At 50.6% G+C, this 110,668-nt stretch overlaps 8 protein-coding genes, 1 long non-coding RNA gene and 1 other non-coding gene across 14 annotated transcripts in view; 5 read left to right on the forward strand and 5 right to left on the reverse strand.

Moving 5' to 3' along the window:
* Window positions 1–4,416: 4,416 nt before the first annotated feature.
* Window positions 4,417–4,800, reverse strand: SMIM33 (small integral membrane protein 33). Its single transcript, XM_066559890.1, has one exon. The coding sequence runs from the start codon at window positions 4,798–4,800 to the stop codon at window positions 4,417–4,419; it is 384 nt and encodes a 127-aa protein (XP_066415987.1).
* A 2,754-nt stretch (window positions 4,801–7,554) lies between these two features.
* Window positions 7,555–24,656, forward strand: ECSCR (endothelial cell surface expressed chemotaxis and apoptosis regulator). Its single transcript, XM_066560359.1, has 10 exons — window positions 7,555–7,656; window positions 16,850–16,891; window positions 17,415–17,465; window positions 18,783–18,899; window positions 19,369–19,422; window positions 21,244–21,312; window positions 21,844–21,945; window positions 22,726–22,824; window positions 23,382–23,418; window positions 24,530–24,656. Exons 1-10 carry the CDS (start codon window positions 7,605–7,607, stop codon window positions 24,654–24,656), a joined length of 750 nt encoding a protein of 249 aa, XP_066416456.1. The 5' UTR covers window positions 7,555–7,604.
* A 13,336-nt stretch (window positions 24,657–37,992) lies between these two features.
* Window positions 37,993–52,601, forward strand: DNAJC18 (DnaJ heat shock protein family (Hsp40) member C18). The gene is made up of 7 exons (XM_066560161.1): window positions 37,993–38,102; window positions 38,223–38,368; window positions 39,861–40,046; window positions 42,740–42,852; window positions 44,633–44,742; window positions 46,402–46,574; window positions 50,073–52,601. Exons 1-7 carry the CDS (start codon window positions 38,065–38,067, stop codon window positions 50,195–50,197), a joined length of 891 nt encoding a protein of 296 aa, XP_066416258.1. The 5' UTR covers window positions 37,993–38,064; the 3' UTR covers window positions 50,198–52,601.
* A 4,012-nt stretch (window positions 52,602–56,613) lies between these two features.
* PROB1 (proline rich basic protein 1) lies at window positions 56,614–60,981 on the forward strand. Its single transcript, XM_066560468.1, has one exon. It carries the CDS (start codon window positions 56,614–56,616, stop codon window positions 60,979–60,981), a length of 4,368 nt encoding a protein of 1,455 aa, XP_066416565.1.
* Window positions 60,982–61,959: 978 nt separating this feature from the next.
* Window positions 61,960–63,340, forward strand: MZB1 (marginal zone B and B1 cell specific protein). The gene is made up of 4 exons (XM_066560152.1): window positions 61,960–62,156; window positions 62,440–62,546; window positions 62,716–62,820; window positions 62,898–63,340. The coding sequence occupies exons 1-4, from the start codon at window positions 61,965–61,967 to the stop codon at window positions 63,070–63,072; spliced, it is 579 nt and encodes a 192-aa protein (XP_066416249.1). The 5' UTR covers window positions 61,960–61,964; the 3' UTR covers window positions 63,073–63,340.
* On the forward strand, window positions 63,302–68,107 carry SLC23A1 (solute carrier family 23 member 1). Its single transcript, XM_066560151.1, is given in 17 exon segments — window positions 63,302–63,387; window positions 63,390–63,456; window positions 63,458–63,527; window positions 64,000–64,071; window positions 64,262–64,366; window positions 64,456–64,613; window positions 64,684–64,772; window positions 64,849–64,916; window positions 65,334–65,515; window positions 66,081–66,201; window positions 66,305–66,461; window positions 66,638–66,785; window positions 66,905–67,010; window positions 67,087–67,216; window positions 67,379–67,522; window positions 67,659–67,754; window positions 67,869–68,107. Coding segments are annotated over 17 exon segments (2,007 nt in total). The 5' UTR covers window positions 63,302–63,332.
* Window positions 68,108–71,267: 3,160 nt separating this feature from the next.
* On the reverse strand, window positions 71,268–78,739 carry PAIP2 (poly(A) binding protein interacting protein 2). Of its 2 annotated transcripts, none has more exons than XM_066560333.1 (4): window positions 78,631–78,739; window positions 75,087–75,252; window positions 72,694–72,873; window positions 71,268–71,507 (listed from the first exon to the last, which is right to left on the reverse strand). In XM_066560333.1, the coding sequence occupies exons 2-4, from the start codon at window positions 75,222–75,224 to the stop codon at window positions 71,442–71,444; spliced, it is 384 nt and encodes a 127-aa protein (XP_066416430.1). In that variant the 5' UTR covers window positions 75,225–75,252; window positions 78,631–78,739; the 3' UTR covers window positions 71,268–71,441. The 2 variants fall into 2 exon arrangements, with proteins under 2 accessions (XP_066416430.1, XP_066416431.1); XM_066560334.1 differs by having other exon boundaries at window positions 75,087–75,246; window positions 78,631–78,735.
* A 2,525-nt stretch (window positions 78,740–81,264) lies between these two features.
* MATR3 (matrin 3) lies at window positions 81,265–107,138 on the reverse strand. Of its 4 annotated transcripts, none has more exons than XM_066560477.1 (15): window positions 107,049–107,107; window positions 98,169–99,246; window positions 93,807–93,868; window positions 93,244–93,285; window positions 92,905–93,008; window positions 91,666–91,718; window positions 91,061–91,186; window positions 90,325–90,450; window positions 89,970–90,140; window positions 88,633–88,764; window positions 87,388–87,431; window positions 86,529–86,919; window positions 84,524–84,917; window positions 83,824–83,945; window positions 81,265–82,325 (listed from the first exon to the last, which is right to left on the reverse strand). In XM_066560477.1, the coding sequence occupies exons 2-15, from the start codon at window positions 99,057–99,059 to the stop codon at window positions 82,275–82,277; spliced, it is 2,709 nt and encodes a 902-aa protein (XP_066416574.1). In that variant the 5' UTR covers window positions 99,060–99,246; window positions 107,049–107,107; the 3' UTR covers window positions 81,265–82,274. The 4 variants fall into 4 exon arrangements, with proteins under 4 accessions (XP_066416574.1, XP_066416573.1, XP_066416577.1 ...); XM_066560476.1 differs by lacking the exon at window positions 107,049–107,107 and adding an exon at window positions 106,678–106,870; XM_066560480.1 differs by lacking the exon at window positions 98,169–99,246 and having other exon boundaries at window positions 107,049–107,138.
* Window positions 107,139–110,038: 2,900 nt separating this feature from the next.
* Window positions 110,039–110,668, reverse strand: part of LOC136562989 (uncharacterized) — a 1,757-nt gene continuing 1,127 nt past the window's right edge. Inside the window, exon 3 of the long non-coding RNA XR_010784588.1 lies at window positions 110,039–110,331. This is a non-coding gene — a long non-coding RNA (uncharacterized lncRNA). The remainder of the gene's footprint in view (window positions 110,332–110,668) is intronic.
* LOC136563244 (small nucleolar RNA SNORA74) overlaps window positions 110,474–110,668 on the reverse strand; it is a 203-nt gene continuing 8 nt past the window's right edge. The window contains exon 1 of the small nucleolar RNA XR_010784612.1: window positions 110,474–110,668. This exon is cut by the window's right edge and continues 8 nt beyond it. This is a non-coding gene — a small nucleolar RNA (small nucleolar RNA SNORA74).

A 110,668-nucleotide genomic window follows, 5' to 3' on the forward strand; every position in this document is an offset into this window, starting at 1 on the left:
TAATAGTTTTCTCTGATGAAGACAGGCTGAGAGCTGGGGATGTTCGCCTGGACAAGTGGAGGCTCCAGGCAGACTTTGAAGCCCCTTCCAGTGCCCAAGGCCTCCAGAGCTCCAGGAGGGTTTGGGCACCTCTCCCAGGGATGCCCAGGGTAGGATTGTTGGGGTGTCTGTGCAGGGCCAGGAGCTGGACAGGATGATCCTTGTGGGCCCCTTCCAACTATGGATATTCCGTGACTCTGTGAATTTTCAGCCCTTCAAAGACAGCCTTTGCTCCTCTAGAAGTGTCACTCCCTTTTCAGTGGGCCAGCAATCCCTCCCTGAGCATGAGGTGTGTGAGGAGCAGCTGCACAAGGGAGTCCAGAACCTTCCCCGTCCCCAGCTGCCTGCAGGGACCTGCGAGGCTCCTGGGGGCCCTTTCTCAGGAGGAAGGACGTGATTCCCCCTCTCACTCCAGGTACGGAGCTCTGCAAGAGTTGCAGGGACCTTCCCTCGGGGTGGCCCGGCTCTCCTTGAGCTCATCTCCGTACAACCAGCAGGTGACACCGGCTGCAGGTGACTGACACCGGCTGAAGATGACACCAGCTGCAGGTGACACCGGCTATAGGTGACCTCCCCGTGCCACCCGCTCCAGCCTGGGCAGGGCTGCTCATCCTCCCCGTCCATCACCAACCACCCGGGGGTCCTTGCGGGCTCCTGCAGCGCTGCCTGCCCGGGGCTCCCGGTGCCTGCCGAGGCCGGGGCGGGCCGGGAAGGCGCAGCCCCGGCGGTGCCTGCGCTCTGCAGTTGGATCGCTCCACCACGAGAGCCCACTGCTGCTCCGCGCTGGGCTCCGCCGCCGTCCCCGCCTGTCCCCGGCGCCGCCCGAGGGGCTGGGGGTGCTGAGCCCCCCAAACTCTCCCCACAGCGGGGCTGCGATCAGCCTTCCCCCGATGGTCCTGGGGGGCTCCGCCGCCCCCAGCCCTGCAGGGAGCCTTGGGCGATGCTGCAGCTGCCTCCCCTCCATCCTCAGCGGGAGCTCTGGGTGCCTCCCTGTTTGGCACGGGTTTCGGGTGTTTCCCTCCGTTTCACAGAATTTTAGGGTGTTTCCCCCGGTTTTGCACAATTTAGGGTGTTTCCCTCGCTTTCACACGATTTTAGGGCGTTTCCCTGGGTTTTACACGGTTTTAGGCAACACTGCAGCATCAGAGCAGAGTCTCCCCCAAACCCTGCTGTACCCCCACTAAATTCTCCTTTGGGGGGATTATAGAGGTGCCTCCCCTCCTGCAGGGCAACACCTTAATTAGGGGGGAAATAAAAGGGGGTGCGGGCGATCCCTGGTGAGGACAGAGTTAATTATGGATGTAGCAGCTCCTGAAAGCTTCCCCAGGCAAAAACCTGGTTTTGAGCAAAGCAGCTCCTGCCTGCTGGGCTCCAGGAGCTGCCCTGCACAGAGGGGACAATAAGGAGAGTTATTGTTGCTCCATGCTCATAAAAGAATTATTATTAAGGAGGGGAAGAAAGTTGTAAGTGAAGTAAATTGGGCCAGGCTGGGTGTTTGAATAGACAGGAATAATGTTATGGTAATGTCATGCACGGCTCTGCTGCTCCAGGACCCTGACGTGTTTTATAAAGCCCAGTGCTACAAAAAGAAATTCTGTGAGCAGAGAGAGGGAGAGCTGGCCAAAGAGAAACGAGGAGAAGCTGTAAAAATGATGTTTTATTGTGTGGGAGAAAGCAATGAGTTGAGATCTAACCCTTGATGTCCTTCTGGAGGAGAAGGCTGGCAGCATATTGTCACTCGCTTGTATGATTTAATTTGCTATTCTAAGTCTTACAGTAATTTCTTTCCTGTGCTCCAAAAGCTTGTATCTAAATTTCTGTTTGCAAATGAAACACATGGAAGAGCTCCCCAAGGCTGGGACTTCAGGGCTGGATCTTCCCAGAGTGCAGGGGGCTGCTGACAGGACAGGGGCAGGGGGCACCCAGCAGCACCACCTTCCACTGCCACTTTGATTTGATTTTCGTTTGACAACCCAAAACACCTGAACACCAGCCCGGGGTGGGCTCCCTGTGCTGCACAGGGTAAGTGATGGATCTGGGCTGTGACATCAATCAGACCTTTACGAGTCCCCAGCGGCTGCAAATCAATAAGTGCCAGCAATAATTACCCATTTTGTCTTTCTCTTTATTAATATTTAGACGTTTTTAATCTTTTCTCTCTAAACATGACGTTTCCCTGCTGTGGGTGTCCTTCAGAGGGAGCTGTCAGGAAAGCTCCTGTTCCTCTAATTACAGGCTTTGTGCTGGATGGAGCTGCTCCCTGAGCAGGAATGACACAGCCACCAAAGCTGGGGACGACTCTGCTGCCTCAGCCTGGGCAGGTGACAGTGCCTGATGTCCCCAGGAGGAGGGTGCAGCCTCTCTGGGTGTCACAGTGCAGATCTTGTCATGGTCACAAGGGGTCATCTTGTGATGGTCTCCAGCTCTTGGTGGGGGTGACCACAACCCGCAGATGTCATTTAAAGAGATCATGGAATGGTTTTGGTTGGAAAGGACCTTTAATCCCATCCAGTGCCACCCCCTGCCATGGGCAGGGACACCTGCCACTGTCCCAGGCTGCTCCAAGCCCCAATGTCCAACCTGGCCTTGGGCACTGCCAGGGATCCAGGGGCAGCCACAGCTTCCCTGGGCACCCTGTGCCAGGGCTCCCCACCCTTACAGAGGATTTCTTAATTAGGAGAAGTCCCTAGAGGTGATTATCTCCTCAGGGGTGATGTTAGGAATGTAGACATTGCAAACAAAGCCCTCTTTTGACATGGAAAGGGGTGCAGGACTCCACGATTTTCAATGGAAATGACAGCCCTTATCTCCTCTTACACGGGTGTGAGAGAGCTGATAATGCCCTATCAGTCCTGGAAAACAAATGGGAACAAATTCGAAACAGAAAACAACCCTCCCGAAAAGTAATATAAATTATGTTTTTTGTGGAGACAAAAAGTTTCCAGCAAGTCAGCTTTAAAGCAAAAGAAGGGCTGGAAATAAGTGAAGGAGGGATCCTGGAGCATCTGGCAGTTGGGAATACCTCCAGCTCCTGGAGGAACAGGTAAAGCCCATCTCTTGTCCAGCTGTGCCCACAGGGATCTGTGCCAGGGATCTGAGGGCAGACACAGACCTGGCTTTTCCAGCGTGGGAGGTGAAGCTGTATCCTGACTTCTGGGGCTGTCCAGCAGAATAAATCCTCAGAGAGATCTCAGAGGCTGCTCCCTCCCCAGGCACTGCAGACACCACAGGAGGAGAAACTGGGACTGCAGAGATCCCAGTGCCTCCAGCAGCAGAGACCCCAGGGCTGAACAGGGACCGTGCTCTGACAGCCCCAGGAGCCTGCAGGACTCTGGTTTCACCTCTCCTGATCCCTCTGTGCCACCTCAACGAGGTTCTCCCCAGGGTGACAGAGCCACCTCAGCATCATCCCACTGAGGGTGACAGTGCCAACCCCACCACTGCTCCCTCCTTGGGACAGCACTCAGGGATGGGGACAGAGAGATGACCACAGTGAGGGTGCCCACAGTGAGGGTGACCACAGTGGGGGTGACCTCAGGTCTCCCCATCCCTTTGCACAGAGATGCTGCAGGCTCTGCCCAGAATCACTGTGAGCTTCCTCTCTGGTGCCAGCACCTCCAGATGTTCAGCCAGCTGTGATGTGCCATTATCACCTCTTGCCTCTGCTGTGTCACTGCTCTTCTCTCACCCACGTCCACTGGGGGCAGGACACGTGTCCCCTGTCACTGGCTCCACCCAACACGGAATCAGGAGCTGCATCCTCTGCCCTCCTCTCCCCTGGCTGTTTGCCCGAGGGGCTGGGGGGGCTGGCAGGGGCAGGACCGTGTTCCAGCCCCCCCAGTGTGGGAAAAGGGGCTGTGGCATGAGGCAAAGAGCAGCTGGAAGCTCCTCTGTGCCATATAAACAGTGTAATGAGGACACCGTGAGTGTGGAAATATCTTTAACTGGAAAACAAGTCCAGATGATGCAACTTCCAGCTACTGCCAGGGGATTGAGCACAGCCCCAGAGTTCCCCAGCTGGGGCAAGGACCCAGGCAGCTCTGCTGGCCACTCCCAGGCAGTGTGGGACAGGTAAAACCAGGGCAGGTAAAACCAGAAGAGATGCTAAAGCTGTCCCACACAGGCTGAGCCAGCCCCAGAGCCCAGGCTGGGACCCAGCTCCTGCCTGGGGACAGTGACACCCCTGAGCTGGACTTCTGGGGGCTGGAGATGGGTCTTGAACCTCCTGGCTGAGCATTCCTGGGGCCAGACACGGGTCTGGGGAGGTGCAGCCTCTGTGAGTGGGCAGCGGCGAGTCCTGGGGTACCCGAACATCCCACCCCAGCTTTTCCAGTGGGACATGTCCCTCGAGCCCTGCCAGGGTGGCCCTGGGCCGTGTCACAGGTAGGTGATCTCGATGACATTGGGCTCAGCACTCCCGAGGGGAAGGTGGTGGCTGCAGGAGCAGTGGCAGGTCTCTCCAGCCGAGCCCATCTTGCCGTGGGGATCCAGGCACCTCCAGTGGGTGAGGAGCACGCTGTCCATGTGCTGGGCCATGGGCTCGTGGTGCAGCGTGACCTGCACCGTGCGCAGCTGGGGGCCGTAGTGCACCAGCAGCACGATGAACACGGCCAGCAGCACGAAGAGCACCACGATCACCGAGATCACCGGCAGCGCGTCCGCTTTCTTGGTCACGCTCCTGACGATGGACATGGGGGTGAAGGCGGCCCCGTCCTGGGGCTCGGGCTGTCTCAGCTGGCTGCCGGCCACCGAGGCGTTCATGGCTCAGCGGGGTGACCTGCCACGGGGACAGGGCGGTGACCACCGAGCCGAGCCCGTCCCTGTCCTCATCTCCTGCCCTCGAGCCCGCAGCTCCTGCTGCACGTGCAGCTGCCAGGGAATGGGACGATCCCGTGAGTGTCCCCTCCCTCGGGCTCGCAGCACAGGGGAAGTTTTGGTGAAGTCTGGGGCTCGCAGGATGAGGCAATCCCTGCATCCCCCTGTCCTGGGCGCCCTTGGACACCACACCTGGCTCTTGTGGGGAGCCCTCTGCCCGCCCCTCTCCGCCCCCAGCCCCACGGTGCTGATCCGGGACCAAACCCCACGGGGACCTCCCAAGGGGACCCAACCCAACCCAACTCAGTCGCCCCCTGCCAGAGACAAGATCCCCTGGAGCCAGCACGGCTGGGAGCAGGGGGCAATGGGGAAGGAAGGAAGGAAAGAAGGAAGGAGAGCCCTGCCAGCCCCCCGGGGTACCTGGGCGTCCCTGCTGCCTGGGGATCATCATCTCCGGCGGCGGGGCTGGGAAGCTGCCGGCGGGGCGGACAGGACGAGCTGCGGGCTGGTTCTCGGGGAAGGTGCAGCCGGACTCACCTCGGAAGTTGCCACGTCACGGCCCGGCCCCGCCGCCGCCGGGACTCCCCGGGGCACTCGGGGAGCGCCCGCTCATCCCGCGGGCAGCGCTGCCCCGGCCCCGCCGCTGCCACATCAGCGCTGCGACCCTCCTGTCCCCGCGGCGGGACAAGGGCCCTTTGTCTGGGGAGAAGCACCCTCCCTTCCCCCTTCGGCTGCAGGAAACCTCCCTGCTGCCACCGGCGGGGCGTGAAAATTGAATGAGGTGAAGGAATGGGTGTAAAAAATCCCCTTGGGCATGTGAGCTGTTTGCACAGCCCGGCACACCCACGCTGTGCTCCGGGCTGGAAGGGCCCTGTCCCCAGGGATGGCACAGCCCCGGGGATGATGGTCCCTGCCAGGGGTCCCACTGCTGCAGAATTTGCCCATTTGCCAGCACGGCTCTGGGGTGAGTCCATGGGGAGCTCTGGATGCTTTGGGCCTCCAGTTCAATTGTTGAACTCGATGATTTTTCAGGCTTTTCCAACCTAAAGGATTGTGTGAGCTGCTGGGGGTCACAGGCAGGAGCCAGGGCCAGGTCAGGGCTGGCACATCCCTCCCCTCACACGTGTCCCCACCCTGCACACAGGTACATCCCCTGGCTCAGGGGTGCTGTGTCACAGCCTCTGCCCCAGCAGTGACCTTGAGCACATCACAGAGCAGAAAATATGGATCCCTCGGAGTTTCAGCCATTACAAAACGTATCTTCCCATCCTTCCACCCCAAAACACCACTGCTCTTACCTGCAGGCTCTCAGCAGACAGGCTGGGGTGAATATTTGGGTTCTGTCCTTCCTGCACGTGGAGAGGACACGGTGGGAAATGCCTTTTCCCATCCAGCCGAGCATCCAGAAGAGATTCAACTGCGTGTGAGCTTCTGGGTATTTGCACTCATTTCAGGATTCAGTAAAACCTTAATCTACAGCATAATCTCTGAGCATCACATCTGTGCAAGGGACAAAAGGATGGGGGGGCTGCTGGCAGGGGGTTTGTCCCAGCCAGGCTGCTGTGGAGGCCTCCAGCCTTGGGCCTGCTGGTTTTCCTGAGGGGTTGGAGGGGTTGGAAGAGACCCATGGAATGTGAGGAGCTGTGCCATGCACGGGGTATGATTCCCTCCAGTGCTGCTGCTGTCTGCCAGCTGTGGGAACCAGGATCCTGCTGGCAGCATAAGACACCCTTGATGCTCTCCATGCAGTGAAGGAGAATCTCCTTGGCCTTTGGCTGAGGCTCTGTGGCTTTTGGGAGCTGTGGGAGGGGGCTGGAGCAGGGCCTCAGACCAGCAGACAGAATCCTCTGGCTTTGCGTCCTGAACACCCGCACAGACCCCTGAGAAGGACACAGGAGCCTTTCCTAGGTGGGAACACTAAAATGCTTCTCCTCCTGCAAACACCACTGACATCCAGCACAGGATAAACCAGAACCTCTGGGGTTCCCACTGTGACAGGCAGGACCTGCACGGAGCAGCACAACACAAGGTCAGGGACAAGAAACAAATGCCTGAGCCCCTTGGGCTGGATGGGACCCAGTTTTCCAGTTCCTGCCCTTCTCCAGGAACTGGGAATGGGGTAGATCCAAGCCCAGCATGTGCTGTGTGTCCTGCAAGGTGCTGCTTGAAGCATCCCAAAGCCACCATGCCAAAGTCACTGTGCCAAGGCCACCACGCCAAAGCTGGCATGTCCCAGTACCCAGACTCGCTGGGGCTGCCCAGGGAGGCACAGGGCACAGGGCAGGCCCAGCTGCTGAGCCACCCTGGCCCCAGGAGGAGCAGTTGTCCCTAAATTCCCCACGGATGTGTAAGAACCCCCCCTCTCAGGTGCCGGGGAGGCTCCTCCAGCAGCTCTGACCCCAGGGAGGCAGATTGGGGGGATGAGACCTGGGGCACCTCGCCCCACACACAAAACACCTCCCAAAAAGCCCCGGCACCGCACGGGAGCCCCGAGGCCCGGAGCGGAGCATCCCTCCGAGCGGGACCGAACCCCGGCAAAGCCCGGCGAGGTTTCCTCCGCCGCCGGTGAGCGATGGCTCACATCCTCCCCGGCCATAATGGGCTGAAAAACACAGTTCCCCTGTGGATTGAGCCCGTTTCCTCCTATTCTTCAACAGGAAGCTGAGCGAGAGTCAGCCCAGGCAGGCGAATCGCTGCTGCGGTCCCTCCCGGGATGGCCAGAGCTCCGCCAGGCTCAGAGCAGCGCGGAGATGCCGCTCCCGTCCCTCCGCGCTCTGCTCGGGCTCCTCCTGCTGCTCCCAGGTGAGCTGCTCCGCACCCGCGAGAACCGGGCTCGGACGGGGGGTTTGGGGGTCCGGCTTCACGGGGGGCTCCAAAGGCAGCCGGGCAGAGGCTGGGAGCTGCCACTGCAGCCCTGCAGCTCAGGGGTGGCAGCCGGGCTGCTGGGGAAATCGTGGCTTTGTCAGGTTTACAGGGTTTGTTTGGCACTGATGGAATACAAGGATTTGCTTGCAGCTTAATGAAAGGAGTGTTTCTGCTGAGGCGTTTGGAGTAAGTGACTTTTGTCAAGTAAGAGTCAAGGTGGAATGTTTCAATGTACAGGACATTGTTTTCCTCAAAAATACTTTTTATTTGCACTTTTTGCTCTCATTAGTATCAATACAAAGCCCACGTGCAAGGCTCATGCAGAGCACATCTCGTCCTTGCTGTAATAATTCTGCTGCTTTGGGGTAATTATTCTTTAACTTCTCTTTCCCATCTGAGTTGAGGTGTGGGATGAAGGAGCTGGTTTCCTGCTCCAAAGGATGACAGGTTGCTTTTCCCTGCATTGTCAGGCCCCTCTTCCCTTGCTGACAGCTGTAGTAGCTGGGAGCTGGAATACATTCAAAGGAATATAAAATAATGTGTCTCCAACTCGAGGTTTTATCATTAAACCATAGAAGCTGCCTTAGGTTACAGCCACTGTGCTGGTAATAATGGGATTTTTAAAAGGCAGAGAATCATAGAATGGTTTGTGTTGGAAAGGAAAGATCATCTCATTCTGCAGAATATAGAAAGCAATTCGGTTTGTAGCTGTATAATTCCAAGAAATAAAAGCACATGGATTGGAAATTTTCTCTCTTCATTAGAGGCCAACACTGCTGCCTTCAGCAGAGGGGGGATTTGAGCCTGGGATCAGAGCAAGGATCACACCAGGGGGCTCTGAGCGCCTTGGCCTCCCTGTGACACTCCTTAATGCCCACCCAGAACGCTGCTTTTCCTTTTAAAACTGCTTGGAAGGGCTTTTATAGGACAGCAATGGCACAGAGGGGGTCAGGCCCCTTCCCTGGCTGGGCTGCACCACGCCAAGGTCCATGGAGTGGGAATCCCAGAGGCACTGCCCAGAATCCCAGAATCCCAGAATTCCAGCTCCCAGGAGCACCCAGTGCTGCAGCACAGGTGGAAGGGATGCCACCCTCCATCCTTCAGTCTCGACAGCATCACTGTCCTCTCAAAGCCACCAGTCTAAAACCAGGGGCAGGGACTGTCCCCCTGCATGGTCACAGCACTGTCACACCTCTCCCACCAAACCAGCCTTCCCTGCAATGTCCTGCCTCCCTCTTCTGCGCTGATCCAACAGCCCCAACATGGCTTTTTAATTTCATTTTTAATTTTACAGCAAGTCCCAAAGGTGGTGCAACCCCTGGGGAAGCTTCTGCACAAGGCAAAGCAGCAGCTTGGGAGAGGGGCAGTCGGGCTCCGTGGTGCTGCTGGTTTCCCGGCACACCAGCAGCTGGAAAAGGGAATTAGGGGCTCTGGAACACGGCTCCCTGCCCTGGGGGAGATGGATGTAACCTTGAGGAGACACAGAATCAGCTTAGGCTGGACACTAACACCTGCCTGGTCCCACACAGGCCTTTCTTGCTTTTGCTTGGTGCAAATTCAGTATTTTATTAATTTAGCATTTCCTAAATTAAATTTCTCCATTCTCATGGTTATTTCTGAAGGGAGGTTCAAATAAGGGAATTTCAAACTGTTATTTTGAAATTGCTGAGTTGGGAAGGTCTGGCACATTTCCAATTTGGTTTTCCTCCCCCTAGAAACACTTAGCAGAAAATTTGTCCAAACAAACCTCTTCCTATAGACCCTTTCCATTACAATGGGCAGGCATTTCCCAGACAAAAGATTTCCACTGCAAAAATTCCTCCTCAAAGCTGATGAAAACCCAGCAGGATTTCCCACTGTTGTTGTTCCATCCACTGCTCTCCTTATCTGTGCCACAGCCTGTGGATGGATAATGCCATGAGAAATGTGGTATTTCAAAAGCAGACACGTGTTTTGAGATATATTTTTGATATAATCAAAAAGATGAGGTGCAGCCATAGGACAGGCACCCAGATTCCAGACTTTCATCCTCAACCCAGAGCATCCTAAAGCAGATTTCTCAGCCAAGGGCGAGGCCAGCCCAGCCCTGAGCTGCTGAAACAAGGAAGAGAAAGCAGGAGGTGGTTTGGAGAAATGTTTGCTCACACAACAAACTGCTCCCTTCAGTAACATGAAACCCCTCTGCAGCTCTGACTGCAGCAGCTTCCAGGAATTCTGTCCCATTTACAATAGGTGAGTCAACAACAGGTGTCCTTGCAGGAGGTGCTGCTGGTGTCTCAAAGGCTGGAACGTTCCTGCTGGGAAGCCAGGCTGCAGAAGGGAGCTGGGGCTTCTGCAGCAGCAGCAAAGTCCCAGCTGGGAGCTCTCCTGGCCCCGGTTGCCAGAGGAGCCCACCCAGCACCACCCAACCACCTCAACAGGGGGGAAGCTCCCATCTGAGTCCAGAGCAGGCACCAGGATGGGCAGAGGGATGGAGCAGCTCTGCCATGGAGCCAGGCTGGGAGAGCTGGGGTGGTGCTCACCTGGAGAAGGAAAAGATCCAGGGAGAGTTCAGAGCCTCTTCCAGGGCCTAAAGGGGCTCCAGGAGATCTGGAGAGGGACTGGGGACAAGGGATGGAGGGACAGGACACAGGGAATGGCTTTAAGCTGAAGGAGGGCAGCTCTGCAGGTGGGCTCTCAGCTGAGCAGGGCAGAGGGGCAGAAGCCCTCCTGCCCTGCTGCCCACACTGTGGGGATATGAGATGTGGAGGATGCATGAAGAGTTAGGAAATGTGGGAGCAAAACCTGGGTCATTCACCCAAAATCTGGACTCAGATGAATTGTCAGGCCAAGATGCTTTACCTGGCCTGTAGCTGTTGCTTCTGTGAGACTGGAATCTCTTCCAGGCAGGGTTATCCTTCAAGTGCTCCCCTGGCACTCAAGCCAGGACACTCAAGTAAAGCAGGTGGAAAGAACAGGAATGATGAATTTTTATTCTCTCTCAACAATGTCTGTCCTATTCCATAGCATTTCTTATCTCAAAGTTTACGTGCAGATCCATACTATGTAAACCTTTTATCAAGCTTTGAAAATTCTCTACAAATCCATTTCCTACAAAATCCCTTAGCCACCAGCCCCTTTCACACCTTGTCTCCTGAACCAGTCCCAGCAGATCACATTCCTGCTTGGTGGTTCATAAACACCAGAGAGCAGCATTCAAACAAATCTAGGGAATCTCAGGATCATTGGAAAGAATAATCAGTTTGGGAAGAAACTTGGAAAGTCTCCTCTGTAAAGTGCTTTGAGCTCTGCTAATAAATAATATTATTAAAAAATTGTAGGTAGGCAGAAAGCACAGGCTGGGCTCTGGGTCCCATCAAGCCTGGATTGGTGGTGCCCCCATTTTTCATTTGCACTGCGCATGGAGTGATTTCCCCTCCAAAATCCCAGACCCAGCTCCAAACCTGAGGAGCAGCAGGGCCAGGAGAAGGACAGGACCCACATCACCAGGAACAAACCCAGAGCCCTAAAATAAAGAGCTGGGAGGGTGATGGAGCAGCAGCCTGGTGGAGCAGGGGTGGTGCAGCCAGGAGAAAAGAAAGCCAGGCTGCTTTTCCTTCCCTTCACATGGAAAAAGCAGCCCTGGGCAGCACAGGGGTGCAGCAGAGCCGCTCCGTGCTCGCAGCTTCCCCACATTGTTTGTCTCCCTGGTTGTTTCTACATCCAAGTGGGTTTTAATTGCCTCCCACTAAGATCTGCTTCCAGACTGGCTCACCAGAGAGGAGCAGAGAATGTGGTGCTTGGAGAGGATGCCCAGGCCCAGTCCTTGAGGACGGGCAGAGGAAGGCAACGATTAATTTTAATTGCTGATGAGATCCGGGATTAATTCCCGGCCCTCTAAACTTTCCATAACACTTTGACTGAGTCATTGCAATTCAGAACAACTTGGCAGCCAGTTGCCAACCCCCCCATGCCATTTGGGAATTAGGCACTTGAACACTTCTGTGGATCTGGCCCTGATTTGGGCTGTCAGTTATCCACCAGATAACTGACAGAACAACACTTTTCTGTTGAACAGAAACAGAACAACACTTTTCCTCTCTCTCCTCCACAATTCCCACCCCACCTGTTCTGCTGTGAGACCCTCAAGGCAGAGACACCTTATTTAGGCACTTAATAAAACAGGACTTAGGCTTTGGCAGGACTCTCTGCTTTCCAGGTTTCCTAAAAGAGGAATTTTTTTTCCATGTGGAAGTCCTAAGAACTGGGTCTTGCTCACTGCTGCTGTGTTTCACCCAGAAACCAGCTGCACCTGTGTTAAGTGGTTGGTATTTTTTTCTGTTTTGGGTCATCTGACAGAAGTGCCAATACCTGAGTTGCAAAGCCTATTTTTAGCTTGCTGGATCTCTTTTCTGAAAGCGTTTTCAAGCACAGGGTGACACAGAGGTGCAGCCCTGCCCTGTGGGCTCTGCAGGTGGGACATCCCCCAAAACTGCCAGGGAAGGGACGAGTCCAGGGTTCCTTGTCACTGGGAATAGATGCTCCCTCCCCATCAGCAGTTCTGAGTGGACAGGAGCAGTCCCTGTGACTCCACACCACTGCCAGAGATCCTCCCCAGTGACTCCGGCCCTCCATGAACACAGACTGGACACCACAAGCCTGCCTTGAGCCTGATCTAAACCCTGCTGAAACCTTTCCAAGAGCTGGCTCAGGTCTCTATAGGAAACCCTGGCAAAGTTTGGGGGTTTAAAGTAGTCCCTCTCTTTGGTCAGCAGCTGGAAAAACCATGCTTTAAATGTCTACAATTGCCAAAAACAATACCAAAGCATAAATACCTAAAATTCACCTGTCTTTTGGTTGGCATCACCTTCTTTGTGCTGAGGAGTGAGTGGGGTGAGCTGCTGGCTTTGGGAATATCTCAGCTGCCATGAGAGAAGACTCCAGGTCAGTCTAGACACACCTAGCCCCACAGAAAAACAACTGCCAAGAACAGAAATCCAAAATTCTCCTGTTTAGCCTTTGGAAAAATTACCGGGAAAGCAGCGAGCACCGCGAGCAAAGTGCAGCTGCAGCCCTGACCTGCAGCTCCCGTGGCTAACTGGGACTTTCCCATGACAGCACGAGCACAAAGCCCTATTTCCCATGGTAAATCCCTCAGCCAGCTCCCAGTCTCCACCCAGGACTGCACAATCCAGCTGTAAATCCTTTGCACCCAAACACACAAGGAACTCCTTGGCAGTGCTTGCCCTTGTGGAGGGGCTTTGATGTTTATTGCACTTCCAGCTGCGCCAGCCGTGTCCTGATTATTGCTGGGAGCTGTTTCTGCAGCCAGGGCTCTCTGTGCTGGCAGCAGCCCTGGGAGGGAATTGTTTCCAGCTCCAGGATCCCCTGGGATATCTGCAGGGAGCTGTGACACGTGGCGCGTTGTGTTCACCCCATCCTGCTGCCCAGCCCCACAGTGGGAGCTTGGTCTCATCCTGCCTTGCACAGATCCATCCTGCTCCTGTGGGACTGGGGATGCTGAGCACCCTCCCCAAAAGAAAACACCCAACAGAACAGGGCTTTTGCTTATTTGAGTTGGCAGGGAAGGCACAACAAGCAGCAGCAGCCAGAGGCCGGAGCCAGGCCGGCTGCGCTTTGCAGTGAGTGTGGATGTGTTCAGAGAGAGCCCGGCTGTTTATTCCGGAGCACGGTGCCAGAAGGGATCTCCAGCCCTCAGCCTCTCCAGAGCAGGGCAAGCATCAGCTCAGGAACTCTGGGAACTGAGCAGTGGGAAAAATCTGCTTTTTCATCTTTTTTACAATAAACACGAGGTTTAGGTTTGCAGAGAACTTCAGAAGGTCTCCAGTGTGACCCTCAGTGACAGGATGAGCTGCAGTGAAGAAACTGTTGAGTACAATAATTTCCTGCTGTCCAAGGGATCCTGGAGCTGGCCCATGGATTGTCCCATCAGGGATGGCAGAGCAGGGCAATGTCACCTCCCTTGCCCTCAGCTTCCTCCCATCCCCAGGGCTTCTGTTCAAGCTCTCAGATTTCTCCTCATCTGCACCAAAAATTGTGGAATAAATGTCCAGCTGAGCATCTTCATTTTCCTTTTCCCTTTAGCAAAGGCTGAGTGCAGACAGCAGCTCTTTCTCCAGCGATTCTGGGTGCTTCCACCATGTCCATGAAAAAGTACCTGGGAGCATTTCCATAAGTGTGCCACAGCTACTTCTCCCCTCAGGAAAACATGGCAATAGGTCTTGCAAGGGAATTTTGGAGAAAGGGGAGCTGTGTGAGTCTGGCAGCTGCTGAAGGATATTGACCCCTAGGACAATCTCAGCACTTTACTTTTTGTGCTGAATGTATAGAGTATCTTAAGGCATTTGCAAACCAATGTCCAGAATCATCCTCCTTCCTCAAAAGAAGCATCTCTACCTCTTGAGGAAGGGCAAACATGTGCCTAAAACATTCTTTTTTTCCCATTATATTAATTGATTTAGTAGGTGATGGTTCAGCTGCCCATAACCCTGTCTCTTACTGCCCTGATGCCTTGTGAAGGCTGGCCTAGAACAGAGGCTGGACAGAATTAAAGAATAAAGTAGAGATTTATTAGGAGGCCTCAATGGATCCACCTTGGGCAGCACAAGAGCCCAGCCAGGGCTGCGCCCAAGATGAACCAAAATGGTCACAAAATGCACGACAGGTCATGGGATTTCACACTTTTATCAGTTCTGCTCCATTGGCATCCTGCAGTTCACTGTCCAATTCCAGCTTTAGCCCATGCAGTCCCATCCTTCTTCTTTTTCTCTCTTCAGCCCACGGTGTTTGTGCTCTTGGGCTTGAGGTTTGGATCATTTGTCCTTGGTCCCCAGCTGGAGCAGGAATTGTTTTGTCTCCCTGCTCTGTGCACAGAGCTCACCATCCCCTCATATGAAGCCCAGGCCCACACACTAAAGCAGCATCTTTAGAATCTAAAAATATAAAGGCTGAAACCTGAGGCATCACCCTGATGCTCCTTTAAGTTGCTCTTCCAAACCCCCAGGGAAGGATATCCCATAAATTCTCCAACACAATCACTCCTAGCACCTCACTAGCCCTGTGCTAAGGCAGGTTCCTATTTCCCAGCCTCCCTTTTCCTTGCTGCACATAAAGGTCCTTAGTTCCTGATCCTGCTCCAAATGGAGTTAGAAAATCAACCAGTCCCTTCCTCTCTGTGTGATTAAAGACCTGATCCTGTCTCCTCTTTCATGCATTGAACAGGACAGTTTTCTCAGCCTGCTGCCCAGTAAATTAGAGGAGAAAAACATGGAAAAGGTCTGAAAAGTCCAGTCTGATTTTCACAGCCAAGCCATGTCTGGGAATAAACCACATTTTATTATGTGTTCACCATGGTTTACACACTTCCTGTCTGGCTGGGATCATTGTCATAAAGCCTCAGACACAAAAACAATTATGGCTCCAGAGCAATTCCATGAGGAAAATGAGATCAATCAGGAACTCGCTACACCCAGAGGGTGCTGAGGGTGAGCTCTGAGCCAGAACCACACTCAGTGCTCAGGGTCTCCCTCCAGACACCCCTCCCTGCCCAGGCCCTCAGCCTCCCCAGGCACCAGCAGCTCATGGACCTGCCCCTGAGCTCATCTACACCACCCCTACAGCTCCTGGCATCAAATCCTGGAATCACAGAGTGGCTTGGGCTGGGAGCAACCCTAAAGCTCATCTCATTCCACCCCTGCCATGCCAGGGACACCTTCCACTAGCACAGAGTGCTCCAATCCCTGTCCAGCCTGGCCTTGGGCACTGCCAGGGATCCAGGGGCAGCCACAGCTGCTCTGGGCACCCTGTGCCAGGGCCTGCCCACCCTCCCAGGGAGAATTTCCCTCCAGGAGAGCAGGTTCCTGCTGAAACGGGCACTGCTGTGCCCTGGCTGGTGCTGCCTTGGGTGGACCCCCCCTGCACCCCCTGTAAAGGCACTGCTCCTACCACAGAGCCCTGAGGCATCATGAGGGGACAGTGTGCTGGAAGGATTCAACCTTCCCTGCTGTCCCTTTCTCCCCAAATCCCTTTTCTCCCGTGGGACTCTGGTGAGATGGATCACCAGGGCAGTCAGATTCAGCTGCTTTCTGTACCTGTAGTGTCATTTCTGTCATTAAACATAACCACAGAGAGCACCAGGGTCACCAGCAATAACCATTTGAAAATCCCAATTAGGATGAGCATTCCAGCAATGACAGACTCAAAGTCACCTTCCCAAAGTTAAACCAGCTGGGTTGGATTTGAGCATTTAAAGTGTATTTACATTTTTCAGGTCTTGTCCTCAAGTGTGGGACATTTCTTTCTCCCATTTTCAAGGGCAGCATTTTTAATTACCGTCTCATCTAACCCTTGGGGTTGGACTAGATGACCTTGAAAGCTCCATACCAAACTAAACTACTCTGCTCTGTGACTCCATGACCACAGGACCCTGAGAGCTGGGGATTTACAGGAAAACATCATGGATGCTGAGAGTAGGAAATGTGAGGGATTGAGGCAGGGATGCTTTGTCATGAAGGCAAAAGAAAAACAAACAAATAAACCAAACAAAGGCCCCTTTCAGCTGAGGAACTGGGGACACAGTGAACACCTACAGCCTTGTATGGACCTGCAGGACTACCCAGCCCTACAGGGAAGGCAGCTCCTGAGGGCTGCAGTTCCCTCCAGCCTCATTTTCCCAGGACACACAGGATAGGAAGGAGAACAGTCCCACCAGCTCCTGGAAGCCTTTACAAACCTCATCCATCCATTCTTAAGGTCTCAAGGGAACAAAGTGTTCAGAAGTGTGTCTTACCTCTGAACAGCTCCAGAACACAGGTCACACACCCTGCTCTGCCAGGGCTGGGCTCAAAGGGAGGGAATGACCCCATGGATTTCTGTGGCTCCCCAAAGTAGAGGAGGACATTTATCCTGGCTGGATAAACTCCACTACTAATTTACTCAGAGCCTGATAGTTTTACACTCAGCAAAACTTCTTTGCTATTACTTCTCTGCTAAAGCTTTTGGGGCAATCCCATATTTCCAAGTCATTCCGACAGAAGAGGAGGAAAACCCAAACCCCACAAGGAACAAGAACAGCAGTGTGTTAGTGACCACCACAGATCAGCACCACTCACCCTCTGCTCTTTCCTTTCAGGTTCCACAGCTCCCACAAACTCCTCCACCCCTGCTGGAACAGGTACCTCTGCTTGTGATGTGCTTTATGTGTCTGGTTGGATGTGGATGCATGTGGAAATGGGGGGATGCAGATTTGGGGAGAAGCCCCAAATGGGACCCTGATTCCAAACTCCCATCTGTTGAGGGATCTTCTCCCAGGATCCTGCCTCTGCCTGCCCCATCCATCAGCAGCCACCCCCAGACCTCCAGGGGACATGGAGGGCACTGTGCCTAGGGGTGACCTGCCTTGGCTCCCTTTGGTCCAGCAGGGAGTGAGGCTGTGTCCCAGGAAGCCTGGGGAAAGCAGAGGGATCCTGCCTGCTCTTTGCTCCCTGCTCCCCAGCTGTTCCCCAGCAGCAGTGGATCCATGGAGCTGGTCCCTACAGCCACACCAGGGACAAACCTTCTCCTCAGCATCTCTTGTTCCCCTCACCCTTTCTGCTCTCCTTGGCAACCATGGCCCCTTTCTGGCCCATCCTCCAACCCTCCCTGTGGGATCCCACCAGCCTGCAAATGTCACCTCTGTGCCTCTGCTTGTGTTCCAGGTCCATCCCCACCAACAACACCCAGCCCTGAAGCCAAGAACCACAGCTCAGGTAATGCTCAGCTGGAGACTGGCCTGGGGACATCCCAGAGGGGAACTGGCCTGACCTCAGTCCAGCTGGGCCACCCCACAGTAACTGGGGCTGTGCAGGGGACAGTGGTGAGGAGGAAGGAGATTTTGTGGTGTCAGGGCTTCTGATCCTGCCAACTCACCCCACAGGGATCAAGGCACAGGTGTGAGCAAAACCAGGGGCAAAGAAATCACTAAATTGCATAGGGAGAGTGAGATGATCATAGAGTGAAATCCCAGAATGGTTTGGGTTGGAAGAGACCTTAAAGCTCCTCCCATTCCCCATGGGCAGGGACACCTTCCACTATCCCAGGCTGCTCCAAGGCCTGTCCAAGCTGGCTGATCTTTAAGATCCCTTCCAACACAAGCCTTCCTATATTTTTCTATATGTACAGAAAACCAATTACACAAGAAATTATCTCTGCAGCTCCATGTCTGTTAGTGTCCACTTGGATCTTTGGAGACAGATCTCTTCCTGCTATGTGTCAGGAAAAAAAAAATCTAAGCATAGCTACCCTTCCAGGAGGATCCCAAAAATATCAAGGAATAAGATCTCAAAAAGATCTCTGCTTCTGCCTCCAAGCCTTGCAAAAAAAAAAAAAAAAGAAGAGAAACTTAAACTTTATCATAAATTCTAATATTTCACTGAAACTTTTGGATAAAGTGGAAAAAATCCCACCACACTAACCTTGAAACCATTTCACCATTTTCTCAATTTATTGGAAAGCCAAGAGCAGTCTTTGCAAGGAAGTTTCCTATCAATTCCCAGCTGGTGATCCACTGTTCCTTGCAGAGGCATTATTGAAAGCTTTCCCCCCCACATCTTGCTCTGGATCAGGGGCAGTTTGGAGCAGGCTGAGGCAGAGGATGGAGCCTGCAGACCACTTCAAGAGCTGAATTATTTGTGCTTGGAGACTCTCAGTGAAATGAAAGGGGGAAGTTGGCATTTCAGAGCACAAGGAAATGATCACGTGGTGCCAGGCAGCTCCAGGCAGGTCAAGTGTCTGGTGACAAGAACCTTCACTTTTCACAGCAGGGAAAGAAGCTGTGGCAGACCCTGACTTTCTCCTCATGTTTGCTGAGCTCTGCCAGCTCAGCATCTCCTCACAGTGAAAAGAGCAAAAGGAAATTCCAAAGTACAAGAGCTCCTTGACTCTGAGCAGAATGAAGGCTATTTCCATGCTTCCCCTAGCAGATGATTCCTAACTCTCAAGAAATTTGAGGGCTCTGCAATAGCTGTGCCCTCTCCAAGCTGTTTCTGAGCTGAACCTTTTGAAGTAATGCCACAATTTTTCTACAGAGCCATCAGTAAAAGCAACACCACTGACGAACCTGAGCCTCACCTCTGTGAGTCAAACTACTACAGCCAAACCCTCCCCCAGCACTACAACACCCCTGACAGCAATCACTGAGAGAGGTAAGGATGGAAAACTCAAATATTTGCTCAGGCAGGACCTGTTTGTGCCTCCCTCCTTATCCAAGCCAAACTGCAGGCATCAGAATATTAGGCCTAGTCCACACTGTGCTGGTTATTCAGCAATTCTGCAAATCTTGAATTTCTCAGAGGTTTTTTTGCTGAGAGAGCAGCTCATTCCAGTTCCCCAGATGGACAAAGTCAGGCCAAGCCCATATGAGAAAATCCAGATCATGGTTTATCAAATATTGGAGCAGCTCCAGTGTCCCCAGGCTCCCTCTCCCAAGCTCACCCATCAGGTACACTCTGAGCTGACTCCACACCTGGCTACCTGGGCATCCTGATGTCTGTCTGGAGGGAAAGCAGCATGCAAATAAAGATTTTTACTCCATGGACACCCAGCAGCTCTCCACAGTGGAATCTGGAGTGGCTTCCCAAGTTAATTGTCCTTTCCCATGTTTTCTTTATCTAGATGATAAGTCCAGTGGAAACAGAAGCACAGCAGCTCCTTCTCCAGCACCTCGAGGTACTTTGTCCTTTTAGAGGCTAACAATAAGATCAGATAATTTGATGGTAATCAATGGCACAGGTTCTCTAAGCATGAGTCTTTTTTGGGGGTGAGCCATCCAAAATCACACCCGGTGTCTTTGTAAGCAGTGATAACACATGAGATAAATGCTCTTAACATCTTCTGCTGGGGTGGACTTGAGTAGCCAAAAAATGGATCTATGTTTAGGAGAGGGGAGCCCTTTGAAAATCTTTTAAAATAAATATAATTTTGCTTTTGACAGTTTTCTTAACCCAACCTGTAAGTAAAATTTAGAGAATTCAGTAAGAGTTTTCTCAGAATAAGGGCAGAATCCAAGTGACTGGAAGACTGAAATCTGACAGCTGAGCTGACTCTCCATTAAAAATTCAACCCCAAAAATCTGCAATGGTCAAGAAAGTGCTCTGCCTCTCCAAGTACCTCTCAGATCTCCAAACACAAGCAAGGTGAGGAAGCTGTGGTCAGCTGTGCCCACACAGATGCCCACCCAGCATGGCTGTGCCCACCTAAGCCAGGAGCCCTTTGCTCAGAGCAGATTGCTGTCCATCCCAGCCCTGATTTACCACTGAGAAGCTCCACACATCTTTGAATAAAGATGCTGATGCTTCCAAAAGCCAGGTCTCCCATTGTGTGAGACCCAACATTTCCCAGGGATGGGGTATCCGTGCCAGGCTCAGCAAACCACAGCTTCTGCCTGTGGCTAGAAGAACAATTTCAGAATTAAACAAAGAATTTGATGAGTGGGCAAAAAATTGTACAGCAGCAGACTCTGCTTCTCCAGACTTTCTGCTCCTTGTGAAATGGCTAGATTCATTATTTCATGCCTTTCCCCCTTTTCCTGGCTTTTGGCAAAATGCCATTCCAAATCAGGGATGTTTGCTGTGGGACAGGACCTGGGTTCAGCAGCTCCCCAGGCAGTGCCAGGAGCTGTGCACACCCCTCCAGGCACCACAAACCCTTGGCCAGCGCTGCTGCTGGGAGCCTGGGCATGGGAAAGAAGGGAAGAAGATCCTGCTTGACCTACAGATGATCTTGTGAAGCTCTGAAGTATCACTTTGAGTCTCCTGACAGGACCTGTAGCTGCTCATTAAGGTTGATGCAGACACTCTGGCTGTTCAACAACAGCCTGGAGGCAGCAAAGGATGTTTTTTCTCTGTACAAGTAAAACACATGGGCTGGCTTCACATTTCCTTGCTCAGGCACTGGAAGCAGCTGTCACAAACCAAGCAGCTTCACACAAGCCAGTTTATCCCACTGAGAACTGGAGTCCTTGCTTGGACAATCCTCTGTGCTGCCACAGCTAGACTACATATGGTGTACAAGTTAGCCCAACTCAAACAGATTTAATTACTTCTAGATAACCCAGCATAGCAAATCCACTCATTTCAAGTCCAGGGACAAGCCAAACACTCAATCTGCACCCAAATACTGCAATATTTTTTCCCCTAATCAGACTTATTTTAAAGTCTCAATGTTTATGACCTACAGCATATCTATAACCTTCCCAGCTCAGTCTTCCAGCCCTGCCTTGCCTTTCTGCCCCAAACCTGTAACTGGGACTGCAGACCCTAGAGAGTTCACAAAAGGGGATTTGAATTTTGGTGCCCTAGGTTTTCATTTAGACATGGAAAACAGGACAAAATATGTTTGGTGGGAAGCTTTTAGTATGGAGGTGGGAGTATTAATTCCAGGTTTCCCCAGATGTCATTGGCACTTCTGTGAATCCATTCTCCTCCCCATCAGTTTGGTTCTTGAATGTCACTGGAGGTCAATGCTCACATTCTGTGTCTCTCTGTGCAGGTCAGGATCACATGAGGAATGAGAGCACCACAACATCAGCGACTCAAGGTGCTTCCTCCTCACAGACAGGTGATTCCTGCTCCATATTTTATATTCCTCTGCACAGCCAGCAGCAAGGCCATCACACAGCTGTCTTCAAGGCAGCATGGACACCAAGGATTTCCTGAGGGGTGATGAACATCCCATCCAGCCCTTGAAAAGCCTGTAAAGCTCTGCAGAACAGCACTTCAGGGCAACCTCTTAAGCCTGGAAACAGAAGGAAAGGTGCCATTATGGCAAAAGGTTGTAAAAGCAGGAAGGCTGGACAAATTCCCTCCTCAAACACAGTGCCAGTGCTGACTTTGACCTTTCCCCACTGGGGTCCCAGAAGGAAACCCTGCAGGTGCTCTCAGCTTGTCCATAAAAGGGGCCCCACCAAGGCAATGATTCCGCACAGGTCTCACTCACTTTGCTCTTAATATTGATGGGCCTGGCCAGGATCCAAACTTGGTCTCTTCATGAAGTGCAAGTGAGAGTAAGGGCCTCTAGGATTGCTAGGACTCCTCTTCCCAGCCGTGGAAGAATGACTTTTATGTAAATCTACCTTTCTCCCCTCTGTAGGCACCTCAAAACCCATCACCCCAGCACCCAACTCCTCCAGCCAATGGCCCGAGCCCACCACCCCGACAGACGAGAAATCACCACTGACAGTGGCAGCTTTTGGTAAGGTCTTGTGCCACGTGGAGGGAGGAGGGGTTCTTTTTCACCAGGTGTCCTGGTTTAGGGCAGTTTTAGGAGAAAAAAATGCTGGTTTGGACACCCAACTCCATGAGGCCTTGGCACAGGGTGCCCAGAGCAGCTGTGGCTGCCCCTGGATCCCTGGCAGTGCCCAAGGCCAGGTTGGACACTGGGGCTTGGAGCACCTGGGACAGTGGGAGATGTCCCTGCCCATGGCAGGGGTGGGAGAGGATGAGCTTTAAGGTCCCTCCCAACCCAAACCATTCCATGATTCCAGGATTCTAAGTCCGAGGGATTCTTAGCAGGACAAATTTCCTGTGCAAAGAATTGAATTATTGAGGCCTGATGTCAGTATCAAATCCACACTTGATTTAAAGTGTCTAAAGATGGTTTATGGGACAGATAACATCACCCACAGCTCTATGTTTTCTCTCCCTCTTATATTACTTATTTATCTGGCTTTACACACTTTTGGGATAAGATTTACCGACTGTAGCAGGAACATACGGACTCTTATCAATCCCCAGTGTAATCAGCTGACTCCTGCCTTCCTGGCACTGCCTTACCAATTAATTATTTATTGATTAAGTATTCATAGCAGCCCTTTGAGGTTAAAACACAGGAGGATAAAGCTATTTGTTCTAACAACTGTTTGCTTCTCTGCCTATTACGAGCCATGCTCACATTAATGAAAATATTGATTTCCTAGCCAAGTTTTGCTGTCAGTCTCTCTGCTGCTCAGACAGTTCTTTCCTCCATCCCCAGGTGTCATCAGCTTTGTCGTTATCCTGATAGTGGTGGTCATCATCCTGGTCAGTGTGGTCAGCCTGAGGTTCAAGTGCAACCACTCCAAGGACTCTGAAGGTATCTGTCTGGGGAATCTGTGCTTCCCTAATCAACAAACCACCAGTTTCTGTGTGGATCTGGCAATTCCTAAAAGATGCATTTGAAAAGCTTACAGCGTGGTGGGGAGGTTTGGAAGCCAGACTGGAACATAGATTGAGCAGTTAGGAATGCAGTGTGACCTCCTCGCTAGAGCCCCAGCCCAGCCTCATGTAGATGTGGTCTCAAATTTCCTGCAGCTCAAATTCCAAGAGGTGGGCAGCTCTTCCAGCAAAAATCGTGGAGTTTGACACTCCTTTTCCTTAGGAATCCCATTTTCCACAAAGCAGTGCCCAGCAGAGGGCAAGGCTGCTCTGTAGCAAGGCAGAATCCTTCCTAAACCCCAGCAGGGCCAGCAGTTCCTGCCTGTACATCCCCTTAGCTGAAGGGGTTTCTCTAATCAACTCCCAAGTTTCCCCCACAGTGTCTCCAAGCTCATTCAGATTTCATTTATACCCCTGCACAAAGTAATTCAGAATAGAGCTGACTTATTTTATGACTTCTCACCTCTACATCACCACCTGCTTTTCTCCCCCCAGACAAACAGAAACCAGGAAGCTCCATGGTATCAGAGAGGTAAGGCTGCTCCTGCCACCCACATCTCATTGAGAGTGCCTATTTTATCCCAGAGCTAATTTTAGCAAGGAAAAGAATCTGCTTTGGTTATTTCAGGTGGAAGGAAGCTTGTCAAGATATCTTTGAGAGAGTTAGAAAAGCAAAATCAGCTTTGATAACACCTCATCCTCTGATAGAGACATAAATAGATCAATATTTAGGGGGCTCATCTCAAAGCTGCACTAAGAGAAGACTCCCCACCTTCCCAAAGCAGATTGTCTTCCTTGCCTAGCTAGAGCTTTGAGGTCTAAATCGAGTTTCTGGATCTCAGAGCAGTCTCAGATATCTCCCAAGATGCCCATTACTGTTTCCCAGTGAGAGCAGGACAAAGGAGCCCCAGTTCTGAGACTTTTGGAAGAGAAGCATCAAGCAGAGAATGGTCCATAAGAACCCCATGGTCCATCACTGCTATTCCAGAGGAGAGGCAGAATATGGGAAAACAGCAAGAAACAAGAGCTGGAAGGGACTAAAACATATTGCTGCTATTTTTCCATCTGATAGTTTCCTAAACCCTGGAAAAGGACACAGGGAGCAAAGTCTGTGAGTATTTAGGTGCCAAATTTGTATCAGCATCAGTGGTCACTAAATACCCTTAACGATCATGATCCAAGGGATCTGAAGCCACTGAGGCAGAACATGCCAGAAAATAGGGCAGTGCCTAAGGTTTCCTGATCCCAAAGCCATCCAGCCTCCACTGGCAAGGAATGCACATCCCAGCCCTCAAGGTAGGAAAAAAGGGGGAATTCCACCTTCCCAAGCCTTGTAACTCCCTATAGATGCGCCTGAATCAGGACAGCAGCTCAGTGGGTGGTGGAAACCAAACCTGGTCCCCCACACCAGCCTCGGCCTTGCCTGTTTGTCTCCAGCTCTCTGCAAAGAAATTTTGTCCCTGGAGGTGTCCGAGGAACACCTGGACGTGGCACTCAGTGCTCTGGTCTGCTTGACCAGGTGGTGATTACTCAAAGGCTGGACTGGATGATCTTGGAGGTCTTTTCCAACCTCAGTGACTCTGTGATTCTGTGATTCCCTCTCTTGTTTCCCAGAGTAATTAATTATCTCCTTTCCTTGGCAGCTGCTCGGCAGACATGAGCCAGAAGGGGAACAGCATCACTCTGATCTCCATGAAGAACATCAACACCAACAACAGCATGAGCTATCCCCCGTCAGAAAAGGTTTCCCTCTTCAGCCTTGCTTTTTAGGGAATCAGCTGGGGATCATTTCTCTGGCTGGATAAGAGCAAAAGGCATAAGAGCATGCCTTGAGGTATTTCTTTGCTCTTTTATTCCTTCAGAAATATGACAAAAACCAGCTGCCACCAAATTTCTAATGGTCCAAACTGCTTCCAGGGAGCCTGAAAAGTTTGAGTGCCCATCTCAAGTTTATCTGGGCTGGCTGAACTCGAGGTGCCAAGTTTACCTCATGTACACAGGTGACATCACCTGTGGCCAGCTGCAAAGCTGGAGGGGTTTGCCATTAAATGGAGATGTCTGTGAGAAATTGAGGTCTCACCCTCCAGCCCAGCTTATCCACTCCTGCCCCTCAGGTGGCAGAAGCACATCCCCATCAGGGCTCTCAGGTCATCCCACATGAGGAATTCTTATCATTTTCAGGTGTTTTAAAGCTGGGACTGAGTTTGGGAGAACGCACTGCTCTACTGCCTTTGTCAGCCCAGCCAGGCCACTGATGACCACGTTCTGTTCTTTTGGCAGGTGCTATGAAGCCAAGAGCCCAGAGCTTGAAGCTGACATGTGACAACCAGCAGTGGCTTTCTAGGTTCTTTTTATTTTTCCTTCGGGGAAAGAGCAAGGGTGGACTTTATATATAAATTATTATGTCCTTTCTGATCAGTACATTTACAGTAGTGTCCTACATAGCTTCCCCACCTGGGGCCTAAGGGCTTTCTCCAGTTACAGCCTGCCACACTCGGTGGTTGATATCTAACTCTATTTTTGATATGCCTTCAAACACTCAGATAATTCCAGCAGCAAGAAGCACCAAGGCACCATCCACTGCACTAATAAACCTCTGCCTTAGATGAATGGCCTTTATAGTCTGTGCCAGGCAGTCACGGGCTCGTTAATCAGCATAGCCCCACGTGGAGCCAGACCCGTGCTTGGGAAAGCCTGATCCGAAGCTGAAGGCCTGATGGGACTGAAATGTCCAAGTTCTGGGTCAAATCCCAGCACGACTGCTCCAAGCCCCTTATCCCTGGTGCCCTCATTGTCCCCACAGCAGTGGGATGGTCACATCACATCCCCCTACCTCACAGGGTTGTTGTGAGGCCTCGTTAATCCCTGTCTGTAAAGCATTTTGAAAGCCATGAATTAAAGGTGCTGCTGAAATGCAAATTGCCATCTTAAACACTTTATTATTTATGATTATTATTCATAACAACAGAGCTTCAGGAAGGCAGATCATTATCTCCCCACGTGCTCAGCTGAGTGTAAGGAACAAAGTCTCTGCGTAGATCAGGCTTTATCTCAGTGTAAAATGAATGGCCACAAGCAAAATGCTGAGCTCCTCCAGCTCCTGGAGTGTGGCAGCCCAAGTTTGCCAGGAGACCTTCTAAGGGAAATATAGGTTGGATATTAGGAAAAAGCTTTTCTTATCAAGAGTGATAAAGTTCTGGAATGGCTGCCCGGGGAGGTGGTGGAGTCACCATCCCTGGATGTGTTTAAAAAAAGCCTGGATGTGGCACAGTGCCATGGTCTAGCTGAGGTGTTGGGGCTGGGTTGGACTCAGTGATCTCAAAGGTCTCTTCCAACCCAGTGATTCTGTGAATTCTGTGTGATCTCCACCACTGCTTCCCCAAAGCTTCCTGGGACCAGGAAGAGCAGCATCCCCTTGTGCAATGCAAGAGGCAGCTGTGCTTTGCAACTGGCAAGAAAATGTTCAGCAAAAAAAAAATAGCAACATTTTCAAAGCTCCTGGTAAGAGCCAACACACTTTTAACCTCTGACATCTGCACCGGGTAGTTTGATAAGTTGTTTCTTAATAAATTAAGCTTTTCTGGTAACATTCATGAAAAGTAAAATGGTGTTACTCAGTCAGGCTCCACCAGACTGGTGAATTTCCTTAACACAGAGTACCAGATAATTCCCAATTAGGTGGACCCAGACAGCTCCAGTTGCCAGACACCTGGGACTCCACACATCAAGTAGAACAAATAGATTTTTAGTGAAAGTAAAGCTTTAACAAATCTCCCCAGACCATTGTGATTCCATAGGATCTCACCACTGCTTTAGTTTTTCTTCCTTTGACCTCCTTCTTCCCACAGGCCCTTGAAGGTCTTAAAATGAGGGTGGGCAGGCCCTGGCACAGGGTGCCCAGAGCAGCTGTGGCTGCCCCTGGATCCCTGGCAGTGCCCAAGGCCAGGCTGGACACTGGGGCTTGGAGCAGCCTGGGACAGTGGGAGGTGACCCTGGCAGGTGGAATGAGGGAAATCACCAACAGCATTAGCAGTAATGGAGGCAATCAGGAAATGTCTTGTAGTGAGGGGCCAGACCAGGACACAGCCCTGAGGTGCCCAGCAGTGCCAGCACAGGAGACAGGCACTGCCCTGGCCCTGCTGCCACCCCAGGGCTGGCACAGCCTAGCAGCCTTTGGCCTCTTGCCCACCTTGGGCTCATGTTCAGCTGCTGTCACCGGTGTCCCCAAGGCCTTTCTGAAGCTGTTCCAGAGGGCCCAAAGGAGGGGCCGGGGCTGGGGAAGGCTCTGCACCCGAGGAGGGCTGAGGGCACTGGGCTGGTTCAGCTGCAGAGAGGAGCCCAGGGCAGAGCTCAGGGAAGGAGGGAACGGCTGCAGGGGAGCTTTGGGATGGACACAGGGAAAGGTTCCTCCCCCAGAGGGTGCTGGGCACTGCCCAGGCTGCCCAGGGAATGGGCACGGCCCCGAGGCTGCCAGAGCTCCAGGAGCCTTTGGACAGCAGGGATGCACAGGGGGGATTGCTGGGGGGTCTGGGCAGGGACAGGGGCTGGACTGTGATGCCGATTTTTGCCCCAAAAGGCGAGAAATTACTGCTTAAGAGACTCAGTCAAATAAGCAGGAGGTATTTTATTACGACGTCGGAGAAATCCTAAAATGGGATTTCTGAATCTTTACAGCAAAAGCGTACCTTTTTATACAGTTTTAGGTTTGGGATTACATCATATTCATGCATATACATATGGGGAGTGGTGTAGGCGGAGCGTGGGCGGGGACTTCTCTTTTGAGGATCTTCTCAGGGGTCGTTCCGGTCGGCCTTCATTAGCTTCGAGGAGTCTTCCTCTTTAAACTTTTGAACCTCTCCCCAAATTTGGTCAATTCCCGGTGTAGTTGGCTTAGTCTCCAGGCCTTGGCAAGGGTCTCAGGGTCAATTTGACATGTTGGCCCTAAACGTGCTTTACCCAGCAGTTGTTCTTGACTCTGAAATGCACTGAACTTATCACTGTCTGTCCTTATCTCTTCCCTGTCATTATGTTCCATACCTTACCCAATTTATTGCTCTATGTGATTTCCTAACATTGAATATTTCCCATAACTGCTTTATATTCTATGCTTTAACCCATCATCTCTTGAAAGTAACTGTTTTAGGGGCTTCATTTCCCTCCTTTTCTTATAACTTACGAATTCTTTCGTCAAGTTCTAATCCTTCGGGGCGTTGATACGCCCGCACCATCGCCCAAATCATTTGGATCTTACTCATCAAGGATTTCAGCCTCCACCACAAGCATAGGTTCATAAAAGTCAATATAAGCATTGCTATAGTTAAAATTAGTATCGGGTGTACCAGGTAATGAAAGACCTGTGTTGCTGTTGGGGAAAATCCTGTGAAAACGTCCCACCAGTGATGTTGGCCTACTTGTTCTACTTCAGTCAGGATGTTTTTTATTCTTTCTGAGTTGTGCTCTACCTGTAGGACCATGCGCTTAACTGTTTGGTTCACTTTTTGCACCAGTCTTCTTACTTTTGGATGCACGAGCATCGCCTTAAGAACCTCGACATCCATACCTATCTGTAATTTTGGCAACTCATGATACAGGTCGTAGTCTGCATTAATTAGCTGCTGGGTGGTTACAGGAGCGGTATAGTTAAAATCACAACCTATAATCTTGGTAAAATTACATACACAAAAGTTAGTATTGTTAGTTTCCTCTTGGCAACTATCTACAGTTACGTTACTGCAAGCTGTTCTGACACAGGCGCATCCATTCCCTACATAATAAACCTGCGACCGTACTCTATTGTGTAGAAGCATTTCAAAAGTGCATACACTATTTTCAGCATCTAAGTATAAATCTTCTGTTTCTACTATAGCATTTTACATATGTATCCTAGTTGCCCCCTAGGAATACATGCTTCTGTACTAACAGACTGCCACTTATTTTTGGCGTCATCATAACTCGCCCAAACATTATGATCTACTGGCCTAACAAGGACATTCTGATGTATGGTCCCTAAGGTAAGGATAGGGAAAATCGCCCTTTCCTCTGCAGCACTGATGGTAAGAACATAGGCTTCAATGTGCTCATGCTGTGGTACATAAGTAAAGTTTACTAATTGCCACCAGGCTTGATGGTCCCTTTCAAATTGTGTAGTATGACTATCCTTCAGTATCGTTTCTCTTATTTCCTGGGACAGCGTTCTTGACGTTCTTTCTCTTATTATCCCTGCTGCCACTGACTGTACCCACTGTTGTGTTTGTGTGCATTGGATAGCAAGCGCAATTTCCTTGCTAATGTCTCCTGTATAGCCGGCAATTCTAGCAAAATCTTCAGCAGTGTGATTTGCTACCAGGGTTAGTAACCTAACTACCAGTGATTGTGTTTCTGCCAATGTAAGCATGGATAAACTCAGGGGCACTTTAAGTTTTCTTAAGTTGGTGGTGACAGTACTCAATTTGTTAACCAATACCTCTTAATCTATGGTATTCAGTATTTCAAATTCAGTGCCGACCCATCTACTTATATCCCTTTGCGCCCGCCTGTGATAAGACCTAGTAGCTAGCCATGCCTCTCATCCTTTAAGGCTTTGTTGTATGAACGGTTGACAGTCCTTTTGCAGATGGGTAATGTTAGTCTGAATATTCATCTGCACCTTTTTCAGAGAGTACGTGGGGTCTAGCAGCAGTTTCAGTTTATCTGACCTCCTTACTACCTGGGGCCCGATAAAGGTTAAGTTATGCACCTTTCTACATTCAATTGGTAGAGTAATTTCTTGGGGCAAGTCTAAATTTGGATATAAGGAGATCACGTCTTCCGGTGATGCCACTTCGTATCTGGTAACACATCTGGGGAAACTAGTACCCTGTTCCAGCGTTTTCGACTCCCTTTCACATGCGAACGTCATCGACTGATCTAATCTAAATGCCATCTCACACTGTGCTTTCCCTTCCTCGGGACCGCTAGATGCTACGATCTTTCCCACAGGAAAGAGGAGAGGGTGAGGGTCAAAGGTTATATTTTGAGGATGTAGTTCCCCAAGTGAATCTTCTCTATAAATTACCGAGTTTCGGGGTTGTGATCCAGGTGGGTCTTCCCTGAAGTCACTCTACAGACATGAAATTGGGCCCTTTTGCTGGATCCAAACAGTGGGCTTGCCCATTTTCACTGGACTAAAGGTAATCAGATTATGTTCAAAAGTTGGCATCAAGGGTTGGATTGTTAATACCAGCCGCCTTGTTTTTCCTTCTACTGGGTCAAGTTCCCGGCACCCAATTTGGATTTGATCTCCCTTCTGTGCCACTAGGTATGTCCGCTTATCCCATTCCTCTTTTGGGTATGGCTGATTGTTACGTAAGGCATAAACCTCGAAATAGGGCCCCTTCATCCCTGACTCCGGGTGAATACACTGGTGTGCATTGGACCATGGGTCTATTGGGGCAGAGTTTCGAGGAAAAACTACATTCTGCCCGAATTGTATGGATGTTAGAAAAATAACTATCATAAGTATGGTTTCCCCCATTGATCTTCCTACCATTTGTATTTAATGTCAGTTTGTGCTGGATTCTCTCGTGATCCCGAGGGGTCAGCTGATTCAGAAGGCTCCACATCCAAGGCAGGTCTTATCCATTTAGCTGGGATCCAAAGAGAACTTGGCTGGCATTCATATGGAACCCCAAGGGTCTGATGATCAGGATAGTAGGGGTCTGGAGTGGAATCCGGGTCACGGTGTCTACTCCTCTTGTTTACTCCCCGGTGCTTTCTTGACCCGTGAGTAATGGATCCACGTAGGTCGCTCCTTGATTCGAACCGCGGTGAAGGTGGTCAGCAGTACTTGGAAAGGTCCCTCCCACTTTTCTTGTAGGGGTTTTCCTAAAAGATTCTTAACATACACCCAATCACCGGGATTAAAAGGATGCAACTTACAGTTAGGTTGTTTAGGTTGGTGATCAATCACCACCGCAGCATTCTTGTCAAATTGCTTCCCCACCATAATCACATAGTCATAAATATACTGATTACCTATTTGATCTACAGCGTCCCCATTTACAGTTTGCATAGCATAAGGTCTGCCGTACAGAATTTCGAACGGGCTTAGCCTTTTTTTCGATCTTGGCTTGACTCTCAGTCTAAGCAGAGCAATAGGCAAAGCTTGATACCAATGCAAATTAGTCTCCTGGCATATTTTGGCAATCTGCTGCTTAATAAGATGGTTCATCTTTTCCACCTGGCCGCTGGCCTGTGGGCGATAGGGCGTGTGTAATTGCCATTTGATTTGTAGTGCTTTGCTTATTGCCCTTACCACTTTTGCACAGAAATGTGTACCCCTATCCGAAGAAATGCTCTTCGGTACCCCAAACCGTGGAATGATTTTATTCAACAGTACTTTGGTCACTTCCCTTTCCTTATTTGTTCTGCAAGGGAATGCTTCAGGCCACCCAGAAAATGTATCAGTTAATACCAGCAAATATCGAAACCCTCCTTTTCTTGGGAGCTCAGAAAAATCAATTTGCCACACTTCACCTGGGAATTTACCTCGATTTATGGCCCCTGGATGTATCTTAGTTCCTGTATTCGGGTTGTTCTTCAAGCACCTCTCACACTGGGATGTGACATGTTTTACAGTGGTGAACAATTTTGGTCCTGCTATCCGAGCCTGCAAATACTGATATAGCGGGTCCAAACTCCAATGGGCTTTCTCGTGTTCTGCTTTCACAAACTGCCACATCGTATTCCCTGGTATTATTAACTGTCCCGTTTCCAATTGACCCCAACCATTCTCTAACATTTTACCTTTATTTCTCTGAATCCACCTGTGATCTGACTCCTGATATTCTGGCCGAAAATTTGTGTCTAACTCACCTGGTACTAGAGCTGCTACTTTTATTTCTTCAGTTCTTGCAGCAGCTAATTTAGCCTCTGCGTCTGCTTTTCTATTCCCTATCTCCGGGATAGTGTCCCCCTTTAAATGTCCCTTACAATGCATTATGGCCACCTGTGCTGGGAGCTGGACTGCTTCCAGCAGTCGCAGGACCTCTTTTGCGTGTTTGACTGTTTTTCCTTGAGCAGTTAACAGTCCCCTTTCTTTCCAGATGGCCCCATGAGCATGTACGACGGAAAAGGCATACTTAGAGTCTGTCCATATGTTGATCCGCATGTTCTCCGCCAATTCCAGGGCTCGAATCAGAGCTATCAGTTCTGCCTTCTGGGCTGAAGTCCCTGCGGGTAAAGGGTTCGACTCAATTACCTCTTCTGCGGTGGTAATTGCATAGCCGGCCATTCTCACTCCCTGCCTCACGAAGCTGCTTCCATCCGTGAACCAGTCGTCCGCATCTTCGAATGGTTCTTCTTTGAGGTCCGGGCGGCTGGAGTAGACGGCCTCAATTGTTTCCAGGCAGTCGTGCTCGATCGGCTCTGCTGGGGCTCTCCCTTCTAGGAATAAAGCTGGGTTCACAATGTTAGTGACCTGAATAGTCACGTCATCTGACTCAGTCAAAATGGCCTGGTATTTTAAAAATCTGGAAGGTGACAGCCAGTGGTTACTTTTCTGCTCCAACACAGCTGAGACGGTGTGAGACACCAGCACCGTTACCTTTTGGCCGAGCGTGAGTTTCCTGGCCTCTTCGATATTAATGATTACTGCGGCCACCGCTCTCAGGCAGCCAGGCCATCCCTTGCTTACTTCATCCAACTGTTTGGAGAAGTAGGCCACAGCTCTCTTACGTGGTCCTAACTGCTGTGCCAGGACTCCTAGGGCCATCCCCTGTCGCTCGTGGGAGAACAGCCAGAATGGTTTTGATACATCTGGGAGACCTAAAGCTGGTGCTCTCATTAGCTCCTGTTTCAGCTTTTTGAAGGCCCCCTCTGCTTCGGGAGTCCAAACTAGGACACTCTTGGTCTCTTTCAACAAATCATACAGCGGTTTAGCGAGCATCCCGTACTGGTAGATCCATAGCCGACACCAACCTGTCATCCCCAGGAAGGCACGCAGTTCTCTCACCGTCTCTGGTTTAGGCATCTGGCAGATGGCCTCTTTTCTGGCTGCTCCCAGGGATCGCTGTCCTCTGGAGACTTCGTATCCCAGGTACACCACTTCTTTTTGCACCAGCTGCGCTTTCTGTTGGGAGACTCGATATCCACTTAAACCCAGAAAGTTTAACAGGGAAATAGTCCATGCAATGCACTCTTCCTCTGTCACTGTTGCTATTAGGAGGTCGTCTACGTACTGTAGGAGAGTGCCATCTCCCAGCGGCCTTTCCCACTGTTCTAACTCTTTGGCTAACTGATTCCCGAAAATCGTGGGGGAGTTACACCATCCTTGGGGTAATACTGTCCACGTAAGTTGGGTCTTTCTTCCTCTATCCACAAATTCCCACTCAAAGGCAAAAATCTTTTGACTCTCAGGAGCTAAAAGAAGGCAGAAGAATGCGTCTTTCAAATCCAATACGGTGAACCATGTCAAACTATCTTTCAGTTTAGTTAAAAGCGTGTATGGGTTAGCAACTACCGGATGTAATGTCTTGGTTATCTTATTTACTGCTCTCAAGTCTTGGGACTAATCTATAAGTTCCATTAGGTTTCTTTACTGGCAGAATTGGGGTGTTAAAATCTGATTCACATTCTATCAATAATCCTAATTCTAAGAACTTTTTAATTATGGGCTCGATTCCCTTTCTATCTTCTAACTTCAGTGGGTATTGTTTCCTAACCACCGGCCTTGCTCCAGGTATAAGTTCAATAATGATAGGTGTTGCTTGTTTTGATTTCCCAGGTGTATCAGTAGCTCATACTAGTGGGTATACTTCACTTAGGATTCGCCTGATGTCATGATTCTCAGGCTTTGGTTCTACACAGCTGATTGTCAGGCTTAGAGCTGTGATCAGCTGTTCTTCACTTACTTGGAATTCCAATTTGTCTTTGTTGAACTTTATTATAGCTCTCAAATTTTCCAATAGATCTCTCTCCAATAAGGGCTTTGGCGAATTTGGTAAATACAGGAACTGATGAATTCTCATTTGTTTCCCAATTTTGTATTTGATGGGTTTCAAAAAGTAAGCTTTTTCTGGTTGGCCTGTTGCTCCCACAACTTGCACAAATTCATCACTTTTAGGTACCAATTCCTGATTTAGAACCGAAAAGGTTGCTCCCGTATCAATCAAAAAGTCCAATTCCTTTTCACCTTCTCCTAGCTCTATTTTAACCAGTGGGTCTGCTAGGGAACGGCCCACCAGTCCCCCTCAGTCGTTATCTTGTTGTGTGGCCGTAGTAGTGCCCAATAGTCTCTCCCTTAACTGGGGGCATTCCTGCTTCTAGTGTCCCATTTTCAGGCAGTACGCACACTGGTTTGGCCCCACTCTAGTTGGGTGGGGTTGGAGTCTCCCCCCCCTTCTTGCCGGATTGCCTCTACCTCTTCCCCTGGTTCCAGGTCCCGAGTAACTTGTATTCTGAGCTGCCATGGCTACAGCCACCACTCGAGCTATCCTCCTGTCCTCCTTTTTCTTTTCCTCAATTTCTCTATTATTATACACCTTCCATGCCTCATTTAGCAGTGTCTCCAGGTTTTTATTTGCTGGATGCTCAAGCTTTTGCAATTTCTTCCTGATGTCTGGATTACTTTGTCCCATCATTAATCCTAACAGGTGTTGTTTCCCTTCTTCCGTCGCTGGGTCCAGGGGTGTGTATTGTCTCATGGCTGCCCTAAGTCTATCCAAGAACTCTGATGGGGTCTCATCCTTTCCCTGCCTGATGTCATATAGCATTGACCAATTGATAGCCTTGGGGATCGCGTTACGCAAGCCCATTGCTATCAGTTTTCTATACTGCACTAACCGCTGATAGTGGTCTGCATTGCCCGGGTCCCATTCTGGTTTGCTGCTGGGAAAATTATCTTCTAGTCTCCCCGATAATAGTTGAGCATGTCGCTTTCCTGTTTCCAATACGAGTTCCCTTTCTGTATCTGTCAGCTCTGACAACATCACCTCTATATCCTCCCAATCAATATCCAAATTCTTTACCATTAATTCAAACCTCTTTGCTACTCCCTCCGGATTCCTTCTAAAATTCTTTGCCTCATCCCTCCAATTATTTAAATCATTGGTCGAGAACGGCACCTTTACTCTTGTCCTTTCCCCTACCATTGGCACAACTTGTCGGAGGGGAGCTATCGTGTGGTTCCCCCCCTCTCTTTGCTTTGCTTCCTCCCGTGCCACAGATCTGGTATAATACGAGTGGCTGATCCCTTCCCCGGGATCTTCTTCCTGTACCTCGGTGCCTTCTCGATTCTTTCTCTTTCTTCCGACCTTAACGGGCTAGCCTTCCCCCAACTCTTATCTAACTCCTGGTTTGGGGAGGGGCCCTGGATGGTATTCCCACAGGCTTATTTCACTCTCTTTTCCATTGTCCCTCCTTGTTAGCTTAAGACATCGCTGCCCAATGCTACATGCATCGCAGCAACGTTTTTTAGATTTTGAGCCTTTCTTATCCTTTTCCAGGGCTAGTGCCAGAGGGTCTTGAGGGGCTGCATTAATTCCACACTCCTTTTGCCACTCAGGTTTATTCCTCAGGGTGAAGAACATGTCTGCATACACCACCTCATCCCATTTATTGAGCCGGCGGAGGAAGAGCATTAGTTGTAAAATGGTATTATAATTAATTGTCCCCTCTGGTGGCCATTTCTCACCATCATCCAATTTATACAACGGCCACCACTGCGTGCAGTATTTAAGGAGTGTCTTTTTACTTATATTTCCTTCTGGAATCCCCCCTAAGTCCTTCCAATGCTTCAGAATACATCCTAAGGGGGTTTTCATATTTATATCTTTGCTCGGTTGACTCCCCATTGCTATTTTCTGGGTCGGTGTTTCTTATCTCACTAAGTAAATCTCCTTCCCACAAGCACTATATACCAGTTTATCTTAACACCTCATTCATACAATATCCAAGCGCTTCGTCCTTTTCTGACCTGGCCTCTCGCGAGGGACAGGAACTGCAGAGCCGGACTCCCACTCGCTTCGCAGCCGGGCTGCGTCTCAGACATACTCTCTCATACACGGTGCCAATTCATTCAAACTGTCCTACCTTTCCGTTCTATCAGAATACACTGCTTTACCGTAAGATGTTGCCGGCAGACCGTAAGATACCGATATTGGTCGGCTCCAGGCCGTCACACACTCGCAAAACTGTAAATCAATAGTACGGTTTTGCCGATAATATCACAACAAATTTCAGACAACATAAAAACCACTAAACTCGTCCCTTTGCAAAAATCTTACAGTCAATACATCAAAGCATACAACAGGGTTAAACAAAGGTATAAAACGTATACACTCCTTCCAAGTTCCTCCAAGGGAGTGGAGAAAATTGGACCGAGTCCCGGAATTTAGTTCAGTTCAGATAAAAACAAAAACTGACCACTCTTTTTAACCCTTAAATCACAGTTTCAAACAAACCAACAAGATCAATACAAGAAGAACAAGTGCATCAGAGTCTTGCCTCTTTTTTCTTACTCTCCTTATTATTTTTCTTTTTTTTTTTTTCCTCTTTTTTTTTTTTTTTTTTTTTTTTTTCCTTTTTTTTTTTTTCTTTTTTTCTTCCAATTACCAAAAGGTACCCACCAAAGGCATCAATTACTGGTTAGCAAAGACACCAATTACCAAAAGGTACCCACCAAAGGCATCAATTACTGGTTAGCAAAGACACCAATTACCAAAAGGTACCCACCAAAGGCATCAATTACTGGTTAGCAAAGACACCAATTACCAAAAGGTACCCACCAAAGGTATCAATTACTGGTTAGCAAAGACACCAATTACCAAAAGGTACCCACCAAAGGCATCAATTACTGGTTAGCAAAGACACCAATTACCAAAAGGTACCCACCAAAGGCATCAATTACTGGTTAGCAAAGACACCAATTACCAAAAGGTACCCACCAAAGGCATCAATTACTGGTTAGCAAAGACACCAATTACCAAAAGGTACCCACCAAAGGCATCAATTACTGGTTAGCAAAGACACCAATTACCAAAAGGTACCCAAAAATACCAATTAGGGATTCTTTACCAGAGCGTCCTCTGGTTTACCCTCCGGTGGTCACGTCTGACCCCGTGTTCCCATAAAGCGCTTTATCCTAAAACCAATGAACAATGATAAAAATACCTCTTTAATTTGGAGCAGGAGAAGCAGGAGATGCAGGGAACCCTTCGTCCACCAAAGAGCGCTTGGTCCGAGGGGGAGTCTCTTCTGACAAAAAGTCGTCAGGGGCGCCCAGAGGGTCCCAGCCCCGGACCCAGCGAGGGGACTCCTCAGATCCTGGATCCCCTGCTTCGTCCCATCTGGGTCGCCAGAAATGATGCCGATTTTTGCCCCAAAAGGCGAGAAATTACTGCTTAAGAGACTCAGTCAAATAAGCAGGAGGTATTTTATTACGACGTCGGAGAAATCCTAAAATGGGATTTCTGAATCTTTACAGCAAAAGCGTACCTTTTTATACAGTTTTAGGTTTGGGATTACATCATATTCATGCATATACATATGGGGAGTGGTGTAGGCGGAGCGTGGGCGGGGACTTCTCTTTTGAGGATCTTCTCAGGGGTCGTTCCGGTCGGCCTTCATTAGCTTCGAGGAGTCTTCCTCTTTAAACTTTTGAACCTCTCCCCAAATTTGGTCAATTCCCGGTGTAGTTGGCTTAGTCTCCAGGCCTTGGCAAGGGTCTCAGGGTCAATTTGACATGTTGGCCCTAAACGTGCTTTACCCAGCAGTTGTTCTTGACTCTGAAATGCACTGAACTTATCACTGTCTGTCCTTATCTCTTCCCTGTCATTATGTTCCATACCTTACCCAATTTATTGCTCTATGTGATTTCCTAACATTGAATATTTCCCATAACTGCTTTATATTCTATGCTTTAACCCATCATCTCTTGAAAGTAACTGTTTTAGGGGCTTCAACTGGGTGATCCTGGTGGATCCCTTCCTGCTCGGGACATTCCACAATTCCATGACATTCCACCATTCCACCATTCCATGACCTCGCGCTCCCCTCAGAGCCCTCCATGACGTCACAGCCTTTTCCCGTGACGTCACGCCCCGCCGGCGCCGCCGGGCCCGCTCCCAGCAGCCCCCGCGCACAAGATGGCGGCGCGGGGCGGCGGGCGGTGAGCGAGGGGCGGCAGCGGCCGCGGGCCGACATGACCTACACGGCCGAGCAGCTGGACGGGGTGCAGCGGTGAGCGGCACTGCGGGGCCCGCGGGAGACCGGGGGGCGGCGGGGAGGGGCAGGGTGAGCCCGGGGAAAGGCGGGCAGCGGGCCCGGGGCGCCCCGGGATAACCCCGTGTGCGCCCTCAGGATCAAGCGGTGCCGCGATTACTACGAGATCCTGGGCGTGAGCCGGGACGCCGGCGAGGAGGAGCTGAAGCGGGCGTACCGCAGGTTGGCCCTCAAGTTCCACCCCGACAAGAACCGCGCGCCCGGAGCCACCGAGGCCTTCAAAGGTGAGGGGGCCCGGGGGGAGCCGTGAGGGCAGCGCCGGTGCAGAGGGGCCCGCGGAGCCCAGCGGGGTTACGGACACAGCGGCGGCCTCACAGAACCCTGCTGCGGCTCGGCAGGGTTTGCATTTCTGTCTGCAAAATACACGTCTCCCATAGAAACGATGGGAAATGCACCCCAGGTGTCATTCCCAGATACTTCTGAGGAGCTTTACAAGGGTCTGGAGGGACAGGACACGGAACGGCCTCTACACTGGCAGAGGTCAGGGATGGATGGGATATTAGGAAGAAATTCTTCTCTGTGAGGGTGCTGAGGCCCTGGCACAGGGTGCCCAGAGCAGATGTGGCTGCCCCTGGATTGCTTCAAGTGTCCAAGGCCAACTTGGATGGGGCTTGAAACAACCTCATCAAGTGGGAGCTGTCCCTGCTGATGGCAGGGGATTGGAATGAGGTGATCTTCATGGGTCCTTCCAACCCAAACCGTTCTGGGATTCCATGATACTGAAGAAGGTTCAGGACTTGGAACTGACACTGGCCATGCAGGAGAATTGGGTGTTTGTCATCAGTAATTGCACCTTGTCATGAATAAATTTTTATATATATGTATGGGAATATGAAATTTAATCCAGTGTGCTGTGTCTGGAGTTCTCAGTTATGCTGCAGTGTTACTGTCTAAACTCATACATGTTTCCCCTTTCCATGCAGCCCAGCATGAGGAAAGACAGTGACTCATTCAGTCTGTTAAAACCAGGAGCTTCTGGAGAGCTGTCCTTTATTTGTTTGTGTTTGGGTTGTATTTGTCTATGAACTTGTTCTGTCAGAGATCAAAGAAGAAGATGAGCCAAACTAACCCTCCTCAGTGGTTGCATGTGAGGTGTGAAATAGATGTGCCACACAGCTTCAGGAGCATCTCAGGCAGCAGGAGGAACTTGGGAGAGCCCTATGCATTTTAATTGGTGCCTGCAGTTATTAACTTATAACAACAAAGCTGATGACACCTGGGGATGGAGGAAAGAACTGTCTGAGCAGCAGAGAGACTGACATCAAAACTTGGCTAGGAAATCAATATTTTCATTAATGTGAGCATGGCTCGTAATAGGCAGAGAAGCAAACAGTTGTTAGAACAAATAGCTTTATCCTCCTGTGTTAATTGTCTGTGGGATATGGAGGTGCACTCGGACCAAACTTGCATTTGGCTTGAGCTGATAAAATGCTCCATTCTCACCAATTTCTTGGCTGAAGTGAACTCTCATGTCAGTTTTACAAATATTTCAAGTCTCTCCATATACCTGGACACTTTTGTGTTTCTGCTGGCATCAGTGACAGCAGGAATTGGTTTCCATCACAGGTAATGGCAGGGCTGTTTCACATCTTTTGTAGAAGTAGCTCAATCTTTGGTCAAGCACAAATTTCCTAGGCTTGTTTGGGCTTTTTTTGCTGCTCCACTTCCAAAATGTGAGCTCTGGGAATGTAACACTGGTTTTAATTCCCTCTCCAGCAATAGGCAATGCTTTTGCAGTTCTGAGCAACCCTGAGAAACGGCTCCGCTACGATGAACTCGGGAGTGACCACGAGCACGTCAGCTCTGGCCAGGCCAGGCACTACAATTACTACACAGAGTTTGAAGCAGACATCACACCAGAAGAAATATTTAATGTGTTTTTTGGTGGGCACTTCCCTACAGGTCAGTACCTGGCTGCAGTGGTTTCAAAGGGCAGTGGACTGACTAAGCCTGAGGGAATGGCTGGGGCTGGGCCAGGGCAGGGCCAGGCTGGATTTTGGGAGAAGTTTCTCCCCCCAGAGGGTGCTGGGCACTGCCCAGGCTGCCCAGGGAATGGGCACAGCCCCGAGGCTGCCAGAGCTCCAGGAGCCTTTGGACAGCAGGGATGCACAGGGGGGATTGCTGGGGGGTCTGGGCAGGGACAGGGGCTGGATGATCCTTGTGGATCCCTTCCAACTCATCATATTCTGTGATTCTGTAAACCATGAGGAAGTTCAGCTTCCCTTGGGACTGCTCAGGGAGTTGATGACACATCTGAAAAGAGCAGAAACCTTTCCACATTGGATTTCTGCCTCTCTTTTATTCCCTCCATCATCTGAAGCCAGTAATGCTATGGGAGGTAACACAGGGTGTGAATGAGAAGGGATCAGAGTTGTTTTCCATGATGGTTGGACTCAGTGACCTCAGAGGTCTTTTCCAACACGAGCAGTTCCATGCCTGGGTTGTACTAGAGGCACCTGACAGCATTCCAGGCCAGCAGGGCCCAGCTCCTGGAGCTGTGCTCTCAGGGGAAGCAGGAGCTCCTGTGCCTCACAGCAGCCTGTGCTGTAATGGAATCACAGCCTGGGAGCTCAGCAAGGGCTGCCTGCCAGGAAAGGAGCATTGGGGGCTGTGCAGGGTCCCAGGGGCTGTGCAGGGTCAGTGACACAGCAATGGGAGCTGCACCTGGAGTAGCTCTGTGCATGTCTCAGCCCAGCCTTGGCATAGGAAAAATAGAAAGATCCTGCAAGATCAGTGGATTAAAAGGAAATCTGAAAGTTCTGAGGACTTCAAGGGCCTTCCTGGCAGCATCTAAGGAGTTGCTTTAGCACTCCTGGGAACTTTTCACTTGCAAGGTGTCACAAAAAGTGATGTACACACCAGTTACTACAGCCTGGAGACACACAGACAAGTAGTTACTTATTAAAGCTTGCTGTGAGTGGTGCATCTTGCAGCTAAGGGGAGCTCAGATCCCAGACTTGCACCAGTGGATATGCAAAGCCAACCCCAGCATGGTGTCATTCCAGCTGGAATCTGCAAGTTTTCCATCTCTGACTGTGCAAGGAATTGCACCTGGATGTGCCCTGTGTGGGACATCACCCTTGTGGAGTGGGCTGGGGGGGACAGGAGTTGAGGACAGAAAATTGAGGAGCTGTGGGAGGAGTTTGGGTACAGGGCATGGCAGGTTTATCAGGGAGACTGGCATGAAGGAGAAAATGGGAATTTTTGGCGAAGCAGCAAAGAGTAAGAAGATAAAAATATATTTCTGTAGTAGTGGGTGTTGGTAGTAAGCAAGAGTTTCCTCACTGGGCTTTTGAGGGCAGGTCTGTGGCTTTATTTTTACTGAGCAGTTTTCCTCTATGGATATTCCATAAAAAAATAGTCAAATTTAAAATGTTAAATGTGGTAAAACTCAAAGGAGACTCCACTTGGCAGAGTGTTGCAGTTGTAATGAAGAGAGGCTACAAGTTCTTCACATAAAAAATAAATGCACATGGAACAAATGAAACTGATGCCAGAAATCCTTGGAGAAACTTAAAATTTGGGAGAACTTTTTTTCTAGGCACCCCTATAAAAACCATTCTTCTATTTCCACATTGGCTGCTTCTTTTCACAGCTTGATAAAATTTTGTCTGAGCAATGTCGAAGGATGGAAATAAACTTTCTTTTTTCCCAAAAGAAACTTTCCTCCTTGGAGCCAGCCTGGTTTGGCTCACTGTTGGAGCTCTGACTGCACACATGCCTGGAGCTTGAAAAATCTTTGAACAAGCAGTGGAACAGAGGTTTTGACACAATAGCAGAGATCACCTTTGCCCAGGTTTCTTGCAGAATTCTCTGGGAAACTCAAAAAAAGGACAGGATAAGAGTACAAAATAATGTGACATCTTTCCCAGGGCTTAAAAATAGTTTTGCATTTCTGTTGTGATGATAAGCCACAGATTTCAATTCTCTAACACAAAGATATTCTGAATTTCAAAAGAGGAGAGCACAGCTATTATTAAGATATTCATATGGTGATAAAATCAGATACTGAGCTTCAAATTGAAACAGCAAATGCAATTCTTCCCTCATTTTAGATTTTTTAAAACTAAATCAACCACATTCCATGTGCAAGAAAGAAAATCCTGAATGGTTCTACTTTTTTACTCTTTTTAAAATCTCTTTCTTTATTATAAAATAATTAAGTGAAATTATTAATGGCTTGAAGGCAGAGGAATTAGAAATGAGGGTAGAAGACCACATTCAGTAATTATGGGAGACCATAATTCACAGCCTGAGCCTGGTGAAGCAAATTAATTTTCCTGCCACAGCCTTGCAAGTGAATGTGACACGAACAGCATTAAAATATGAGATACAATCATACAAATCAGAACATGTTTCTGCAGCTTGATTCAAATTAAGATGGACTGGAGCACACTACAATTTCTCTGGTAGGCTTTTTGGAATAACATTGTGATGGTGTTTAATTCTGAGGTAGTTTGTGCTTTTTACTCTGAGATCTCCCAGCTGTAATTCAGGCTGTGGAGTATAAGCCTGGAGAATTCAGTAGAAGCTGAGGAATGCAGGTGAGTAGCAGCAGCTGGGTGAGACATGAGTGTGTGCTGGTTTCTTTGCAGGGAATATCCACATGTTCTCCAATGTAGCCAGAGATGCTCACTACTACCCACGGAGGCACCGGGCCGAGAGGGCGTGGACGCAGGAGCCAGAGGAGGAGGAGCACAGGCCACAGGTAGCCAGAAGCAGAGATCTCCTCAGCTTAAATAATTAAACAGCTCAGCAGGGTGAGGGATCCTCTTCCAAAGCCAGGACAAACCCTCCCATGCTGGAGTGCTCAGAGTTTATCCTCAAGGGGCCACAGCCACAGTGGATATTTTCTTTGTCACTGGGTTGGCTTTTATGAACCAGTGCTGTAAAGATCCATTGCATTTGCAGCATCTCAGGCCCTCCAGTTTCTGTCACTGAGGTTTTGCTGCTGCTTGCTTTTTGCAAGCTCCAGTGCTTGGTAATCCAGCAACAATGAGTCCAAATGGGAGCTGGTGATGGATGTGGAAGCAGTGGCTTGTCCTCAAGGTGTATTTAATCCTTCAGTAAATGAGCACCCTGGGGCTGCACAGGCCTCTTCCAGCTGGGGACAGGATGGGCCTGGGACACATTTCTGCCTACTGAGACTTCCAGATGAGACACAAGGTGTCCTTTGTTGTCAGTGCACATACACACCTGCCACCTGCCTTAGCAAGATCTTCCTCTGGAGACAGTCTGTTAACCTCCAGGGATTATTCTCCAGGGAAGATGAGTTTTGCCTTGTGAATCTCCAGCTCAGGAAAAAAAACCTGGTACAGCTGACAGACAGCTAAGCTGGGGGAAGTGAATCCAGCCCCTCCTTTCAGGGAAGACACTGAGGGGCTGGAGCGTGTCCAGGGCAGGGAACAGAGCTGGGAAGGGGCTGGAGCCCCAGGAGAGGCTGAGGGAGCTGGGCAGGGGCTCAGCCTGGAGCAAAGGAGGCTCAGGGGGCCCTTGTGGCTCTGCACAGCTCCTGCCAGGAGGGCACAGCCAGGGGGGCCGGGCTGTGCTCCAGGGAACAGGGACAGGAGCAGAGGGAACGGCCTCAGGCTGGGCCAGGGCAGGCTCAGGGTGGGCACCAGGAGGAATTTCCCCATGGAAAGGGGGCTCAGGGATTGGGAGGGGCTGCCCAGGGGGGTTTGGAGTGCCCATCCCTGGAGGTGCCCAGGAAGGGCTGGAGGTGGCACCGAGTGCTCTGGGCTGGGGACAGGGTGGGGATCAGGCACAGTTTGGACTCCATGGTCTGGGACAGCTTTTCCAACCTCAGTGATCCTGTGAATCCCACCTACTGCTGCATCAGGAGTCCTTGTTGCTATCCCAGGCCAGAGGGCAAAGCCTAAAGAGCTGCATATTTTATTTTCCTCTGCATAAGAAAAGGCATTTTAGAAGCCAGTTTAGAAAGAACTTGAAGAACAGAAGGAAGCATCAGTGTTTTCTCTTTGATAGCGTTTCCACTCTTTTGTTTTGCCAGATGAATCCAATCAAAAGCCCCAGTGCTTGCATCCTGTCTGGAGTTGCACTGCATGGGAGCTCTTAACCCTTTACTGCTCAGGCATTAAATGCAGGGCTTGGGCAGAGGCTGAGATCTTTACAAAGGGGAGCAAATTCAGAGGCTGCAGGAAAGCTGTAGGCACACAGGAATTGCAGGGTGTTCCTGCAGGCTGGGTTGGACACTGACAGGTACAGTAGTGCTGTGGGCACTGTGAAGGAAGGGGCAGGGGAGAAGATCATGGAAAGAAAATTGTGTTCAAGAGTGTTCTGATATTATTAATAAAGGTTATTTAGAAATTACGATGTCTCCCCTCTCAAAATCCCAAAGTACTTCCTCTTTTTTCTTCAAAGTTTACATGGAACACGTTGTTGATCTGTGATTGATAGCCTGGCTTCTCTGAACAGATGCCTTTTTCCATCTCTGTATTTTCTTGACTGCTAATCCTTGTACTTTTCAGAATTCATACTCTGCATTTATCCAGCTGATGCCAGTTTTCATCATCATAATAGTGTCAGTTATAACCCAGCTGATGGCCACCAACCCACCCTACAGCTTATTCTACAAATCGTAAGTCCTTTAAAACCACATTTTTCTGCTGCTGCTGTTTGCAGTATGGAGGCTGATGGAAGTTGGGTTTGATAGCAAAATGCACATTAATGTTCTGCTCTTTATAGAAAATGTTACCAGTTTGTAAATAAGGAAATAACCACCAGCCTGCACTGGTGAGTTCTGAGCACTGTGAAGTTACCTGTGGGGAGCTTCAGTGCACAGGGTGCTGAACTGTGAGGGTCAGAAACCTTCCTCAGCTGGTGTGGGATGGTTTTGCACATTGATAGAGGATGGGGAGTGTGGATATAGATCAGCTTCTCATCTGACCAGCCCCCAGGATCTGTGGATCACCCTGAGGTTCCTCTGGAAAGCAGCTAGAAAGTAAAACCTATGGTTTGCAGTATAAATCCAAATCTTTTCTGGAGCATGAATTCCACTGGAAGCTGCACAAATCATTGAAGCCTTGAAATGCCCTGGTTTAACCTCTCCAGAGAAGCAGGGCCCTGGGGGCTGGTGGGCTCTGGGAGCAGCAGGACCCCACCAGAGCTGCTGTCCTGGGAGCTTGTGGGGCAGAGGAAAAGCCACGTGCTGCTCTCAGCTTCTGGGGCTGGAGGAGGGAAAGAGCTGACCTGGGCTGGCCCTTACTGAGAGAAGAGTGGGATTGGCAGGTTTGGAGCAGCCAGCAGAGTGCTCCAAATAGTCCCCTTGTTCCCTTCTGGGAGTAAAACTGCTCAGGTCCAGCCTTCCCCTGCTCTCCTCTGCCAGAGCAGCCCAGCACCCCTCATCGTTTTACCACACGATGTCAGTGTGAGGCCCTCAGAAAAGAGCAGGAGGGTGGATGTTTTTAGGGTGGCTTTTTTTTCCCAGGGAGTGTTTTTGTTATCTGCCAGTCCCATGTGAAACCTCCCACGCTGCCCCCACAGCAGCTGAGCTGCTTTTCTTCACCACCTCCCCTTCTCCTGGTGATTGGAGATTGTCAGGCCTGAGCCTGGTTCACAGTTAGGCTGTTTATTTAATCATAGCCTTAAAACACTGAACAGCCTAAAAACCAAAAGAAACTGGGGACACCTCTGAGACACAGGGAGGAGAAGGAAAAGAGTCCAGGAAAAAGGGGCAAACAGGATTCTTTTGAGTGTAACCTTTGTGTTTTGGCTGCCTGCCTCTCTCTGTGGGCAGTGATTTGAGCAGAGGCCTTGGGTATCTGCTCAAATAAGGAAATTCACTCCAGGAGTGTGGTTTAACCCAGTGTCAGAGGGGCTGATTCTTCCTACAGGGTATTTTCCAGCCTGTTCCATGCCTCACTTTGCTTACTTACATTATAAAACCCTGAAGAAAAGTGTAACTAGAATCCCCCCTGATAAGTTTTATTTACTAAAGGATCCCAAAAATGGGAAAATCCAGATCCAACTGCATTGTTGCCTAAGTTTTTATAGACTCTGGGATATTTTCCTATGTTCGTAGCAGGAGGGTGGATTCTGTTTGTACTGCACAGCTTGCTGTCCCTGAGATTGTAATTTCCTGACTGGATGGTTGAGGGAGCCATAATCCTGCAGAAATGAACTGTACAAATATTGCTGTAAATATTTTCCTCTGGAAATGCTAATATAGAGAAATAGCTCTTGATTTTTTGAGGTCTGAACTGCTGAAACATGTGATTTCTCCCTGCTGCTCACACAGGTCCATAGGCCACGTTGTGAGCAGAGAAACAGAGAACTTGCAGGTGCCTTACTATGTTGATAAAAACTTTGAAAAGAATTATCAAGGAGCAGAACTTCAAGAGCTTGAGAAAACAGTTGAGAAAGATTACATAGACTATATTCAGACCAGCTGCTGGAAGGAGAAACAGCAAAGTAAGTTATTTCTGTCCCTAGGGTGTTTCAGGGGCTGAGGGGTGGCTGTGCTCCACAAAGCTCTGCTGGTTTTAGCCTCAGTTTCCAATCCTTGTAACATCTCAGACTTGCACTGGTTTAAAGTGGCTCACATCTGCTCTTAACACTGAATTTGCTATTCTTGAGATCTGTCAAAATTCATTTTAAGTGATTCTGAAAGATGAGTGGAAAGTAGACTTCACCATTTGAGACACTTTTTTCCACTCAGGTTTTATGCTTGAATAACCCTTAGTGATGGTTTAAACATACAACCCACCACATTTATCTAGCCCTGACAGATTGCTAGGCTGGAAAAATCTTGAGACATCACCTATTGCATGTTTCCTTTGCTGGAGCATAATCAGTTTTGCTTTGACTGTCTCCACAAGAAGTTTCTGTAACTTTTTCCTTTAAAATTCTCCAAGAGAGTCCAGAGTGTGTCCAGGTGCTCTTGGCTCCCTTGTAGTGGGCTGTGTTCCTGGTATCAGTTTTCAGAGCATGCTTCCGTGGTTTGGGTGTTATTTGCATTTTCTATCTTTAGCTGAGTTGGAGATCGTGTTTTTCACCATTTTCAAGTCTTTCAAAAGCAAGAATTGAATGCAGAAAGGAAGAACACAGATGTGAGCATTCAAAGTCGTTATTCTCACTCAGCCCTGAGTGGATCAGTGGCACAAATAAAGGCATGTTAGCCCCATATTTTATTGCTTGTTAATTGCTACTAATCTGGTTTGTTGAAGAGACAGCAAATTCCTGCTGTTTGCACAATGGTAAGAAGTAACAAATCAAGTCCCAAGGAGTAGCTTAGGCTGGGATGTTGTGACTGGTTTTATTCACTGATTTTATTCACCTAAAGAGCTCATCACCTTCAAATGAGTCAACACCGAGTAGTGCTGTGTGTAAAGGAAGCTGGAACAAGTTGTGTGAGTGTTCAGTAGCAGCAGACAAGCTGCTTTCACACCCTGGTGGGGGCTTTTAATTGCTCTCTGCAGAACAGTCCTCAGCACACTGCTAAAAGGTGCCTTTGCACTTGCTTTCAGTTTCTTTACCAATTTATCTGAAGAAGACTCATGTAGTCCTAAAGGAGAGGTAACAGTAGTGTTGCTGACTCCAGGCTCTTTACAGGTGTTTGATGGGAAGTTTGTTTTGGCTTATTTTACATGAAAGTTACCAATCCTGCTTTTAAAGAGAAATGAAAAGATGTAGGCTCTGAAGTGAAAAGGGAAAAGAACATATAATATAAGACCATAAAAGCCCTGAAGTTTTTGGTGTGTTTCATTTGTGAGCTTTGAATGTCTGTGGCTGGCAGGAGCAGCCTCCAGGGATAATGTGGATGTTCCTACTCATAAATGTACACTTGCTAAAGGGGAGAGTTTCCTTCCTACAGAAAAATCCCTTTAATTGACCTCGTGCAGCTGAGAGTCACCACATTGTCTCTTCCACAGAGAGCTGGAGCTGAGGAGAGCCCAGCCCCAAATAGGGGACAGGGTTTGTGAGTCTGAGGGAGCCCAGGAGCCAGAGAGGGGAGATGATCCAGCCTGGAATGCCAAGTGCCTGCCAAGCTGTGCTCCTCCAGAGCTTTGTGCACTCAGGGGCTGTGTTAGTCACCAGCTGCAAATACATTCACAGCAGCCACAGTTAGCACAGCCTGAGGCCACTGCTGTCATTAAAAACTCTCCGTTTTCAGAGTGCTTCCCATCCTGGCCATAGCTGAGACTGGGCTGACCTTAGGACAGTCATGTTTGTAAAAATAAACTCTGGATACAGGATGGAGTGCTGGGGGAAAGTTCTGCAGATGCTGAGGCAGTTCTTAGTCAGCTGTTGCTGCACAGTGTTGGTCCCTTAATCCTTGCTGAAGTGCTGGAATTGGTGTGATGAGCTTCTTGTCAGTTGAATGTCTATTTATAGTACATTTGTTGTGTTTACTGAGTGCACGTTTCCCTTGAGGACCAGCAAAACAGACAGAGATGAGTAGTTCAGGAACAGCTTGGGTTTTAAAGTCCTTGATTTTAAGACTTGAAAAGCATTACCTGGTGTCCAACAACCTTAAGGAAAACATTTAAAATAACGGATTGGTTGTACATTGTTCAGCCAGTCAATTTTACAGTGCTGCAGCAGACTCTCAGCAGAGCAGTGTGTGAAAGTTGGGTGTGCTGGGGGTTTGGGTCTTCTGAAATCTGGGGCACAGTTGGGTTCAAAAAGCACGTGCCAGGTTTTACAGGAGATGGTTCAGCTGGGATGGCTCAGTTGTAAAGTGAGGCTGCAGAGAGCTTGGGGTCACAAAGAGGCAACTGAAAACCAAGTCAGGATAAGTATCACAGAATCATGGAATGGTTTGGGTTGGAAAGGGCCTTAAAGCTCATCCAGTTCCACCCCTGCCATGAGTTGGGACACTTCCCACTGTCCCAGGCTGCTCCAGGCCCCATCCAGCCTGGCCTTGGGCACTGCCAGGGATCCAGGGACAGCCACAGCTGCTCTGGGCACCTGTGCCAGGGCCTGCCCACCCTCCCAGGGGGGAATTTCTTTTGTATATCCAATTGTATATCCAATGGAAATATAGTTGGAATTCAATATTTTAGAATCTCCTTGAAGAAAAGGCTTCAGAAGAGCCACTCTGTGACAGATTGAAACCCACAAGGAGCAAATGTGATGGAATGAACGCTGTCAAAAGTGCAGGGAATAATTCTCCTCAATTGGATAAGTGTAAACTGAGATTCTCCACTGCACAACTCCAGGGACTCTGGGCTCAGAGACAATTACCTGAGCCTGGTTTTTACTGGAGGCTTGACAAGGCTGTGCCCAGCACTGCTTGAGTGGCATTTTGGTTATAAACCTGTAAATGGATTCCTGCTCTAAAATGAGCTGTTCCTGCCTGTCAGTTTGTGAAGCTTTCCAGTGAGTGGGAGGAGGGTTAAATGGCTTTAAATTTCAGTGGGACAGGGACAGAGGACGTAAGGCATGAAAGGATCTATTGAAGTTCTTTCCACTCTGAATAATTTTGTAAAATGAGGGGCTTGTAAGGTGTATAAAAGCTCTTTGAAAAATGGAGTGTCATCAGGTAGCCTGTGCTTACGGAGATGTTGACCTTTTCAGAAGTAAATTACTGCTGTTCTCCTCGGTGCATCTAATCCTGCAGCCAAATTATTCTGCAGGGAAAAACCTATATTAAGACTTCCTCAGCTAATCAGCAAAAGCAACTTCTCTGAATTACTGGGAGGAAATAATTTAAACAATGGGATTATTTCAGTTTTATGTGGCTTTTGAGAAGAAGGGGTACAAAATGCAAAGTACATTTGAGATTGTTAATGAAAGGGCAGGGAAGCCTTTCAAACAAGTCCCTTGGGTCGCTGTTCACCTCCCTGGCTTCAATACCCACCAAAATTAAAATTTAAAAGTGCCACGAGAATAACGAAGCACTTAGAAGCAGTTCTTTAAAGGAGGCTCAGGACTTCATCCTAATACTTTTTTTTTTTCATCTTTCAGAGTCTGATTTGTCCAATTTGGCCAAGCTCTACAGAGATGAGCGGTTAAAACAGAAAGCAGAGTCCCTGAAACTTGAGCACTGTGAGAAGCTCTCCAGTCTGATTGGGATGCACAAAGGGGGCTGACCAGGACGCACATGTTCCATACTTTTATTTATTGCTGGTTTAACTTATGTTTTTATTTTCCTCCATGTGACAAGGAAGGAGTCTGTTGTAAAGAGTGTGAATATTGGAGTCCTTCTGCAGGCAGTGCAGAGAGGGGCTGGCAAAAGCTGCAGGGCTGCTGTTTGCTGTAATATATCCTGTACATTAGATTTGGGTCCAAGGACCAGTGGCACTTTGTAAATTCATTCCCCAGGACACGCTCTGAGCTCAGACCCCAGCTGCCTGGGTGGTTTGCCATCCAGGCTGTGTGTGCTTCCCAGGAGAGCAGGCTCCCCTCTGCTTCCCGTGTTTCCTATGGATCTGCAGCTCCCTGGATCCCCAGACAGCGCCGTGCTCTGGGTGTCACCTCCCCCTGTCCCTCCTGGCTGTGCCACAGAGCTGGGGTGGTTCCAGTGCAGGAGGGACAGTAGGAGGGACAGTCCCTGCCTGAGGGCAGCCCCTGAGCACATTCCCAGCTCTCCTGTCCCCGTGCTGCTCCAAGGGAGGGCTGTGCCCGTCCTGACACCAGCATGGGAGTCTGGGAATTGCACCCATTCCAGTGTCTGCCAGACTGCTGGGAAAGCAGAACTGTGGTCATTCCCTCCTCTGTTTCCAGTGGCATATTTTGAAGCTGGCTATTCCATTCTGGTTTTTATCTGCACACTCCCCCAGCTCTCCCAGGATCCTGCATTTTCCAGTACAGTTCTCATGTAGCATATTTTTACTCTGTTGAGCAGCTATGAATGTTTCACTGTAGACATGATATTGCAAAGAGAAAAATCCATGTGGCAATGTCCTGTTTTTTCTTGATCCTCCTTCACACGGCCAGGCCTTGAAATGCAGGTTGATGCTGGGTTGTCCTGGTGAGCAGCAGACCAGTGTTAGAGCAGTGTTGCTCCAGTTGAGCACCATGAACCCCCTGAGGCAGTCTGGTGTGTGCCCTGCATAGAATGAGCTGCTCTTCCAGGGAATTCCTGCCCAGGGTGGGGGCTCACAGAGCAGCACTGCTCCCCTCTGACCCTGGGAGTGGGAGTCAGTGACACCTGAGCAAGGCTCTGCTGTTGCCACATGCCTGAAACTCGAGTCACACAGGATGCACAGGTGGCCTTGGCTGAAACCTAAGGAGTAACTGCTCAGAAGCTTGGGAAACGCCAGGATTAAGCCTGCCTTTAAAGCTCAGACTGTTTGTGTGCTAGGTACTGGTGCAGTGCTGTAGGAGTCCCACTGGATGGAACTGGGGATGTTGGTGCCACAGTGTGTCCCCTCCATGTCCCTGTTCCATCCATACACCCCTGGGAGGTTTGGCAGGAAAGGAAGCTGGAAAAAAACCCTTTTCTGGGTTTTCTGGGGTCTGCACAAGGATGAGGGGTTGGTTTGAGGCCTGGTGCTTCTGCACACAAGCCCTAAACATCCCAGGAGAGGAGGAGGAGAACAGTCCAGGGACAGCAGCAGTGCTGTGGTTGGATGTCATGAAAAGGAAAAAAATATGACACAGTGACTCTAAATTTCATTTTTATGCCCCATTTGTAGGAAACCTTGTAGGAATATGGGGAAGTTGAGTTAAAATTTTGGGGCACCTGGAACAGGAAAAGCACCGGTAAAAAGGGCATTTTGGGGGGGGTGGTGTGGAACATTCTTAGTGCCAGGGTTTAAGGGCAGGAATGGGTGATGATTCCAGGTTGGTGGCTGGCACAGCAGGCAGCCTTAATGCTGATATTTCCCACTTTTCAGCACATGAGTGTACAAAACTGAAAATAATGTTGCTTTTTATATAGTAAATAGCTTGTAGAATATATTAGGAATCTATTTAAGTGGTTGGACTTTGTTCCAGGGTTGGAATCTTCCCTGCCATTCCTGTGTGACTGTAGAGGGATGCAGGTAGGGAGACCAAATCTGGCAATTTCTTGGACTCGCAATGTCCTGCACAGAGCTTGAACTCCTCCACAGCATTTTGCACTGAAACTGGATTGTACCTTTCATCCAAAGACCTCGAGTACTTGATGGAGACCTCCTGTGGGAAGCACAATCAGCTGGGAAACGCAGGAGGGAGGTAAAAACATCCCCAAAAGCAATAAGTGTTTTGTTCCTAGCCAGGGTCAGGGTGCTGGTCCTGGTGTGTGCTGTGAGGGAGGGCGTGTGGCTTGGGACCTCTGCGGTGACAAACAGGACAAGTTGTGTTTGTTGGTGCTCCTCAGGGAAAAGGAGAATCCTCTCTGGAGCCCCGGTGTGGAAATGCATCGCTGTCCTTCTCCAGGGGGTACTTGGGGTTCTTTGTGGGGCTCTGACGGGAGGAGAGGGTGTTCCTGGGTGCACCAAGCGCTTGAACATGGGTTTGTGTGTGTATATATATTTATTTATTTTTAAATAAAGACGTGACATCGCTGTGCCTGTCCGTGTTGGTCTGAGCCTGGCGCCGGGAGGGTTGCAGGGGATGGCGGGGCCGGGGAGGAGAGGCGGCCGCCATTTGCCGCGGGGTGCGGGACATGGCCGAGGGCTTGGGATCGGGATCGGGGCTGGGATCGGGATCGGGGCTGGGATCAGGATCGGGGACTGAGCCCTGCCCGCGTGTAAGGGTCCGGAGGGCCCGAGTGGGCGGGGCCTGCGCTCCCGCCCTCATGGCAGGGGCGGGGTCTGTGCGGCCCCGCCCCAGAGCCTGCACGTGACGTGGGCTCGGCGGGAACGGGATGGGGAAGGGGACTGAGGGCTGGGAATGGGACACGGAACTGGGAACGGGACCGAGGGCTGGGAACGGGACCGAGGGCTGGGAATGGGACCGAGGGCTGGGAATGGGACTGAGGGCTGGGAATGGGACACGGGACTGGGAATGGGACACGGGACTGGGAACGGGACTGAGGGCTGGGAATGGGACACGGGACTGGGAACGGGACCGAGGGCTGGGAATGGGACTGAGGGCTGGGAATGGGACACGGGACTGGGAATGGGTCTGAGGGCTGGGAATGGGACACGGGACTGGGAGCGGGACTGAGGGCTGGGAATGGGACCGAGGGCTGGGAATGGGATTGAGGGCTGGGAATGGGACACGGGGCTGGGAACGGGACTGAGGGCTGGGAATGGGACCGAGGGCTGGGAATGGGACTGAGGGCTGGGAATGGGACCGAGGGCTGGGAATGGGACTGAGGGCTGGGAATGGGACACGGGACTGGGAATGGGACACGGGACTAGGAACGGGACTGAGGGCTGGGAATGGGACTGAGGGCTGGGAATGGGACCGAGGGCTGGGAATGGGACTGAGGGCTGGGAATGGGACACGGGACTGGGAATGGCACACGGGAATGGGAATGGGACTGAGGGCTGGGAATGGGAACGGGACTGAGGGCTGGGAACGGGACACGGGACTGGGAATGGGACCGAGGGCTGGGAATGGGACACGGGACTGGGAATGGGACCGAGGGCTGGGAATGGGACACGGGATCGAGAACGGGACAAGGGATTGGTAACGAGACACGGGACTGAGAAGGGAGCAGGGAGCGGAACAGGGAATGGGGCAGGGAACAGGACAGGGGGCTGGGAACGGGGCTTGGAACGGGACAGGGAGCTGAAACGGGACAAGGGGGCTGGGAACAGGACAGGGGGCTGGGAGCGGGGCTGGCCCCTGACACGGGGCCGTGTGGCCGCAGGTCGCCCCTGCCCCGCCTGTCCCAGCCCGGCCCCGCTCTCTGGCCCGCGGCTCTGGGCTCGCAGCCCTGCCCGGGCATCGCCCCTGTGCCCCAGCCCCGGCGGAGCGGGGCCGCCCCGGGACAGCCCGGCACGGGGCCGGTGGGTCCCTCCTGTCACACCGCGCCCGGGGCTGTCCCAGTGCTCCCGGGGCTGCTGCCGTGTCCCGGATGCCCCGGTCCCTCCTGAACGGAGGCGGCTCTGAAAGCCCCTGCCAAGCTGGGCCGGTGTTTCCTGCTCCTCCGGAGCTGCAAAAAGTAGCTCCAGCGTGGGAGAGGCACATCCTGCTTTCAGCAGCTACCAGCAGCCTTCCTCCTCCTCCTCCTCCTCGCTGCTCGTGCCAGGCTTGCCAGCATTGAGGTGAGCACACACCGAGCTGGCACGAAATCCAGGTTAATAAGCAAATGCAGTGGTGAGGCTGCAGGCAGTATCACGCTGGCTTAAACATAAATGAGCATTTAATTAGCAAGTGTGGCTCAGCCGGGGTCCACCCACTGTTCTGTAACATGTTTGTGCCCCACAGGCACAGCCCAGCCTGCTCTGGGTGCTGGGAGGTGCTGGTTGGGTTTCGTCTGGCAGGAGGAGCCCAAGGGTCTCTGCATGGCCTCCACACCGAGGGACAAACCCGGGAGCAGCAGGAGGAGGTGCAGGTGTGCAGTGTGCCCTGGGCTGGTGGCAGCCTGGGGCTGCAGCCAGGGCAGTGACAGCAATGCCCCACCAGTTCTGCTGCTCCCACAGCACCCCCAGAGGGGCTGCTCACAGCATCCTCAGGATCCCAGAATCACAGACTGGTGTGGGTTGGAAAGAACCCCAAAGGCCACTCCCTTCCATCCCCTGCCATGGCAGGGACACCTTCCACTGTCCCAGGTGCTCCAAGCCCCAATGTCCAGCCTGTCCTGCCAGGGATCCAGGGGCAGCCACAGCTGCTCTGGGCACCCTGTGCCAGGGCCTGCCCACCCTCACAGGGAACAATTCCTAATTCCCAGTATCCCACCTAATTCTGCCCTGTACCAGTATGAAGCCATTCCCTGTGTCCTGTCCCTCCATCCCTTGTCCCCAGTCCCTCTCGAGCTCTCCTGGAGCCCCTTCAGGCCCTGGAAGGGGCTCTGAGCTCCCCCTGGATCCTTCTCTGGTCCAGGTGAGCACCCCCAGCTCTCCCAGCCTTTCCCCTGCCTCACTCCAAAAGTCGTGCTCAGCACAGTCCTTGCTGCTGCTGCTGCTGTGACACCCAGGTCCTGCTAAGACCACAATGGTCACAGTGACAACAGCTGTGACAAGTGGCACAACACAACTGGAGGCTGCGAGGGTGGCAGGAGAGCAGCACCGGACACCGGCTGTGCTGTCCACCCCACTGTCCATCCCCTGTCCATCCTCTGTCCATCCCCTGTCCACCCCACTGTCCATCCCCTGTCCATCCTCTGTCCATCCCCTGTCCATCCCCTGTCCACCCCACTGTCCATCCCCTGTCCACTCACTGTCCATCCTCTGTCCATCCCCTGCCCATCCCCTGTCCATGCGCTCCTTGGCACTCGCTGTGGGTGCTGTGGGAGGTGGGCTGGCCCCAGACACCCCCTGGAGCCCTGTGGAGAAGCAGGGCCAGGAATGGCGACCCCAGCACCGCCCTGGCAGTCTGTGCCTGTGCCTGACCATGAAGAAAGGGATTTGGGGGTTTGAAATCCCACATGCACACTCCTTCTTGCACAAGGCCACCGCACCAGTGAGCACTGACCACGGCAGGTCCCCTGCAGTCCCTGTGGGCACAAATGCCACCTGCAAGCCCAGGCCAGCTCAGCAGGGAAGGGTTAAGTGCCAGCCCAGCTCTACGGGAAGCTTTCCTCTCCTCCTTGCCAAGGTTTAATTTTAGTCCCTGCATGAACCCAGAGGACGTGGGCATCGGGTTGCTCCGGGACTGGCAGCACTGGGGAGCACCTGCTGCTGCTGTTTCATGGCAAAAATTCCCCCAAAAGCTGGGACTGGGCTGCACCAGCAGCACTTGGGGTGAGCAAGCTGCAGAGATCCTCATGTCACCCCAGCCACCCCACCACTGGCATGGGGTGTCCCCAAAAACGACACATGGTTGCAGTCCTTTGGTCAGCTCCTGTGAAGCCCAGCGCTGCTCCATGCCCGGGTTGATCCCAAGCCTTGAGTTTGCTCCTGGCCGCTTGGATTGGCTGTGGGGGAGCTCCTGCTTGGGGCAGGGTGTGTTTAGGGGAAAGCCCAGCTGGACACACCATTGCTGTGGCGAGGTGGGCAATGGCACTGGGAAGGGAGCCATGGTGGGGATGGAGCTGCAGCTCGGGGTCCTGCCGTGCCCTCAGCACCGCGGATGGGACATCCCCAGAGGGGTCTGCGGGTCCCCCCGCCCCGGGGCAGCCCAGCCGTTCCATGGGGTCACACCCGGGAGTGTATGGGGTGCCCTGGGACCTGTCCTGCGGTCTGGGGAGAGCGGGGCGGGATGAGGGGCAGGGATGAGCCGGCAGCCCCCGGCAGGTCCCCGAGGCTGGGGGCGGCGGTGGCATCCCTGCAATGCGCTTGGCATCGGCTGTCCCGGCTGGCGCTGACCGAGTCCATGTGATCCGGGGCTTGCTCTGAGTCGCCGCCGGGTCCAGCCGCCGGGACGGCGAGGGAGGCAGAAGGTCGAGCCAGCGGCCCGGCAGAGCGGCCCCGGCCCCGAGCAGGGTTCCCCGGCATCGGCCGAAGCCCCCGCGCTGCTCGCTGCCACCATGCCCCGCGGGAAGAGGGAGCCGGTGCTGCTGTCCCCCGCCGAGCTGCCCGGCCCCCAGGGCGAGGGTCCCCGCGCGGCTGGGGACGGCCGGCGCTCCGCGGAGGAGGAAGAGGAGGAGGACGGACACCTCCCTGGGCTGCCCCGCGACGACCTCACCAAGAGCATGTCGAGCTCCTCCTTGTCCTCCTACCACTCCGCCCTGTGCTCGGACGGCACGGAGACCTTCAAGGACTGCCTGGAGTTCCTGGACGAGGAGGGATCGCCCGGCCGGGCTGTCCCGGCCCGCTGGGCTCCGGCGGGGGCCCCCGGCGCGCCCCCACCGCCCGGCCCCCTCTCCCGCCCGCAGCGGGCTCAGCTGTCCAGCGCGGCTAAGAATAGCCCAGCTCCGGGCCAGGGGGGCAGGATGGGTCCCCTCGGTGGGGACCGGCAGCCTGTGCCGCCCGCGGCCGCCGCCGGGGAGCCGGCCGTGCCCCGGCAGCCCGGGGCGATGCTCGCCGCGGCTCCCAGCGACTCGGACGAGGTGGACGGCGAGGTGCAGGCGCTGACGGCCAGGGCTTTCCGCAGCCTCTCGGGGCTCCCCGGAGCTCGACTCGACATGTGCAGCTCCCACACCTCCTCCAGCCTCTCCAACTCGCTGTCGGAGGACGGCGGGCGGCCGCGGCGGTGGCCGGCGGGGGCCGGGGAGCCCCGGGGCGCGGCGACAGCTCTGCACGGCAGGGTGGGATGGCCTTTCCCCGCCGGCGTGGACGGGGAGCTGCTGGGCAAGGAGCAGTTCGAGTGCGTGGACGTGGAGCTGGAGAACGGCGAGGCCAGGAAGGGCCACGGCAAGAAGAAGACGGTGCCCAAGCGCCAGATCCTGCTGAAGAGGAAGGAGAGGAAGGAGACGGGCTTTGGCCCGCGGGGGGATGGCCCAGCGCCCCAGCCCCCTGCCAGGAAGGAGCCCCCCAGCAAGGGCAGAGCCGTCGGCGAGGACTTCAGGTTCAACTACCAGCAGTTCATGAAGGCGGCGTCCCTGGAGGCCGGCACCGACAGGACCAGGGCGGCCTCGTGCCTGGTGAAAAACGTCCTGGCCAAGAAGATGCAGTACGAGCAGCGCATCAAGATGGAGCAGAAGGGGCTGCGGGGCAGCTCGACCTCCTCGGGGCCGTCCTCCGCCGGCACCGACCTGCTGGGGGATGGTCTGGAGGGCAAGTCCAGCTCGCTGTCCCGCTCGGACTGCAGCTTCTCGGCCGAGGACCTGCGGGGCGGCGGGATGCCGGGGGCCACGGCGGCCGCGGGGAGCACCGCCACCACCACCCATCCCACCAAGGGCGTGGTGCTCAGCGAGGCGACGAGGGAGACCGTCTGCAACCTGAGGAAGACGTTCAACGAGCTCAACCAGAGGATGAAGTACCAGGAGGTGCTGGAGGGCCGCTGGCTGCCCGCGGCCGCGGAGGAGCACACGTCGGAGAGGATCTGCTACCAGCGCGCCCGCGCCTTGTTCGAAGCCCATCCCGGGGTGGGGAAGGTGCTGGATGTCGCCCCCCGGTTTGCGAGGGCGCCGAGGCCGTGGCCCAGCTTGAAGGAGCGAGCCATCGGCCCCATCCATTCCCAAAGCCTCCCCTTCAAGGCCGAGAGCCGGGCGCTCCCCGCCACCCCGCCGCGCCGCCCCTTCGCCTCCTCCCGGGCGCAGGGGGCGAGGCCGCTGCCGCAGAGCCAGCCGGAGAAGCCACCGGCAGTGCCCCGCCGGCCGCCCAGCCCCGGCACCCCCCCGGAACCCCGGGGGTCCCCGCCAGCCGCGCCCCCCAAGCCGCAGGAGAAGGGGAAGGGGCGCGTCCCGCAGCCCCGGGACGTGCGCAAGCTGGTGAAGAGCAGCTACAGCCTCAAGTTCGGGACTGCCGGCGCCTCCCGCGGCACCGTGGCACCGGCGAGCAGCGGGGAGCCGCCGCCAGCCACCCCTCTGGTCATCCACTGCACCTCGGTCCGCCGGGAGCCGCCGCCGGAGCCGGCGGGGGAGGAGATGCCGGCAGCCCCCGCCGAGGGGCCCGCAAAGCCCCCGGGCAGCCCCGCCAAGCCCCCCCACAGCTCCCCCATCAACATCACGAGGGTCCAGGCCACGCGGAGGGGAGCGGCACCCCCGGAGGAGCCGCCGGCGTCGCCCCCTCGCCGGGAGCGGAGCGAGCTCCGGCTGCCCCCGCGGGCCCCGGCGGCCGAGCGGGTGCCGCACGTGGAGACCCATCTGCACGTCCTGGTGGGCCGGCCGGGCCGGGAGAGCTCCCCGGCCCAGAGCAGCGCGGTGCTGCGGGCAGAGAAGACCGTTCTGCTGCCGCCGCCGCCGCCGAGTCCCGCCGAGGGGAAGGAGGTGCGCGGCCGCGGCGGCAGCGGAGCGCTCCCCGCTGCCGAAGGGCCGGAGTCGCTGGGGCAGCGGCCCCGCAGCGGGGACAGCCGGGACCCCCGAGCCGGAGCCCCGGGCGGCAGCAGCGCCCGGCCGCGGCCGGCGGAGCCGGGGACGAGGAGCGCGGCAGAGCCCGGGGCCGGCGAGCAGAGGCAGCAGCAGCCCGGTGGCTCCGGCCCCGCCGCCCCGCTCCGAGCCGGGGACAGCGGCGAAGGCTCCCCTGGGCGGCTGCCGGAGCACAGGGAGGCCTGGGAGCACTCGCCGCTGTGGCCGGCGGCTACAGAGCCCTTCCCGCCCGCTGCCCCGGCAGAGAACTCCAACTACTTGGCAATCCCCGAGAGAGCCCCCAAATCCACGCTTATGCCAAAGCTGTCCTCGGTCCCCAACCCAGGCAGTGCATCCTTTGGGACCCCCTTTGTCCCCATCCCGGCCAGTGCCTCTTTTGGGGCTCCCTCAGCCCCCAACCCAGCCAGTGCCTCTTTTGGGACCTCCATGGTCACCAACCTGACCAGCTCATCCTTTGGCTTCCCATCAGCCTCCAGTCTGGCCAGTACATCATTTGGGGCCCCCTTGGTTTCCAACTCCAACAAGTCTTTTGGGGCCCCTCTGGTGCCCAACCTGTGCAGCACATCCTTTGGGAATCCCTTGGTCCCCAATCCATCCAGTGCATCCTTTGGGAATCCCTTGGTCCCCAATCCATCCAGTGCATCCTTTGGGAATCCCTTGGTCCCCAATCCATCCAGTGCATCCTTTGGGAATCCCTTGGTCCCAAATCCATCCAGTGCATCCTTTGGGAATCCCATGGTCCCCAATCCATCCAGTGCATCCTTTGGGAATCCCTTGGTCCCAAATCCATCCAGTGCATCCTTTGGGAATCCCATGGTCCCCAATCCATCCAGTGCATCCTTTGGGAATCCCTTGGTCCCCAATCCATCCAGTGCATCCTTTGGGAATCCCGTGGTCCCCAATCCATCCAGTGCATCCTTTGGGAATCCCTTGGTCCCCAATCCATCCAGTGCATCCTTTGGGAATCCCTTGGTCCCCAATCCATCCAGTGCATCCTTCGGGAATCCCTTGGTCCCAAATCCATCCAGTGCATCCTTCGGGAACCCCTTGGTCCCCAATCCATCCAGTGCATCCTTTGGGAACCCCTTGATCCCCAACCCAGGCAGCTCATCCTTTGGGTCCCCCTTGGTCAGCAACCCAGTCACCACTTCCCTTGGGCATCCATCAGTCTCCAACGTCGCCGGCTCTTTCTTTGGATCCCCTTTTGTCCCCAGTCCTGCCAGCGCTCCGCTGGGAACCGGTGCCTATGCCCTTCCTGGTGGGGAAGTGCCCTGGAGCAAGCCCAGCCCTGAGCCCCTGCTGCCCCGACCCCCCGAGGGCTCGGCTGCTATGGAGGCCCCAGCCCAGCCCCACCTGGAGGATGCTCCTCCTTTCCTCAGGAGGAGCGATGGTCCCTCGCCGAGCGGGAGGAGCAGGCAAAGCCCCCCCAAGCCCTTCCCCGCCGCCGTGCCCGCCCAGCGGAGGATGCTCGTGGATCCCAGCAGCGGCAAGTGCTACTACATGGAGCCGCCGCGGCAGCCCCAGATGAAAACACTCTACGACCCCGAGACCGGGCAGTACCTGGAGGTGCTGGTCCCACCGGTGGCATCACACACCGGGCTCTACCAGGCACCTTTCAACCCGCTGGTCATGGCCCCGGGGGTCTACGGCCCATCCTACGCACCCTACGGCGGCTTCCCGGGGCTCCCGGCACCGCCGCCCTCCGCCCCCTCTCCGCCGCACCCCCCGCTGCCGGCTGCCGACAACCCCGGGAGCCCCGGCTCCGCTCCCAAGGGCGAGGGGTCGTCCCCTGCCGGGGGTCCCGACTGCGGCTACCTGGAGAGCCTGTACTACATCCCCACGGGCATGCGGGCCAGCCCCGGCCCCGAGCAGCCCCCGGCCCGCGCCAGCCCTGCCGTGCCCGAGGGATCGCTGCTCCGGATGTGACGGGACGGAGCCGCCGGGATGTCCCTTTCCTTGGCCCGGCTTAGCCCAAAGTCAGCATCACCCTTGGCACGGGAGAGCATCCCTGCCCACGGCTGAGCTGGCAGAGCGCCGAGGGTTAGCGGGCACTGGTTGGACTTCGCTGGCTTCTCATGGAAACGGGGACAGAAAGGGTGTGTTCGGTGTCTGCAGCTGGCAGCCCTCCCTAGGGGGACATGGAGGTGTGGCCCCGGCCAGCAAAGGGACCACAGAGGCCCCGCTTCCCCCTGTCCTGCCAGTCCCATCCCAAGGATGACCCGGGCTGGTTTGCACAGGGGGTGATGGCCTGGCCACCCCCAGCTCCCCCAACCACAGCTGCAGCACAGACACCCCAAAATAGTAATAAAAATGCTGAAAGAGCTTTAAATCTGCTTCTTCATCCTGTGCTTGTGTGGTCTGTAAAGGGAGGCGAGGGGCTGAGGCACTTGGAACCTGCAATCCTTCTGTCTGTCTTGGAGTGTCCACCAGATAAATCCCGGTGCCGAGGAGCAGGAGGGGACTCTGCAGCCATCAGTGAGCCCTAAACCCCAAACCCCAGCCCTGAGCGCCAAACCAGAACCATGAGCCACAACCACAACCATGAGGCCAAACCACAACCATGAGCCTCAAACCCCAGTCCTTAACCCCAAATCCCAACTCTGAACCCCAAATCCTCAGCCAGCCCCTGCCCCTGTAAGTCCACACCATCCCAGGAAAGACTGAGGTTGAGGGGAAGGGATCAGGCTGAGTTTTACAGGACTGAGTTGCAGCAAAAACCTCCTGGAGAGGGGGCACCCCTTGCACACCCCCCCTTCCTGCCGCGACGCCCGGGTCGGACGGGCCGCGCCAGCCGGATGCAGGTGTGTGCTGGCCGCGCCTCGGGGCCGCTCGCCAGTCCCGGGGGGTTTGTAGCCCGCCCCGGGGGTTTGTAGCCACCCGACGCCTCCGCCCCGCGCTGTCGGAGCAGGATGCGGGCGGCGCTGGCAGCGTGGCTGGTGCTGAGCCTGCTGGGGGGGACAGGGGCCGAGGACACGTGCGGGGACCCCCCCGCAGCCGCGTCCCGCTCGGTGCCCGCGCCCCAGCTCAGCCCCGAGGAGCGGCTCTCGCCCCACATGCCCGAATCCCTGCGCTGTGACGCCTGCCACGCCATCGTCTTCCAGGTGGGGACCGGGGACATGGCACCCCAAAAGCGGCAGTGAGAACCCGTGTGGGGAAGCTTCAGCCTGGGGAGATGCTGCTGCTCCTCTGGGGCACGCCCCTGATGGAGATTCTCATCGGCACCTTAAAAAAGCCTTTTGGGGCTCCTCATGGACCCTCTGACCCAGATGTGCTTCAAGTGCTGGGGCCGCACAGAAGGGGGTGCAGAGCGCAGCCCCGCGCGGGAGCGGGGTCACGGACAGGCTGCCACCCTCAGTGCCCTGATTCTGCCTTTTCTCACCCCAGATTGAGGAGCAGCTGCGCAAGGCAGAAGGGAAGGTGGGCAAGAAGGCTCTGAAGGAGTCGGACTACATAGAGGTGCTGGAGAGGAGCTGCTCGCAGGACTGGGAGAGGTGAGCAGGGTGTCCCTGGGATGGGGGTGTCCCTGGGATCAGGGTGATCCCAGCTACAGGCGAGTCCCCAGGGGTCAGAATGTCCCCGAGGACGGCGATGCCCGAGGAATCAGAGTGCCCCGGGGTGTCCCCAGCGACCATTTTGCCTCCAACCCCCCTCTCCCCGCAGTTACGGGGTGCTGGAGCTGGACGGGGAGAAGCGGCTGTCGGGGCCGGGGCTGCCGAGCCAGCAGCCCCTGAGCGTGCTGGTGTCGGGGGGACCGTGGCCGGGCAGGTGAGTCGGGGTTTGGCGGTGCAGGGGGGTCGAGCACCGTCCCATCGCCTCCGGGTGACCCCCGCGGCTCCTCGCAGGCTCTCCAAGCTGTGCCACGGCTACGTGGGCGAGCGCGGCGAGGCGCAGATTTACGGCGCGCACCGGCGGGGCCCGGCCGCGCTGCGGCAGCTGCTGTGCCACGGCGACAAGGGACCGTGCGCCGGCCGCAAGGAGCGCCCGGACCCCCGCAAGGCGCTGCAGAACGAGCTGTAGCCCGGCGTGGTTAATGCTTAATGCCCCGGCGACCTTCGGAGCCGACTTCGTCCCCAGCGGGAGCCGACACGTGCAGGGGGTGGGCGCCTTGCGGGTGTCGCTTGTCACCGATGTCGCCGCTGTCGCTCGAGGCGCGGCCCGGCCGTGCCCGCAGCAGCGCGGACTCCGTTCCGGCGAGCGGGGAATTACTCTGTAACCACGGGCTCTAATGTTTCACCGGGCGCTGCTCCGGGCGGGGGCAGCCCCAATTAAAGGAGTTAATGGCTGATCCGTGCCGGGGCTGCGCTCGCCGCTTTCACAACCCCCAGCCAATGGCCGCCCTCCCCCCGCCGCCGCCACCGCCCGGCCGGGGACTAAAGTCCTTCCCACGGCCATAAAACCCCCCGAGCAGCGCCAGCGCCGCCGGGAATCGTCGGAGGATGGGGACCCGCTCGGGAGACCTGGCTCAGCCCCAGGTGAATGCAGGCGCCGTCCCTGTCCCCATCCCATCCCTTCCTCGGTGTCATCCCAGGGCGGTGGGGAGGGAGGTGGTGGCCAGGCACACCCACGCCAGCGATGGCCAGCTCAGGGTCAGGATGCCCTGCTGGGGCTGGCAAAGGCCAGGGGGAGCCTGGGGACTGCGGTGAATCGCGGGACCAAGGGGACACGCTGGAATGCTGCGGCTGGGACTGACCGTGCCACCTTTCCCATCACCAGCGGGGGGATCCCCCTCCAGACTTTCCAGGAACAAAATACAACGCAGGGATCGGTGGGTTTGGGAGCTCAGATCCCTCCTGGAGGTCAGAGCGGGCACCGGGTGGGACTGACAGGAAACACGCTGTGCCACGGCCCGGTGTCACCCGCGTCCCTCAGAGCAGAGCCCAGCCCCTCTCCCGAGGGACACCCGGGTCCACACTGACCCAGCTCCTCCCTCCTGCCCACTGCCAGAATGGGAACTTGGCTCTGGCCCCCGCGGGCTCCCCGCACGCCCCTGGGAAGGAGCTGCCTGTGGCGGGCAGGGTGAGTACCGGGGCACCCCGTGGGCAGCAGCACCACACCCCAAATCCATCTGTGACACACTTGCGGATGGAACCCGGCCAGCCGGGACCCCTCCCATCCCTGCGGGCACAGGGGCTCCCGTGGGGCAGGGTGGGGTGCCCGTCCCTGCACACAGCCCCAGGGTGAGACAGGCTGAGCTGTGCCCCCCCAGCAGGACCCCGGGGCGGGCACCAGGCCCCCCCGGCCGGAGGTGGACATGCTCTACAGGATCGAGGACGTGCCCCCCTGGTACCTCTGCATCCTGCTCGGCTTCCAGGTACAGCCTGGAAAGTGTCAGACCCCAAATCCCCGTTCCCCATGTTGTGGGGCACCCCCAGCCCCGCTGAGCCTCCCCTCGCCCCCCAGCACTACCTGACCTGCTTCAGCGGCACCATCGCCGTCCCCTTCCTGCTGGCCGAGAGCCTGTGCGTGGGCAAGGACCAGCTGACCGTCAGCTACCTCATCGGCACCATCTTCACCTGCGTGGGCATCACCACCCTGATCCAGACCACCGTGGGCATCAGGTAGAGCCGCGGCCCCGCGGGCCCCCTGCCCAGCCCCGGGCCCGGGCGCAGGATCCCTCTGTCCCCCCAGGCTGCCGCTCTTCCAGGCCAGCGCCCTGGCCTTCCTCGTCCCCGCCAAGTCCATCCTGGCCCTGGACAAGTGGCGATGCCCACCTGAAGGTGAGGGCAGGGGGGTGCAGGGGGTGTCTGGCTGCTCCCCGACCCCCAGGACCACCTCACCGCCCTTCATCCCCAGAGCAGATCTATGGCAACTGGTCCCTGCCGCTCAACACGTCCCACATCTGGCAGCCCCGCATGAGAGAGGTACATCCTGCACCATCCTGCCACCAACCTGCCACCAACCTGCCACCACCCTGCCACCACCCTGCCACCACACTGCCACCACCCTGCCACCACACTGCCTCCTCCCTGCACCACACTGCCACCACACTGCCAACACACTGCCACCACCCTGCACCATCCTGCCACAATCCTGCCACCACACTGCTACCAACCTGCACCACACTGCCACCACCCTGCCACCACCCTGCCACAATCCTGCCCCACCCTGCCACAATCCTGCCACAATCCTGCCACCACCCTGCCACAATCCTGCCATCACCCTGTCACCACCCTGCACCACCCTGCCACCACCCTGCCACCATCCTGCACCACCCCGTGGCACCCTGACTCCCTGGCAGGCTGCTGACGCCCTCTCCTGCACCTCTCCATGCCCTGCAGATCCAGGGGGCCATCATGGTGTCCAGTCTGGTGGAAGTGGTCATCGGGCTGCTGGGGCTCCCCGGGGCACTGCTCAGCTATATCGGGCCGCTGACCGTCACCCCCACCGTGTCCCTCATCGGACTCTCCGTTTTCCAGGCGGCCGGTGACCGGGCTGGCTCCCACTGGGGCATCTCTGTGCTGTATGGCATGGGGACAGGGGGGACATGGGGACGGGGGGAGGGTTGTCCAACACAGAGCCAGGAAGGTGTCAGGGGTATGAGGTGATGCCTTGTGAAGGCTGCCCTAGAACAGAGACTAGAGAGTTAAAGAATAAAGCAGAGATTTATTAGGAGGTCTCAATGGATCCACCTTGGGCAGCACAAGAGCCCAGCCAGGGCTGCGCCCAAGATGAACCAAAATGGTCACAAAATGCACGACCGGTCACGGGGTCTCGCACTTTTATAAGTTCTGCTCCATTTGCACCTTGCAGTTCATTGTCCAATTCCAGCTTTAGCCCATGCAGTCCCATCCTTCTTGTTTTTCTCTCCTCAGCCCACGTTTTTTCTGCTCTTGGGCCTGAGGTTTGGATCATTTGTCCTTGGTCCCCAGCTAGAGAAGGAATTGTTTTGTCTCCCTGCTCTGTGCACAGAGCTCACCATCCCATAATATGAAGCTCAGACCGACACACTAAAGCAGCACAGAATGTGAAAAATATAAAAGCTGAAACCTGAGGCATCAGAGGGATCCCATCTATCTCTTCCCCAGGACCATCTTCCTGATTGTCCTGTTTGCCCAGTACCTGCGGCAGGTCGCCATCTGCCTGCCCGGCTACCGGCGGGGCCACGGCTTTGTCCTGCTCCGCATCCAGATCTTCAAGATGTTCCCGGTAGGGACTGGCTGAGAGCATCCTGGGGCGGCCCCACATTCCCCCGTTTGCCCCCAGGCGGGCTCGGGAGCGGTGCGGGAGGGTGCCGGTGTGTGCCCCACAGATCATCCTGGCCATCATGCTGGTGTGGCTGATCTGCTACGTGCTGACCCGCACCGGAGTCTTCCCCAGCCGGCCCGAGGAGTACGGCTACAAGGCCAGGACGGACGCCCGCGGGGAGATCCTGTCCGTGGCGCCCTGGTTCCGTGTCCCCTACCCCTGTGAGTGCCCGGCGGCGCCCTGGGGCCCCGATACCCTTTGCCCTGGGGATGCGGGGACCTGGTGCAGCATCACCGGGACTGGGGAACACCCGGGGGGGCTCAAAGTGGCACCGGTGAGCACTGGTTGGGGGGTCCTGGGCTGTCCCCAACCCTGAGCTGCTCTGCCCCCCGGGCAGGCCAGTGGGGGCTGCCCACGGTGACCTCAGCAGCCGTGCTGGGCATGTTCAGTGCCACGCTGGCGGGCATCATCGAGTCCATCGGGGACTACTACTCCTGTGCCCGGCTGGCAGGAGCGCCCCCGCCCCCTGTGCACGCCATTAACAGGTACAGCCGGCTGCTCCCCCCTCCACGGCACCTCACTCGCACGGCGGCATCCCTGGACACCGGTCGGGGATGCTGCAGGACAGTGGAATGGGCACCAGCCCCACTGTGTTGTTCCCCAGGGGCATTTTCACCGAGGGAATCTCCTGCATCATCGCGGGGCTCTTGGGAACCGGCAATGGCTCCACGTCCTCCAGCCCCAACATCGGAGTCCTGGGCATCACCAAGGTACCGGGGCCGGGGAGGGTCCCGGCTCGGCCGGGGGGCGCAGGCACCGTCACCTGCTGCCGGTGTCCGTGTGCAGGTGGGGAGCAGGAGGGTGATCCAGTACGGCGCCGGGATCATGCTCCTGCTGGGCACCATCGGCAAATTCACGGCGCTCTTCGCCTCCCTGCCCGACCCCGTGCTCGGCGGGATGTTCTGCACCTTATTCGGTAACTGTCTGCCCCAAACGCAGCCCTGGGCCACGTCCCGGCAGCCTCGGGGGCTGGTGAGCCCAAGGCCGGGTTTGGGGGGAACGGGGGCCCCTCGCACCCTCCCCGCGGCTGGGGCAGCCCCCGGCACCTCCGCCTGCATCGCCGCGTCTCTGCCGGCAGGAATGATCACGGCCGTCGGCCTCTCCAACCTGCAGTTCGTCGACATGAACTCCTCCCGAAACCTCTTCGTGCTGGGTTTTGCCATGTTTTTCGGGCTGACGCTGCCAAACTATCTGGATTCCCACCCCGGGGCCATTAACACAGGTACCGCCCCACAGGGAGCCGCAGTTTGGGAGTTTGGGGAGAGAGGAGGGCAGATCTGGCGGCGCTCGCCCACCCGGGGAGCAGCGAGGAAATCCGGCTCCTCACAGCACCCCGGCTCCGTCCCACGCTGTCGCAGGTGTCCCCGAGCTGGACCAGATCCTGACGGTGCTGCTGACCACGGAGATGTTCGTCGGGGGCACCATCGCCTTCGTCCTGGACAACACCATCCCGGGTAACCGAGCACACGGGCGGGCAGGGGGAAGCAGCGGGGCTGGGGCAGGTGTCTGTCGACTTAGAGCTGCCAAGGGGGATGGCAGGGCCGGGGGTGACACCGGACACCCCGCAGGGACGCAGGAGGAACGAGGGCTGGTGCAGTGGAAGGCAGGAGCGCACTCGGACAGCTCGAGCAGCGCCAGCCTGAGGAGCTACGACTTCCCCTTCGGCATGGGCGCGGTGCGGAGCAGCCGCTGGCTCCGGAACGTGCCCATCTGCCCGGTGTTCACCGGGTTCAGGGCCCGGCCGGGGGGCAGCGGCGCGGCGGCCGCAGAGGGCCCGGACGGGGGCTCGGTGTGCACCAAGGTCTGAGCCAGGGGAGGCTCCCGGCAGGTCCCGCCCCAGCGCCGGAGGAGCCGAGCCGAGCTCCCGGGGGGCTCTCGGGGTTCGGTAGCGCCCACCAAGGCCGCAGCCAAGGCTGCCGGCGCTCGGCTCGAACGCGGGGCTAGGGAAACACAACGCTGCTCTTGGGGCACAGCCTGGGGACCGCCACCCCGTGCCATGCTCCACCCGAAGCTTCAGCTGGCTGAGACTCGTCCAGCGCTTGCTGAAGCCCGTCAGCCGCATCGGAGCCAGCCAGAGCCCCGGGGCCACCGACTCCCACCTGGGGCCACGGATTTTCACCGTGCTGTGCCCTCGGCTCCGGCACGGTGAGCCAGCAGCTGGCACGGGCTCTGCGTGGGGCAGTGTCCAGACCAGCCTTAGGATGCCTAACTTAAGATGATACATTAAAAACGATAATATATTCAAGTGCACGTGCCCCACCCGTGTCTGTGCTGCCTCCTGCACCGTTCCCTCGTCCTTTGTGCACCTTTGACCGTGCTCCTCCTGGGCTGCCAGGCACTCAGACACCCTGGAGTTCTTCCAGGTGGGCTCTGCCTGAACCCGGGGCTGTGGGAGACGCAGCTCAGCACAAGCCCTCAGCAAACCCTTCCTGGCCCGGGAGCTCTGGAGCGCTGGCCCTGTCCTGGCCGTGCTGGTGACACTGCCCCAGGCTGCTCTCAGCCGCAGGCACGGAGGTGGCTGACCCACACCACAGCGGGGTCAGGCCAGTCCTTGGCCTGGATTTAGCACCAAAGTTGAGCTGAGGCAACATTGCACAACCTGTCACAGCCCGGGGTGGCACTGTCACACACTCACTCCCAAGCCTGAGCAGGGAGAGAAGTGAGAAAATCTGTTAAAAGTGAAGATGAGGGAAAAAAAACCCACCCCAAGTTAAAATAACCCCCAAGGGATGCAAATACAATCACTCCCCCCTCCCAGAGCACAAGCCAGGCTCTGAGCCCCTCTCTGGCCGCTGTCCTGGTGCTGGTGCTGAGGAGAGTGTCACAGTGTGTGACACCGCTCTGGCCAGCGGGGTCCCCTCCCATTTCCTTGTGCCCCCAGCCCACCCGCTGGGGCTGGAGCAGGACTGAGAGGGGCCTGGGGACAGTGCCAGTGCTGCTCAGGGCTGGGTGCCACTCCTCTGCTGCAGTCACACCCCAAACCCAGCATGGACGGGGCAGCTCCTCCCCAATGAACATCCCAGTGCTACAGGACACAGCAGAGGGATAAACCCAGCTCCAGGAGGGCAGCCATGGCCAGCCTGGCTGCTCCACGTGCTGGCTCCTGGCTGCTGCACTCAGCTGCCACCACCCTGAGGTGCCAGGGGCCAGGCAAAAGCTCGTGGACAAACTGCAGCCATGCAGGACTCGCTGGTGGAACTCCCACTGCAGACAGAAACCAGCTGTGTGTTATTTGCTGACCTTTTCCTTTAGGTGCTGGAGTCTAAACTCTCCCCAGGCCAGTGGAAAGCCTGGAGAAGTTTTGCCAGCTCTGTGCGTGGGAAGGGAAGGCAGTGCCCAGCACGGAGTAGCTGGGGTAGCTCCATTACCATTCTGCAGAGCAGAGCAGAAGGGGTTGGTGCAGTGCAGCTCCCCCAGCAGGGAGAGGCTCTCCGGGCACAGGCGGGTGGTTCTGCTGCAGGGCAGCACCTGCGGGAAGGCCCCGCCTCACCCTGCCCGTCCTGCAGAGCTGCAGCCTCAGCTGGGCCCCTCCGCTTTAATCCGAGCTTAAAAAGGAGCTACAGCAAGGCTGGGCTGTCCTGAGCAGGGTCTGGGCTTGATCCTTGTGAGTCCAACTCAGGAGATTCCGTGAAGCAAGAGTGGATGGGGCTGGAGAAGCTGCTGCAGCCAGCACTCGACTGCAGCTCTGGGGCTCCGGTGCCAAGCACCAGCAGCAGCTTCTGAGAGCCCTCAGCGGCTCCCGGGGCTGCCAGCAGGGCCAGCCTGGGAACAGCCACAGGGAAAATGATGGGAGAGCATGGAGTGGGAGGAGAGGAACAAATCCCATCCCCAGAAGCAGCCGAGGCCAGGCTGGACAGGGCTTGGAGCAGCCTGGAACAGTGGAAGGCATCCCTGCCCATGGAACTGGGTCTCTCAAGTCTCTTCCAACCCAGAGCACTCTGATTCCATGAAGAGTCCAGCTTCAGCCAGGATCCAGGGCCACGGGGTTCCACAGTGCCAGCCCTGTCCTCCACACGCTGCCAAGTGAGTTCCCGTGCCAGATGCCCAGTTATGAGACAGCCACCACATCAGTTCTACTATTATTTATTTTTTTAAATATTTTTGAAAAAATATAATTTTTTTACAATATTTTCAACTTAAACACTATTCACACTGAACACGTATGGCAGCTTAACCTACCCAAATATGAAGTTTAAGAAGCCAAAACTGTTCTAGCTTTATTAAAAGAAAAAAAAAAAAAAAAAACAACAACCAAAAAACAAAACAAAACAAAAAAAAAAAACAACCCCAAAAAGTCATTGTGCTGTAGACTATTGTGTAGTGATGATTAAACAAAGCAAGGGAAAAGCACCACTCAAATCACTAATGCTGGGGTTTGCCTGGTTAAATCCAGCTGTGGGAAGTTGGATGCTAAGGGTTCCATAGGCAGTGCTGTGTGGGATGCCTGTTCTTGGCAGGAACTGTGATGGATCTCACACCTCCCTGAACAGCACGGGAAGGGAAGGTTTCTAACATGATCACACACTGCAAAGGACAGGGAACTGCTTCCTCCCAAATGCCTGGATGTTAGTTCAGGAGCTGAGATCTACGACTCTGTACAGGTCTGTGAGATTTGGGTTAAGCTCACGCTGCTTCCCAGGATCACGATGTTTTGTAAGGGGAGAAATCAACATTAGTAACAACACTGATATCTCAAAGGAAAGTTAGCTAATTTGCATAACAATCAGATCTCCTCACTTTCACTTGGAAGTTAAGGCATTATCAGGTGCAAGCTAGCACCAGTTAACACATCTTTAGTTAAAAACAGACCATTCACCGCAAATTCCAAGTCCTGTTTAAAAAGTCAGAGTCTGCAGAAGGTTTTATTAACGTGGTACTTTGTCTCAACTTGACTGGTGCTTCTTACCTCACTGCCTCCTTCGAACAGAGCCAGGGCCCAATTATGTTTCCATTAAACTTTTGACAGATTTACTTAATAACAGTCTCAGCACTTTTATTGAGCATGCAAGACTAACAAAACTTTGGCAATGCATAAGTGTAACACAGTGACAAGAAGAGAGAGCTTTTACAATTAAATCTTCTAATACTGGCTTCACAGTGTGGAAATTGTGCTACATCCACCAAAAGAGGGCCCAGTCTACTCAAATGTTTAAGTACTTCACCCCAGGAACAAACTCCTTTGCGTTTGGATTCAGATTACTCTTGACCTGAGGAAGGGAAGAACAGAAATTGAGGTGAATTGTTATTTTCAGCTTCTATTTTCAAGCTGAAGACAATCAGAGGCAAATGTTTATGGATTTAGAGGAACAATCAGGTATACAATAGGCTTCCTACACTTAGCAGCAGTCTATAATCCCCAGAAAAGCCCATTCCTCTCCCTGGGTTATCCAACCTTCCTTAGCTCCACCTGAAGTTTCAGCTGGATGAGGGCTCAGGGAATAAGCAGCAAACCACAGGCATTAACCAAACACAGCAGCTTCCCCTCATGCTGAAATAGCCTTTTCTCAAGTTGAGCTGTTAAAACGTGCCATGAGGTTTTTAAATTTTGCTTATTTAAGCAAGAGGTGACTTGTTCCAGGAACTTCAGCCACTTCTGGGAATTTTATGTGTATGAGCACTGTATTGATTTTTTACATGTCTCTGTCTGTGACTCCCCTGTCCTGCCCCCTGGCAAGCTGCTGCTGCTCCATGTCCTGCAGTTCAAGGGGGGGCACCAGCACCTTCAAAAGGAGCTTTTTATCACAAAGAAATGGAGGATTAGGCTTTTCGGATCTTCACTGAGGCTGAAACTGCTGCCTGCAGCTGCTTCAGCTTGGGAAAGTCACAGTCTGCATCTGAATCTCAGAGTAGTTGTGTGACAGGATGGTGTGGGGTCTGTGCTCTGTACGAGCAACTGTGGATTCTGTGAGGGAAAATAAGCACATGCTGCCCTTTCCTTTGGGTTGAGCTCTAAACAGAAGTCAGACAGCAAAAAGAGGGAAATAGTCACAGTTTGGCTGCTTTCCCCTTCCCTAGAACTGTTCCAGGGATCTGCTGTGGCTCTCCCAGTCCCAATCAGACCCTGGGACAGGGCCCAGACCAGCCCAACGTGTCAATGCTGGCAGATGCCCAGTGACCCTTTCCCAGCCCAGGCTCCACTCAGTGCCCTTCTTTCATAACATCCCACCCACTCCTGGAGTTGTGCCATGGGAAAGGCTCCACGTGGCTATGAAGAAAGCCACCAAACAGGTCACATCCCATGGAGACACCTCCTTCCCACCTACTCTGCACAGCCAGGCAGGGTTTAGCAGGCTCCTTTCTGCTGGAAGGACTTTCTCCTGCCATAAGCAGCAATAAGCCCCAGCCTTGCACAAAGACTTGAGCTTTAGAAATAGAATGAGAAGCTGAGCTTACCACCAGATCCTCCAGCGATGAGCTGTCACTGATAACAAGGTCATTGAACTGGTCCTGGATTTGATCCATTGTTTGTGGGAGATCACGGGCTGGAATAAACCACTCGTGCTCCTCCTCCTCTTCCAGCATCTCCTGGAAACAGCGCTCGATAAATTCTTCTTCCCACAACTCCTCTTCGATCTGTGCAATGAAAAGAAACTGCTTCAGCAAGAGATCTATTGTGAGCTTGTGGGGGGCTCATTCCCAGGTGTGTGCACCCAGCTGACCTTCCCAGCTGTCAGCAGCACCCCAGCCCAGCACCATGTCCATGCAGCAAGGACATCAGTGCTTTATCCAAGGGATTTGGGCTGCAGCTGAAAGGGAGAGGCAGGAGAAGCCCCCAATCCCAGCTGTTTTGTTTGCAGCTTGTTATGACCTGAAGGAGAAGGAAAACGTAGGTCCCAAGCAAAAATTTCAGCTGTACCAACTAGTCTGGACTGAGCTCGCTGCAAGTATGAGGAAGGGAGCTGTGCCAAGACACAGAGCCAGGAAACACTCCCCAGGAAAGTGTCCTGTGGGACTCCTGGGGAAAAAATAACCCCTGCCTGTCACCTGGAACAAGCAGCCTCTCCTCACTGCCAGTGTGTGCTCACCCACTGTGCTCTCCTGGGGAACCCCACCTGATGGCAGCAGCTGTGAGGAATGCAGCCCTGCTGTCCTGGGAGCAGGACAAACCAACCCAGGCAGAACTGACATGCAGTGCAGAGATTAAAGCAGTTTTCCTTGGCTGTTCAGTAAATGAGCTTTGGAGCGAGATCATCCTACAAATTTTCCATGTCCTGAATCAGAGTGTGTAAGAGAGGAAAGCAGGGAAACAGAAGCTGGTGTGAAGGACTTGCCCAGACACGAGGGAATGGAAAATTGATTCAGGACAGATTTAGAAGTTCACTCAGTGGAAGCTTGAACAAATTTTCCCATCTCTACCCTTTGCTCTGAAATCAAACACCTCCTCAATCCTGGAGTGGAAATTTAGTTACCACAAACACCAAATCAAAAACATTAACACAAGATTATCAGGACTGCTGTGCAATCTGGGTCCTTGCCCTTGGGACAAACACACCTACGAGCTCACCTGGTGCTCTGGGGAACAGGGACTCATCCCCACATGCTCAGAGCCACCGCCCAGGCACTCCAGAGGCACCGAAGGCTGACTCAGTGATTCCCCAGAGCAGCACTCCAGCCTGGGTGGCACTCCAGGGGCACGGCCTCCCTCCTGCTGTGGGCACATGGCCACAGGCTCCTGTTACACAGGGCTTGCCCAGCTCCAGGGGCTTGGTTACAGGCCTGCACCCCTACAGGTGCCTCCATGGCAGCTCCAGCAGTACTAAATAACATTTAATTCCTCAAAGAGCTGGAAATTAGGACTGCCTGTTTTTATTTTCCAGCTCCAGTTTAACTTGCTCAGGCTCCCAGAGGGCTGTGTCTGCAGCAGCAGGTGACCAGCAGGTGACCCCAATTGTGTCTGAGCATGACCCTTCTCCCCTCAGACTCCCACCTTTCCTCTGCTCTGACAATGGAATCTGTGCCTGAAAAATCATGGCACAACTCAGTTCCTTCCCAGAGAACTACACCCCCTGTATGCTAACTGTGGGACAGTTCCCAGGGGGAAAAAGCCACCAAACAGGAAACAATGCACAAGAGATGCACAGGTTTTGTGGGCAAACCTGACTCTGAGTGAGCTCAGAGCAGCTGGCACCCTGAGGATCCTGTGCTGGTAACTCAGCACCCAGCACAGCCACAACTGCTGGAGCACAGGCAGCAGCTATGGAGAGCACAGAGCAAGCTGGGAATGGGAAAGGGGTGTGGAAAGAGGTGGGCTGTCCCCAGTCTCCAGAGCAGGAGAGAAAAGGGTGACAGCGGCAAGGTGGCAGAGGAAGGTAAGGCTTCCTTCCCACAGGATGGAAAAGGGAGCTGTAAGACTCAAGTATTAAAATGAGCAGCTGCCACCAGCACCCTGTGGAGCAGCAGTGCTGTTCCCAAGGCAGGTGTGCACCTGGAATTCCCCAGCTCAGCACTGGAGCACTCAGCACGTCCACACACGAACGCCTCCCGGGCCAGCCCTTCCCAAGTGCCACGTACTCCTGACAACTCTGTTCTCCCCTCCCTCCTGCAGCAGGGAATTAATTAATGGATGCATTGGAATGTGCTGCACTTCCTGTATTTTCCACCAGGACTACAGAAGATCAGCATTTACTGCCAGAGCAAGGGAGACCTGTTTGTTCCCCAGGATCACTCCAGAGAGCCCATCTGGAACTTCCTCTCCAAAGGAGGGTCAGTGGTGGACCCCAGCCCTGTCCCTTCAGCTGGGAAGGGACAAAGGACAGACGGGCCATGGAAAGCAGGGAGTTACTTGCCTGCCTGTTAAACTCCTCCTCGTTCTCCATCCACATGTACTCAGCAAAGGGGTTGTCATCCTCGTGGGAGTGCCCGTTGATGATCACATCCTCGCTGATGATGCTGGGGCTGGTACTGCTGCGACTCGGGTCCTTCATGGCTGCCACTCCGATCCCAAACCTGCAACTGAGGGAGGGCAGCATGAAACACCTGCAGGCTCCTCATTCCCTGCCTGCACAAGCCCAGCCCAAGGGAACAGAGGCTGCACCTGCATTCAGAGGCTCCAGGCAGCCTTGCCCTGACTGCAGCAGAGCTGTGAGATCACAGCAAGGAGCGGCATCACAAACACCGTTCCCATTGTGTGCGGATTCCAGGGACAAATTAATTTCCCAAACTGAACCTCACCGAAGCCAAGCACCACAGCCAATGAAAAGTGACAGGAAAAAACAGTAGGAAACTTGCCAGTAGGAAAATATTTAAACACTCAAAAGGAGAATTTGTTTTCCAAAGCACTTTCAAGTGTTGTGTGTGATGGCACGAGCCAGGTTTCACAGCCCTTTCCTGCTTGGAAACCTTGCAGTGAGCAGAAACCATGAGGAACTGACCCTGCACAGGGCCACCTGGAAATCTGTGTGTTCTGAGGTGACACAACATTGCTGCCCTTCTGTACCATGCCCAAATAAACAGATCAACACTGGAAAAGCTCAGTATTTGTTGGATACTAACACTGGTAGTATCAATTTTCTTTAAACAGTACACAAAGTGAGGCAATGTCATAAAAAAGACCTAAAAAAAACCTGACCAAAAATCCATGACTCAGGTCAAATTTTAATGTTTTTCTCATGTTAAAATTCACAATGAAAGTTTCAGCAGCGAGTGAAAATATTTATATTTTCTTAACAAAACTTCGTTGTCTGCATATCAAAGAGTGACTTCTTTGGAGAGAAGTCAGCCTTGTTGTTATTAGAGTACAAGGGCTTATCACCCAGCACCTCACATTTTCTCTTTGCATTCCAGTCAGTTCTGTTATCTAGGGAATTAATGCAAGTTTTGGTTCAAAACTCTTGATGATACCAGCTAAAAACCTGCCACATCTGAGTGACCAATAAAGAAAAGCACAAAGAAGAAGGAACCTGCCTGGCTTGCTGTGTTCCACATTTCTCTATCAAAGGCAAACCCCAGCACAGAAGTCACTGCAGCTGCCTGGGAAGTGCCACAACTGGGAGCAGATGCCTGTATTCCACTGTGTATTCCACAAGGGAAAACAGGTTCTTTTTGATGTTCTTTCAAAACAAACTTGCTGAGGATTACTGGCAGCATTTACATAAAACAGGAAAGGACTTTGTGTTTAACACCCCAATTCAAGCTTGAAATTGCTTTAAGCCACTTCAGCTGTCCCCAAACCAACACATGGGATGGAGTACAGGAAGAAAAGCCTAAAAAACCAAATTTCTTTCCCCCCCACTTTTTACTGGCATGTCTTTTCACCTTCTCTTTTGTGGAGCTAGTTTTGATCTTATTATTTTCCTGAAAGTAACTGCCTCAGCAGTGAGGAACTCAGGCAGCTTCTACACAAAGGTGACTGTATCCAGACAAGTCCAGAATGGTAAAAATAATTAAAAAAAACAACCCAAACCCAACAAACCAACCCTACTTGTTTGTGTAAAAGCTTGGAAGGTTAATTTGTTGAATCACAGGCCAGCTTTCCCATTTCTGAAGCATTCCCACGAGACAGGAGCTCCAGCTTTAGGAGAGAGGGAGGGAAGTCCAGCTCGGACCAAACCAGCTTTGTCCACCACTGCCCAAGGACGATGGGGATGATCTTCAAGGCTGATCTTCTCAGCCTGAACATTTGAATTTTATCTGATGAAGCCCTCAGACCATTCATGCCTTTCCCACAGGGAAACATGCCCACACTCACTTATCCTGCAGGAACTCTGAGGAAGCCCCAGGCTGGTTCCTCACTTGCAGCACCCCCGATTTAATTTTCTGCAGCTTCCAACAGAACAAATAAACCTTCCCATTTCTCCACTTCAAGACACAGACCAGGTTTCTGTGCTCACGTGTGGGGACAAGCTCAGTCTTGTTCCACCAGTACTGGTACAACCTTTTCAGTCAGGGAATTCTGAGGGGGAGAGCCAAATGCCACTTCAGTCTTGCAGAAAGTCCCAATCCAAGCAGGCTGCTGCAGGAAACAAGCCCCAGTGCCAGGCTACACTGCTGCTGGGAATAAAAATAACCCATTTTCCATCTGGGAGTAGGTGGGAAGCAGAGGAGCTCAAAGCTTCTCACTGTAGAAGAGGAAATGTAACACTGGCAGTACTAAAGAACAGAAAACAGGGAGAATTCTGCCACAGTGACACGCTGTGAGGTTCTGACCCAAGTTCCTCTGGGATTTTGGTGTGGAGTGGGGGTGGTGGAGCAAGCACACTGCAAGTGCATAAGGAAAGACACTAATAAAAAATAGTACTTGTATCTTAGGAATGAAGACAGAAATAAAAAATCCTGTAACAACGGACTTTCAGCTAACCCTGAGTTGTTTTCTGTATGCAGTGTGCAGCTTGTTACTCCAGAACATCAGTAAGGCCCGTTAATTCACCCATTTCCCTGAATTTTGCTGCAGTTACAGCCATGAAGAGCCCTTGACCGACCATCATTAAAATTCAGAGCTTTGTGACTGAAGAGGCTGCATTTAAAACCCAGTCACGAAAGAAGATTATCCACTGCCTTCTCCGGAGGTGAGGTCAGGCCTAATTCCATGCAGAAACCACAGCTCCTTACCCGCCACAGAAAAAGAGAGAATAATTAAGTAAAAACCCTACTATATTTGCTTTAAGCACCAAAAATATAATGGTTTTAGTGGGAGCCAAAGATTAAAGGAAGGTGTTTTAGCGCAGCTGGGGCAGAAGTCAGCGACTTGTTTATCAGCCGGTGATTGCTCCCGCGAGTCGGCAGCACCGGCCCAGCTCCTCCTTATCTATCAAGATTAGCACACGGCTCTTATCGAGGGAGCTGATTATAACCGTCTAATAATTATACCCGCCCAATAAACAGATTTCTTAATCAAATCCACGCGGGACGCCAGCGCTATCTGATATAAACGCCTTGGAGCGCCGCGCTGGAGGTTACCGAACGCAGCCGCCTCCCCCGCGCGGGGCTCAGCCGGGGGTTGTGGGAGCAGCGCCACGGCAGGGACGGGGCCCCTCGGCGGCTGGGCGGACCCGCTCCGGGGCCACGTTTCGGTAGCAGCGGGGCCGCGGCCGCGAGCCGGTGTTGTCGGTACCCGGGTGCCGGTAACCCCGGGCCGCGCCGCTCGCTGCCCCGGCCCTGCGCTCGACCCCGCGCGGGCGGTAACGCCACGGGGCCGCCGCCCCCCGGCCCCGCTTTGTTCGGCACTAGCCGCCCCCACAGGCCCCGGATGGCGCCGCAGACAATACCGAGGGGCGGCCCCGCCGCGGGGGGTGGAGGCCGCGGCCCGGCGCCGCCTCAGGGGAGGGGGCGGCGCCCTCGAGCCCCCGCGGCGGCGCCGGCGGTGCGTGGCCAGGGCCGTCCTCCGACTCTCACCTGCGGTGCGCAGAGGAGCCGCCGCTCCGCCGTGACCCGCCCGGACCCCACCGGACCCACCGGCCCCGCTCCGCTCCGCCCGGTCCGCGCTCGGCCCGGCCCGCCCCACTCCGCCACACACCGCCGGACCTGACGTCACTTCCGCCAACGCCGGGCCCCCGCCGGCTCCGCCCCCTCTCCCCCGGAAGCCGCGGCGGCGGGCGCGCGGCAGGCCGCAGCATCGGCGGGGGGGCGGCGCGCTGCACACCGGGACTCGTAGTCTTTTCCCCACCCTCCTCCCGGCGCGCGGCATGCTGGGAGCTGTAGTCCTGCACGGCACCTGGCGGCCATTTCGCGTGGCGGCGCGGGGCACGCCGGGAAGCGCAGTCCGGCGGAGCGGCCGCCATCTTGTGGCAGCGGCGGTGAGGGGGCGGGGGCCGAAGAGCCCCGGGACTCACGGAGGATCGCCAAACGGCCCGGGGCTCTCACAGGGGGGTGCCAACACTCCCCGTTACTGGGCAACCCCCGAGGCTCCCCCAGCCTCGCTCGGGACAGCGGCTGACCCGGGAGGCGCAGACTCCTCGCCTCATTGAGGGAGAGGATAATGGAACACTGAGGGAACAACACTCCGGTTCACAGTGCTGTTTCTGCCCGGGCTCGTGCGTTTTAAGGCGCTGTATCAGGAAACGGGACATAGTAGAGATTCCTTTCCGAGTACGTGGCGAGGCTTCAGCCCCATTTACAAAATGGGTTCAAAAGCCATTTTTGTTCTCTTTTGTTTCTCTCCCTTTTCCTCAGGGGAAGGTGGGAATGCCTCTCTGGCCCATTCACAGCCTCACAAGAGGCACAGAAACCAGCAACAATCTGGAGCCACAAACCCTCCTTGAGCCGGCTGCCCCAGCTGCAGCCACACGTGGCACACAAAGCAGCTGGAAATGCCCAAGTGTATGTTAGTTTATACTGATTTTACCAGCCACCATTACCAACTTGCTCCCAGGGCCCAAGGGTTTCCTCACAGTCCATCAAACACTGCAAAATACCTCTGCAACCATCATATTTAAAAAAATAACACTGTGCTCTTGCTGTTATTTCCACAATTTCCAACTCTACAAATCCAGCAGGATGTGGTTTTCTCACCTGGAATAAGTTCTCTTTCTACTCACTCCCCACAGCAATGGGACAGCAGGCTCCAGGTTACTCCTTACAGCTGAAATTTGTGCCTGAAGCAGAGCCTGACATTTTACACTCACCCTTGTGCTCTGGAATTTTGCTCACCCTCCACAGTGCAGTTATTCCCAAATAAGCAGCTCATGACACCAACGTGTGCGTCTGGAATCTGTTCTCAAGATCAGGTTTTTCTGGCACCTTTTCCTCACAAATTACCCTAAGGGCTCTATTCTTCCTGACCTCTGCATGGGAACAGAAGACACTCTGCAGAAGCAGTGGGTTTGATTTAACTTCTGACATGTAAAAACACCCTAAAATCACTCACACCTGGGAATGCTTTATGTTTATGTAAAAACTAAACATGATGTACATGTTTACCTGTACACAGGTCAGCACTCACACAAGTTAGAAGATCAGCACGAGTACTAGCTAACAAAAGGCTACTTTAAAAACTGAATGTAGTATTTTGATACATTAACCTTAAATGAACATTGTAAGGAAACTTAGAGGACCTTGGAAATAAATTATCTGCCCCCCTCAGAGAGAAGGGGTGCCTGGTCTACAGCCAAGGCAGATGGACTCAACAGCGTCTCAGGACAGATGAGTGACAAATGCCACCTAACTGGGGCTCCAAGCCCATCCTTGTGACTTAGTTCTGCTCCAAGTGCAGGGCTGCTGGTGCCTGGGATTTCTTTCAGGGGCATCAGAAAGCTTTAAGATTCTATCAATGCCTGACATTTAATCCATTTCCTACAAACCCAAACATCACTTTGCATACTAATGAGTGTCATGTACAGTGCAGTAACTGCTCTCTGTACAGGGATGAGTCACTGCATGGTAAAACTTTAATTTGGATGTGCTATTTCAACAAACCCTGCACTGGAGCTGCTCCTCAGCACTTCTCCCCTCTCCAGGCCCCCACAGAACCTGCTGCCCTCGCTGGAGGTGGCTCAAGCTCTGTGAGGGACTGCACCCCTCGGGTGAGGGTGCAACACAAAGTCACAGCTGGAAAAACAAGTTCTCGAGGCTTGACTTGCACACAACACAAAGTCCTGTGTCTGCTGGGTGTGCCTGCTTAACGAAGGACATTTTAACTTCAGCAGCACTCAGCCTCCTGCATGCCAAACCCCTTCCAAGCCCCAGATCCTCACTGGTGGAGGCTCAGGCTGGAAGAATGGGCCCCAGTCTGTTTTGTCTGCATGAATGGGATGTGGCTTCAGCTTTGATGAGAACACCCCAAATCTCCAGAAATAAAAGTGTCAGCAGAATATACCTACCAGGGTTTTAACAAGTGATATTTTAATTTGTTTGGAAATGCAAGAGGGTTTAGGGAAGAGAAAGAAGAGTTATGCAGGAAGCTGCTGAAGCAAAGGTGTTAAAAACATGCACATTTTAAAAAGAGAGCTTGAGTTTTGGTGTGGTGACATGACATAGGATACAGTTCAGCAGACACACTGGTTAACATGCCAAACATCTCTAACAAATCACTGTGGTCTAGCTTTGTTTATTGGGAATCACTTTAGTAACCTGAAGTCACAAATAAGCAGTAAATAACAAAAACTACAGATAAACACAGGTTACACATGCAAATTCCTGTTCACATCTCACATGTGCAGGTACATTAAATGCACAGTTCTAAAGAGTCTTGACAAAACCAGGTTTTAACAAAAAATGGTGTTAAAATGCAGGTATGAAAACTTCCATGTGAAGAATATAAAGATACCTCTGTCCCTTTTGGGACTCCAATGCTGCTTTTGATATACCAGAGATGTACGACAGCGACGAGATTCAAGTAAAAGCAGGAAGAGCTCGAGGAAATAATACTGGTCAGAGAATGGGCATTTACTTCTCACTAAAAATACACGGAATAGCTGAATAGGAAAGTCTAGCAAGAGCTTAGGAAAAAAATCACAAAATTGTAAAAGCTGACTAATCACTAATTTTCCTATTTGCTATAGATAACAGCAGTGACATTGAAAGAAACTGCAATTCAACATTTAAAAATGCAACTTACATTTAACGACTTTTTCAAAGTGAAATGCAATGACAGCCTTACACTCAAAATTAAACAGCTGCTAGGCTCAGACCAAAATACGGAATGTTCTAGATAAAATAAAATACAGTATAACTTTTCATTTTTTATTCAGAATGGAATTGAAAGACAATTTCTGAAGCTTGAAAGTAGTAAGTTTCATTTAAACGCAGTTTTCTTCTCATAGATGAGCTTTCCACAAGGGTGCAAGATTTCTTTTTCTGTAATAGCTTGAAGTGTCAAATGAAAAGTTGTTGCCATTCTCACATTAAGAACAAACTGTTGTCATTAACTTAACTGCATATGCTTTTTGCTACAACATTTAACACATGAACAGACCTATAATGCCTACTGTATCTCACTAAAACAAAAAAGAATACAGTATTTCCATCTACTACTTGTACTGCTTTTAAAAAAGATTAACATTAAAAACAAAGCCACGCTTTCCTTACATCCTTCCTTCTTTTTAACCTTCTTTCTTTTGCCTGAAGTCTTCTGCCATTTTATCCAGAATTTTCTGTTGAAAGAAACCAGTTATATTGGGGATATATTTAAAGTTTCTCACAGGCACAAGATAAAGAACGGAAACATAAATCCAATTTCCAAGTTTAAAATCTGTGAGCATCAATTGCAATTGCAAAGGTCATAACTAACGAGGCTGGCACTTCTCCCCACCCTGGAGTGGAGCTCTCCTTGGCAAGCCAAGGGAATTCCTTCCCCTTTTGTCATGGACTTGTGACATGACTGAGCCACTTACCTGGGTGGAATCTGCCCTCTAGAGAGGCAGGGACACAATTGCTCAGTATCTCCCCTCCCTGAAGAAGGGTTAATTTGGAAGTCTGAGGAATTTGGTACCACTATGATGACATTTGGCAGCAACATCAATTCACCTATTTCATTCTCCCAGCTCTCCAAGCAAAGGAGACTTCCATCTCCAAGCAAGTGTCACTGTGAAACAAAAGCTGCATTCCCCCTTCCCTCCCCAATTCCAAACCCCACCACAGTCACACCATCACCCACAAGCAGCTCACTGATCATTTCTGCCATGGAAAAAGCAAAGCAAATCATGTTTCATTCAAGTAATAAAGCTCACAAATTAGCATTTTCCCCCCTTCCCTTTTTACATCAAGGCTTTAATGTCCCATAAGCAGGTACCTCAATGGAAAAAAAAAACCAAGGAAAAAAAAGAAAAAAACACTATGGTGATGGATGAGGTGAATTTTCTTCCTACAAGATCCTGCATGGGAATTGATTTTCTGACCTACTCCTTCCTTCACGGTATTGTTTGGTGACAATTTTTGTGCCATCTGCCTTCCTGGGTCCTTTGTTTATTTAGGGGGTTCCCTGTTACTCCAAGAAGGCAAATGTTTGAATTATGAGGTGCCAAATTCTCCTTCTCTGTGGAGCCCCTGGGGTTTGCTTTCAGCTCAGGGATCAACTGCCCTGAAATGCATTAATGTGACACTGCAGGACTATCAGAATTCCTTTGGGATTGCCCTTTCCTGGAGGTCATGTTTTCAGCTCACAGTATGAGGTTACAGCAGCAGCATTGTCACTCATGCCATGCAATCATGTGATACCTCATCCAGTTAGAAAATGGAAAAAGTGCTCACAAAATCAGAAGTTGCAAAGGTTTTTCCTTTTTTAAACATAAAAAAACTTCACCTTAAGCTTTGTTGATTGGTTGAAAGCACTCTCAAAGGGACAACTGGAAGGGATCTGGGCCATCTGTATTTACTCTGCATCACTACTTCTAGGCCTGGCCTTGTTCCAATTGGAATTCCCTCTTGAATCCAAATTTACAAGATAAAAAAAAATGCTGGAGCCACTCTTTAAACTGTGTATTCTGCATATTGTTTTCACAAGATGACGTTTTGGAGAGGTCTATCTAGAGTTAAAAGTGAGTAAGCCAATTTCCACTGCCTGAAAGGTATTTTTATTCTCAGTCCGGTCTCGTTGAGCTCTATTCCCCAGAAAGAATCAAGCCATTTAAAATGAACAAGTTTTTGCCTTACCTTCAACTTTTGATAATGAGGAAGGCTGCTGCAATGGGTCTTTTTTGCAACATCTTCATTTGTGTAGAACAGGGAACACAATTTGCAATAAAACCCTGTTTTGGGTACCACATAATTCACACCTAGAGGAGTAAACACCACAAAATAAACTAAGAGATCTACTCTACATCATTTCTTTTAATGTCATATGTCATTTCAGCTAAATCTTAATACCATAATTCACTTTACATTAAAAGCTGCTTTATCTTTAAAAGTCTCTGTTTTAGTTTAGTCAAGGAGGGGCCTAGTAGTAACTAAATATGTGCAGTTTTTTTTTAATTTAAAAATCAACCTTTTGGATTAAGGGTCCATTTTATTAGGTCCTTCAAGATCTCACAACGTTTTGTGATCATTTTGGAGTATTTGATAGGACTGAACTATTACCACTATTGTGCTTTGTGCTAGCAATTGAATTTGTGTTGCTAAAAGATACCTCTGTCAATTTCTGCCTAAGGAAGGGGTTATGAAAAACTCTATGAAAAGAAGGAAAAAAGGAAGAAAATACTGGGTTTAGGGCAGGAGTGAAGAAGGGGAAGGAGGGGAAAGCCCTAAAATGAAAGGCTATGGGGCAATGTATTGCCAAAAATAAAAGTCAGATGAAATGAGAAATGCTACTGCGATGCACAGAGACATTTTGGAAAAGAAATGGAAACAGCCTTACCAACAGGAATGTTTGGCTGGTATGGCCCAATCCTAAACTCATCTGGGACAAGAGGTTTCTCCAGAACACTCTTTGTTTCCTGCTCGCCCTGGGGGTCTGTGTTTTCCTGGGTGCTTTTCTCAGTATCCTGTGCTGTTGCAGCATCAGAAGCTTCAACATTTTCAGCCTTGGCGTTCTCTTCGCTTTTCGTTCCATTTTCTAACGTTTCACTCTCCTGCTCTGGCTCCTCAATCTTGTCCACCTTGATCTCTGCCAGGCTGTCCTCGCTCTTGCCCGCAGCCTTGGCTGCCAGCCCGGACTTGCGCAGCTTCTGGTGGTCGGAGTCCTCCTCGTCGCCCACCTCGTCCAGGGTGACAAAGCCCTCCATGCTGCGTGGGAAGCCGCCCACGTAGCGCTGCGGGGACAAGGGGCTGGGTCAGCTCAGCCTGAGGGCTCCCCTCAAACCCCCGGAGCTTTACAGCACAAACACATTCTCCAAACTCCTCCTACGAGAGCTGCCTCGCTCACTCACACTGTCACTCAAGGTTTAACCAGCTCTTTTTGTACCCCACTGCTCCCAAATCAAGGGTTCCCTTCCACAATGGTTTTTTTGGTTTTTTTTTGCATCAGGGGTGGCCACTGCTTCAGCACAGCAACATGATTTCAACTTAAGAACAGAGCCAAAACCATTTAAATTCTCAAGATGAAAGTTCTTTTAACGTGAGTACCTTAAGTGAAAGTAATTTTGGAGTGCATAAATTTTGTTTCTATTTGAGAATCTCGTAAGATCCTTGAATTCATGGCCTGAACAGAAGGCAAAACCTTAGCAGAACTATTCTGTCTCCACTAATGATATGAAAGTTCATCAGAAAGAATTAAAAGTTCTTTTCAACCAGTAGAAAGCTTGGAGCATCCCCATTAAAACAACCACTAAAACACAAACAAAACCAAACAAAACCCAACCCAAAGCCACCAACCACCCAAACTGTGAAAGCCTCTGAAAATCCAGGTTTCATTCCCTCTTCTGAGGGACTGTCTGAATTTGGAATTTTTGGAAATGCTCCTGCTGATATTGAGATACCACTCTTCCACATACTTAACAGCAACTGAGAGCAGGACTGAGGCAGCATCACCTTTGTGAACGTGGGTCTTCAAGGAATGAAGTCTGGCTCTGAAGCAGTTTATCACAGCCAATGCCCACATACCAATAAGGAACACTAAGAAAACTGGGAAATGCCATTTGCATGGCCAGTATCCATTTCAGCACCATTAACCAGGCTCCTGACAAGGATCCCCCAAAACTCAGATCCATGCATATCTCATTCACTAATTAGGAACATGCCTTTCTTGCAAAACAACATTCCAAGTCAACAAATTACTACAACTTTGCACACTACTCCACAGAACTGAGTGTGATTAACAAAGCAGGTAGGACATAAAAACCACAGAAGCGTGGGATGATGTGGTGAGAAAAAGGGAATTCAGAGCAAGTAGCCTGTGACTGGAAACATCTTGAAAACATTTCTTGTCTTTCTCCAGTGGGAAAGGGGCCCTGGCTAACTGCAGATGCCCCTACCTGCCCCTCAGTTTAAGGTGTAGCTGTACATGCAATTCTGTCCAAGCCCAGATTAGCCTCAAGTCCCCAGTCCATTAGTTTCTGAACATCATCTCTGGCTCATGGGTAACTACAGACAGTTTGCTGAGGAACTGCTTGAGAGAACACAGTTCCTGGCTAAGTATTAATCAAAAAGACGGTGAAAAGCAAGCAAATCCCCAGCAAGCAACAAGGGTAGAAGCCCCAGAACCAAAGTTTCTGTCAAAACAGAATCAGGGACCTATAACTGAATCCATGTGCAAGTCACACCCAGTGAGATCTTCCATTTTCTTCACAGGAGCCCTAACACCTGTTCCTCTCCAGACAGGTGTTTTAAAGACCCACAGAGGAAGGCCTGCACCAGAATGTACATGGTGTGCTACCTAAGTTAGCCTGGGCTTCCCCCACTCAGCAGCTCACTGTGTGAGTTACCTTTTTAAGCTTTTTCTTGGCTGCTGGAGTGGCTGCAGCATTCCCCTCAGTTTTTACAGTCGCATCATCAGGTGTGTCCTTTTTTTCCTCAGTAGCCACATCAGCTAAATTGGCAACATCTGCATCCTCTCCTGCTGAGCTGCCACTTTCTAACAGTGCTGCTGCCTCTTCCTCATCCACCAGCAGCTCATCTTCAGACTCCAGGAGTAAACTGGGCTCATCTTGCTCTGTCTGTTCCCCACTTTTGGCACCTGAAGGCTCAGCAGCATCCTCCTGTTTCTCCTCTTTCACTTTTTCTTCTGTATTGCCACTTTCAGGTTTCTGAGCAGGTTCTGTTTTGGACTTCTTATCACTGGGAGAATCTTTGCTGTCTGGGGAATATGTTCTCTTTCTGTAAAGAACAAAGAACATTGCTGCTTGTAAACCTGGAGACAGCCCAGAAATTACTAAAGAAAAAGATCATATTTCTTTAGACAAGCCTGGAAACTATTGTGTTTCAGTTCAGAAAATGGAAAGCTGAGGGAAACCCTGAAGGACATCATTCTTCAAATATACAAAAGGCTGCTCCAAGGAGGAATTATCCTTACAAGACAGGACAACTGCTTGTGGGTTTAAATTGCAGGGAAGGCAAGGCTAATTAGGGACTGCAAAAGATTTCCTGGAGCCTGAAGAGGCTGTGAAATCTCCATCATTAGAGGAAGAGGGTGGGTAGCATATTTGAAACAGTTAATCTCTGGGCACAAGCTCCAGCCATTTGATCTCAAAGCTTGCCTGACTCTTTGGTATTGTTTCTATACTCTGCATAAGGTATTTTCATATTTCCTTTGAACAACATCATGCTTTAACAATAAGAAATTACCTGGTTTTATCCTTTTTCAGCAGTTCAACTCCTTTGTTGGGAATCTAAAATAAAATTTTAAAAATCTGTGAGTCACAGCAGACTATGACTTCCACAACTGCTGCAGCATTAATTCAGACCAGAATCCAATCCAGCCAAGTGCTTCCAGCTACATGAACCGCCAGGAACTCTGTCCATGCCACCCACAAACTGATCAGTAAACCTTTATTTCATGTCAGACAGGATCTGACCAACCTAGAAATCCCCTGCCTTTATTCACAGTAATTATTCAATACAAAACAAATGGGACATCCTGCTCCAGAAAATTCACATACATACAATTCCTGGTTTGTTTATGAACCAACAGCATGTAGTGCAGGCAGTGGCACAGATCAGTCCTAAGCTGTACTTTTCTCCATCATTAGTGGAAACCTTTAGCAGACTCCCATCACTTCACTTGTTTATGAATTACTGAACAGGAAATGTCACTTGTAGGCAGTAACAAGGAAATCTATTCCAATTGCCACTAAGTGCTCATTTTGCTGCACTACCATGTGCATCAGTAAGATTTCTTCAAGCTCCACAACAAAGCTGATGTTTCTAGGAGACAGCCTGACAGCTGAGATTTCTCCTATTTTCATTATCACAGGACTTTATTATTATCACAGAATATTCTGAGTTGGAAGGGACCCATAGGATCATCAAGTCCAGCTCTCCAGTGAATGGCCCAAAAGGGTTGAACCCACAATCTTGGCATTATCAGCACCATGCTCTGACCAGCTGACCTCCTCTCGGTTTTCTACCTACTGTCACAGTCTGATGAAGAACCACCTATAATTGCATGAATATTACTCTGGTGTTATGTAAAAAACCCCTTCAGTCAACCTTTCCCTCCTTTATATCAGCTGCACAGGCAGAGGTGCAGTTCTAATACATTTTAACTTTTCACAAACCTTCATTTTCAAAGATGAAGGGGAAAGAAAAAGGATCCCACATTAGAGAATGTTCTAAATGGAGTAATTTTAATTAAAATCTACGTAATTTACTCTAAAATCTGAATTATAGTAACTGGGTTTTGTTTAATCTGAAAGGAATATCCTTTAACTTGTCTCATAACACCACACTCATGCCAAGTGACTGCACTTGAGGAGCCAGAAAATATCACAGCCAACTGTTCAATTTTACATGCAACACTGAGTTTTCAATAAGGAATGGCTGTCATCTACTTCCCTTTATATCTTCAACTACAATTAAAAAAGTCCTTACTCTTAACACCAGTTTCTTGTACTTTTCAGATAAATCCACTTTCACACATCTGCCTTGGAACCAAAGCGCTTTGTTGGCACAATGCTCAACCATGGCCAAAGCATCTTCTCTGGTCTCCATCTCAATAAAGGCCTGAAAAGATTAAAACACACGTTAAAAAGGACTCTGAAACACACAACACTTTTCCAGGCAGTGATTTAACTTAAAATACAGCATTTCCAAATACTGAAACAAAATCACGAGGTTCAACTACATCCATCCTCACCAAACACTTTAACATTTACCCAAGTGCTCTACAAACCCCAGCTTTTCCACTCAGAACTCTGAAATTAAACAGGCATTCAAATAATCTGCCAAAAGTCACCATAAAGTAAAATATGATTTAAATAAAAAAGTATCAGGACAACGAAACTCTTATTTAGTGCTTATGTACCTGGGAATTTCAGGGAAGCTGCGAGATTACCTCAGTAGTTTGTTTTTGGTTTTTGAGAGAAGGCTGAAACAGAAAGGCAGCAACTGCTGCTCCCTCCAGCTTTGTGAGGAGATCTCATGAGGCTGCTGAATGAGCTTTAAACAAACACATCTGGGTTGGAGTATCCTTGCCAAAAAACTGAAAGCTGTTTCAGCAGCCAACTTAGACAGCAAAGGGATTTTGTTTTTCCAGTGAAATAAGGTCAGGGAGGACTTCCTAGGGGTCACACAATAGTTTAGTAATTTTTCACTTCTCAAGTGTGGCATTAGGGGATTCAGGCACCCATCTCTTTGTAAGAGCAGGAGAACTTTCTTTTTTACTCAAGAGAGCAATGAACTGGGGCATTAAAGCTTAAAAAAAATTAGAGCTAAATAGTTTAAACTCCTGTATATTTATAGAAATCGTGTCCATGCACATCCAAAGCATTTCACTATACACATGCAATGGTCTGTCTTCAAACCTTTCTCTTCCAAGCTAGAAAAGCACAGTGGGACTGCTTTTGTTTAGTTTTAAAGAATGAAAAATAAAGGGTAAATAAAAGAAACATGTAACGGTGGAATATATTTATGTTTCATAGGTAATAGTTTTTCAGCCCTAAGAAAACAATCCCAAGGCTCTGTGAAGGAATCTGCATAATCCAGTAATTAAACCTCCATGCTGAAATACATTTTTTCTGTTTTTAAAGCAGCTCATATTCCAGCGACATCTCACAGGAAGCTCCAAAGCAAACCCCTGACCTAGACAGACTCTGGCTCATTTCCAAACCTATGCCAGAGCACAAAGCCCACAATGCCCCAGCTGAAGGTGTAATTTCTTCCCAGTTAACCCTCCTTCAAGGCCTGCCCCAGGGTTGCCCTGCAGTCACCTGGCTTTTCATTCTCATGAGGATGTAGTTCTTGATCTTCCCGTAGGGCTCGGCCAGCTTGAGCACGGCGTTGTCAGAGTAGCCCGAGTGGGGCAAGTTGCTCAGGTGGATCACACGGCCAAGTTCTGGCTTTGGTGGCTCAGTCTTTTGGTCAGGTTTACCCTCAGGTTTCTAAGATTAAAAGGGAAAGACATTTTTAAGACCTATATAGAAAATATATATTAGTGACTGTTCCTTGATTAATCTGATGCACTGAAAAGTACAGAAATTAGGAATAACTAAAATGCAGCAGCCTCATAACAGTGACTGCCCAGATTAAAGTAAGGCAATGCTCAAAAAAGCAGAAGGGTTTTACCTTTATTCTCTTGTATTTCTGTGACAAGTGGACTCTGACTGGTTTACCAAACACCAGGGCAGGTGTTGTTGAATAATATTCCACTGCAGCCTGGGCATCTTCAGTGGTTGACATTTCAATAAATGCCTGAAATCATACAAAATCGAATTAAGTGCTGCTCTTTCAGGAATCTAATTTTGTTTCAAATTTTCAAGCTCTTCTTCCATGCTTCCTTTTAAAAATAACTGCATCAGAAATGAAAACTGCTTTTTGGTTACAACATGAACTGACCTGCAGAACTTGGCAGACACTTTATTTAGGTGCACAAACAGAACTATTTTGTTTGTTTACATTCCACCTAGATTTGGATTCAAAACATTCAATTGCTTCCTGCTTTTTCCATTTCTGCGGTATTCCTTTTTTTCACACCTCAAAATAAGACACACTCCATAATACAAACTAAGATCAAATAAGTTTTCAGATAGTTTTCAAACAAGAGCAGAATGTGGTGCTGTTGAGAAAGCAATGAACAACCAACCAGGAGGATTTTCCAATATATAAGTGAAAATGCAGAAATGAGCATTGCTGGAAACACACTCCTCCTTCCTTTCCTTTCCCACATGCCCCTGATGACAGATGTGGCATCTCAGTGGGTGGCTGAGCAAGTCCTTTTCCAAAAACAAAGCTCAGACAATGACAGGAAGCCCATCAGACACACCAGCCAGCCCCCCAGCAGTGCCCTGGGACCCAACCTTACCTCATTGATTTTGTTTAGAATCAGGTGATTTGTGATTATCCCAAAGGGTTCAACGAGCTGCAGCAGCTGATATCTCAGGTTCTTTCCCCTCTGGAAATCCATGATGTGCACAACTCTGCTTGTTTCCTGTTAGACACAAAGCATGGGCACACAGCATGAGAAATCCTGAGTACCAGCAAACCTAAAATTCTGCCAAGGTTCTGCTCTGCTGGTGTAAGTGTTACAGTTTTAAAAACTATTTTTATCTATCTTCCCTAGTGACCAAAAGATGCAACCAGAAAAGGCACAGAATTTCTATGGATTTCCAGAGCAGTATGCCTGCCATGCCAAAGCTGCCTTTCCTTAAGTTCACTTCCCACAGCTTCATCATGAAGAGAACCTCCAAAGAAGTTCTGTACAGTTTTGGAATAAATATTTTGTAGAGCACTCAACACAACAAACTCCCAGTCTCATGCCAAAGTTTCAGAACTTCCACACAAATTAAAAAATCTCACTTCTAAAGACAATCAATAATTTAAACAAACAAAATCCACACCTTAAGCAAACACAGAAATATTATACAACAAAAACATGAGTTAAAAAAAAGAAAAAAATTCAATACTAACCACTCTGCCCTTCTGCATGTGTCTGGGTCCTTGCATATTTCCATTTCCAGCTCCTTTAAGAAATTAAAAGAATGAACAAGCTTAGTTCAACCTGTAAGACTGGGATTAACATGTCTCATCACGAGTTCTTAAAAGATATGTCACTTGTAATACCAGAGTGAGATTAAGTTCTAAAATCTAATTATTTCATTGCACTCTAAAAAGGCTTTTTATTTATTTCAGAGCTCTTGTAACTTGGGGTCCTAATTCCTGCTCCTTCTCTTCACTCTAACATTAGAGAAAGAGCTGCATTTATTGCTGTTCAGGAACAGCAGAGAGTAAGTACAGCCCATTGGAAAAAAATACCTCCTGTTTAAGTAAGATTTGCCAGAGGAAACTTCTTTATACACAAAGGATGTGAAATTTCTTTATCTAAGACACTCTTTATACAATTAAGGATTCAGGTTCTAAAACATCACCAATTCAATCACAATATCCATTAAAAAAATCCAAAAAACCAAACACAAACAAAACCCCCTTTCAAATAGTTTGGCCTACAGTTAAATCTGAGATAGTCTGAAAAATTAATGTTATTTTCATGTAATAAAGTATGAATGCATCTATAATCTAAAAAGTGTAATAGTTGTAAAAAATTGTGTAAAAAAATGTTGTAAGTATTTGTATTTGTAAGTAAACAAGTAAAATATTTGTACTCTGTCAGGATATCCAGGTAAATTAATTAGTTTTGCTCTTTTAGTTATTTGAACTATCTAAAAGGTAGGAAGAATCTGATTCTTAGCCTCCTTTCCTGAGAGGAAGAGGCTTGCATCATCCATCTTCCCACTTCTCACTTCTATTCCAATTTATTTCTCATGTTCACTTGAAAATAGGGGGAAAAAACACTTAGGACACTGAATTCTTACCAGAAAACTGCACCAACATGTAGCTACTCAGAAGACAGATAGAAAAACTTCCTACATAGGAAAAAAAAATCCAAGCACTCAACACATGTAGATTAATCTCAGTTAAAAATCAACAGCCATAGGGAGTTGGCAGTTGGCAAAAAGGTGAAGTGTGGGAACTCAGTACCACTCTTTAGTCCCACCACAGCCAAAGTATTTTAGCTCAAGTGCTGAGAAAAAACATTTTCCTTTGTTGTTTTAGAACACCAGTGACAAATTAAAACAAGAGTTAAAAAAACCCCACAAAAAGCCTAGCTAGAAATTAAGCCTGGTGAAGGCAGGTGCCTGCTGAGGTTACCTCTGGGCCCAACAGGAGGTCCCCCAAGGTGGAATGGAGGTGGTGGTGGTCCCAAAATTCCCGGTGCAGGGTTTGTGGATTGCTGCAACATAAAGGGATCACCCCTAGAAAGAGGAGAAAACACACTGTCATTTTAAACCAAGAAACATTGATAAAACACCCTAATTTCTGCACAGCTTCTATGCACACAACTCAGGCTACTTTTACTGCTGGACATCAGCTGGACAACAAAGGGAGGAATCCATTTGAACCAAATGAAATGTGTTGTTTCACATAAAATGTTAGGAACTCCCTCTGCTTCAAATAATTATAAATACTTCAAAATTAATTACTACTTACATTCCATGTCCTGAATCACTGTCAGGATTCCATTCTGGGTATCTTAAAAGAAACAAAATTAAAAGAAAATGTAAGAAACATGCAATCTCCTCTAGCTGTGTAACACAAGCAGCGGTACCTGGAGGTGTAAGACAGCTGCAGCACAGGCAACACTCCAGGCCCACTGCCAGAGCCATGACAGCCCTGACAGAAATGCTGCTCTTCAGGACAAGCTCCCTACTCTGCTTGCAGAACTGCTGGTTTTACAACAAAAATGTACAAGTGGTATCAACAACTACAATTACAACAGATTCTCAACTGCTACATATACATCAGTAGGATTCCAAAGCTATGAACCAGGATCCCTTTTTGTCCTGAAGATGCTCCAAGTTGCAGCAAGTTTTCTAAACTTGCTTTGTGCAGCAGTAATTTATAATCAGGGAACATCTTGAGCTGAAAGGACCCACAAGGATCATCCAGTCCAGCTCCTGGCCCTGCACAGGACAGCCAGGAATGGCAGGCTGTGCCTGAGTGCTGTCCCAGGCTGAGCCCTCCTCCCCAGTTACTGTACTTCCAGTTCATACATTTCGAGCAGCAGCTGACAGCGGCGGCTGTGAGTCGCTCCATTGATGTGATGGTTCCACTCCTGCAGCAAAGTAAACAAGGCACAATTAGCAGCCACACAGGGCAGTCCTTCCCACAAAGTCATGGCCTACAGCAGTGTCTTCTCTGCTAAGCTGCAGTTTTGCAGATGCATACAGAATGGAATCTGTGGTGCTGCTTTGAGGAGACACTGACACTGGACCTACCTCTTCCCTGCTAACCTGGCTAAAAAGGTGCCTGATGGGAACAGGGCTGCTCCTGCCTGCAAAGCTCCCTGGAAAACTCCAGCCCAGGCACAGAGGGCCATGGCAGCCTTTGGAACTGAAGGCTCTTTGTATGTCTTCAGGCATTGCAGAATTTCCTCTACTCTGCTTCATTCCTCAGATTTCTACAGATTAATATGAAGTAAGACTCCAATTTTTAGAACCATAAAGAGGCCAAGAAATTGCACGGAATTCAGAAAGGAAAGACTAAAAGAACCTAAGTGCATAGCTAGGACAAACTACAAACATATAGGTGAAATATAAAATATATGACCACTCAAGGGGAATAATAAAGGAAAAAAGCAGATCTAAACCAAGATGGTACAAAGGAGAAGTAATGAAATTGAACCATATCATCCAGGTAAAACTCCTCCTCCTGGTTCTGGTTTAAGCACTAGAAAGGAATGAGGCATTTCTACTTTTTCTCTGCAGACCATTTTAACTACAAAGGGAGTTGCTTATTTTAGTGCCTGATCTCTGTATTTTTATACTCTTACAAGTAAGAGCACAAATCTGTGCTTTATTCACATTTGTGAAGTGACAGAAGCTCTGGAGTTTCCCAGCTGCACATATGGGAGCCACAGCCTGACCTTCACTCTGCTGCTCCTCAGGGAAGAAAAGGACCAGCAGAGATAAACAGGGGGGAGAGTTATTCAAGAACCTTGGGGCTGAAGGTTTTCTCCAACTGAAGGTTTTTTCTTATCAGCCACATTTTCAACTATGAACACAAAGTGCACTGGCAACTGCTTTATGTGGCTCTTCTTAAATGTCTGCTTCTGCTCAGCACCCACAAAGGATTTTTGCCTAATCCCTTATCTTTCCAGATTTTTGGTCTCTGCCACACTACAGCAGTCCTGGATACAATGAGACATTCCCAAAGCTCACTGTAGTATTTCCATATGTTAAATGCCTACCCTGCACTTCTTACAAAGGAGAAAAATCTGGATTTAAAGTCTCTCATAAAGTACTACAATATTACTCCATGATGCTCCTGACATGGAGCAAGATGAAGTCATCCCTTTTAGCAAGATGTAAAATGAGAGCACCACTTTTTCTTGTTAACTGCACAAGATGTAGGCTCTGCAACTATAAATAGGCTGGCAATTAGGATGAAAAATACCCACCAAAAATATAAAATCTATGAACCATTCAATACAAAGTTTCTTCAGTTCAGTACCTGCTACCAAGTGTTAGCATTACACTCTTGAAAATAGTCCTTTAAACCTCAAACCCCTCTAAATTCAGGGGCATAGTCAGTAAAGCCTCAGTGACTGGTTCCACCAGACATAACATGCTTTGAATCTGTCTCAACACAAAACTGATGTAGAAGTCATCTGCAAACCACAGGCAAAGTTTGGGAGATTTAATTCTATTAAAATGCTTTTAAATTGGCAGAAAAGGGGGGTGTGATTGTAACTTCGGATTTTTCTTCTCCCCCAGGGAACAATGGCAGCTCATCCACATTAACTTTTTATTACACAATTCTTAATCTGGATTCCCTTCGCTGCCTGCACCCATTTGGAAGCATCCCCTCCCCAGGGTTTTGAGGCACCAGATTATTTGTATTTACAGGAACTCATTAACACAAAGGCTCCAAGCTGAGCGAGAGAAAACCTGAACTGAGTTTCTGAAAATCCAGATTCCCCTTTAGCTCGGTTGATGCAAGCCAGAGGACACTCTGTTCCTCAGAAAATGAGGCCACCCTGGAGCAGCTAATTTTAGCCAGCCCTCTCCCAGGGCCACAGCCAGGTTCTCCCTCTGAGAAGTACCAGGTTCAAGCGTTTCACCTCCAAATTCATCTGCTTGGGTTGCATCAGCCTTTGTCTCTGGCAGGAAAACAATCCCTCCACATCTAACACCTCATTCCCTGATAAAGGGATCAGGATTGACAAAATGCCTGAAGTAACTGGGGCACGATTTACTTCACAGACAGAAAATAAACTCGGTCTTAAAATATACACACATCAAATTAAAGAAGCAATTAAGAACATCACTAAAATTAAAAAAAAATCCACTAGAAGACTACTCTGCCAATTTAAGTTACACTAAGGATGCTTAACAACTTGCTTGCATTTAAAACACACGTAGCTTGATCAAACACTTTTAAGAATCACTGATATTTTTATTTGGAGGTGGGGAAAATGAGATTTTGTTACTATAGTAATAAATTTACATAGTCCCAGCTATGAAAAGCATTCCCTTTCTGCTTTCCATACATTTCGGCTCAAATCAGATTACTTGAAGTAATATTTTACTTGATTTGATTTTGTGGGAGACACAAAATAAGGAATTGTGTAATGCTTGGGTATGCAAAGCAGAGGAAAGAAGGAGAGAAAGAGAAAATTCTTGTGGTGACATGATTTCTGAAATCAGAAATAAAGCCTCGATTTGGGTCATAAGAACCAGATGATCCAACCACAAGTATTTTATTGTGCACTAGCAGTTTTAAAGTCAAAGTATATTCCTAAAAAGAAAAAAAAGTTTTACATGTTACAGAAGAGGTCAGCCATTTAGGTTATGCTGTTAAAAGAATTTGGTATTTCTCATACCTGGAAAGGTATTTCCATGAGGATATCCTTTCATTAGATCTGCACTCCAAAGCACACTAAGAGTCATGAGCCTTTAAAATAAAGAGCTAAAAAGACCCCTACTTACAGGATTACTGGTTGCCATCTTCAAGGGCCTCAGAAGTTAATGTTTTCAATCTAACCAAATGAAGTCCTTTTACAGAACTGAGCATGGCAGCTAAACTGTTAACACTTAAAACTTTAGTGAAAATAAATGTCAAATACAGGAGACAAGAAACCTGGATTACTGTATTTTATATCAAAAGTAATTAAAGCAACACAAGTTCATAAACTGTCAGATCAGGTGGAGCCATACAGCGTGTGCTCTAGAACTGGTTTGATCCTTTCCTTGCAGGGAAAGAATAATTCTTGTGTTTCAAAAAGATCAGATGTACAGAACAGCACTTTTTGAGAGGTAACTGTAAAGAAATGGTTAGTAACAGCAATTCCACATTGTATCAATTTTACAGTAACAGCATGTATTATGTTTTCAATTGAAGGCCTTCAAGCTAATTAGCCACTAATTGTGACAAGAGGGGCACTGTATTAGCCAATTAGCCAATTAAATTGCCTAGTATACTGGAAATCAGCAAGATGAGTACATTGGAAAAGGTGAAAGTGAGAAGGCTCTGAAAACACCATCTGAATCATGTTGAGTAACCTGCTCCCTTTGCAGAGCTGCACTAGGCGTGGATAACTAAGAGGGAAGTTTCAGCATCACCGAACACACCCGAAGATCCACTCTACTCGTGAGCCAAGTAAAGAACACTACTAGGAACACAGAGCAGGATACTGCAACAGCAGACTGATTGCTCGGAGAGTCTACAGGGATAGATGCAACATGTGACAATAAAAAGTGAGTCTGAAGTGTTCTAAGAAAGTTGTGAAAAAAGGAGAAAAATGACGACAAATTTCAGCCATAGTATGAGATAGAGTGTTAAAGTGAAATTAAAAAGGCAAGAATGAGCTAATCTAACACGTGGTTTTTACTTTTGCAAATAAGTTCCAGGGCTCTACATTAACTCTTTCCCTCTGGACAGGGAAAAAGCAGAACTGTGCAAGAATGCATCTTAACTACATATAAATCAGCAATCAAGACAGATGTGGAGGAGAGCTGAAACTAGCTTCCTGAATGGCACAGTAGATACACTGCAAAAAAACCCCAAACCAACAAAAAAATACCAAAACCCACCCCAAAACTGCTTGAATGCCAGATGTTTGTGGTTAAGAGAACATGTAGATGTAAAATATAAACAAGATATCCCAGTAGATGACAGCTGTTTGACTTGAAGTTAAGCAATCTGGGCAAATAAAATACATTAATGTAAAGCCCTGGTTTACAATGTTTGTCAACAATTACCTTGCAAATAAACCAAGTGCCTTTTTCACTCTCAAACCAACTTTCAGATCATTTCAAAAGCAACCAGGCCATAGAAATAATTAAAGAAATAGGTAAAAACAGAACAGATACTACAACGTAAAGGAAAATAGAAGTATCTGGTGCATAACTCACCTTATTAGAATGAACTGGCATATCACATATAGAGCACAGATGGGGATAACCCTTCGGTAAGAATCCATGGAAGTCTTCAATATTGCTATTTGGAGGAGCACCTCTCTTTTTCTCAAAGAGAGATCTCTCGGGACCAGGACCACGACCCATTCTGTCATACTCACTGTCAAATTTATGATAGTTATGCGAAGTCTCACCATAAAAAGATTCATCCCTACACCTTTCTCCATCTCTCAATCTGTCATCTTCATAATCCATTCTGTCATAATAACCAGATTCTTGAGAACGACTTCCATGGTCATAGTCAACCACTGGGTTGAGACTAGGACCACGATCATCAAAGCTATCTCTTCTAAAATGCCTTTTTTCTTCCCAATCATCCCTAGGTACTCTGTATGGTGGTTCCCGTGTGGATGATCTGCCATCTCTACCATAACCTTCTTCAGCTCTCCTCCTTTTAAGTTGTAGAAGGATCTGAGGCAAGTTTTCAGGAGTGATCTTGTCCTCGGGATAGCGACTCAGTTCATCTAAGTCTCTAGCAGACAGACCAAAGCTGGCCAAAATGTTTGTGGCCTGGTCTGCATCTCCACGGTGCTGAGAAGACAAAGGGAGCGGACCTCTACTTCCAATGTTAAATATAGACTGCAAATTATGGGAAGAGGTACTACCAGAAGACAGTGCACTATGAGATCCTTGTTGGTTCAATGAAGAACTCATTCCAAGATTCATTAAGCTAGCAAGGCGTGCAGTACCCTGGTTCATCCTTCCAAGAGATGCTGGCATATTTAAAGACTGGGTAGCAGCAGCAAGAAGGCCTATTCCTGCAGAGAGGTCACGCCCATGACCTTGTGAATCCCTACTCAGAGATGACTGCTGGAATGACTTGGACATTGTAGGACTAGAGCTTGTCTACTTTATGGATCAAAAAATTCTTTTTGTTTAGTTTTTTTTTTAAGATGGCTGCAAAGAGAGCTCACACTAGAAAGCTAGGCAAACTTCACTTCAAAAACGGTAACGCCAAGAAAGAGGATCAATAATGACTGCAGATCTTCTTCAAGCTGAGAAACACCAGACAATTCTGTAGAAAAACAAGCAGTTTTAGTCATAAATCCCTTTAAACAGATGCAGTTTTAAACTTATGCATCATGTTGAGCTAAAAAAAACATTAAAGATCTCAATCTTACAAGGCTTTTATCACATAACAGATTCAAGAGGTACCCAGAACCTACATATATTATTGCAGATAAAAATACAGTAGTGTTTCCTATACATACTACTCTTCTTCCACAAAAAGCTACTTTCACACTGAAGAAAAGTGAATTTCAGAAGTTTGCGATGTCTGAGAGCATCTATAAAGTTTACTGACATGTAAGCCTTGATCTCTGGTTAATGGCTTTATTCACACCCTACATTACTGTACTGTGTCTGTGAGAAGAACACAAAAAACTTAGGCCCACAGAATCCAAGATGACTTTGGCATATAACACATATTTGAAAATGAAACCTCTAGCACCACAGAAAAGGACGAAAGGAAGTTAAAAGTAACTGAAGTTTGGGCAAAAAGTTTCTGCTATAAGATCTGTAAATAAGACCAAACATAATATTCAGTCTTTACGCAGTAAAATTCCAATTACTGATGTGAAGACAGATGTGAACAAGAAAAACAAGTTTTACATTTTGCAGGAAGTAAACAAGACCTCTTGTTCCAATTGCAGTTACACTGCTAACAGCATTTCTGAAGGGATTCTTTGCTCTGTTACATGGCAGCTGTGACACACCAGCCTGTACTCTCAGACCTCAAACTAAACAAGGTCAGGCTTAGTGCTGGGATGGGAGACCCAAGGAAAACCCTGCTCCTGCAGGAAGAGACCCCAGTGAGTCAGGAGATGGCACCACATCCCAGCGGCACTGCCGGCCTGGGGCTGGCACTGACACCGTGACCACCTGTGGGAGTTAAAGATCCTAAAACACTGCTCACAAGAGAGAGGTGACTCTTTGGTGTCCCACTAAATAAAATACTAACCTAGCACTCCAAAATTAGGCTCAACTGCATTTACACAAAGTTCTAACTAAACAGTCTATCAATAGCCACAGCATGCTGCAATGAATATATTTCATAAAATGTTCTTTTAGGGCAGAGCAGAAATAACTGTAATACTTCACCCCATCCTCCTCCAGCCTTGGAACAGATACACAAAGTTTAAAGCAATTCAACACATGTGAAAATATTCCAGCAGGAATAATCTGCTCTTGGGTCCCCGACGTTGCAAAGCCCTTGCCCGTGTGGGCAGAGCAGTTCTGCTTCTCCAGCAGTGCCACCGAGGAGCACATCAAACACACAACCACTGGGAAAAGAAACAGGCACAGGCTGCACAGCTGCAAAGGAAGTCAGCTCCCAAGAGAACAGGTACATTTGGGGAGGAATGGAAAGGACAAAATGAAAGCAAGGACTTTTCCTTGAAGGGACCAGCTCTGCAGAAGGCAATGGCTCTTGTACTGGAAAGAGAAGGAAAAAGGTCAAGGTTAGAGGTCTCTAGCCCCACTGCCTGCTCAATACACAGCCTGTTCCAACAGTGCACAAAGCTGAAAAGCACTTGGGTTTTTTTTTTCAGTAGCAGCATGTTACAAAACTATGCATTTATGTAAAAAAAAAAAAAGGATTCCCTGAAAAATACACAAAACACACAGAACTCACACAACTCCACCTTTGCAAACGAACTCCTTTATACAATTTGCTACATACTCTGTTATCAATGCATTTAAATAATTTCAGCTACATTTTTAAGATTCAAATATGCTGGAGTCATTAAAAGGAAACTTAACTGTGTGACATTTGGTAAGAATAAGAGATTGAGAAACATGGGTATGAAAATAAGTTTGAAAGTTCTGAGGCAGAAGACAGGAAAACACTGCAGAAAGCTTCAGAGGAAAACAGTAACACAAGAACACAGGGGAGCATACCAGGTGAATTCTAAGGGAGATGTCCCAGAGAAGGGGGCCACACTGGAGAACACCTGAACAGAAAGCACCGAAGAGCTACATTGTAAAAATCAAGACTCTGAGTTCAAACAGAGTGGAACTCTAATATTCACCTGGGTACCATGCTTTTTATCTTATATTCATTCAGTATTCTTTGACGTACTTTTATGACAATTTTACAAGCTAATCCTTACTCATTCAATTTTTACGCCTGAATTTCTTCCTAGTTCCTTCACCCTCTTTCAGAAGGGTTTGAAGCTGAACTTACTGGGTTCTAAATAAAATCAGGTATTCCAGAGGGCTCTCTGAGCCTCACCCAGCAGCAATTCCACAGATACCCCTGTGGTCAGGACGGGCTCACTGTGTCCTGCTGTTAGTGCAAGGACCAACATTATTCAAGTTTCCACTAAATGAGGAAAGTTCTGCAATTTTGAAAAACACCCTTTATTTGAACAAATGCTCCCTAATCCTCTTGTCACATCTGTCAACTGGCAGTTCATTGTGTGCTGCTGCAGAGATTAGCAGGGAACAAACCCCACGGCACCCTGGCCTGGCAGGACCAGGGCTGCAGGACCTGATGGTGCCACGCTGAGACCCCACTCCAGAGCTCCACAGAACCACACCCAGCTCCTGCAGCTGCAAACACCCAGGGAAGGGGCAAAGGGAAAATAAAAATAGGAAAGACGGGAGAATAACCAAGACAAAGACAGAGAGAGGGACAATCTTATGGAAAAGCATGAAGTGGGACAGTAAGACAAGTGTATGATGAAGACACAGCACAAGCTGGCAATTGGTGCTAGTCAGGAAATACCCTACATCCAATTAGGTAATTGAGTACTTAAATTAACCAGTTTGAATATCCTCAAAAAACCACTATTTATCACACCACTCATCTTGCAACGGCTGCTGCACTCCACTCCTAACCAGCCCCATCCTTTAAGACAACAGAAAGAGGTGGGGAAGAGCTCTACCCTCACACCAAGGATGTTTAACTTCCACAGGGTCAGGTTTAACGCGATCCTAAGGCAGCACTTCCTGTGCTGATGATTCCATGCCAGTATCTGATAGGGACAGGTTCCCATGGAGCAGGGCCAGCTTTTGAGAGAGGGTGCCATCAACTGAGTCACAGCAACAAGATGGGCAGGACTGAACAGAGCTGCCTCGAGAGCCAGACATGAGGTAGTTCAAAGTGTTATGCTACTTGTTCTCCATGTCATTTCAGCTAACTGGGAACAGACAGGCTTTCAGGTACACCTTTTTTAAGATCTCTGGGGAGAAATTTGGCCATATTAAGATTTGAAAATATATAATATCAAGCAATCTTGAAATAAGTTGAAAGTCAAAATGTTATTAGATTTCCAGACAAATGCAGACAATGAAAACAATTTGTATCTACAAGTTGCAAAAGAGTGTTCTATAAAGGCAGACAACAAAAATAAGGAATTTGAATCCTACAGAGTACACTGTTATCAAACAGAGCCCAAAATGAGGCTGATTTTCAAACACTCTAGAAGGTTTTTCTCTTAGTGTAAATCTGAGCATATCTTTTCAATAAAGCTTATGAACTCTTGCTCCAATATTAAGTTTGACCTGAGAACAGTTAAACTCAGTGAATTTTTGGAATATATTGATCAGGCTGAACACAAAAACCTCAGCTTGTCACCTTTTATGGAACACAAATAGGCTGAAAATAAGTCCCCAGCTCCCTATTCCTTTTGCCACTCTCAGGGGATTTTAACTTATGCAGAGTTACTGTAATTTTAATGTTAATCTTGTTCTTAAAAGAACTCATCTTTTACCCATTCCTCTCCCACTATTTACAGAATAAAAGACTTAAAAATGAAAAGTAACTGTTGTCACTTTCTAGTCAGTTTCACTTTCACTTCAAAACACATTGCATTAGAACAAATAAATCCAGTTATGGTAAAAACCTGAAATTATCTACAAGCTGAAAAGCACACCCTCATTTTGTAACAACACAATGCTTTTGCAGACCATACACCCTTGGGAAAAAAGTACCACAGAAGTTTTTGGAAGTCTGCTCTTTGGATAAATGTCTATAGGTCTTCTCCCTCCTCTCTTATGCATCGTACTCTGTGTGGCAATCCCTTCTGCCATGGGACACTTCTTCTGCTCCTTGGCAAAACTGGCTCCAGCACATCATGGCAAAAAGGGCTATTGAAGGAAGAGATCTGGAATTTGGACACACAGCCCCCCAGCTGCTCTGAGAATTAATGGCAGCAAAACCAAGAACTTGCAAGGAAATTAGAAGCAGATGTTGTCTAGTTGCTGAATGACCAAGTACAATAGATCTCAAATCCAAGGGATTAACTTTTGGACAATACAGAAAAGGCTACTGTATTGTCCAAAGGCAAAGGAGGAATTGCCCAGCTGCCTCAGAGAAATGCAGATTCTTGCTCATTTCAGCTCCCAATACTCAAAGTGGTTATTTAATAGAGCTGTTCCACATGCAAGAGAAGCACTCATCTTGTTCAAGCCACCTCAAAGGTCATGCCCTTCATGAAACTTCAGGAGCACCTGGCACACGGGACTCACGCTTTTTCTGGGCACAGATTAACCACTCTGCTTCAGGCACAACAACTGGAGGAGTTTCAGTTCTTAGGATTATGTTTATCTGCATCCCAGGGAGTTCCTTGATCAGAGGAACACAAAATAATCTGAGAGTTGAAGTGACTGTAACAGAGGATTGCTTCAGAACAGGGAAGTGTGACATCTGAACAGGCATATTTACAAATGGGGAATTAAAATGACTGGTTTAGCAATCAAGACTCTTAAAAGAACTTACAGTTTTCAACATCTGAATGCAAAAAGGAACATAAAAGAGGTTGCTTTCCTATTTCTGCTCATTATATGATTTAATAAATTCAACCAGGCCTCTTTTGTACGAGGTGTATTTTAAAAGTGCATTTATTCCTTTACAGAAACAGAAGTAGAAAAAAGAAGACTCAAGAACAAAAGAGAAAGAAGGCAAAACCCATGTATTTTTTGAAAGGGAAAGAAGTACCAGAGAAAACAGGTAACTGTTGTCACTGTGGTGACCACACCACAAACACCTCTATGGCTTCCAGCCATTCCTTTCTACTGCTTTAAATCCCATGGACACCCTTCAGAACCCCCACTCTCCAGTAAGAAGGTGCACACAGGCTCTTGCAGCTCCAGAAAGCTCCACGGAGCCACTAACAGAGGGGCTCTGCCAAAAGCAGAGTCTCTGTGAATGCTGTGGGATTTTATTGGGAAACTCCAGCAACACAATTGTGCCCCCATGCACAACAATGACACAATCCTCCTTCATTCCCAGCAGGTGGGGGGACCAACAGCCCCTGAGACACCAAAATTCTGACACCAACTCCAGAACAAATCACAGACCAATTTTTACCATTAAAAAAATTAAAAAGGAAAAAAAAGAAAAACCTCACACAGAACAGTTGTGTGTTCTGATCTGGTAACCTGAATTTCCATCTGCCTTGAGGCAGTTCCAGGGCTGGGATAAAATCCTGGTCTTTCCCAGCTGAAATCCTGCTTGAAGTTGCAAGAAGTATTCTAGCTGCAGAGAAAAATCAAAGAACTGTTTCACTGGTTCAGTGCTCAAAATAAAAACCCTTTTGTTGAAATTATGACTGCACAATATGGTACTTAAACACTCACAAACTAAATGAGTTCAGAAATATTATGAAGTATTTGCTTTTGTTTTCAAGACTTGTTGACTCAGAGAGCTGATGAAGAAAGGAAGCAGCATTGAAAAAAAAAAAACCTCATAAATGAACAAACTGAATGGAAATAATTTCATTGCAGCTCTGCTTGCAACAGCTTCTCCCCCAGATTTGTTGAGCCACCCAGAAGGCTGTTGAGTATTACATTATAAAATACCTTTGTATTCACCAAATCTCTCAGCAGAGACATGTGCAAGTCACAGCAAAGGGCAGCACACAGCTTTTCCTAATTTCTCACCCAATTAATGAGTGTTTTTATTTAAGTGCAGTTTATTCCTGAGTAAACCAAGTGGTTATAATGTAACAGCTATACCAAACTTCAGTCTGGGGCCCCAAACACTGACTCATCTTCCCTCCTCTTGAACTGATTTTCAGTTTTTATCCTTAGGAACATGGATATCCACATTTTAAGGACATATATAGGAATTGCTCTGGGGTTCTTTTCCCATCATTTAGTTTCAGGATGCATGTAACACCAAGCACACAATGCAGAAGTACAAACACTGGCTTATCACTTCACAAACACATCCAAGGTCTGAGTGCCAGTATCCTCACTCAGAATTCAGTAATGAATCATTTTGGGAAGTTTTTTTGATAAAATTCAAGACAGAAGTTCACTAATTTCTTGGGAATATAATAAAAACCTTAGTGTGTTCCACTACATGTTATAAAAACAATTTAACATTTTAGCACATTGAAAAATTGAAATATTAACGTTTCAAATATGAGAAGATTAAATCACTGGATCAATAGATTCTTTGTAAAGGAGCTCCTGAAAATGCACCCTTTTCTTCTCCCCATGAGAACTACAAAGACTGCTTTAAGAAACTTACATTTTCGACCAGAGCTGCTCCCTACTTATCTGACTCCAGGAAATCAGGACCACCTACAGTTCAAAAAACCTGAAGAATTTAAGGCTGAGTAAAAAGAATAAAGATCCTTCAGCAGTTTCAACCACTACTGGATACTTTTTTCCCAAAGGTCTGCATCGTGGAAAGAAAAACAGCCACACACTTGGAATCTGAGGGATGGTTCAGCTTTCTTTCAACAGCATAAATGCCTCATTTATCATTTAACAAAGCAGTTTTTCAGGCTCCCAGAAAGTTCTTTTCAACTTCTGGATGTTTTCAGAATAGGTGAACTTTGTATCTCATTACTCTGACTCTGGAAGCAGAGTGTGTACATTAAAGAAATGGAACGTTATCAATCCACCACAGGAAGAAAAAAACCACCCCCGCAGCTTGATTTGTAAGCACAGCCTGAATTATATGAAAGTGAAACTGAGTAGAAAGAGGGGTCAAACGGCTGCCTGCACTGTCAGGATTCTTGTTGCTCAACTCATTAATTCTTAAGGCCAGATGGGCATCAAAACCAGCAGTGTTAGGCTCTAACGGCCTTTAGAGGTTAAAGAAGGAGGGAGGAACGGGGCCGCCGGCGAGGCCGCGGCTGGAGCCGGCAGGGAGCAAGGGAGAGCTCCAGGCAGCGGGAAGCGCGGCGGAGCCGGGTCACGGCTGCAGCGCCGAGGGCCGAGCGGGAGCCGCAGTTCCCGGGCCCGGGGGGCCGCGGCGGGGGGGTCGGGGCTTTGTTCGGGCCCGGCGCGGCCGCAGTTCCGGCTGGCGGCGGGCGGGGGCGCCCCGGGGGCCGCGGCACCGGCCGGGCCGGGCCTGCGCGTGACCGCCGCGCGCCGGCCCGTGGCCCCCCCGCCGCGCGCTCCCGCCTCGCCCCCCACCCCTCACGGCGGGGCGGCCGCCGCAGGACCCCGAGATGGCGGCGGGCCGGGGGCGCGGCGCCGCTCCTACCTGCGGGCCGGCGGGGACGGAACGCGGCGGCGGCGGCGCCTCCCGCTCGGTGCGGCGCCAGCGGCGGGGGAAAGGGGACGGACGAATGGACGGACGGCGGGACTGAGGGAGGGACAGAGGGACTGAGGCGGTTGCGCGAGCCCCGCGCGCGCCTCGCCGCGCTCGCGAGAGCACGCCCGCCCGCTGCCCGCCTGCTCACGTGCCCGGCGGCGGCCGCCCCGCTCGACTCCGGTATCGCCGGTGAGTCCGCGCCGCTCCCGCCGCTGGCCGGGACCGCCCGCCCCGCCCGCCGAAAGGGATGTGGGGTGTGGGATGGGGACGGGGAGGAGGCGCAGCCGGTAGGGCTCTCGCGAGAGGTGGGGGCCGCTCACCGTGCTCTCGCGAGAGCGCCGCTGCACCGCGCGCCGCCAACCCGCCGCCCGCGCCCCGCTCATTGTCCGCGCTCCCGCGGGGCAACATGGGAAGGCGCGGGGGGCGGGGCGGGGCGGCGGCCACGCCCCCCGGGAGGAGCGCGGGGCCCGGGGCCGGGGGTTCGCGGCTCCCCTCAGCCGCTTCCGGGGAGCGGTACCGCAGGCACCGCCGCTGCGGGCTCCGCCCGGGGTATCCGAGGCGTCCGGGGTATCCAGGGTGTCCGGGATATCCACAGTATCCTCTGGTCCCCACGCTGTTCTCTGTGTCCTAGGGCACGCTCACGGGCAGCCAGCCCCGCCCAGCCCGAGGCCGCTCTCCTCAGCACAACGCAGGTGTCACCGTCGCTAAAACACTCAAAACTCTGGCCTCTCGCTGGCTGTGAGGCCGTTAGAAGGTTCTGGTAAAAAGGCCCTGCAGCCAATGTGCAAGGCTGTGCTGTTCCTCTGATCCAACATTGCCACCTTGTGCTGGATGAGGAGAGGTCCCTGTGCCGCTGCCCTCCTGAAATCCGTGAGCTGTCACCAAAGTACTCGTACAACCCCTCAAGTACTATTCGTAATTTGGATTTATTTCGTAGTCAGCATCTTTCTCCCTATTTAATTTTGTGGCCAAAGAACCGGTCTCTCCATTAGCCTGGAAACTGCTGTGCTCCAGCAGCTTTAGGAAGGTGAGGGTGTGTACATGAATTCAGGGAAAGCTCCAGGGGAAAGGAAAAATCTGCCTCCTCAGTTCATCACACGCTGATCTTTCTTCTCTGTAAGTGGCTGGAGAGCACAATGAAACAATAACACAAAGTATTTTAAAAAAAATGGAAGTGGTACAATATACGTGTTGAAATAATATGGAAATGCTCAAAGAACAATCACAAGAAATCCAGCTCTTAACAAGCTCAAGGTAAAAAAACAATGAAGTGCTAAAAAACAAGCCCATAAATCTCAGTTAACAATCTTCCTGTGCTGTAGTGCTGCGGAGCAGTAAAAGCAGAACAAATGTAAAGCAATCCAGCCACTTTTGCCTAGCAGAAGTCATATATAGATTGCAAAATGTATGGTTCTCCTAAACAGAACCATAAATCACGTTGTCATTTCTCAAGAATGAATGCAGGTCCTGCTCCATTTCCTGGCTTTATTTCACTGCCAGTCTTGGACCTCATGGGTTCTCTCCCAATTCCCTTTGCTGTCCTGCACTCAGGGTAGCAGAGCAGGTCCAAGGTGACTCATTCTGACCTTTACTGATCAGCTGTGTGCTGCAGAAGGAGCTGCACGGTGCTTACTGTCCCCTTCCTGCAGAGGGGACACCCTGAGCTCCAGACCCTGTGCTTGTGCTGACCACTGGAGAACCTTCAGGACATCCCTATTTTTTATTTCTGAGTTGTGCACAAAGCTGGAAGCTGGACACGCTCCAGAACCCCACCCCATGCCCTGGGCTGAGCTCCAGTGCAGGCAGCAGGGCAGGGGGAATCCTGTCCCTGTGATGCCTTGTGAAGGCTGACCTAGAACAGAGACTAGACTGAGCTAAAGAATAAAGTAGGGATTTATTAAGAGGCCTCAAATAGATCCACCTTGGGCAGCACAACCCAAAATGGTCACAAAAGGGACGACAGGTCATGGGGTCTCACACTTTTATAAGTTTTGATCCCTTAGCATATGGGAGTTCATTGTCCAATTCCAGCTTTAGCCCATGCAGTCCCATCCTTCTTGTTTTTCTCTCTTCAGTCCACGTTGTTTGTGCTCTTGGGCCTGAGATCTGGATCATTTGTCCTTGGTCCCCAGCTAGAGAAGGAATTGTTTTGTCTCCCTGCTCTGTGCACAGAGCTCACCATCCCCTCATATGAAGCCCAGACTTACACACTAAAGCAGAATAGAATCTGAAAAATATAAAAGCTAAAAGCTGAGGCATCACCCTGTGATGTGTCCCTCTGCTCAGGTGATTTCCCACCTGCAGAGCTGCCCCAGCCCTGGGCCAGCACAGGCAGGAGCTGGAGCTGCTGGAGCCAGGCCAGAGGAGGCTCCAGGATGAGCAGAGGGATGGAGCAGCTCTGCTGGGAGGAAAGGCTGGCACAGCTGCCATTGTTCACCTGCACAGGAGAAGCTTTGGGGGGACCTCAGGGTGGCCTTGCAGGGCCTGAAGGAGCCCCAGGAAAGCTGGAGAGAGACAATTGACAAGGGATGGAGGGACAGGACACAGGGAATGGCTCCCAGTGCCAGAGGGCAGGGATGGATGGGATATTGGGAAGAGCTCATATTCCCCATTTTTTGCCACTTTTGGGAATACCTGCTCCAGCAGCAGAGCCCCCTGACACAGTGAGTGTTCCTTGGCTGCCAGCAGGCAGGACCCCCAACCTTAAGGGCAAGCAGGTGCCCAGCCCTGGGAAAGAGGAAAATTGCTGGGCACAACATAAATCCATGGGGAAACCCCTGATTAGTTTTGCAGGTAGGATTTGTTCCTACAGAAACAATAGAACTCAGGCTTCAACAAGGAAAAACCTTTATTTCCCAATGGTTAGTATTTTAACAAATATTCCCATGTGCAGTACAAAAACTGTACATTCAAAGCTCTGGATATTCAGCTGGCAGAAGGGCTCATGGCTGAACTAACAGTGTCAGGGACATTTAAGGAGTCAGGATTATTTCACAAACCCAGGTTTTCTAGAAGACTGCAAGGAATCCAAAGGGATCCAACTCTCATCTGGAGAGCAACACTCCTTTTGTTCCAACTTTTGCATTTAAATACCATTTTTGTCTGAAGCCCTCGTCATCTTGCTCCTCCCCACCAGTTCTGATGTATTTTACATATTCATCAGCCTCTTCCAACCTTCCTTTGTGGGCTTCACTTCCCCCCAGGCCTAGGGATGAGAGCTGCTGCCTCACTACAGCCTCTCCAGTCTCCATTCTGAAATCCTCCTGCACCCAACAGCCTTGTAAGATAATGAAAAGCAAACTGAGCAAGCTTAAATATAAATATGTTTAATTGAGGTCATGTAAAAATGTATTTCCAACAAGCAATGAGAGGAGATTAACAATAAATTGTACACATAATTCTTGTTATACCTTGCCCCAAACCACCGCTGATGTTTCCAATTCCTTCATCCACATTCTGAAAACAAATTCTCCATCTGCCCCGTTTAAACTGTGGGCTCCAGGTTTCCCTCTTCACTTTCAAACAAGGATCTTCAAAGCAGCATCAACAGCTTTACTTCTGACCACCCCTGCTGCTCCAGCAAGCCCCACACCAATAGCTTACCTGTAATAAAAACCCAATAAAGAAAGTTGAAAAGAGGACTCCTATTCAACCCTTAGCACTGACCAGTTAATTAACTGACATGCATTTTTATATGAAAGATGCACATTAAAATATCTGCAACAGAATTTTTTATTTTCTGTGTGTTGTCTGCATCCAATCTAGGTTTTAACTCCACGGGCAGGAGTTACTCCACTCTCGGGCATGCAGAGTGCTGCCAAAACCTGGCACCACTGAGCACCAGGACGGCCTCACTGGTGCCAGGAAAGCTCAGCAGCACCTTTCTCTCCCAGCAGCATAACACTGGCACAGGCACTGAGCAGCCCTGGGCAGCTGACTA

This window comes from Molothrus aeneus, chromosome 15, assembly GCF_037042795.1.
Source record: "Molothrus aeneus isolate 106 chromosome 15, BPBGC_Maene_1.0, whole genome shotgun sequence".
Lineage (NCBI taxonomy): Eukaryota > Metazoa > Chordata > Aves > Passeriformes > Icteridae > Molothrus > Molothrus aeneus.

Coding starts and splice junctions, on each gene's coding strand:
- MZB1 (XM_066560152.1), top strand. CDS start 61,965: ATGCGGGCGGCGCTGGCAGCGTGGCTGGTGCTGAGCCTGCTGGGGGGG. Junction 62,157..62,439: donor GCCACGCCATCGTCTTCCAG/GTGGGGACCGGG, acceptor TTCTCACCCCAG/ATTGAGGAGCAGCTGCGCAA. Junction 62,821..62,897: donor GGGGGACCGTGGCCGGGCAG/GTGAGTCGGGGT, acceptor GGCTCCTCGCAG/GCTCTCCAAGCTGTGCCACG.
- PROB1 (XM_066560468.1), top strand. CDS start 56,614: ATGCCCCGCGGGAAGAGGGAGCCGGTGCTGCTGTCCCCCGCCGAGCTG.
- PAIP2 (XM_066560333.1), bottom strand. CDS start 75,224: ATGAAGGACCCGAGTCGCAGCAGTACCAGCCCCAGCATCATCAGCGAG. Junction 72,874..75,086: donor AGGAGGAGTTTAACAGGCAG/GCAAGTAACTCC, acceptor TTCATTGCACAG/ATCGAAGAGGAGTTGTGGGA. Junction 71,508..72,693: donor CATCGCTGGAGGATCTGGTG/GTAAGCTCAGCT, acceptor TCCCTTCCTCAG/GTCAAGAGTAATCTGAATCC.
- SMIM33 (XM_066559890.1), bottom strand. CDS start 4,800: ATGAACGCCTCGGTGGCCGGCAGCCAGCTGAGACAGCCCGAGCCCCAG.
- ECSCR (XM_066560359.1), top strand. CDS start 7,605: ATGCCGCTCCCGTCCCTCCGCGCTCTGCTCGGGCTCCTCCTGCTGCTC. Junction 7,657..16,849: donor GCTCCTCCTGCTGCTCCCAG/GTGAGCTGCTCC, acceptor CTTTCCTTTCAG/GTTCCACAGCTCCCACAAAC. Junction 18,900..19,368: donor GACAGCAATCACTGAGAGAG/GTAAGGATGGAA, acceptor TTCTTTATCTAG/ATGATAAGTCCAGTGGAAAC.
- DNAJC18 (XM_066560161.1), top strand. CDS start 38,065: ATGACCTACACGGCCGAGCAGCTGGACGGGGTGCAGCG. Junction 40,047..42,739: donor TGGTGGGCACTTCCCTACAG/GTCAGTACCTGG, acceptor GTTTCTTTGCAG/GGAATATCCACATGTTCTCC. Junction 44,743..46,401: donor TACAGCTTATTCTACAAATC/GTAAGTCCTTTA, acceptor CTGCTCACACAG/GTCCATAGGCCACGTTGTGA.
- MATR3 (XM_066560477.1), bottom strand. CDS start 99,059: ATGTCCAAGTCATTCCAGCAGTCATCTCTGAGTAGGGATTCACAAGGT. Junction 91,719..92,904: donor ACCTCCTGTTGGGCCCAGAG/GTAACCTCAGCA, acceptor AATTTCTTAAAG/GAGCTGGAAATGGAAATATG. Junction 87,432..88,632: donor ACAAGAAACTGGTGTTAAGA/GTAAGGACTTTT, acceptor ATTTTATTTTAG/ATTCCCAACAAAGGAGTTGA.